Source organism: Haliotis rufescens, unplaced genomic scaffold (genome assembly GCF_023055435.1).
Source record: "Haliotis rufescens isolate VD_foot unplaced genomic scaffold, xgHalRufe1.0.p SCAF_88, whole genome shotgun sequence".
Lineage (NCBI taxonomy): Eukaryota > Metazoa > Mollusca > Gastropoda > Lepetellida > Haliotidae > Haliotis > Haliotis rufescens.
The window spans coordinates 11,474-155,652 of NW_025964381.1; the positions used below are offsets into that span (position 1 = coordinate 11,474).

Genomic DNA, 144,179 nt, shown 5'->3' on the forward strand with positions numbered 1-144,179 from the left:
CGCGAGTGTATTACGTATTTGGGTATGACGCCGCCGGGCAGGAACACAGCGAGTACCAGACGCGAGTGTATAACGTATGTTGGTATGACGCCGCCAGGCAGGTAAACAGCGAGTACCAGACGCGAGTGTATAACGTATTTTGGTATAACGCCGCCGGGCAGGAACACAGCGAGTATCAGGCGCGAGTGTATAACGTATTTTGGTATGACGCCGCCAGGCAGGTAAACAGCGAGCACCAGACGCGAGTGTATTACGTATTTTGGTATGACGCCGCCGGGCAGGAACACAGCGAGTACCAGACGCGAGTGTATAACGTATGTTGGTATGACGCCGCCAGGCAGGTAAACAGCGAGTACCAGACGCGAGTGTATAACGTATTTTGGTATGACGCCGCCGGGCAGGTAAACAGCGTGTACCAGACGCTAGTGTATAACGTATTTTGGTATGACGCCGCCGGGCAGGAACACAGCGAGTACCAGAGGCGAGTGTATAACGTATTTTAGTATGACGCCGCCAGGTAGGTAAAGAGCGAGTACCAGACGCGAATGTATAACGTATTTTGGTATGACGCCGCCAGGCAGGTAAACAGCGAGTACCAGACGCGAGTGTATAACGTATTTTGGTATGACGCCGCCAGACAGGTAAACAGCGACTACCAGACGCGAGTGTATTAGGTATTTGGGTATGACGCCGCCGGGCAGGAACACAGCGAGTATCAGGCGCGAGTGTATAACGTATTTTGGTATGACGCCGCCAGGCAGGTAAACAGCGAGTACCAGACGCGAGTGTATAACGTATTTTGGTATGACGCCGCCAGACAGGTAAACAGCGAGTACCAGACGCGAGTGTATAACGTATGTTGGTATGACGCCGCCAGGCAGGTAAACAGCGAGTACCAGAGGCGAGTGTATAACGTATGTTGGTATGACGCCGCCAGGCAGGTAAACAGCGAGTACCAGACACGAGTGTATTACGTATTTGGGTATGACGCCGCCAGGCAGGAACACAGCGAGTACCAGACGCGAGTGTATAACGTATGTTGGTATGACGCAGCCAGGCAGGTAAACAGCGAGTACCAGACGCGAGTGTATAACGTATTTTGGTATGACGCCGCCAGACGGGAACACAGCGAGTACCAGACGCGAGTGTATAACGTATGTTGGTATGACGCCGCTAGGCAGGTAAACAGCGAGTACAAGACGCGAGTGTATAACGTATTTTGGTATGACGCCGCCAGGCAGGTAAACAGCGAGTATCAGGCGCGAGTCTATAACGTATGTTGGTATGACGTCGCTAGGTAGGTAAACAGCGAGTATCAGGCGCGAGTGTATAACGTATGTTGGTATGACGCCGCCGGGCAGGAACACAGCGAGTACCAGACGCGAGTGTATAACGTATTTTGGTATGACGCCGCCAGGTAGGTAAACAGCGAGTACCAGACGCGAGTGTATAACCTATTTTGGTATGACGCCGCCGGGCAGGTAAACAGCGAGTATCAGGCGCGAGTGTACAACGTATGTTGGTATGACGCCGCCAGGCAGGTAAACAGCGAGTACCAGACGCGAGTGTATAACGTATTTTGGTATGACGCCGCCAGGCAGGAACACATCGAGTACCAGACGTGAGTGTATAACGTATGTTGGTATGACGCCGCCGGGCAGGAACACAGCGAGTACCAGACGCGAGTGTATAACGTATGTTGGTATGACGCCGCCAGGCAGGTAAACAGCGAGTACCAGACGCGAGTGTATAACGTATTTTGGTATGACGCCGCCAGGCAGGAACACATCGACTACCAGACGTGAGTGTATAACGTATGTTGGTATGACGCCGCCGGGCAGGAACACAGCGAGTACAAGACGCGAGTGTATAACGTATGTTGGTATGACGCCGCCAGGCAGGTAAACAGCGAGTACCAGACGCGAGTGTATAACGTATTTTGGTATGACGCCGCCAGGCAGGAACACAGCAAGTACCAGACGCGAGTGTATAACGTATTTTGGTATGACGCCGCCAGGCAGGTAAACCGCGAGTATCAGGCGCGAGTGTATAACGTATGTTGGTATGACGCCGCCAGGCAGGTAAACAGCGAGTACCAGACGCGAGTGTATTACGTATTTTGGTATGACGCCGCCGGTCAGGAACACAGCGAGTACCAGACGCGAGTGTATAACGTATGTTGGTATGACGCCGCCAGGCTTGTAAACAGCGAGTACCAGACGCGAGTGTATAACGTATTTTGGTATGACGCCGCCAGGCAGGAACACAGCTAGTACCAGAGGCGAGTGTATAACGTATTTTGGTATGACGCCGCCAGGCAGGTAAACCGCGAGTACCAGACGCGAGTGTATTACGTATTTGGGTATGACGCCGCCGGGCAGGAACACAGCGAGTACCAGACGCGAGTGTATAACGTATGTTGGTATGACGCCGCCAGGCAGGTAAACAGCGAGTACCAGACGCGAGTGTATAACGTATGTTGGTATGACGCCGCCAGGCAGGTAAACAGCGAGTACCAGACGCGAGTGTATAACGTATTTTGGTATAACGCCGCCGGGCAGGAACACAGCGAGTATCAGGCGCGAGTGTATAACGTATTTTGGTATGACGCCGCCAGGCAGGTAAACAGCGAGCACCAGACGCGAGTGTATTACGTATTTTGGTATGACGCCGCCGGGCAGGAACACAGCGAGTACCAGACGCGAGTGTATAACGTATGTTGGTATGACGCCGCCAGGCAGGTAAACAGCGAGTACCAGACGCGAGTGTATAACGTATTTTGGTATGACGCCGCCGGGCAGGTAAACAGCGTGTACCAGACGCTAGTGTATAACGTATTTTGGTATGACGCCGCCGGGCAGGAACACAGCGAGTACCAGAGGCGAGTGTATAACGTATTTTAGTATGACGCCGCCAGGTAGGTAAAGAGCGAGTACCAGACGCGAATGTATAACGTATTTTGGTATGACGCCGCCAGGCAGGTAAACAGCGAGTACCAGACGCGAGTGTATAACGTATTTTGGTATGACGCCGCCAGACAGGTAAACAGCGACTACCAGACGCGAGTGTATTAGGTATTTGGGTATGACGCCGCCGGGCAGGAACACAGCGAGTACCAGACGCGAGTGTATAACGTATGTTGGTATGACGCCGCCAGGCAGGTAAACAGCGAGTACCAGACGCGAGTGTATAACGTATTTTGGTATGACGCCGCCGGGCAGGAACACAGCGAGTATCAGGCGCGAGTGTATAACGTATTTTGGTATGACGCCGCCAGGCAGGTAAACAGCGAGTACCAGACGCGAGTGTATAACGTATTTTGGTATGACGCCGCCAGACAGGTAAACAGCGAGTACCAGACGCGAGTGTATAACGTATGTTGGTATGACGCCGCCAGGCAGGTAAACAGCGAGTACCAGACGCGAGTGTATAACGTATGTTGGTATGACGCCGCCAGGCAGGTAAACAGCGAGTACCAGACACGAGTGTATTACGTATTTGGGTATGACGCCGCCAGGCAGGAACACAGCGAGTACCAGACGCGAGTGTATAACGTATGTTGGTATGACGCAGCCAGGCAGGTAAACAGCGAGTACCAGACGCGAGTGTATAACGTATTTTGGTATGACGCCGCCAGACGGGAACACAGCGAGTACCAGACGCGAGTGTATAACGTATGTTGGTATGACGCCGCTAGGCAGGTAAACAGCGAGTACAAGACGCGAGTGTATAACGTATTTTGGTATGACGCCGCCAGGCAGGTAAACAGCGAGTATCAGGCGCGAGTCTATAACGTATGTTGGTATGACGTCGCTAGGTAGGTAAACAGCGAGTATCAGGCGCGAGTGTATAACGTATGTTGGTATGACGCCGCCGGGCAGGAACACAGCGAGTACCAGACGCGAGTGTATAACGTATTTTGGTATGACGCCGCCAGGTAGGTAAACAGCGAGTACCAGACGCGAGTGTATAACCTATTTTGGTATGACGCCGCCGGGCAGGTAAACAGCGAGTATCAGGCGCGAGTGTACAACGTATGTTGGTATGACGCCGCCAGGCAGGTAAACAGCGAGTACCAGACGCGAGTGTATAACGTATTTTGGTATGACGCCGCCAGGCAGGAACACATCGAGTACCAGACGTGAGTGTATAACGTATGTTGGTATGACGCCGCCGGGCAGGAACACAGCGAGTACCAGACGCGAGTGTATAACGTATGTTGGTATGACGCCGCCAGGCAGGTAAACAGCGAGTACCAGACGCGAGTGTATAACGTATTTTGGTATGACGCCGCCAGGCAGGAACACATCGAGTACCAGACGTGAGTGTATAACGTATGTTGGTATGACGCCGCCGGGCAGGAACACAGCGAGTACCAGACGCGAGTGTATAACGTATGTTGGTATGACGCCGCCAGGCAGGTAAACAGCGAGTACCAGACGCGAGTGTATAACGTATTTTGGTATGACGCCGCCAGGCAGGAACACAGCAAGTACCAGACGCGAGTGTATAACGTATTTTGGTATGACGCCGCCAGGCAGGTAAACCGCGAGTATCAGGCGCGAATGTATAACGTATGTTGGTATGACGCCGCCAGGCAGGTAAACAGCGAGTACCAGACGCGAGTGTATTACGTATTTTGGTATGACGCCGCCGGTCAGGAACACAGCGAGTACCAGACGCGAGTGTATAACGTATGTTGGTATGACGCCGCCAGGCTTGTAAACAGCGAGTACCAGACGCGAGAGTATAACGTATTTTGGTATGACGCCGCCAGGCAGGAACACAGCTAGTACCAGAGGCGAGTGTATAACGTATTTTGGTATGACGCCGCCAGGCAGGTAAACCGCGAGTATCAGGCGCGAGTGTATAACGTATGTTGGTATGACGCCGCCAGGCAGGTAAACAGCGAGTACCAGACGCGAGTGTATTACGTATTTGGGTATGACGCCGCCAGGCAGGAACACAGCGAGTACCAGACGCAAGTGTATAACGTATTTTGGTATGACGCCGCCAGGCAGGTAAACAGCGAGTACCAGACGCTAGTGTATAACGTATTTTGGTATGACGCCGCCGGGCAGGAACACAGCGAGTACCAGAGGCGAGTGTATAACGTATTTTGGTATGACGCCGCCAGGTAGGTAAACAGCGAGTACCAGACGCGAATGTATAACGTATTTTGGTATGACGCCGCCAGGCAGGTAAACAGCGAGTACCAGACGCGAGTGTATAACGTATTTTGGTATGACGCCGCCAGACAGGTAAACAGCGAGTACCAGACGCGAGTGTAATACGTATTTGGGTATGACGCCGCCGGGCAGGAACACAGCGAGTACCAGACGCGAGTGTATAATGTATGTTGGTATGACGCCGCCAGGCAGGTAAACAGCGAGTACCAGACGCGAGTGTATAACGTATTTTGGTATGACGCCGCCGGGCAGGAACACAGCGAGTATCAGGCGCGAGTGTATAACGTATTTTGGTATGACGCCGCCAGGCAGGTAAACAGCGAGTACCAGACGCGAGTTTATAACGTATTTTGGTATGACGCCGCCAGACAGGTAAACAGCGAGTACCAGACGCGAGTGTATTACGTATTTGGGTATGACGCCGCCGGGCAGGAACACATCGAGTACCAGACGCGAGTGTATAACGTATGTTGGTATGACGCCGCCTGGCAGGTAAACAGCGAGTACCAGACGCGAGTGTATAACGTATTTTGGTATGACGCCGCCAGACAGGAACACATCGAGTACCAGACGCGAGTGTATAACGTATTTTGGTATGACGCCGCCGGGGAAGTAAACAGCGAGTATCAGGCGCGAGTGTATAACGGATGTTGGTGTGATGCCGCCAGGCAGGTAAACAGCGAGTACCAGACGCGAGTGTATAACGTATTTTGGTATGACGCCGCCAGGCAGCTAAACAGCGAGTAGCAGACGCGAGTGTATAACGTATTTTGGTATGACGCCGCCGGCCAGGAACACAGCGAGTACCAGACGCGAGTGTATAACGTATGTTGGTATGACACCGCCAGGCAGGTAAACAGCGAGTACCAGACGCGAGTGTATAACGTATTTTGGTATGACGCCGCCAGGCAGGAACACAGCAAGTACCAGACGCGAGTGTATAACGTGTTTTGGTATGACGCCGCCAGGCAGGTAAACCGCGAGTATCAGGCGCGAGTGTATAACGTATGTTGGTATGACACCGCCAGGCATGTAAACAGCGAGCACCAGACGCGAGTGTATTACGTATTTTGGTATGACGCCGCCGGGCAGGAACACAGCGAGTACCAGACGCGAGTGTATAACGTATGTTGGTATGACGCCGCCAGGCAGGTAAACAGCGAGTACCAGACGCGAGTGTATAACATATTTTGGTATGACGCCGCCAGGCAGGAACACAGCGAGTACCAGAGGCGAATGTATAACGTATTTTGGTATGACGCCGCCAGGTAGGTAAACAGCGAGTACCAGACGCGAGTGTATAACGTATTTTGGTATGACGCCGCCAGGCAGGTAAACAGCGAGTACCAGACGCGAGTGTATAACGTATTTTGGTATGACGCCGCCAGACAGGTAAACAGCGAGTACCAGACGCGAGTGTATTACGTATTTGGGTATAACGCCGCCGGGCACGAACACAGCGAGTACCAGACGCGAGTGTATAACGTATGTTGGTATGACGCCGCCAGGCAGGTAAACAGCGAGTACCAGACGCGAGTGTATAACGTATTTTGGTATGACGCCGCCGGGCAGGAAAACAGCGAGTACCAGACGCGAGTGTATAACGTATTTTCGTATGACGCCGCAGGGCAGGTAAACAGCGAGTATCAGGCGCGAGTGTATAACGTATGTTGGTATGACGCCGCCAGGCAGGTAAACAGCGAGTACCAGACGCGAGTGTATAACGTATTTTGGTATGACGCCGCCAGGCAGGAAAACAGCGAGTACCAGACGCGAGTGTATAACTTATTTTGGTATGACGCCGCCAGGCAGGAACACATCGAGTACCAGACGCGAGTGTATAACGTATTTTGGTATGACGCCGCCAGGCAGGTAAACAGCGAGTACCAGACGCGAGTGTATAACGTATGTTGGTATGACGCCGCCAGGCAAGTAAACAGCGAGTATCAGGCGCGAGTGTATAACGTATGTTGGTATGACGCCGCCAGGCAGGTAAACAGCGAGTACCAGACGCGAGTGTATAACGTATTTTGGTATGACGCCGCCAGGCAGGAACACATCGAGTATCAGGCGCGAGTGTACAACGTATGTTGGTATGACGCCGCCAGGCAGGTAAACAGCGAGTACCAGACGCGAGTGTATAACGTATTTTGGTATGACGCCGCCAGGCAGGAACACATCGAGTACCAGACGTGAGTGTATAACGTATGTTGGTATGACGCCGCCGGGCAGGAACACAGCGAGTACCAGACACGAGTGTATAACGTATTTTGGTATGACGCCGCCAGGCAGCTAAACAGCGAGTAGCAGACGCGAGTGTATAACGTATTTTGGTATGACGCCGCCAGGCAGCTAAACAGCGAGTAGCAGACGCGAGTGTATAACGTATTTTGGTATGACGCCGCCAGGAAGGTAAACAGCGAGTACCAGACGCGAGTGTATAACGTATTTTGGTATGACGCCGCCAGGCAGCTAAACAGCGAGTAGCAGACGCGAGTGTATAACGTATTTTGGTATGACGCCGCCGGCCAGGAACACAGCGAGTACCAGACGCGAGTGTATAACGTATGTTGGTATGACGCCGCCAGGCAGGTAAACAGCGAGTACCAGACGCGAGTGTATAACGTATTTTGGTATGACGCCGCCAGGCAGGAACACAGCAAGTACCAGACGCGAGTGTATAACGTATTTTGGTATGACGCCGCCAGGCAGGTAAACCGCGAGTTTCAGGCGCGAGTGTATAACGTATGTTGGTATGACGCCGCCAGGCAGGTAAACAGCGAGTACCAGACGCGAGTGTATTACGTATTTTGGTATGACGCCGCCGGTCAGGAACACAGCGAGTACCAGACGCGAGTGTATAACGTATGTTGGTATGACGCCGCCAGGCTTGTAAACAGCGAGTACCAGACGCGAGTGTATAACGTATTTTGGTATGACGCCGCCGGGCAGGAACACAGCTAGTACCAGAGGCGAGTGTATAACGTATTTTGGTATGACGCCGCCAGGCAGGTAAACCGCGAGTACCAGACGCGAGTGTATAACGTATTTTGGTATGACGCCGCCAGGCAGGAAAACAGCGAGTACCAGACGCGAGTGTATAACTTATTTTGGTATGACGCCGCCAGGCAGGAACACATCGAGTACCAGACGCGAGTGTATAACGTATTTTGGTATGACGCCGCCAGGCAGGTAAACAGCGAGTACCAGACGCGAGTGTATAACGTATGTTGGTATGACGCCGCCGGGCAAGTAAACAGCGAGTATCAGGCGCGAGTGTATAACGTATGTTGGTATGACGCCGCCAGGCAGGTAAACAGCGAGTACCAGACGCGAGTGTATAACGTATTTTGGTATGACGCCGCCAGGCAGGAACACATCGAGTATCAGGCGCGAGTGTACAACGTATGTTGGTATGACGCCGCCAGGCAGATAAACAGCGAGTACCAGACGCGAGTGTATAACGTATTTTGGTATGACGCCGCCAGGCAGGAACACATCGAGTACCAGACGTGAGTGTATAACGTATGTTGGTATGACGCCGCCGGGCAGGAACACAGCGAGTACCAGACACGAGTGTATAACGTATGTTGGTATAACGCCGCCAGGAAGGTAAACAGCGAGTACCAGACGCGAGTGTATAACGTATTTTGGTATGACGCCGCCAGGCAGCTAAACAGCGAGTAGCAGACGCGAGTGTATAACGTATTTTGGTATGACGCCGCCGGCCAGGAACACAGCGAGTACCAGACGCGAGTGTATAACGTATGTTGGTATGACGCCGCCAGGCAGGTAAACAGCGAGTACCAGACGCGAGTGTATAACGTATTTTGGTATGACGCCGCCAGGCAGGAACACAGCAAGTACCAGACGCGAGTGTATAACGTATTTTGGTATGACGCCGCCAGGCAGGTAAACCGCGAGTTTCAGGCGCGAGTGTATAACGTATGTTGGTATGACGCCGCCAGGCAGGTAAACAGCGAGTACCAGACGCGAGTGTATTACGTATTTTGGTATGACGCCGCCGGTCAGGAACACAGCGAGTACCAGACGCGAGTGTATAACGTATATTGGTATGACGCCGCCAGGCTTGTAAACAGCGAGTACCAGACGCGAGTGTATAACGTATTTTGGTATGACGCCGCCGGGCAGGAACACAGCTAGTACCAGAGGCGAGTGTATAACGTATTTTGGTATGACGCCGCCAGGCAGATAAACCGCGAGTATTAGGCGCGAGTGTATAACGTATGTTGGTATGACGCCGCCAGGCAGGTAAACAGCGAGTACCAGACGCGAGTGTATTACGTATTTGGGTATGACGCCGCCAGGCAGGAACACAGCGAGTACCAGACGCGAGTGTATAACGTATTTTGGTATGACGCCACCGGGCAGGTAAACAGCGAGTACCAGACGCTAGTGTATAACGTATTTTGGTATGACGCCGCCGGGCAGGAACACAGTGAGTACCAGAGGCGAGTGTATAACGTATTTTGGTATGACGCCGCCAGGGAGGTAAACAGCGAGTACCAGACGCGAATGTATAACGTATTTTGGTATGACACCGCCAGGCAGGTAAACAGCGAGTACCAGACGCGAGTGTATAACGTATTTTGGTATGACGCCGCCAGACAGGTAAACAGCGAGTACCAGACGCGAGTGTATTACGTATTTGGGTATGACGCCGCCGGGCAGGAACACAGCGAGTACCAGACGCGAGTGTATAACGTATGTTGGTATGACGCCGCCAGGCAGGTAAACAGCGAGTACCAGACGCGAGTGTATAACGTATTTTGGTATGACGCCGCCGGGCAGGAACACAGCGAGTATCAGGCGCGAGTGTATAACGTATTTTGGTATGACGCCGCCAGGCAGGTAAACAGCGAGTACAAGACACGAGTGTATAACGTATTTTGGTATGACGCCGCCAGACAGGTAAACAGCGAGTACCAGACGCGAGTGTATTACGTATTTGGGTATGACGCCGCCGGGCAGGAACACATCGAGTACCAGACGCGAGTGTATAACGTATGTTGGTATGACGCCGCCGGGCAGGTAAACAGCGAGTACCAGACGCGAGTGTATTACGTATTTGGGTATGACGCCGCCAGGCAGGAACACATCGAGTACCAGACGCGAGTGTATAACGTATGTTGGTATGACGCCGCCGGGCAGGTAAACAGCGAGTACCAGACGCGAGTGTATAACGTATTTTGGTATGACGCCGCCAGGCAGGAACACATCGAGTACCAGACGCGAGTGTATAACGTATTTTGGTATGACGCCGCCGGGGAAGTAAACAGCGAGTATCAGGCGCGAGTGTATAACGTATGTTGGTGTGATGCCGCCAGGCAGGTAAACAGCGAGTACCAGACGCGAGTGTATAACGTATTTTGGTATGACGCCGCCAGGCAGCGAAACAGCGAGTATCAGACGCGAGTGTATAACGTATTTTGGTATGACGCCGCCGGCCAGGAACACAGCGAGTACCAGACGCGAGTGTATAACGTATGTTGGTATGACGCCGCCAGGCAGGTAAACAGCGAGTACCAGACGCGAGTGTATAACGTATTTTGGTATGACGCCGCCAGGCAGGAACACAGCAAGTACCAGATGCGAGTGTATAACGTATTTTGGTATGACGCCGCCAGGCAGGTAAACCGCGAGTATCAGGCGCGAGTGTATAACGTATGTTGGTATGACGCCGCCAGGCAGGTAAACAGCGAGCACCAGACGCGAGTGTATTACGTATTTTGGTATGACGCCGCCGGGCAGGAACACAGCGAGTACCAGACGCGAGTGTATAACGTATGTTGGTATGACGCCGCCAGGCAGGTAAACAGCGAGTACCAGACGCGAGTGTATAACGTATTTTGGTATGACGCCGCCGGGCAGGAACACAGCGAGTACCAGACGCGAGTGTATAACGTATTTTGGTATGACGCCGCCAGGTAGGTAAACAGCGAGTACCAGACGCGAGTGTATAACGTATTTTGGTATGACGCCGCCAGGCAGGTAAACAGCGAGTACCAGACGCGAGTGTATAACGTATTTGGGTATGACGCCGCCAGACAGGTAAACAGCGAGTACCAGACGCGAGTGTATTACGTATTTGGGTATAACGCCGCCGGGCAGGAACACATCGAGTACCAGACGCGAGTGTATAACGTATTTTGGTATGACGCCGCCAGACAGGTAAACAGCGAGTACCAGACGCGAGTGTATAACGTATTTTGGTATGACGCCGCCGGGCAGGAAAACAGCGAGTACCAGACGCGAGTGTATAACGTATTTTCGTATGACGCCGCCGGGCAGGTAAACAGCGAGTATCAGGCGCGAGTGTATAACGTATGTTGCTATGACACCGCCAGGCAGGTAAACAGCGAGTACCAGACGCGAGTGTATAACGTATTTTGGTATGACGCCGCCAGGCAGGTAAACAGCGAGTATCAGGCGCTAGTGTATAACGTATGTTGGTATGACGCCGCCAGGCAGGTAAACAGCGAGTACCAGACGCGAGTGTATAACGTATTATGGTATGACGCCGCCAGACAGGTAAACAGCGAGTACCAGACGCGAGTGTATTACGTATTTTGGTATGACGCCGCCGGGCAGGAACACAGCGAGTACCAGACGCGAGTGTATAAGGTATGTTGGTATGACGCCGCCAGGCAGGTAAACAGCGAGTACCAGACGCGAGTGTATAACGTATTTTGGTATGACGCCGCCAGGCAGGTAAACAGCGAGTACCAGACGCGAGTGTATAACGTATTTTGGTATGACGCCGCCAGGCAGGAACACAGCGAGTACCAGACGCGAGTGTATAACGTATGTTGGTATGACGCCGCCAGGCAGGTAAACAGCGAGTACCAGACGCGAGTGTATAACGTATTTTGGTATGACGCCGCCGGGCAGGAACACAGCGAGTATCAGGCGCCAGTGTATAACGTATTTTGGTATGACGCCGCCAGGCAGGTAAACAGCGAGTACAAGACGCGAGTGTATAACGTATTTTGGTATGACGCCGCCAGACAGGTAAACAGCGAGTACCAGACGCGAGTGTATTACGTATTTGGGTATGACGCCGCCGGGCAGGAACACATCGAGTACCAGACGCGAGTGTATAACGTATGTTGGTATGACGCCGCCGGGTAGGTAAACAGCGAGTACCAGACGCGAGTGTATTACGTTTTTGGGTATGACGCCGCCAGGCAGGAACACATCGAGTACCAGACGCGAGTGTATAACGTATGTTGGTATGACGCCGCCGGGCAGGTAAACAGCGAGTACCAAACGCGAGTGTTTAACGTATTTTGGTATGACGCCGCCAGGCAGGAACACATCGAGTACCAGACGCGAGTGTATAACGTATTTTGGTATGACGCCGCCGGGGAAGTAAACAGCGAGTATCAGGCGCGAGTGTATAACGTATGTTGGTGTGATGCCGCCAGGCAGGTAAACAGCGAGTACCAGACGCGAGTGTATAACGTATTTTGGTATGACGCCGCCAGGCAGCTAAACAGCGAGTATCAGACGCGAGTGTATAACGTATTTTGGTATGACGCCGCCGGCCAGGAACACAGCGAGTACCAGACGCGAGTGTATAAGGTATGTTGGTATGACGCCGCCAGGCAGGTAAACAGCGAGTACCAGACGCGAGTGTATAACGTATTTTGGTATGACGCCGCCAGGCAGGAACACAGCAAGTACCAGACGCGAGTGTATAACGTATTTTGGTATGACGCCGCCAGGCAGGTAAACCGCGAGTATCAGGCGCGAGTGTATAACGTATGTTGGTATGACGCCGCCAGGCAGGTAAACAGCGAGCACCAGACGCGAGTGTATTACGTATTTTGGTATGACGCCGCCGGGCAGGAACACAGCGAGTACCAGACGCGAGTGTATAACGTATGTTGGTATGACGCCGCCAGGCAGGTAAACAGCGAGTACCAGACGCGAGTGTATAACATATTTTGGTATGACGCCGCCGGGCAGGAACACAGCGAGTACCAGACGCGAGTGTATAACGTATTTTGGTATGACGCCGCCAGGTAGGTAAACAGCGAGTACCAGACGCGAGTGTATAACGTATTTTGGTATGACGCCGCCAGGCAGGTAAACAGCGAGTACCAGACGCGAGTGTATAACGTATTTGGGTATGACGCCGCCAGACAGGTAAACAGCGAGTACCAGACGCGAGTGTATTACGTATTTGGGTATAACGCCGCCGGGCAGGAACACATCGAGTACCAGACGCGAGTGTATAACGTATTTTTGGTATGACGCCGCCAGACAGGTAAACAGCGAGTACCAGACGCGAGTGTATAACGTATTTTGGTATGACGCCGCCGGGCAGGAAAACAGCGAGTACCAGACGCGAGTGTATAACGTATTTTCGTATGACGCCGCCAGGCAGGTAAACAGCGAGTATCAGGCGCGAGTGTATAACGTATGTTGGTATGACACCGCCAGGCAGGTAAACAGCGAGTACCAGACGCGAGTGTATAACGTATTTTGGTATGACGCCGCCAGGCAGGTAAACAGCGAGTATCAGGCGCTAGTGTATAACGTATGTTGGTATGACGCCGCCAGGCAGGTAAACAGCGAGTACCAGACGCGAGTGTATAACGTATTATGGTATGACGCCGCCAGACAGGTAAACAGCGAGTACCAGACGCGAGTGTATTACGTATTTTGGTATGACGCCGCCGGGCAGGAACACAGCGAGTACCAGACGCGAGTGTATAAGGTATGTTGGTATGACGCCGCCAGGCAGGTAAACAGCGAGTACCAGACGCGAGTGTATAACGTATTTTGGTATGACGGCGCCAGGCAGGTAAACAGCGAGTACCAGACGCGAGTGTATAACGTATTTTGGTATGACGCCGCCAGGCAGGAACACAGCGAGTACCAGACGCGAGTGTATTACGTATTTGGGTATGACGCCGCCGGGCAGGAACACATCGAGTACCAGACGCGAGTGTATAACGTATGTTGGTATGACGCCGCCGGGCAGGTAAACAGCGAGTACCAGACGCGAGTGTATTACGTTTTTGGGTATGACGCCGCCAGGCAGGAACACATCGAGTACAAGACGCGAGTGTATAACGTATGTTGGTATGACGCCGCCGGGCAGGTAAACAGCGAGTACCAAACGCGAGTGTATAACGTATTTTGGTATGACGCCGCCAGGCAGGAACACATCGAGTACCAGACGCGAGTGTATAACGTATTTTGGTATGACGCCGCCGGGGAAGTAAACAGCGAGTATCAGGCGCGAGTGTATAACGTATGTTGGTGTGATGCCGCCAGGCAGGTAAACAGCGAGTACCAGACGCGAGTGTATAACGTATTTTGGTATGACGCCGCCAGGCAGCTAAACAGCGAGTATCAGACGCGAGTGTATAACGTATTTTGGTATGACGCCGCCGGCCAGGAACACAGCGAGTACCAGACGCGAGTGTATAAGGTATGTTGGTATGACGCCGCCAGGCAGGTAAACAGCGAGTACCAGACGCGAGTGTATAACGTATTTTGGTATGACGCCGCCAGGCAGGAACACAGCAAGTACCAGACGCGAGTGTATAACGTATTTTGGTATGACGCCGCCAGGCAGGTAAACCGCGAGTATCAGGCGCGAGTGTATAACGTATGTTGGTATGACGCCGCCAGGCAGGTAAACAGCGAGCACCAGACGCGAGTGTATTACGTATTTTGGTATGACGCCGCCGGGCAGGAACACAGCGAGTACCAGACGCGAGTGTATAACGTATGTTGGTATGACGCCGCCAGGCAGGAAAACAGCGAGTACCAGACGCGAGTGTATAACATATTTTGGTATGACGCCGCCGGGCAGGAACACAGCGAGTACCAGACGCGAGTGTATAACGTATTTTGGTATGACGCCGCCAGGTAGGTAAACAGCGAGTACCAGACGCGAGTGTATAACGTATTTTGGTATGACGCCGCCAGGCAGGTAAACAGCGAGTACCAGACGCGAGTGTATAACGTATTTTGGTATGACGCCGCCAGACAGGTAAACAGCGAGTACCAGACGCGAGTGTATTACGTATTTGGGTATAACGCCGCCGGGCAGGAACACATCGAGTACCAGACGCGAGTGTATAACGTATTTTTGGTATGACGCCGCCAGACAGGTAAACAGCGAGTACCAGACGCGAGTGTATAACGTATTTTGGTATGACGCCGCCGGGCAGGAAAACAGCGAGTACCAGACGCGAGTGTATAACGTATTTTCGTATGACGCCGCCGGGCAGGTAAACAGCGAGTATCAGGCGCGAGTGTATAACGTATGTTGGTATGACACCGCCAGGCAGGTAAACAGCGAGTACCAGACGCGAGTGTATAACGTATTTTGGTATGACGCCGCCAGGCAGGTAAACAGCGAGTATCAGGCGCTAGTGTATAACGTATGTTGGTATGACACCGCCAGGCAGGTAAACAGCGAGTACCAGACGCGAGTGTATAACGTATTATGGTATGACGCCGCCAGACAGGTAAACAGCGAGTACCAGACGCGAGTGTATTACGTATTTTGGTATGACGCCGCCGGGCAGGAACACAGCGAGTACCAGACGCGAGTGTATAAGGTATGTTGGTATGACGCCGCCAGGCAGGTAAACAGCGAGTACCAGACGCGAGTGTATAACGTATTTTGGTATGACGCCGCCAGGCAGGTAAACAGCGAGTACCAGACGCGAGTGTATAACGTATTTTGGTATGACGCCGCCAGGCAGGAACACAGCGAGTACCAGACGCGAGTGTATAACGTATGTTGGTATGACGCCGCCAGGCAGGGAAACAGCAAGTACCAGACGCGAGTGTATAACGTATTTTGGTATGACGCCGCCAGGCAGGAACACAGCAAGTAGCAGACGCGAGTGTATAACGTATTTTGGTATGACGCCGCCAGGCAGGTAAACAGCGAGTATCAGGCGCGAGTGTATAACGTATGTTGGTATGACGCCGCCAGGCAGGTAAACAGCGAGTACCAGACGCGAGTGTATAACGTATTTTGGTATGACGCCGCCAGACAGGAACACAGCGAGTACCAGAGGCGAGTGTATAACGTATTTTGGTATGACGGCGCCAGGCAGGTAAACAGCGAGTACCAGACGCGAGTGTATAACGTATGTTGGTATGACGGCGCCAGGCAGGTAAACAGCGAGTACCAGACGCGAGTGTATAACGTATTTTGGTATGACGCCGCCGGGCAGGAACACAGCGAGTACCAGACGCGAGTGTATAACGTATTTTGGTATGACGCCGCCGGGCAGGAACACAGCGAGTACCAGACGCTAGTGTATAACGTATTTTGTTAAGACGCCGCCAGGCAGGTAAACAGCGAGTATCAGACGCGAGTGTATAACGTATTTTGGTATGACGCCGCCAGGCAGGTAAACAGCGAGTACCAGACGCGAGTGTATAACGTATTTTGGTATGACGGCGCCAGGCAGGTAAACAGCGAGTATCAGACGCGAGTGTATAACGTATTTTGGTATGACGGCGCCAGGCAGGTAAACAGCGAGTACCAGACGCGATTGTATAACGTATTTTGGTATGACGCCGCCGGGCAGGAACACAGCGAGTACCAGACGCGAGTGTATAACGTATTTTGGTATGACGCCGCCAGGTAGGTAAACAGAGAGTACCAGACGCGAGTGTATAACGTATTTTGGTATGACGCCGCCAGGCAGGAACACAGCGAGTACCAGACGCGAGTGTATAACTTATTTTGGTATGACGCCGCCAGGCAGGTAAACAGCGAGTACCAGACGCGAGTGTATAACGTATTTTGGTATGACGCCGCCAGGTAGGTAAACAGCGAGTACGAGACGCGAGTGTATAACGTATGTTGGTATGACGCCGCCGGGCAGGAACACAGCGAGTACCAGACGCGAGTGTATTACGTATTTTGGTATGACGCCGCCGGGCAGGAACACAGCGAGTACCAGACGCGAGTGTATAACGTATTTTGGTATGACGCCGCTAGGCAGGAACACATCGAGTACCAGACGCGAGTGTATAACGAATTTTGGTATGACGCCGACAGACAGGTAAACAGCGAGTATCAGGCGCGAGTGTATAACGTATGTTGGTATGACGCCGCCAGGCAGGTAAACAGCGAGTACCAGACGCGAGTGTATAACGTATTTCGGTATGACGCCGCCAGGCAGGAACACATCGAGTACCAGACGCGAGTGTATAACGTATTTTGGTATGACGCCGCCGGGCAAGTAAACAGCGAGTATCAGGCGCGAGTGTATAACGTATGTTGGTATGACGCCGCCAGGCAGGTAAACAACGAGTACCAGACGCGAGTGTATAACGTATTTTGGTATGACGCCGCCAGACAGGAACACAGCGAGTACCAGACGCGAGTGTATAACGTATGTTGGTATGACGCCGCCAGGCAGGTAAACAGCGAGTACAAGACGCGAGTGTATAACGTATTTTGGTATGACGCCGCCAGGCAGGTAAACAGCGAGTATCAGGCGCGAGTCTATAACGTATGTTGGTATGACGTCGCTAGGCAGGTAAACAGCGAGTACCAGACGCGAGTGTATAACCTATTTTGGTATGACGCCGCCGGGCAGGTAAACAGCGAGTATCAGGCGCGAGTGTACAACGTATGTTGGTATGATGCCGCCAGGCAGGTAAACAGCGAGTACCAGACGCGAGTGTATAACGTATTTTGGTATGGCGCCGCCAGGCAGGAACACATCGAGTAGGAGACGCGAGTGTATAACGTATTTTGGTATGACGCCGCCGGCCAGGAACACAGCGAGTATCAGGCGCGAGTGTATAAGGTATGTTGGTGTGATGCCGCCAGGCAGGTAAACAGCGAGTACCAGACGCGAGTGTATAACGTATTTTGGTATGACGCCGCCAGGCAGCTAAACAGCGAGTATCAGACGCGAGTGTATAACGTATTTTGGTATGACGCCGCCGGCCAGGAACACAGCGAGTACCAGACGCGAGTGTATAAGGTATGTTGGTATGACGCCGCCAGGCAGGTAAACAGCGAGTACCAGACGCGAGTGTATAACGTATTTTGGTATGACGCCGCCAGGCAGGAACACAGCAAGTACCAGACGCGAGTGTATAACGTATTTTGGTATGACGCCGCCAGGCAGGTAAACCGCGAGTATCAGGCGCGAGTGTATAACGTATGTTGGTATGACGCCGCCAGGCAGGTAAACAGCGAGCACCAGACGCGAGTGTATTACGTATTTTGGTATGACGCCGCCGGGCAGGAACACAGCGAGTACCAGACGCGAGTGTATAACGTATGTTGGTATGACGCCGCCAGGCAGGTAAACAGCGAGTACCAGACGCGAGTGTATAACGTATTTTGGTATGACGCCGCCGGGCAGGAACACAGCGAGTACCAGAGGCGAGTGTATAACGTATTTTGGTATGACGCCGCCAGGTAGGTAAACAGCGAGTACCAGACGCGAGTGTATAACGTATTTTGGTATGACGCCGCCAGGCAGGTAAACAGCGAGTACCAGACGCGAGTGTATAACGTATTTTGGTATGACGCCGCCGGGCAAGTAAACAGCGAGTATCAGGCGCGAGTGTATAAGGTATGTTGGTGTGATGCCGCCAGGCAGGTAAACAGCGAGTACCAGACGCGAGTGTATAACGTATTTTGGTATGACGCCGCCAGGCAGCTAAACAGCGAGTATCAGACGCGAGTGTATAACGTATTTTGGTATGACGCCGCCGGCCAGGAACACAGCGAGTACCAGACGCGAGTGTATAACGTATGTTGGTATGACGCCGCCAGGCAGGTAAACAGCGAGTACCAGACGCGAGTGTATAACGTATTTTGGTATGACGCCGCCAGGCAGGAACACAGCAAGTACCAGACGCGAGTGTATAACGTATTTTGGTATGACGCCGCCAGGCAGGTAAACCGCGAGTATCAGGCGCGAGTGTATAACGTATGTTGGTATGACGCCGCTAGGCAGGTAAACAGCGAGCACCAGACGCGAGTGTATTACGTATTTTGGTATGACGCCGCCGGGCAGGAACACAGCGAGTACCAGACGCGAGTGTATAACGTATGTTGGTATGACGCCGCCAGGCAGGTAAACAGCGAGTACCAGACGCGAGTGTATAACGTATTTTGGTATGACGCCGCCGGGCAGGAACACAGCGAGTACCAGAGGCGAGTGTATAACGTATTTTGGTATGACGCCGCCAGGTAGGTAAACAGCGAGTACCAGACGCGAGTGTATAACGTATTTTGGTATGACGCCGCCAGGCAGGTAAACAGCGAGTACCAGACGCGAGTGTATAACGTATTTTGGTATGACGCCGCCAGACAGGTAAACAGCGAGTACCAGACGCGAGTGTATTACGTATTTGGGTATGACGCCGCCAGGCAGGAACACAGCGAGTACCAGACGCGAGTGTATAACGTATGTTGGTATGACGCCGCCAGGCAGGTAAACAGCGAGTACCAGACGCGAGTGTATAACGTATTTTGGTATGACGCCGCCGGGCAGGAAAACAGCGAGTACCAGACGCGAGTGTATAACGTATTTTCATATGACGCCGCCGGGCAGGTAAACAGCGAGTATCAGGCGCGAGTGTATAACGTATGTTGGTATGACGCCGCCAGGCAGGTAAACAGCGAGTACCAGACGCGAGTGTATAACGTATTTTGGTATGACGCCGCCAGGCAGGTAAACAGCGAGTATCAGACGCTAGTGTATAACGTATGTTGGTATGACGCCGCCAGGTAGGTAAACAGCGAGTATCAGGCGCGAGTGTATAACGTATTTTGGTATGACGCCGCCAGGCAGGTAAACAGCGAGTACCAGACGCGAGTGTATAACGTATTTTGGTATGACGCCGCCAGACAGGTAAACAGCGAGTACCAGACGCGAGTGTATTACGTATTTGGGTATGACGCCGCCAGGCAGGAACACAGCGAGTACCAGACGCGAGTGTATAACGTATGTTGGTATGACGCCGCCAGGCAGGTAAACAGCGAGTACCAGACGCGAGTGTATAACGTATTTTGGTATGACGCCGCCGGGCAGGAAAACAGCGAGTACCAGACGCGAGTGTATAACGTATTTTCATATGACGCCGCCGGGCAGGTAAACAGCGAGTATCAGGCGCGAGTGTATAACGTATGTTGGTATGACGCCGCCAGGCAGGTAAACAGCGAGTACCAGACGCGAGTGTATAACGTATTTTCATATGACGCCGCCGGGCAGGTAAACAGCGAGTATCAGGCGCGAGTGTATAACGTATGTTGGTATGACGCCGCCAGGCAGGTAAACAGCGAGTACCAGACGCGAGTGTATAACGTATTTTGGTATGACGCCGCCAGGCAGGTAAACAGCGAGTATCAGACGCTAGTGTATAACGTATGTTGGTATGACGCCGCCAGGTAGGTAAACAGCGAGTATCAGGCGCGAGTGTATAACGTATTTTGGTATGACGCCGCCAGGCAGGTAAACAGCGAGTACCAGACGCGAGTGTATAACGTATTTTGGTATGACGCCGCCAGACAGGTAAACAGCGAGTACCAGACGCGAGTGTATTACGTATTTGGGTATGACGCCGCCAGGCAGGAACACAGCGAGTACCAGACGCGAGTGTATAACGTATGTTGGTATGACGCCGCCAGGCAGGTAAACAGCGAGTACCAGACGCGAGTGTATAACGTATTTTGGTATGACGCCGCCGGGCAGGAAAACAGCGAGTACCAGACGCGAGTGTATAACGTATTTTCATATGACGCCGCCGGGCAGGTAAACAGCGAGTATCAGGCGCGAGTGTATAACGTATGTTGGTATGACGCCGCCAGGCAGGTAAACAGCGAGTACCAGACGCGAGTGTATAACGTATTTTGGTATGACGCCGCCAGGCAGGTAAACAGCGAGTATCAGACGCTAGTGTATAACGTATGTTGGTATGACGCCACCAGGTAGGTAAACAGCGAGTATCAGGCGCGAGTCTATAACGTATGTTGGTATGACGCCGCCGGGCAGGAAAACAGCGAGTACCAGACGCGAGTGTATAACTTATTTTGGTATGACGCCGCCAGGCAGGAACACATCGAGTACCAGACGCGAGTGTATAACGTATTTTGGTATGACGGCGCCGGGCAAGTAAACAGCGAGTATCAGGCGCGAGTGTATAACGTATGTTGGTATGACGCCGCCAGGCAGGTAAACAGCGAGTACCAGACGCGAGTGTATAACGTATTTTGGTATGGCGCCGCCAGGCAGGAACACATCGAGTACCAGCCGCGAGTGTATAACGTATTTTGGTATGACGCCGCCGGGCAAGTAAACAGCGAGTATCAGACGCGAGTGTATAACGTATGTTGGTATGACGCCGCCAGGCAGGTAAACAGCGAGTACCAGACGCGAGTGTATAACGTATTTTGGTATGACGCCGCCAGGCAGGAACACATCGAGTACCAGACGCGAGTGTATAACGTATTTTGGTATGACGCCGCCAGGCAAGTAAACAGCGAGTATCAGGCGCGAGTGTATAACGTATGTTGGTATGACGCCGCCAGGCAGGTAAACAGCGAGTACCAGACGCGAGTGTATAACATATTTTGGTATGACGCCGCCAGGCAGGTAAACAGCGAGTACCAGACGCGAGTGTATAACGTATTATGGTATGACGCCGCCAGACAGGTAAACAGCGAGTACCAGACGCGAGTGTATTACGTATTTTGGTATGACGCCGCCAGGCAGGAACACAGCAAGTACCAGACGCGAGTGTATAACGTATTTTGGTATGACGCCGCCAGGCAGGTAAACCGCGAGTATCAGGCGCGAGTGTATAACGTATGTTGGTATGACGCCGCCAGGCAGGTAAACAGCGAGTACCAGACGCGAGTGTATAACGTATTTTGGTATGACGCCGCCAGACAGGAACACAGCGAGTACCAGAGGCGAGTGTATAACGTATTTTGGTATGACGGCGCCAGGCAGGTAAACAGCGAGTACCAGACGCAAGTGTATAACGTATGTTGGTATGACGCCGCCAGGCAGGTAAACAGCGAGTACCAGACGCGAGTGTATAACGTATTTTGGTATGACGCCGCCGGGCAGGAACACAGCGAGTACCAGACGCGAGTGTATAACGTATTTTGGTATGACGCCGCCGGTCAGGAACACAGCGAGTACCAGACGCTAGTGTATAACGTATTTTGGTAAGACGCCGCCAGGCAGGTAAACAGCGAGTATCAGGCGCGAGTGTATAACGTATTTTGGTATGACGCCGCCAGGCAGGTAAACAGCGAGTACCAGACGCGAGTGTATAACGTATTTTGGTATGACGCCCCCAGGTAGGTAAACAGCGAGTACGAGACGCGAGTGTATAACGTATGTTGGTATGACGCCGCCGGGCAGGAACACAGCGAGTACCAGACGCGAGTGTATAACGTATTTTGGTATGACGCCGCCAGGCAGGAACACAGCGAGTACCAGACGCGAGTGTATAACGTATTTTGGTATGACGCCGCTAGGCAGGAACACATCGAGTACCAGACGCGAGTGTATAACGAATTTTGGTATGACGCCGACAGACAGGTAAACAGCGAGTATCAGGCGCGAGTGTATAACGTATGTTGGTATGACGCCGCCAGGCAGGTAAACAGCGAGTACCAGACGCGAGTGTATAACGTATTTCGGTATGACGCCGCCAGGCAGGAACACATCGAGTACCAGACGCGAGTGTATAACGTATTTTGGTATGACGCCGCCGGGCAAGTAAACAGCGAGTATCAGGCGCGGGTGTATAACGTATTTTGGTATGACGCCGCCAGGCAGGTAAACAACGAGTACCAGACGCGAGTGTATAACGTATTTTGGTATGATGCCGCCAGGCAGGTAAACAGCGAGTACCAGACGCGAGTGTATTACGTATTTGGGTATGACGCCGCCGGGCAGGAACACAGCGAGTAGGAGACTCGAGTGTATAACGTATGTTGGTATGACGCCGCCAGGCAGGTAAACAGCGAGTACCAGACGCGAGTGTATAACGTATTTTGGTATGACGCCGCCAGGCAGCTAAACAGCGAGTACCAGATGCGAGTGTATAACGTATTTTGGTATGACGCCGCCGGGCAGGAACACAGCGAGTACCAGACGCGAGTGTATAACGTATGTTGGTATGACGCCGCCAGGCAGGTAAACAGCGAGTACCAGACGCGAGTGTATAACGTATTTTGGTATGACACCGCCAGGCAGGAACACAGCAAGTACCAGACGCGAGTGTATAACGTATTTTGGTATGACGCCGCCAGGCAGGTAAACAGCGAGTATCAGACGCGAGTGTATAACGTATGTTGGTATGACGCCGCCAGGCAGGTAAACAGCGAGTACCAGACGCGAGTGTATAACGTATTTTGGTATGACGCCGCCAGGTAGGTAAACAGCGAGTACCAGACGCTAGTGTATAACGTATTATGGTATGACGCCGCCAGGCAGGTAAACAGCGAGTAGCAGACGCGAGTGTATTACGTATTTGGGTATGACGCCGCCGGGCAGGTAAACAGCGAGTACCAGACGCGAGTGTATTACGTTTTTGGGTATGACGCCGCCAGGCAGGAACAAAGCGAGTACCAGACGCGAGTGTATAACGTATTTTGGTATGACGCCGCCAGGCAGGTAAACAGCGAGTATCAGGCGCGAGTGTATAACGTATTTTGGTATGACGCCGCCAGGCAGGAACACAGCGAGTACCAGACGCGAGTGTATAACGTATTTTGGTATGACGCCGCCAGGTAGGTAATTACATGGTAGACTAGAATATCGTTACCCACTAGATGTGAGTGTGTGTGTTAGTATGGTGTTACGCCGCATTTAGCAGTATTCAAGCGGGGGACACCAGAGATGCGCTTTCAACATTACACCAATGTGGGGAATCAAACCCGGGTCTTCGGCTGAAGGCAGAATTTACATGCAGCTGCATCATTGGGACACTGAACAACACACAAGACAGAACGTGTGCCCTGGTTGCTGGGAGTGCCAGAGTCTACTTACTGATGGCCCCAGCTGTGATGTCAAAGTCGAAGGCCCAGACCTGCCTGGGGATGGAGTCGATGTAGTACATGATGCTGTTGTCTTCATTCCAGTCCATGCCGTTGCTGATGGTGATGTTACTGATGTGTTTTTTGACGCTGCCATCACTATCCAGGCTGTACAATGAGCCCTGAAGCTTCGGCCACGTGTTGGGGTCAGGAATACCCTTGCCACAGAAACAAGACCCTGGGTAGAAACTATCAGGTAGTTATTCTTACATATAATATCAGACCCGTGAAGATCCGGGTGGAGAATAGGTCTTCAGCAATCCATGCTTGTCGTAAAAGGCGACTATGCTTGTTGTTAGAGGCGACTATCGGGATTGGGTGGTCAGACTCTGGCTTGGTTGATGCATGTCATCGATCCCAATTGCTTGGATCGATCGTCACAATGTTATTTACAGATCGCCATCATATAGCTGAAATACTGATGAGTACGGCATTTAATGACAAACAAACAAACATATAAATAATATCAAATGTTCTCGCTTTTTTAATAAAGCGCCCTGTCTGAAAGATCGCTGCACCTGTGTAAGCTTGCATTTGATGGTACAGGAGTTGGCCAATATAAACTGGTCTGTATAATACATTATGAGTAGTCACTATATGGCTGAAATAACACCGTTGCGACGATGATTTTAACTCACTCACTCACAATGAGTAAGTAAGTTAAGTTTTACACCGCCTTGAGTGATTGAGTGAGTATTGCTTTACGCCGCTTTGTAATATTCAAGCAATACCACGGCGGGGGACAGCAGAAATGGGCTTCATACATTGTACCCATGTGAGGAATCGAACCTGGGTCTTAGGCGTGACGAGCAAACGCTTTAACCACCAGGCTACCCAATCATCCCTTTTTCCTTTATGATTTTGAAATAAAAAGGCATTCAACAACCATTCCATGCATGCCTTTCATCTGCAATAAAACAACATTTTAGCTAGCTCAGCTAGTTCCTTTTCCATCCATCCATCCATACATCCATACATCCATACATCCATACATACATACACACATACATTCAGTCACTAACTCACTCAACACGAGACACAAGAATGTGAACCTACCAATCCAGAGTCTACCGGAAGCATCCACTTTGCCGTCATTTAACATATTGGCGTCGGCCTCGACCTTCGCAATGCTGGTGACCTTGCCACTCTCCCATGAGTCCAAGAGGCCGAGGTCTGTCTTCTGACTCACCACAAAGCCTCCCTTCTGGCGGGGGATGATGACGCTCGCCACAGAGTCTCCACGCATGAAACATGATGACATGACAGTTCAGACTTGGCATGCACTGAGAACTAAAGAAGCGGCTTAAAGGGAAGCTCTTGTTTGACGCCCGGAGATTGTTTGGCAATGCAGAGAGCACATCAGGTTTTCCTTCAATGAAAATAAGGTGTTGACACATACATAATTCTGTAATATTTCGAAGTCCCGTTTATTGTCTCATGAGAATATCTTGAATAAGGTTTACTGATCCCCAGCGGGTAAGGGTGAAAATGGGTTTAACGTCGCGTCCAAGATTATTGCATGCACATGTGTGTGTGGCTGCTTGTACTTGTCCGGACTGATGCTGATTTATAGTGCTAGCCCACTGAGATACCATGTCGCAGTTTAACATGAATACCCCACTCGGACACAGTATACTGACTCCGAGCCGACCAGTCCTTGTTTTATCCCCTTAATGCCGAGCGCGAGGCAGGGTAACAAGAAATATGTTTTAACGTCTTTTGGTATGACGCGGCCGGGGTTCGAACCCCGAACCTTCCGCTCTCGGGGCGGACGGGCGCTCTACCACTAGACCACGGAGGCGGTCCGATCCGAAACGTATAACAGACAAATCGGATCATTTGAGTAAAACTGTATCACGCCTCACACCTTGTATCACTCGGGGAGTCGAGCAGTGACGGGACGAGTGAAGGCTCTAACCACAAGGCTACCCTACTGTTCCTTCAATGCGATCTAACATTCCAACTCATCCTTGCGTAAACACTTAGTTCGCAATCTCATTAAATATCTGCAACTGTCGAAAATTGTGGGATGAAATGAATTGGCACAATCCGGGTTGGAGCTGATCTTCAGCAACCCATGCGACTTAAGGGATCGGGTGGTCAGACTTGGCTGATGCATGTCATCGTATCTCAGTTCCGTAAAGCAATGACCATCATTGGATTGTCTGGTCCAGATTCGATTATTTATAGACAGCAATAGCTGGACTATTGCATAAAGAAACATTGTGCACGCGAGCCGATGTATCAGGAGTGCTTATTTTTTAAAAGATCTAGCAACTGGACTCACCTCCAAGGTCTAGTCGGCTGTCCTCTCCTGTGACAGCGTTGTATCTGTGGACGTCGTCGACGAATATGTCCACGTAGTACAGGCTCTGTATCGTGTCGTCCCAGTGGGGCCCCTCCCCCATCTCAGTAGAATTCTTCACAACGACCTCGATCTTCTCAGACATAATCTGACAGGAAGTACAAGAAGCAATGTAGATATGACCAACGTTTTGTTTGTTTGTTTGTTTGTTAACGCCGCACTCAGCAATATTCCAGCTATATGACGGCGGTCTGTAAAAAATCGAGTCCGGACAAGACAATCCAGTGATTGACATCATGAGCATGGATCCACGCAATTGGGATACGATGACACCATAACCAAGTCAGCGAGCCTGACCACCCGATCCCGTTAGTCGCTTCTTACGACAAGCATAGTCGCCTTTTACGGCAAGTATGGGTTGCTGAAGACCTATTCTACCCCGGACCTTTACGGATGACCAAAGAATATGCTGTGAAGACAATGCTTGTTACGTTGTATCCGCTCTGGAGGTTCGGTGGGTTCGACTAAGCAGCGCTTTCTGGGAGAAGCCCCATTCACTGTCTGGGCTGCGTGTGGAGGGGGCAAGGGCCCTGAGCTAATAATAATAAAAATAATAAAAATAATAATAATAATAATATTAATAACAACAATAATAATAACCCCGGGCCAGATGGATGCAGTACTTCACAAAGAACCGACGAATGAAAGACATAAATGAATGAACAAACGAAAAATAACAACTGAATTGTTGGTTCAGTGTTATACAGCCGCTAACTGACATGATGCTGAAGCGAGGTTACATTTTAGTTCCCCGCTAACTGTGCGGCTTCACCTTTGTACTTGAATAAAGTAATAAGTGAGGTTATGGCCTTGACATGATGCTGAAGCGAGGTTACATTGTAGTTCCCCGCTAACTGTGCGGCTTCACCTTTGTACTTGTATGAAGTGATAAGTGAGGTTATGGCCTTGACATGATGCTGAAGCGAGGTTACATTGTAGTTCCCCGCTAACTGTGCGGCTTCACCTTTGTACTTGTATGAAGTGATAAATGAGGTTATGGCCTTGACATGATGCTGAAGCGAGGTTACATTGTAGTTCCCTGCTAACTGTGCGGCTTCACCTTTGTACTTGAATGAAATGATAAGTGAGGTTATGGCCTTGACATGATGCTGAAGCGAGGTTACATTGTAGTTCCCCGCTAACTGTGCGGCTTCACCTTTGTACTTGTATGAAGTGATAAGTGAGATTATGGCCTTGACATGATGCTGAAGCGAGGTTACATTGTAGTTCCCTGCTAACTGTGGGGCTTCACCTTTGTACTTGAATGAAATGATAAGTGAGGGTATGGCCTTGACATGATGCTGAAGCTAGGTTACATTGTAGTTCCCCGCTAACTGTGCGGCTTCACCTTTGCACTTGCATGAGGTGATAAGTGAGGCTATTGGCTTGACATGATGCTGAAGCGAGGTTACATTGTAGTTCCCCGCTAACTGTGTTGCTTCACCTTTGTACTTGAATAAAGTGGTAAGTGAGGTTATGGTCTTGACATGATGCTGAAGCGAGGTTACATTGTAGTTCCCCGCTCTCTGTGCGGCTTCACCTTTGTACTTGAATGAAGTGATAAGTGAGGTTATGGCCTTGACATGATGCTGAAGCGAGGTTACATTGTAGTTCCCCGCTAACTCTGCGGCTTCACCTTTGTACTTGAACGAAGTGATAAGTGAGGGTATGGCCTTGACATGATGCTGAAGCGAGGTTACATTGTAGTTCCCCGCTAACTGTGCGGCTTCACCTTTGCACTTGCATGAGGTGATAAGTGAGGCTATTGGCTTGACATGATGCCGATGCGAGGTTACATTGAAGTTCCCCGCTAACTGTGCGGCTTCACCTTTGTACTTGAATGAAGTGATAAGTGAGGTTATGGCCTTGACATGATGCTGAAGCGAGGTTACATTGTAGTTCCCCGCTAACTGTGCGGCTTCACCTTTGTACTTGAATGAAGTGATAAGTGCGGGTTAGCTTGACATGATGCTGAAGCGAGGTTACATTGTAGTTCCCCGCTAACTGTGCGGCTTCACCTTTGTACTTGAATGAAGTGATAAGTGAGGATATGGCCTTGACATGATGCTGAAGCGAGGTTACATTGTAGTTCCCCGCTAACTGTGCGGCTTCACCTTTCTACTTGAATGAAGTGATAAGTGAGGGTATGGCCTTGACATGACACTGAAGCGAGGTTACATTGTAGTTCCCCGCTATCTGTGCGGCTTCACCTTTGTACTTGAATGAAGTGATAAGTGAGGTGATGGCCTTGACATGATGCTGAAGCGAGGTTACATTGTAGTTCCCTGCTAACTGTGCGGCTTCACCTTTGTACTTGAATGAAGTGATAAGTGAGGGTATTGCTTTGACATGATGCTGAAGCGAGGTTACATTGTAGTTCCCCGCTAACTGTGCGGCTTCACCTTTGTACTTGAATGAGGTGATAAGTGAGGTTATAGCCTTGACATGATGCTGAAGCGAGGTTACATTGTAGTTCTCCGCTAACTGCGCGGCTTCACCTTTGTACTTGAATGAGTTGATAAGGGAGGTTATGGCCTTGACATGATGCTGAAGCGAGGTTACATTGTAGTTCCCCGCTAACTGCGCGGCTTCACCTTTGTACTTGAATGAGGTGATAAGGGAGGTTATGGCCTTGATATGATGCTGAAGCGAGGTTACATTGTAGTTCCCCGCTAACTGTGCGGCTTCACCTTTGTACTTGAATGAAGTGATAAGTGAGGGTATGGCCTTGACATGATGCTGAAGCGAGGTTACATTGTAGTTCCCTCCTAACTGTGCGGCTTCACCTTTGTATTTGAATGAGGTGATCAGTGAGGTTATGGCCTTGACATGATGCTGAAGCGAGGTTACATTGTAGTTCCCCGCTAACTGTGCGGCTTCACCTTTGTACTTGAATGAAGTGATAAGTGAGGGTATGGCCTTGACATGCTGCTGAACTGAGGTTACATTGTAGTTCCCCGCTAACTGTGCGGCTTCACCTTTGTACTTGAATGAAGTGATAAGTGAGGTTATGGCCTTGACATGATGCTGAAGCGAGGTTACATTGTAGTTCCCCGCTAACTGTGCAGCTTCACCTTTGTTCTGGCATGAAGTGATCAGTGAGGTTATGGCCTTGACATGATGCTGAAGCGAGGTTACATTGTAGTTCCCCGCTAACTGTGCGGCTTCACCTTTGTATTTGAATGAAGTGATAATTGAGGGTATGACATTGACATGATGCTGAAGCGAGGTTACTTTGAAGTTCCCCGCTAACTGTGCGGCTTCACCTTTGTACTTGAACGAGGTGATAAGTGAGGTTATGGCCTTGGCATGATGCTGAAGCGACGTTACATTGTAGTTCCCCGCTAACTGTGTGGCTTCACCTTTGTACTTGAAAAAAGTGATAAGTGAGGGTATGGCCTTGACATGATGCTGAAGCGAGGTTACATTGTTGTTCCCCGCTAACTGTGCGGCTTCACCTTTGTACTTGAATGAAGTGATAAGTGAAGTTATGGCCTTGACATGATGCTGAAGCGAGGTTACACTGTAGTTCCCCGCTAACTGTGCGGCTTCACCTTTGTACTTGTATGAAGTGATAAGTGAGGTTATGGCCTTGACATGATGCTGAAGCGAGGTTACATTGTAGTTCTCTGCTAACTGTGCGGCTTCATCTTTGTACTTGAATGAAGTGATAAGTGAGGTTATGGCCTTGACATGATGCTGAAGCGAGGTTACATTGTAGTTCCCCGCTAACTGTGCGGCCTCACCTTTGTACTTGTATGAAGTGATAAGTGAGGTTATGGCCTTGACATGATGCTGAAGAGAGGTTACATTGTAGTTCCCGCCAACTGCGCGGCTTCACCTTTGTACTTGAATGAGGTGATAAGTGAGGTTATGGCCTTGACATGATGCTGAAGCGAGGTTACATTGTAGTTCCCCACAAATTGTGCGGCTTCACCTTTGTACTTGAATGAAGTGATAAGTGCGGGTTAGCTTGACATGATGTTGAAGCGAGGTTACATTGTAGTTCCCCGCTAACTGTGAGGCTTCACCTTTGTACTTGAATGAAGTGATAAGTGAGGTTATGGCCTTGACATGATGCTGAAGCGAGGTTACATTGTAGTTCCCCGCTAACTGTGCGGTTTCACCTTTGTACTTGAATGAAGTGATAAGTGAGGATATGGCCTTGACATGATGCTGAAGTGAGGTTACATTGTAGTTCCCCGCTAACTGTGGGGCTTCACCTTTGTACTTGAATGAAATGATAAGTGAGGTTATGGCCTTGACATGATGCTGAAGCGAGGTTACATTGTAGTTCCCCGCTAACTGTGCGGCTTCACCTTTGTACTTGAATGAGGTGATAAGTGAGGTTATGGCCTTGACATGATGCTGAAGCGAGGTTACATTGTAGTTCCGCGCTAACTGTGTGGCTTCACCTTTGTACTTGAAAAAAGTGATAAGTGAGGGTATGGCCTTGACATGATGCTGAAGCGAGGTTACATTGTAGTTCCCCGCTAACTGTGCGGCTTCACCTTTGTACTTGAATGAAGTGATAAGTGAGGTTATGGCCTTGACATGACACTGAAGCGAGGTTACATTGTAGTTCCCCGCTATCTGTGCGGCTTCACCTTTGTACTTGAATGAAGTGATAAGTGAGGTTATGGCCTTGACATGATGCTGAAGCGAGGTTACATTGTAATTCCCTGCTTACTGTGCGGCTTCACCTTTGTACTTGAATGAAGTGATAAGTGAGGGTATTGCTTTGACATGATGCTGAAGCGAGGTTACATTGTAGTTCCCCGCTAACTGTGCGGCTTCACCTTTGTACTTGAATGAGGTGATAAGTGAGGTTATAGCCTTGACATGATGCTGAAGCGAGGTTACATTGTAGTTCTCCGCTAACTGCGCGGCTTCACCTTTGTACTTGAATGAAGTGATAAGTGAAGTTATGGCCTTGACATGATGCTGAAGCGAGGTTACATTGTTGTTCCCCGCTAACTGTGCGGCTTCACCTTTGTACTTGAATGAAGTGATAAGTGAAGTTATGGCCTTGACATGATGCTGAAGCGAGGTTACACTGTAGTTCCCCGCTAACTGTGCGGCTTCACCTTTGTACTTGTATGAAGTGATAAGTGAGGTTATGGCCTTGACATGATGCTGAAGCGAGGTTACATTGTAGTTCTCTGCTAACTGTGCGGCTTCATCTTTGTACTTGAATGAAGTGATAAGTGAGGTTATGGCCTTGACATGATGCTGAAGCGAGGTTACATTGTAGTTCCCCGCTAACTGTGCGGCCTCACCTTTGTACTTGTATGAAGTGATAAGTGAGGTTATGGCCTTGACATGATGCTGAAGAGAGGTTACATTGTAGTTCCCGCCAACTGCGCGGCTTCACCTTTGTACTTGAATGAGGTGATAAGTGAGGTTATGGCCTTGACATGATGCTGAAGCGAGGTTACATTGTAGTTCCCCACAAATTGTGCGGCTTCACCTTTGTACTTGAATGAAGTGATAAGTGCGGGTTAGCTTGACATGATGTTGAAGCGAGGTTACATTGTAGTTCCCCGCTAACTGTGAGGCTTCACCTTTGTACTTGAATGAAATGATAAGTGAGGTTATGGCCTTGACATGATGCTGAAGCGAGGTTACATTGTAGTTCCCCGCTAACTGTGCGGCTTCACCTTTGTACTTGAATGAGGTGATAAGTGAGGTTATGGCCTTGACATGATGCTGAAGCGAGGTTACATTGTAGTTCCGCGCTAACTGTGTGGCTTCACCTTTGTACTTGAAAAAAGTGATAAGTGAGGGTATGGCCTTGACATGATGCTGAAGCGAGGTTACATTGTAGTTCCCCGCTAACTGTGCGGCTTCACCTTTGTACTTGAATGAAGTGATAAGTGAGGTTATGGCCTTGACATGACACTGAAGCGAGGTTACATTGTAGTTCCCCGCTATCTGTGCGGCTTCACCTTTGTACTTGAATGAAGTGATAAGTGAGGTTATGGCCTTGACATGATGCTGAAGCGAGGTTACATTGTAATTCCCTGCTAACTGTGCGGCTTCACCTTTGTACTTGAATGAAGTGATAAGTGAGGGTATTGCTTTGACATGATGCTGAAGCGAGGTTACATTGTAGTTCCCCGCTAACTGTGCGGCTTCACCTTTGTACTTGAATGAGGTGATAAGTGAGGTTATAGCCTTGACATGATGCTGAAGCGAGGTTACATTGTAGTTCTCCGCTAACTGCGCGGCTTCACCTTTGTACTTGAATGAGGTGATAAGTGAGGTTATGGCCTTGACATGATGCTGAAGCGAGGTTACATTGTAGTTCCCCGCTAACTGCGCGGCTTCACCTTTGTACTTGAATGAGGTGATAAGGGAGGTTATGGCCTTGACATGATGCTGAAGCGAGGTTACATTGTAGTTCCCCGCTAACTCTGCGGCTTCACCTTTGTACTTGAATGAAGTGATAAGTGAGGGTATGGCCTTGACATGATGCTGAAGCGAGGTTACATTGTAGTTCCCCGCTAACTGTGCGGCTTCACCTTTGTACTTGAATGAAGTGATAAGTGAGGGTATGGCCTGGACATGATGCTGAAGCGAGGTTACATTGTAGTTCCTCGCTAACTGTGCGGCTTCACCTTTGTACTTGAATGAAGTGATAAGTGAGGGTATGGCCTTGACATGATGCTGAAGCGAGGTTACATTGTAGTTCCCTGCTAACTGTGCGGCTTCACCTTTGTACTTGAATGAAGTGATAAGTGAGGGTATGGCCTGGACATGATGCTGAAGGGAGGTTACATTGTGGTTCCCTGCTAACTGTGCGGCTTCACCTTTGTACTTGAATGAAGTGATAAGTGAGGGTATGGCCTGGACATGATGCTGAAGCGACGTTACATTGTAGTTCCCAGCTTACTTTGCGGCTTCACCTTGGTACTTGAATGAGGTGATAAGTGAGGTTATTGCCTTGACATGATGCTGAAGCGAGGTTACATTGTAGTTCCCTGCTAGCTGTGTGGCTTCACCTTTGGACTTGAATGAAGTGATAAGTGAGGGTATGGCCTTGACATGATGCTGAAGTGAGGTTACATTGTTGTTCCCCTCTAACTGTGCGGCTTCACCTTTGTACTTGAATGAAGTTATAAGTGAGGGTATGGCCTGGACATGATGCTGAAGTGAGGTTACATTGTAGTTCCCCGTTAACTGTGCGGCTTCACCTTTGTACTTGAATGAAGTGATAAGTGAGGTTATGGCCTTGACATGATGCTGAAGCGAGGTTATATTGTAGTTCCCCGCTAACTGTGTGGCTTCACCCTTGTACTTGAATGAAGTGATAAGTGAGGGTATGGCCTTGACATGATGCTGAAGCGAGGTTACATTGTAGTTCCCCGCTAACTGTGTGGCTTCACCTTTCTACTTGAATGAAGTGATAAGTGAGGTTATGGCCTTGACATGATGCTGAAGCGAGGTTACATTGTAGTTCCCCGCTAACTGTGTGGCTTTACCTTTGTTCTTGTATGATGTGATAAGTGAGGTTATGGCCTTGAAATGATGCTGAAGCGAGGTTACATTGTAGTTCCTCGCTTACTGTGTGGCTTCACCTTTGTACTTGAATGAAGTGATAAGTGAGGGTATGGCCTTGACATGATGCTGAAGCGAGGTTACATTGTAGTTCCCCGCTAACTGTGTGGCTTCACCTTTGTACTTGAATGAAGTGATAAGTGAGGGTATGGCCTGGACATAATGCTGAAGCGATGTTACATTGTAGTTCCCCGCTAACTGTGCGGCTTCACCTTTGTACTTGACTGAGGTGATAAGTGAGGTTATGGCCTGGACATGATGCTGAAGCGAGGTTACATTGTAGTTCCCTCCTAACTGTGCGGCTTCACCTTTGTACTTGAATGAAGTGATAAGTGAGGTTATGGCCTTGACATGATGCTGAAGCGAGGTTATATTGTAGTTCCCCGCTAACTGTGTGGCTTCACCTTTGTACTTGAATGAAGTGATAAGTGAGGTTATGGCCTGGACATGATGCTGAAGCGATGTTACATTGTAGTTCCCTGCTAACTGTTCGGCTTCACCTTTGTACTTGAATGAAGTGATAAGTGAGGGTATGGCCTTGACATGATGCTGAAGCGAGGTTACATTGTAGTTCCCCGCTAACTGTGCGGCTTCACCTTTGTACTTGAATGAAGTGATAAGTGAGGTTATGGCCTTGACATTATGCTGAAGCGAGGTTATATTGTAGTTCCCCGCTAACTGTGTGGCTTCACCCTTGTACTTGAATGAAGTGATAAGTGAGAGCATGGCCTGGACATGATGCTGAAGCGAGGTTACATTGTTGTTCCCTGCTAACTGTGCGGCTTCACCTTTGTACTTGAATGAAGTGATAAGTGAGGTTATGACCTTGACATGATGCTGAAGCGAGGTTACATTGTAGTTCCCGGCTAACTGTGCGGCTTCACCTTTGTACTTGAATGAAGTGATAAGTGAGGGTATGGCCTTGACATGATGCTGAAGCGAGGTTACATTGTAGTTCCCCGCTAACTGTGTGGCTTCACCTTTGTACTTGAATGAAGTGATAAGTGAGGGTATGGCCTGGACATAATGCTGAAGCGATGTTACATTGTAGTTCCCCGCTAACTGTGCGGCTTTACGTTTGTACTTGACTGAGGTGATAAGTGAGGTTATGGCCTTGACATGATGCTGAAGCGAGGTTACATTGTAGTTCCCCGCTAACTGTGCGGCTTCACCTTTGTACTTGAATGAAGTGATAAGTGAGGTTATGGCCTTGACATGATGCTGAAGCGAGGTTACATTGTAGTTCTCCGCTAACTGTGTGGCTTCACCTTTGTACTTGAATGAAGTGATAAGTGAGGTTATGGCCTTGACATGATGCTGAAGCGAGGTTACATTGTAGTTCCCCGCTAACTGTTCGGCTTCACCTTTGTACTTGAATGAAGTGATAAGTGAGGTTATGGCCTTGACATGATGCTGTAGCGATGTTACATTGTAGTTCCCCGCTAACTGTGCGGCTTCACCTTTGTACTTGAATGAAGTGATAAGTGAGGGTATGGCCTTGACATGATGCTGAAGCGAGGTTACATTGTAGTTCCCCGCTAACTGTGTGGCTTCACCTTTGTACTTGAATGAAGTGATAAGTGAGGGTATGGCCTTGACATGATGCTGAAGCGAGGTTACATTGTAGTTCCCCGCTAACTGTGTGGCTTCACCTTTGTACTTGAATGAAGTGATAAGTGAGGGTATGGCCTGGACATGATGCTGAAGCGATGTTACATTGTAGTTCCCAGCTTACTTTGCGGCTTCACCTTGGTACTTGAATGAAGTGATCAGTGAGGGTATGGCCTTGACATGATGCTGAAGCGAGGTTACATTGTTGTTCCCCGCTAACTGTGCGGCTTCACCTTTGTACTTGAATGAAGTGATAAGTGAGGTTATGGCCTTTACATGATGCTGAAGCGAGGTTACATTGTAGTTCCCGGCTAACTGTGCGGCTTCACCTTTGTACTTGAATGAAGTGATAAGTGAGGTTATGGCCTTGACATGATGCTGAAGCGAGGTTATATTGTAGTTCCCCGCTAACTGTGCGGCTTCACCTTGGTACTTGAATGAAGTGATAAGTGAGGTTATGGCCTTGACATGATGCTGAAGCGAGGTTACATTGTAGTTCCCCGCTAACTGTGCGGCTTCACGTTTGTACTTGAATGAAGTGATCAGTGAGGGTATGGCCTTGACATGATGCTGAAGCGAGGTTACATTGTAGTTCCCCGCTAACTGTGCGGCTCCACCTTGGTACTTGAATGAAGTGATAAGTGAGGTTATGGCCTTGACATGATGCTGAAGCGAGGTTACATTGTAGTTCCCCGCTAACTCTGCGGCTTCACCTTAGTACTTGAATGAAGTGATAAGTGAGGGTATGGCCTGGACATGATGCTGAAGCGATGTTACATTGTAGTTCCCCGCTAACTGTGCGGCTTCACCTTGGTACTTGAATGAAGTGATAAGTGAGGGTATGGCCTTGACATGATGCTGAAGCGAGGTTAGTTTGTAGTTCCCCGCTAACTGTGCGGCTTCACGTTTGTACTTGAATGAAGTGATAAGTGAGGGTATGGCCTGGACATGATGCTGAAGCGAGGTTACATTGTAGTTCCCCGCTAACTGTGTGGCTTCACCTTTGTACTTGAATGAAGTGATAAGTGAGGGTATGGCCTGGACATGATGCTGAAGCGATGTTACATTGTAGTTCCCAGCTTACTTTGCGGCTTCACCTTGGTACTTGAATGAAGTGATAAGTGAGGTTATGGCCTTGACATGATGCTGAAGCGAGGTTACATTGTAGTTCCCCGCTAACTGTGCGGCTTCACCTTTGTACTTGAATGAAGTGATAAGTGAGGTTATGGCCTTGACATGATGCTGAAGCGAGGTTATATTGTAGTTCCCCGCTAACTGTGCGGCTTCACCTTTGTACTTGAATGAAGTGATAAGTGAGGTTATGGCCTTGACATGATGCTGAAGCGAGGTTACATTGTAGTTCCCCGCTAACTGTGCGGCTTCACGTTTGTACTTGAATGAAGTGATCAGTGAGGGTATGGCCTTGACATGATGCTGAAGCGAGGTTACATTGTAGTTCCCCGCTAACTCTGCGGCTCCACCTTGGTACTTGAATGAAGTGATAAGTGAGGTTATGGCCTTGACATGATGCTGAAGCGAGGTTACATTGTAGTTCCCCGCTAACTGTGTGGCTTCACCTTTGTACTTGAATGAAGTGATAAGTGAGGGTATGGCCTGGACATGATGCTGAAGCGATGTTACATTGTAGTTCCCCGCTAACTGTGCGGCTTTACCTTTGTTCTTGTATGATGTGATAAGTGAGGTTATGGCCTTGACATGATGCTGAAGCGAGGTTACATTGTAGTTCCTCGCTTACTGTGTGGCTTCACTTTTGTACTTGAATGAAGTGATAAGTGAGGGTATGGCCTTGACATGATGCTGAAGCGAGGTTACATTGTAGTTCCCCGCTAACTGTGTGGCTTCACCTTTGTACTTGAATGAAGTGATAAGTGAGGGTTTGGCCTGGACATAATGCTGAAGCGATGTTACATTGTAGTTCCCCGCTAACTGTGCGGCTTCACCTTTGTACTTGACTGAGGTGATAAGTGAGGTTATGGCCTGGACATGATGCTGAAGCGAGGTTACATTGTAGTTCCCCGCTAACTGTGCGGCTTCACCTTTGTACTTGAATGAAGTGATAAGTGAGGTTATGGCCTTGACATGATGCTGAAGCGAGGTTATATTGTAGTTCCCCGCTAACTGTGTGGCTTCACCTTTGTACTTGAATGAAGTGATAAGTGAGGTTATGGCCTGGACATGATGCTGAAGCGATGTTACATTGTAGTTCCCTGCTAACTGTTCGGCTTCACCTTTGTACTTGAATGAAGTGATAAGTGAGGGTATGGCCTTGACATGATGCTGAAGCGAGGTTACATTGTAGTTCCCCGTTAACTGTGCGGCTTCACCTTTGTACTTGAATGAAGTGATAAGTGAGGTTATGGCCTTGACATTATGCTGAAGCGAGGTTATATTGTAGTTCCCCGCTAACTGTGTGGCTTCACCCTTGTACTTGAATGAAGTGATAAGTGAGAGCATGGCCTGGACATGATGCTGAAGCGAGGTAACAATGTTGTTCCCTGCTAACTGTGCGGCTTCACCTTTGTACTTGAATGAAGTGATAAGTGAGGTTATGACCTTGACATGATGCTGAAGCGAGGTTACATTGTAGTTCCCGGCTAACTGTGCTGCTTCACCTTTGTACTTGAATGAAGTGATAAGTGAGGGTATGGCCTTGACATGATGCTGAAGCGAGGTTACATTGTAGTTCCCCGCTAACTGTGGGGCTTCACCTTTGTACTTGAATGAAGTGATAAGTGAGGGTATGGCCTGGACATAATGCTGAAGCGATGTTACATTGTAGTTCCCCGCTAACTGTGCGGCTTTACGTTTGTACTTGACTGAGGTGATAAGTGAGGTTATGGCCTTGACATGATGCTGAAGCGAGGTTACATTGTAGTTCCCTGCTAACTGTGCGGCTTCACCTTTGTACTTGAATGAAATGATAAGTGAGGTCATGGCCTTGACATGATGCTGAAGCGAGGTTACATTGTAGTTCTCCGCTAACTGTGTGGCTTCACCTTTGTACTTGAATGAAGTGATAAGTGAGGTTATGGCCTTGACATGATGCTGAAGCGAGGTTACATTGTAGTTCCCCGCTAACTGTGTGGCTTCACCTTTGTACTTGAATGAAGTGATAAGTGAGGTTATGGCCTTGACATGATGCTGTAGCGATGTTACATTGTAGTTCCCCGCTAACTGTGCGGCTTCACCTTTGTACTTGAATGAAGTGATAAGTGAGGGTATGGCCTTGACATGATGCTGAAGCGAGGTTACATTGTAGTTCCCCGCTAACTGTGTGGCTTCACCTTTGTACTTGAATGAAGTGATAAGTGAGGGTATGGCCTTGAAATGATGCTGAAGCGAGGTTACATTGTAGTTCCCCGCTAACTGTGTGGCTTCACCTTTGTACTTGAATGAAGTGATAAGTGAGGGTATGGCCTTGACATGATGCTGAAGCGAGGTTACATTGTAGTTCCCCGCTAACTGTGTGGCTTCACCTTTGTACTTGAATGAAGTGATAAGTGAGGGTATGGCCTGGACATGATGCTGAAGCGATGTTACATTGTAGTTCCCAGCTTACTTTGCTGCTTCACCTTTGTACTTGAATGAGGTGATAAGTGAGGTTATGGCCTTGACATGATGCTGAAGCGAGGTTACATTGTTGTTCCCCGCTAACTGTGCGGCTTCACCTTTGTACTTGAATGAAGTGATAAGTGAGGTTATGGCCTTGAAATGATGCTGAAGCGAGGTTACATTGTAGTTCTCCGCTAACTGTGCGGCTTCACCTTTGTACTTGAATGAAGTGATAAGTGAGGTTATGGCCTTGACATGATGCTGAAGCGAGGTTACATTGTAGTTCCCCGCTAACTGTGCGGCTTCACCTTTGTACTTGAATGAAGTGATAAGTGAGGTTATGGCCTTTACATGATGCTGAAGCGAGGTTACATTGTAGTTCCCCGCTAACTGTGCGGCTTCACGTTTGTACTTGAATGAAGTGATCAGTGAGGGTATGGACTTGACATGATGCTGAAGCGAGGTTACATTGTAGTTCCCCGCTAACTGTGCAGCTCCACCTTGGTACTTGAATGAAGTGATCAGTGAGGTTATGGCCTGGACATGATGCTGAAGCGAGGTTACATTGTAGTTCCCCGCTAACTGTGCGGCTTCACCTTTGTACTTGAATGAAGTGATAAGTGAGGTTATGGCCTTGACATGATGCTGAAGCGAGGTTATATTGTAGTTCCCCGCTAACTGTGTGGCTTCACCTTTGTACTTGAATGAAGTGATAAGTGAGGTTATGGCCTGGACATGATGCTGAAGCGATGTTACATTGTAGTTCCCTGCTAACTGTTCGGCTTCACCTTTGTACTTGAATGAAGTGATAAGTGAGGGTATGGCCTTGACATGATGCTGAAGCGAGGTTACATTGTAGTTCCCCGTTAACTGTGCGGCTTCACCTTTGTACTTGAATGAAGTGATAAGTGAGGTTATGGCCTTGACATTATGCTGAAGCGAGGTTATATTGTAGTTCCCCGCTAACTGTGTGGCTTCACCCTTGTACTTGAATGAAGTGATAAGTGAGAGCATGGCCTGGACATGATGCTGAAGCGAGGTAACAATGTTGTTCCCTGCTAACTGTGCGGCTTCACCTTTGTACTTGAATGAAGTGATAAGTGAGGTTATGACCTTGACATGATGCTGAAGCGAGGTTACATTGTAGTTCCCGGCTAACTGTGCTGCTTCACCTTTGTACTTGAATGAAGTGATAAGTGAGGGTATGGCCTTGACATGATGCTGAAGCGAGGTTACATTGTAGTTCCCCGCTAACTGTGGGGCTTCACCTTTGTACTTGAATGAAGTGATAAGTGAGGGTATGGCCTGGACATAATGCTGAAGCGATGTTACATTGTAGTTCCCCGCTAACTGTGCGGCTTTACGTTTGTACTTGACTGAGGTGATAAGTGAGGTTATGGCCTTGACATGATGCTGAAGCGAGGTTACATTGTAGTTCCCTGCTAACTGTGCGGCTTCACCTTTGTACTTGAATGAAGTGATAAGTGAGGTTATGGCCTTGACATGATGCTGAAGCGAGGTTACATTGTAGTTCCCCGCTAACTGTTCGGCTTCACCTTTGTACTTGAATGAAGTGATAAGTGAGGTTATGGCCTTGACATGATGCTGTAGCGATGTTACATTGTAGTTCCCCGCTAACTGTGCGGCTTCACCTTTGTACTTGAATGAAGTGATAAGTGAGGGTATGGCCTTGACATGATGCTGAAGCGATGTTACATTGTAGTTCCCCGCTAACTGTGTGGCTTCACCTTTGTACTTGAATGAAGTGATAAGTGAGGGTATGGCCTTGAAATGATGCTGAAGCGAGGTTACATTGTAGTTCCCCGCTAACTGTGTGGCTTCACCTTTGTACTTGAATGAAGTGATAAGTGAGGGTATGGCCTTGACATGATGCTGAAGCGAGGTTACATTGTAGTTCCCCGCTAACTGTGTGGCTTCACCTTTGTACTTGAATGAAGTGATAAGTGAGGGTATGGCCTTGACATGATGCTGAAGCGAGGTTATATTGTAGTTCCCCGCTAACTGTGCGGCTTCACCTTTGTACTTGAATGAAGTGATAAGTGAGGTTATGGCCTTGACATGATGCTGAAGCGAGGTTACATTGTAGTTCCCCGCTAACTGTGCGGCTTCACGTTTGTACTTGAATGAAGTGATCAGTGAGGGTATGGACTTGACATGATGCTGAAGCGAGGTTACATTGTAGTTCCCCGCTAACTGTGCAGCTCCACCTTGGTACTTGAATGAAGTGATCAGTGAGGTTATGGCCTTGACATGATGCTGAAGCGAGGTTACATTGTAGTTCCCCGCTAACTCTGCGGCTTCACCTTAGTACTTGAATGAAGTGATAAGTGAGGGTATGGCCTGGACATGATGCTGAAGCGATGTTACATTGTAGTTCCCCGCTAACTCTGCGGCTTCACCTTGGTACTTGAATGAAGTGATAAGTGAGGTTATGGCCTTGACATGATGCTGAAGCGAGGTTAGTTTGTAGTTCCCCGCTAACTGTGCGGCTTCACGTTTGTACTTGAATGAAGTGATAAGTGAGGGTATGGCCTGGACATGATGCTGAAGCGATGTTACATTGTAGTTCCCCGCTAACTGTGTGGCTTCACCTTTGTACTTGAATGAAGTGATAAGTGAGGGTATGGCCTTGACATGATGCTGAAGCGATGTTACATTGTAGTTCCCAGCTTATTTTGCGGCTTCACCTTGGTACTTGAATGAGGTGATAAGTGAGGTTATGGCCTTGACATGATGCTGAAGCGAGGTTACATTGTAGTTCCCCGCTAACTGTGTGGCTTCACCTTTGTACTTGAATGAAGTGATAAGTGAGGGTATGGCCTGGACATAATGCTGAAGCGATGTTACATTGTAGTTCCCCGCTAACTGTGCGGCTTTACGTTTGTACTTGACTGAGGTGATAAGTGAGGTTATGGCCTTGACATGATGCTGAAGCGAGGTTACATTGTAGTTCTCCGCTAACTGTGCGGCTTCACCTTTGTACTTGAATGAAGTGATAAGTGAGGTTATGGCCTTGACATGATGCTGAAGCGAGGTTACATTGTAGTTCTCCGCTAACTGTGTGGCTTCACCTTTGTACTTGAATGAAGTGATAAGTGAGGTTATGGCCTTGACATGATGCTGAAGCGAGGTTACATTGTAGTTCCCCGCTAACTGTTCGGCTTCACCTTTGTACTTGAATGAAGTGATAAGTGAGGTTATGGCCTTGACATGATGCTGTAGCGATGTTACATTGTAGTTCCCCGCTAACTGTGCGGCTTCACCTTTGTACTTGAATGAAGTGATAAGTGAGGGTATGGCCTTGACATGATGCTGAAGCGAGGTTACATTGTAGTTCCCCGCTAACTGTGTGGCTTCACCTTTGTACTTGAATGAAGTGATAAGTGAGGGTATGGCCTTGAAATGATGCTGAAGCGATGTTACATTGTAGTTCCCCGCTAACTGTGTGGCTTCACCTTTGTACTTGAATGAAGTGATAAGTGAGGGTATGGCCTTGACATGATGCTGAAGCGAGGTTACATTGTAGTTCCCCGCTAACTGTGTGGCTTCACCTTTGTACTTGAATGAAGTGATAAGTGAGGGTATGGCCTGGACATGATGCTGAAGCGATGTTACATTGTAGTTCCCAGCTTACTTTGCGGCTTCACCTTGGTACTTGAATGAGGTGATCAGTGAGGGTATGGCCTTGACATGATGCTGAAGCGAGGTTACATTGTTGTTCCCCGCTAACTGTGCGGCTTCACCTTTGTACTTGAATGAAGTGATAAGTGAGGTTATGGCCTTGACATGATGCTGAAGCGAGGTTACATTGTAGTTCTCCGCTAACTGTGCGGCTTCACCTTTGTACTTGAATGAAGTGATAAGTGAGGTTATGGCCTTGACATGATGCTGAAGCGAGGTTATATTGTAGTTCCCCGCTAACTGTGTGGCTTCACCTTTGTACTTGAATGAAGTGATAAGTGAGGGTATGGCCTTGACATGATGCTGAAGCGAGGTTACATTGTAGTTCCCCGCTAACTGTGTGGCTTCACCTTTGTACTTGAATGAAGTGATAAGTGAGGGTATGGCCTGGACATGATGCTGAAGCGATGTTACATTGTAGTTCCCAGCTTACTTTGCTGCTTCACCTTTGTACTTGAATGAGGTGATAAGTGAGGTTATGGCCTTGACATGATGCTGAAGCGAGGTTACATTGTTGTTCCCCGCTAACTGTGCGGCTTCACCTTTGTACTTGAATGAAGTGATAAGTGAGGTTATGGCCTTGAAATGATGCTGAAGCGAGGTTACATTGTAGTTCTCCGCTAACTGTGCGGCTTCACCTTTGTACTTGAATGAAGTGATAAGTGAGGTTATGGCCTTGACATGATGCTGAAGCGAGGTTACATTGTAGTTCCCCGCTAACTGTGCGGCTTCACCTTTGTACTTGAATGAAGTGATAAGTGAGGTTATGGCCTTTACATGATGCTGAAGCGAGGTTACATTGTAGTTCCCCGCTAACTGTGCGGCTTCACGTTTGTACTTGAATGAAGTGATCAGTGAGGGTATGGACTTGACATGATGCTGAAGCGAGGTTACATTGTAGTTCCCCGCTAACTGTGCAGCTCCACCTTGGTACTTGAATGAAGTGATCAGTGAGGTTATGGCCTGGACATGATGCTGAAGCGAGGTTACATTGTAGTTCCCCGCTAACTGTGCGGCTTCACCTTTGTACTTGAATGAAGTGATAAGTGAGGTTATGGCCTTGACATGATGCTGAAGCGAGGTTATATTGTAGTTCCCCGCTAACTGTGTGGCTTCACCTTTGTACTTGAATGAAGTGATAAGTGAGGTTATGGCCTGGACATGATGCTGAAGCGATGTTACATTGTAGTTCCCTGCTAACTGTTCGGCTTCACCTTTGTACTTGAATGAAGTGATAAGTGAGGGTATGGCCTTGACATGATGCTGAAGCGAGGTTACATTGTAGTTCCCCGTTAACTGTGCGGCTTCACCTTTGTACTTGAATGAAGTGATAAGTGAGGTTATGGCCTTGACATTATGCTGAAGCGAGGTTATATTGTAGTTCCCCGCTAACTGTGTGGCTTCACCCTTGTACTTGAATGAAGTGATAAGTGAGAGCATGGCCTGGACATGATGCTGAAGCGAGGTAACAATGTTGTTCCCTGCTAACTGTGCGGCTTCACCTTTGTACTTGAATGAAGTGATAAGTGAGGTTATGACCTTGACATGATGCTGAAGCGAGGTTACATTGTAGTTCCCGGCTAACTGTGCTGCTTCACCTTTGTACTTGAATGAAGTGATAAGTGAGGGTATGGCCTTGACATGATGCTGAAGCGAGGTTACATTGTAGTTCCCCGCTAACTGTGGGGCTTCACCTTTGTACTTGAATGAAGTGATAAGTGAGGGTATGGCCTGGACATAATGCTGAAGCGATGTTACATTGTAGTTCCCCGCTAACTGTGCGGCTTTACGTTTGTACTTGACTGAGGTGATAAGTGAGGTTATGGCCTTGACATGATGCTGAAGCGAGGTTACATTGTAGTTCCCTGCTAACTGTGCGGCTTCACCTTTGTACTTGAATGAAGTGATAAGTGAGGTTATGGCCTTGACATGATGCTGAAGCGAGGTTACATTGTAGTTCCCCGCTAACTGTTCGGCTTCACCTTTGTACTTGAATGAAGTGATAAGTGAGGTTATGGCCTTGACATGATGCTGTAGCGATGTTACATTGTAGTTCCCCGCTAACTGTGCGGCTTCACCTTTGTACTTGAATGAAGTGATAAGTGAGGGTATGGCCTTGACATGATGCTGAAGCGATGTTACATTGTAGTTCCCCGCTAACTGTGTGGCTTCACCTTTGTACTTGAATGAAGTGATAAGTGAGGGTATGGCCTTGAAATGATGCTGAAGCGAGGTTACATTGTAGTTCCCCGCTAACTGTGTGGCTTCACCTTTGTACTTGAATGAAGTGATAAGTGAGGGTATGGCCTTGACATGATGCTGAAGCGAGGTTACATTGTAGTTCCCCGCTAACTGTGTGGCTTCACCTTTGTACTTGAATGAAGTGATAAGTGAGGGTATGGCCTTGACATGATGCTGAAGCGAGGTTATATTGTAGTTCCCCGCTAACTGTGCGGCTTCACCTTTGTACTTGAATGAAGTGATAAGTGAGGTTATGGCCTTGACATGATGCTGAAGCGAGGTTACATTGTAGTTCCCCGCTAACTGTGCGGCTTCACGTTTGTACTTGAATGAAGTGATCAGTGAGGGTATGGACTTGACATGATGCTGAAGCGAGGTTACATTGTAGTTCCCCGCTAACTGTGCAGCTCCACCTTGGTACTTGAATGAAGTGATCAGTGAGGTTATGGCCTTGACATGATGCTGAAGCGAGGTTACATTGTAGTTCCCCGCTAACTCTGCGGCTTCACCTTAGTACTTGAATGAAGTGATAAGTGAGGGTATGGCCTGGACATGATGCTGAAGCGATGTTACATTGTAGTTCCCCGCTAACTCTGCGGCTTCACCTTGGTACTTGAATGAAGTGATAAGTGAGGTTATGGCCTTGACATGATGCTGAAGCGAGGTTAGTTTGTAGTTCCCCGCTAACTGTGCGGCTTCACCTTTGTACTTGAATGAAGTGATAAGTGAGGGTATGGCCTGGACATGATGCTGAAGCGATGTTACATTGTAGTTCCCCGCTAACTGTGTGGCTTCACCTTTGTACTTGAATGAAGTGATAAGTGAGGGTATGGCCTTGACATGATGCTGAAGCGATGTTACATTGTAGTTCCCAGCTTATTTTGCGGCTTCACCTTGGTACTTGAATGAGGTGATAAGTGAGGTTATGGCCTTGACATGATGCTGAAGCGAGGTTACATTGTAGTTCCCCGCTAACTGTGTGGCTTCACCTTTGTACTTGAATGAAGTGATAAGTGAGGGTATGGCCTGGACATAATGCTGAAGCGATGTTACATTGTAGTTCCCCGCTAACTGTGCGGCTTTACGTTTGTACTTGACTGAGGTGATAAGTGAGGTTATGGCCTTGACATGATGCTGAAGCGAGGTTACATTGTAGTTCTCCGCTAACTGTGCGGCTTCACCTTTGTACTTGAATGAAGTGATAAGTGAGGTTATGGCCTTGACATGATGCTGAAGCGAGGTTACATTGTAGTTCTCCGCTAACTGTGTGGCTTCACCTTTGTACTTGAATGAAGTGATAAGTGAGGTTATGGCCTTGACATGATGCTGAAGCGAGGTTACATTGTAGTTCCCCGCTAACTGTTCGGCTTCACCTTTGTACTTGAATGAAGTGATAAGTGAGGTTATGGCCTTGACATGATGCTGTAGCGATGTTACATTGTAGTTCCCCGCTAACTGTGCGGCTTCACCTTTGTACTTGAATGAAGTGATAAGTGAGGGTATGGCCTTGACATGATGCTGAAGCGAGGTTACATTGTAGTTCCCCGCTAACTGTGTGGCTTCACCTTTGTACTTGAATGAAGTGATAAGTGAGGGTATGGCCTTGAAATGATGCTGAAGCGATGTTACATTGTAGTTCCCCGCTAACTGTGTGGCTTCACCTTTGTACTTGAATGAAGTGATAAGTGAGGGTATGGCCTTGACATGATGCTGAAGCGAGGTTACATTGTAGTTCCCCGCTAACTGTGTGGCTTCACCTTTGTACTTGAATGAAGTGATAAGTGAGGGTATGGCCTGGACATGATGCTGAAGCGATGTTACATTGTAGTTCCCAGCTTACTTTGCGGCTTCACCTTGGTACTTGAATGAGGTGATCAGTGAGGGTATGGCCTTGACATGATGCTGAAGCGAGGTTACATTGTTGTTCCCCGCTAACTGTGCGGCTTCACCTTTGTACTTGAATGAAGTGATAAGTGAGGTTATGGCCTTGACATGATGCTGAAGCGAGGTTACATTGTAGTTCTCCGCTAACTGTGCGGCTTCACCTTTGTACTTGAATGAAGTGATAAGTGAGGTTATGGCCTTGACATGATGCTGAAGCGAGGTTATATTGTAGTTCCCCGCTAACTGTGCGGCTTCACCTTTGTACTTGAATGAAGTGATAAGTGAGGTTATGGCCTTTACATGATGCTGAAGCGAGGTTACATTGTAGTTCCCCGCTAACTGTGCGGCTTCACGTTTGTACTTGAATGAAGTGATCAGTGAGGGTATGGCCTTGACATGATGCTGAAGCGAGGTTACATTGTAGTTCCCCGCTAACTGTGCGGCTCCACCTTGGTACTTGAATGAAGTGATAAGTGAGGTTATGGCCTTGACATGATGCTGAAGCGAGGTTACATTGTAGTTCCCCGCTAACTCTGCGGCTTCACCTTAGTACTTGAATGAAGTGATAAGTGAGGGTATGGCCTGGACATGATGCTGAAGCGATGTTACATTGTAGTTCCCCGCTAACTGTGCGGCTTCACCTTGGTACTTGAATGAAGTGATAAGTGAGGTTATGGCCTTGACATGATGCTGAAGCGAGGTTAGTTTGTAGTTCCCCGCTAACTGTGCGGCTTCACGTTTGTACTTGAATGAAGTGATAAGTGAGGGTATGGCCTGGACATGATGCTGAAGCGAGGTTACATTGTAGTTCCCCGCTAACTGTGTGGCTTCACCTTTGTACTTGAATGAAGTGATAAGTGAGGGTATGGCCTGGACATGATGCTGAAGCGATGTTACATTGTAGTTCCCAGCTTACTTTGCGGCTTCACTTTGGTACTTGAATGAAGTGATAAGTGAGGTTATGGCCTTGACATGATGCTGAAGCGAGGTTACATTGTAGTTCCCCGCTAACTGTGCGGCTTCACCTTTGTACTTGAATGAAGTGATAAGTGAGGTTATGGCCTTGACATGATGCTGAAGCGAGGTTATATTGTAGTTCCCCGCTAACTGTGCGGCTTCACCTTTGTATTTGAATGAAGTGATAAGTGAGGTTATGGCCTTGACATGATGCTGAAGCGAGGTTATATTGTAGTTCCCCGCTAACTGTGTGGCTTCACCTTTGTACTTGAATGAAGTGATAAGTGAGGGTATGGCCTGGACATGATGCTGAAGCGATGTTACATTGTAGTTCCCCGCTAACTGTGTGGCTTCACCTTTGTACTTGAATGAAGTGATAAGTGAGGTTATGTCCTTGACATGATGCTGAAGCGAGGTTACATTGTAGTTCCCCGCTAACTGTGCGGCTTTACCTTTGTTCTTGTATGATGTGATAAGTGAGGTTATGGCCTTGAAATGATGCTGAAGCGAGGTTACATTGTAGTTCCTCGCTTACTGTGTGGCTTCACTTTTGTACTTGAATGAAGTGATAAGTGAGGGTATGGCCTTGACATGATGCTGAAGCGAGGTTACATTGTAGTTCCCCGCTAACTGTGTGGCTTCACCTTTGTACTTGAATGAAGTGATAAGTGAGGGTTTGGCCTGGACATAATGCTGAAGCGATGTTACATTGTAGTTCCCCGCTAACTGTGCGGCTTCACCTTTGTACTTGACTGAGGTGTTAAGTGAGGTTATGGCCTGGACATGATGCTGAAGCGAGGTTACATTGTAGTTCCCCGCTAACTGTGCGGCTTCACCTTTGTACTTGAATGAAGTGATAAGTGAGGTTATGGACTTGACATGATGCTGAAGCGAGGTTATATTGTAGTTCCCCGCTAACTGTGTGGCTTCACCTTTGTACTTGAATGAAGTGATAAGTGAGGTTATGGCCTTGACATGATGCTGAAGCGATGTTACATTGTAGTTCCCTGCTAACTGTTCGGCTTCACCTTTGTACTTGAATGAAGTGATAAGTGAGGGTATGGCCTTGACATGATGCTGAAGCGAGGTTACATTGTAGTTCCCCGTTAACTGTGCGGCTTCACCTTTGTACTTGAATGAAGTGATAAGTGAGGTTATGGCCTTGACATTATGCTGAAGCGAGGTTATATTGTAGTTCCCCGCTAACTGTGTGGCTTCACCCTTGTACTTGAATGAAGTGATAAGTGAGAGCATGGCCTGGACATGATGCTGAAGCGAGGTTACATTGTTGTTCCCTGCTAACTGTGCGGCTTCACCTTTGTACTTGAATGAAGTGATAAGTGAGGTTATGACCTTGACATGATGCTGAAGCGAGGTTACATTGTAGTTCCCGGCTAACTGTGCTGCTTCACCTTTGTACTTGAATGAAGTGATAAGTGAGGGTATGGCCTTGACATGATGCTGAAGCGAGGTTACATTGTAGTTCCCCGCTAACTGTGGGGCTTCACCTTTGTACTTGAATGAAGTGATAAGTGAGGGTATGGCCTGGACATAATGCTGAAGCGATGTTACATTGTAGTTTTCCGCTAACTGTGCGGCTTTACGTTTGTACTTGACTGAGGTGATAAGTGAGGTTATGGCCTTGACATGATGCTGAAGCGAGGTTACATTGTAGTTCCCTGCTAACTGTGCGGCTTCACCTTTGTACTTGAATGAAGTGATAAGTGAGGGTATGGCCTTGACATGATGCTGAAGCGAGGTTACATTGTAGTTCCCCGCTAACTGTGCGGCTTCACCTTTGTACTTGAATGAAGTGATAAGTGAGGGTATGGCCTTGAAATGATGCTGAAGCGAGGTTACATTGTAGTTCCCCGCTAACTGTGTGGCTTCACCTTTGTACTTGAATGAAGTGATAAGTGAGGGTATGGCCTTGACATGATGCTGAAGCGAGGTTACATTGTAGTTCCCCGCTAACTGTGTGGCTTCACCTTTGTACTTGAATGAAGTGATAAGTGAGGGTATGGCCTGGACATGATGCTGAAGCGATGTTACATTGTAGTTCCCAGCTTACTTTGCGGCTTCACCTTGGTACTTGAATGAGGTGATAAGTGAGGTTATGGCCTTGACATGATGCTGAAGCGAGGTTACATTGTTGTTCCCCGCTAACTGTGCGGGTTCACCTTTGTACTTGAATGAAGTGATAAGTGAGGTTATGGCCTTGACATGATGCTGAAGCGAGGTTACATTGTAGTTCTCCGCTAACTGTGCGGCTTCACCTTTGTACTTGAATGAAGTGATAAGTGAGGTTATGGCCTTGACATGATGCTGAAGCGAGGTTATATTGTAGTTCCCTGCTAACTGTGCGGCTTCACCTTTGTACTTGAATGAAGTGATAAGTGAGGTTATGGCCTTGACATGATGCTGAAGCGAGGTTACATTGTAGTTCCCCGCTAACTGTGCGGCTTCACGTTTGTACTTGAATGAAGTGATCAGTGAGGGTATGGACTTGACATGATGCTGAAGCGAGGTTACATTGTAGTTCCCCGCTAACTGTGCAGCTCCACCTTGGTACTTGAATGAAGTGATCAGTGAGGTTATGGCCTTGACATGATGCTGAAGCGAGGTTACATTGTAGTTCCCCGCTAACTGTGTGGCTTCACCTTTGTACTTGAATGAAGTGATAAGTGAGGGTATGGCCTGGACATGATGCTGAAGCGATGTTACATTGTAGTTCCCAGCTTACTTTGCGGCTTCACCTTGGTACTTGAATGAAGTGATAAGTGAGGTTATGGCCTTGACATGATGCTGAAGCGAGGTTACATTGTAGTTCCCCGCTAACTGTGCGGCTTCACCTTTGTACTTGAATGAAGTGATAAGTGAGGTTATGGCCTTGACATGATGCTGAAGCGAGGTTATATTGTAGTTCCCCGCTAACTGTGCGGCTTCACCTTTGTATTTGAATGAAGTGATAAGTGAGGTTATGGCCTTGACATGATGCTGAAGCGAGGTTATATTGTAGTTCCCCGCTAACTGTGTGGCTTCACCTTTGTACTTGAATGAAGTGATAAGTGAGGGTATGGCCTGGACATGATGCTGAAGCGATGTTACATTGTAGTTCCCCGCTAACTGTGTGGCTTCACCTTTGTACTTGAATGAAGTGATAAGTGAGGTTATGTCCTTGACATGATGCTGAAGCGAGGTTACATTGTAGTTCCCCGCTAACTGTGCGGCTTTACCTTTGTTCTTGTATGATGTGATAAGTGAGGTTATGGCCTTGAAATGATGCTGAAGCGAGGTTACATTGTAGTTCCTCGCTTACTGTGTGGCTTCACTTTTGTACTTGAATGAAGTGATAAGTGAGGGTATGGCCTTGACATGATGCTGAAGCGAGGTTACATTGTAGTTCCCCGCTAACTGTGTGGCTTCACCTTTGTACTTGAATGAAGTGATAAGTGAGGGTTTGGCCTGGACATAATGCTGAAGCGATGTTACATTGTAGTTCCCCGCTAACTGTGCGGCTTCACCTTTGTACTTGACTGAGGTGATAAGTGAGGTTATGGCCTGGACATGATGCTGAAGCGAGGTTACATTGTAGTTCCCCGCTAACTGTGCGGCTTCACCTTTGTACTTGAATGAAGTGATAAGTGAGGTTATGGCCTTGACATGATGCTGAAGCGAGGTTATATTGTAGTTCCCCGCTAACTGTGTGGCTTCACCTTTGTACTTGAATGAAGTGATAAGTGAGGTTATGGCCTTGACATGATGCTGAAGCGATGTTACATTGTAGTTCCCTGCTAACTGTTCGGCTTCACCTTTGTACTTGAATGAAGTGATAAGTGAGGGTATGGCCTTGACATGATGCTGAAGCGAGGTTACATTGTAGTTCCCCGTTAACTGTGCGGCTTCACCTTTGTACTTGAATGAAGTGATAAGTGAGGTTATGGCCTTGACATTATGCTGAAGCGAGGTTATATTGTAGTTCCCCGCTAACTGTGTGGCTTCACCCTTGTACTTGAATGAAGTGATAAGTGAGAGCATGGCCTGGACATGATGCTGAAGCGAGGTTACATTGTTGTTCCCTGCTAACTGTGCGGCTTCACCTTTGTACTTGAATGAAGTGATAAGTGAGGTTATGACCTTGACATGATGCTGAAGCGAGGTTACATTGTAGTTCCCGGCTAACTGTGCTGCTTCACCTTTGTACTTGAATGAAGTGATAAGTGAGGGTATGGCCTTGACATGATGCTGAAGCGAGGTTACATTGTAGTTCCCCGCTAACTGTGGGGCTTCACCTTTGTACTTGAATGAAGTGATAAGTGAGGGTATGGCCTGGACATAATGCTGAAGCGATGTTACATTGTAGTTTTCCGCTAACTGTGCGGCTTTACGTTTGTACTTGACTGAGGTGATAAGTGAGGTTATGGCCTTGACATGATGCTGAAGCGAGGTTACATTGTAGTTCCCTGCTAACTGTGCGGCTTCACCTTTGTACTTGAATGAAATGATAAGTGAGGTTATGGCCTTGACATGATGCTGAAGCGAGGTTACATTGTAGTTCTCCGCTAACTGTGTGGCTTCACCTTTGTACTTGAATGAAGTGATAAGTGAGGTTATGGCCTTGACATGATGCTGAAGCGAGGTTACATTGTAGTTCCCCGCTAACTGTTCGGCTTCACCTTTGTACTTGAATGAAGTGATAAGTGAGGTTATGGCCTTGACATGATGCTGTAGCGATGTTACATTGTAGTTCCCCGCTAACTGTGCGGCTTCACCTTTGTACTTGAATGAAGTGATAAGTGAGGGTATGGCCTTGACATGATGCTGAAGCGAGGTTACATTGTAGTTCCCCGCTAACTGTGCGGCTTCACCTTTGTACTTGAATGAAGTGATAAGTGAGGGTATGGCCTTGAAATGATGCTGAAGCGAGGTTACATTGTAGTTCCCCGCTAACTGTGTGGCTTCACCTTTGTACTTGAATGAAGTGATAAGTGAGGGTATGGCCTTGACATGATGCTGAAGCGAGGTTACATTGCAGTTCCCCGCTAACTGTGTGGCTTCACCTTTGTACTTGAATGAAGTGATAAGTGAGGGTATGGCCTGGACATGATGCTGAAGCGATGTTACATTGTAGTTCCCAGCTTACTTTGCGGCTTCACCTTGGTACTTGAATGAGGTGATAAGTGAGGTTATGGCCTTGACATGATGCTGAAGCGAGGTTACATTGTTGTTCCCCGCTAACTGTGCGGCTTCACCTTTGTACTTGAATGAAGTGATAAGTGAGGTTATGGCCTTGACATGATGCTGAAGCGAGGTTACATTGTAGTTCTCCGCTAACTGTGCGGCTTCACCTTTGTACTTGAATGAAGTGATAAGTGAGGTTATGGCCTTGACATGATGCTGAAGCGAGGTTATATTGTAGTTCCCTGCTAACTGTGCGGCTTCACCTTTGTACTTGAATGAAGTGATAAGTGAGGTTATGGCCTTGACATGATGCTGAAGCGAGGTTACATTGTAGTTCCCCGCTAACTGTGCGGCTTCACGTTTGTACTTGAATGAAGTGATCAGTGAGGGTATGGACTTGACATGATGCTGAAGCGAGGTTACATTGTAGTTCCCCGCTAACTGTGCAGCTCCACCTTGGTACTTGAATGAAGTGATCAGTGAGGTTATGGCCTTGACATGATGCTGAAGCGAGGTTACATTGTAGTTCCCCGCTAACTCTGCGGCTTCACCTTAGTACTTGAATGAAGTGATAAGTGAGGGTATGGCCTGGACATGATGCTGAAGCGATGTTACATTGTAGTTCCCCGCTAACTGTGCGGCTTCACCTTGGTACTTGAATGAAGTGATAAGTGAGGTTATGGCCTTGACATGATGCTGAAGCGAGGTTAGTTTGTAGTTCCCCGCTAACTGTGCGGCTTCACGTTTGTACTTGAATGAAGTGATAAGTGAGGGTATGGCCTTGACATGATGCTGAAGCGATGTTACATTGTAGTTCCCCGCTAACTGTGTGGCTTCACCTTTGTACTTGAATGAAGTGATAAGTGAGGGTATGGCCTTGACATGATGCTGAAGCGATGTTACATTGTAGTTCCCAGCTTACTTTGCGGCTTCACCTTTGTACTTGAATGAGGTGATAAGTGAGGTTATGGCCTTGACATGATGCTGAAGCGAGGTTACATTGTAGTTCCCCGCTAACTGTGCGGCTTCACCTTTGTACTTGAATGAAGTGATAAGTGAGGTTATGGCCTTGACATGATGCTGAAGCGAGGTTATATTGTAGTTCCCCGCTAACTGTGCGGCTTCACCTTTGTACTTGAATGAAGTGATAAGTGAGGTTATGGCCTTGACATGATGCTGAAGCGAGGTTACATTGTAGTTCCCCGCTAACTGTGCGGCTTCACGTTTGTACTTGAATGAAGTGATCAGTGAGGGTATGGCCTTGACATGATGCTGAAGCGATGTTACATTGTAGTTCCCCGCTAACTGTGCGGCTCCACCTTGGTACTTGAATGAAGTGATAAGTGAGGTTATGGCCTTGACATGATGCTGAAGCGAGGTTACATTGTAGTTCCCCGCTAACTGTGTGGCTTCACCTTTGTACTTGAATGAAGTGATAAGTGAGGGTATGGCCTGGACATGATGCTGAAGCGATGTTACATTGTAGTTCCCCGCTAACTGTGTGGCTTCACCTTTGTACTTGAATGAAGTGATAAGTGAGAGCATGGCCTGGACATGATGCTGAAGCGAGGTTACATTGTTGTTCCCTGCTAACTGTGCGGCTTCACCTTTGTACTTGAATGAAGTGATAAGTGAGGTTATGACCTTGACATGATGCTGAAGCGAGGTTACATTGAATTTCCCGGCTAACTGTGCGGCTTCACCTTTGTACTTGAATGAAGTGATAAGTGAGGGTATGGCCTTGACATGATGCTGAAGCGAGTTTACATTGTAGTTCCCCGCTAACTGTGTGGCTTCACCTTTGTACTTGAATAAAGTGATAAGTGAGGGTATGGCCTGGACATAATGCTGAAGCGAGATTACATTGTAGTTCCCCGCTAACTGTGCAGCTTCACGTTTGTACTTGACTGAGGTGATAAGTGAGGTTATGGCCTTGACATGATGCTGAAGCGAGGTTACATTGTAGTTCCCCGCTAACTGTGCGGCTTCACCTTTGTACTTGAATGAAGTGATAAGTGAGGTTATGGCCTTGACATGATGCTGAAGCGAGGTTACATTGTAGTTCCCCGCTAACTGTGTGGCTTCACCTTTGTACTTGAATGAAGTGATAAGTGAGGTTATGGCCTTGACATGATGCTGAAGCGAGGTTACATTTTAGTTCCCCGCTAACTGTTCGGCTTCACCTTTGTACTTGAATGAAGTGATAAGTGAGGTTATGGCCTTGACATGATGCTGTAGCGATGTTACATTGTAGTTCCCCGCTAACTGTGCGGCTTCACCTTTGTACTTGAATAAAGTGATAAGTAAGGTTATGGCCTTGACATGATGCTGAAGCGATGTTACATTGTAATTCCCCGCTAAGTGTGTGGCTTCACCTTTGTACTTGAATGAAGTGATAAGTGAGGTTATGACCTTGACATGATGCTGAAGCGAGGTTACATTGTAGTTCCCCGCTAACTGTGTGGCTTCACCTTTGTACTTGAATGAAGTGATAAGTGAGGTTATGGCCTTGACATGATGCTGAAGCGAGGTTACATTGTAGTTCCCTGCTAACTGTGTGGCTTCACCTTTGTACTTGAATGAAGTGATAAGTGAGGGTATGGCCTTGAAATGATGCTGAAGCGAGGTTACATTGTAGTTCCCGGCTAACTGTGTGGCTTCACCTTTGTACTTGAATGAAGTGATAAGTGAGGGTATGGCCTTGACATGATGCTGAAGCGAGGTTACATTGTAGTTCCCCGCTAACTGTGTGGCTTCACCTTTGTACTTGAATGAAGTGATAAGTGAGGGTATGGCCTGGACATGATGCTGAAGCGAGGTTACATTGTAGTTCCCAGCTTACTTTGCGGCTTCACCTTGGTACTTGAATGAGGTGATAAGTGAGGTTATGGCCTTGACATGATGCTGAAGCGAGGTTACATTGTAGTTCCCGGCTAACTGTGCGGCTTCACCTTTGTACTTGAATGAAGTGATAAGTGAGGTTATGGCCTTGACATGATGCTGAAGCGAGGTTATATTGTAGTTCCCCGCTAACTGTGCGGCTTCACCTTTGTACTTGAATGAAGTGATAAGTGAGGTTATGGCCTTGACATGATGCTGAAGCGAGGTTACATTGTAGTTCCCCGCTAACTGTGTGGCTTCACCTTTGTACTTGAATGAAGTGATAAGTGAGGGTATGGCCTGGACATGATGCTGAAGCGAGGTTACATTGTAGTTCCCCGCTAACTGTACGGCTTCACCTTGGTACTTGAATGAAGTGATAAGTGAGGTTATGGCCTTGACATGATGCTGAAGCGAGGTTAGTTTGTAGTTCCCCGCTAACTGTGCGGCTTCACCTTTGTACTTGAATGAAGTCATAAGTGAGGGTATGGCCTGGACATGATGCTGAAGCGAGGTTACATTGTAGTTCCCCGCTAACTGTATGGCTTCACCTTTGTACTTGAATGAAGTGATAAGTGAGGTTATGGCCTTGACATGATGCTGAAGCGATGTTACATTGTAGTTCCCCGCTAACTGTGCGGCTTCACCTTTGTACTTGAATGAAGTGATAAGTGAGGTTATGGCCTTGACATGATGCTGAAGCGAGGTTACATTGTAGTTCCCCGCTAACTGTGCGGCTTCACCTTTGTACTTGAATGAAGTGATAAGTGAGGGTATGGCCTGGACATGATGCTGAAGCGAGGTTACATTGTAGTTCCCCGCTAACTGTGTGGCTTCACCTTTGTACTTGAATGAAGTGATAAGTGAGGGTATGGCCTTGACATGATGCTGAAGTGAGGTTACATTGTAGTTCCCCACTCTCTGTGCTGCTTCACCTTTGTACTTGAATGAAGTGATAAGTCAGGGTATGGCCTTGACATAATGCTGAAGCGAGGTTACATTGTAGTTCCCCGTGGGTATTCCAGTTAGACCTGTTCCACAGACCTGGTCATGCTATTTGACAAAGTGTCATCGTACCCAGATGGGGCGGGGCATTGCTCATAACAACAATCACTGGATTGTCTGGTTCAGACTCGATCATATAGTTGGAGTATTACTGAGTGCTGCGTGAAACAACTAACAAACGGTGGTGTGTAAATAATCGAATCTGGACCAGACAATCCAGTGATTGACATCGTGACATTCGATACACGCAATTGGGCTACTATGACATCCATCAATCAAGTCAGCGAGCCTGAACCCCCGATCCCGTTAGTCGCCTCTTACGATAAGCAAAGTCGCCTTTTACGGCAAGCATGGGCTGCTGAAGATCTATTCTACCCAGGATCGTCACGGGTCTCGTCATAAAAGGTGAAAAGGTTTAGTGACAGAGAAACACAGCTGTATGTACTCACCGTAGTGTGTCGCTTCCCTAACACTCGCGGTTATGATCCTGTCTCTGTGCGCTGCCCCCACTACTGTCTGGGCGTCCTTCACCTGGTGACCTCATTGATCACGCAGCTGATAATGGTGGATTGCAACAGACGCGTGAGACACACCAGCTATTGTTCTGTCGGAAAAGGTGTTGGATAGTCTGTTTTCCGAGGCGACCTCGGATATGTACTCATTCCATAAAGTATGGTAAAACTTCGGCCCGTGACGCCTGTCTTCATTTCTTTTAACATCATAACCTATGGCTAAAAGTAAACAGAGGAGTGAATGAAACTATACCTCTCAGTTTATTTTCTATTAATAGCTGAAGTTAGGGCTATTATATCCCATTAAAAAAAATTAATTTGATTTAAGACGTTTGGAAATAGAAAATAAATAGATTTCATAGGATACACTAGTGCTTATGGGTATCTAAGACATCTTATCCTGGAAAATCAATAAATTTGAATTTATCGGCACACATTTACTGTTTTACATTTCTTACCTCAGTCGTCAATGAGCCAGTTTATTTTTACACAGAATTACCGTGCCACATATTACCCTTTCACAAACTGTTGCAAGGATGAAAGATGGTTACATAGAAATAATCAAATTTAACTCTGTATACTTTCGTTTGCCCCTCACAACATTTATGTAGGGTCAGGTTTAAGTTGCTCACGGACAGGAATCGTCCCTCAGGTAAACGTGCTCATACAGAGTTACCTTTGTCAGTTGAAACACTAGCAGGATATGCGCATGCTATCGCAATGGCCGTGACATTAACGACGAGTACAGCGTCTGAAATATATAGCGGCTACAGGGGAGAGAGCACTGTTAAACCCTTGAGTAAAAATTACTCTTAATGTTAAAAATATTTTTTTACATTAAGGGTTAAAATCGTACATATCGCCCCTTATTGTAAAAGATTCTTAAAAACAAAGTTTGATTAGTTTTTTTTGCTATTTTCACATTTTTTGTTGTTTTTGCTCGGTTTCTTGTAATTATTCGTAATAAGCGACAGCGTGAGAAACTGACTTTGCTCAGAGAACAAGAGTGGCTGTAATAAGAATGTCAGGCTCGTCATTGAGGGCATGCCAGCTACTACTCTGGTAGATGATGAGCATCAGATCGCGACACTAGTCGAACATCGTCAACGGTGGATCAGGAGCGGGTGCTGCCGTCAAGGTCGAAGGTTAACTCAGCCCTAGGGTAATACCGGGGTGACCAGGGCTGTTATAGCGAGTCAACATTACATTGCAAGGAATATAGAAGATTTAACCAATAAACTGTCAGATATTGGCTTTATTTCTTTTGTACCTGAATATGACATTGTTGCTTTATATGAAACATAGTCAAGAGAAAATTACTTGCGTGACATTTTTCCAGAATATAAACTGTTTCTGTTCGGGTCGTATTCGGGAGGGATATAATGCTTTTGATAAAATATTCACTGGTAAGATATGTTGTTGATGTTCGATACAGAGAAGATGCTATTACTATTCTGTTTGATAAGAGTATGTTTGGTTTCAGTAGAGATACATTAGGTGCATTTACATATATCCAACGGGACAATCGACCTGGTATAATAACAAAGATAGACACAATGGGGTAGATATGTTGTATTTTTTTATTAAGTACCCCAGAGAGAGACTATTTACTCTTCTGTATTGATTTTGTCATAATTTGGGGCATGAACTGACAATTGATAGATTCCCCAATCACTAGATCTTTTTGAAAGCATCAGTGCCAAGAAAAATAATAAATCAGCAGGTCTTGATGACATTCTTAGTGCATATCTAAAATATTCACCCGCTGTTATAATACCTTATTTAGAAATAATATTTAACAGCATTTAATGCCCCTGAATGTTGGGCTACTGGGATAATTATCCCACTACATAAGAAAGGGACGCCTCTGTTCCTACAGAGCGATAAGCCTCCTGAGTATCCTCAGTAAAGATTTTACATCTATTGTAAACAGAAGAATTGTGTATTGGGCTGCAACACCTGATAACATATCTGAATGTCAGTCAGGGTTTGGAAAAGGTTATTCATCTCTTGATAACTGTTTTGTCATAAACTCTGTCATTCAGCGTTATTTATTCATATATTTCTACTTCTATTTGCGGAAGACTTTATTGTGTTTGGCAATTCTGTCAACAACTTACAAATGAAGTCGAATATCTTGCATGGTTTCTATTGTAAATGGGGTGGTTTATAAGGTTGTGAAAAACGGTATCATGATGGAAATGCGGTTGAAGTAGTTACTTGATACAGTAATCTTGGTTTGTATTTTAGCAATAAATAACCGATGTGGAATGTTTTAAAAAATATTCCAGTTCAGGCAAGAAAGGTGTTCCTGGTCCTGTTAATTAGTATACATTCCTTGAAACCATACTCGCCTCACTTTCACTTCAAATATTTAGATACAAATATAACATCAATACTTTTATACGCGGCTGAAAATTTGGGGTTCAGTGAAATAGAATTGAGTATGGTAGATGTTCTATTCAGCTGCTTCCGTTTCACACCCCCCCCCCCCCCCCTCCAAAAAAAATAAAATAATATAATAATAAAATAAAATAAATAAATACATAAAATACATAAAATATAATTAAAATAAAAATTAAAAATAAAAATGTTACAATATGTTGCGGTTGTACGCTGAAGAAGACCATGTAAATTGGGTAACTGTTATTTTCATATTAGAATTTGGTGATTTGGTCTAGTACTTTCAAGCATGGGGTAATAAAACCGTATTTTTAAATATGTTACGTCAGCGGTTAAAAGGTCACTTTTTTCAGGTTTGGCAAAGTGATCCATCTGAAAGCCGAAAAAATGTCTTATTATGCACAGTTTAAAACATCCATTTCACGTGAAAACTAATTGAATAGTATAACTGTAAATAAAGTCAGGGCCACATTGACTCGTTTTCGGCTCAGTTCTCACAATTTATAAATTGAACGTGGACGATATTTCATTATTCATCGTGAATTAAAAGAAAATGTAAAGCTTGCAACCTAAACCATATTGGAAAGGAATATCACTCTTTGTTAATTTGTCCATGTTATAGCAATCTGAGGCAAAGTTACAATAAATCTAAAATTTACATCTTTACAAATATTCTGAAGTTTAATACACTACTGTCATCGCAGTATTATCATTATGAATACAGCAAAGTACTTGCTTTACGCCAATGCTGTAAGAACACAAATACTACAACTTTGATAACATGCTATAAAGTTAAAACTGCATTAAAAAAAAAAAAATGCAAAGGAATGTGTTGTATTTTACACTGTTTGCACCTAAATTGTATTTCGTTTATACAAAAAGGCCCATCGCCTACAAGTACTTAATACAGTGGAGACCAATTATTCGTCATATAATATATTCTTCCTTCAACTTTGTGTGTTTACTCAGGAACAACATATAGTAGAGCCATGAAACTTGTGAAAGTGCACAACATCTTTCATATTCCAACAACCTCTCAACAATGACAACGTCGTCGTTATTTCCAGGTTTTTTAATGGGTCGTTACTGACGTGACGACGGATTTTCTTACATCTTGGTACAAAGGTGTATCTAGGGACACTATGCAATATGACTTTACTTACGTTACTACCTTGCTTCCATGGCAACGGAAAGCGGCATCTAGAGAGCTGTAGATATTCAGAGATTTCGTTCAAATTTGGTATTTGGGTACAATGTCGTTCAGGACTCAACCGAATAGGTTTTCTTACAATCATGGCAATATAACCGAGGCATCTGATTGATAGAAACTTAGTTGTTCGATTTCGTTAAAACATATTTAGATATACTTTTGCACACAAAGCACATTTTATTACAATAACAACGGATTGGAGTCCTCTGATTGGTCGAAATTTAGATAGATAACCCTATTTAAGATCATTTTTCCATACTAATAAGTCCTCTTTGTGAAACTAGGTGTGGATGATCAGCACAACATACAGTAATATAACCTCATTCAGAAATCCAAGATGGTCTCACAGTCCCCATTTTGTAATTTACAGAAATTCCTTTTGAAATCCCTCGTGAATATCATTTTATTAGATTATTAGTCTAGTGTACCCCCGCAACGACGTTAGAGTGTAATGGAATCAGCGTGTCTGTCTGTGTGACGGTCTGTCTGCAGAAATTAACTTTCCGGACAATTCCTTCTGAACTAAATGACTGATTTTAATTAAACTTTGTACGCGTGGCAGCTTCAACATGGTGTTGGGCACATTGCAATTGTGTTTCTTTTTCATTTGGGCGGAGTTATTGCCTTTTATTACTTTGTCATTTCAATTTGTCTGGACAACTTCTAAACTACTACATCGATTTCTTTCAGCTATGTAGGTAGGTGCAGCTGTACACTGTGGGACATGCCTTTATTAATTCCCCATAGGACAGTTCCAGTTAGCTTACTTTTAATCCATACATGCAGGATGTCCGAAAGTCTCATGTGACGTATTGCCATCCGTCTTTATACGGCTTCCGTCATCTGTCATGCGAAATCTTTTTACAATCCAATAGATTTATTCATGAATTATGTTGAAAGATAGCATTTTACAGCTCACCTGGTCAGCTTATGTCAGATCCCCCAGAAGATCGAATGGTCAGTACCTAGCTCACCTGAAATACTCTACAAGTCGTATGCCTAATGTTCTTTTTTCGCTGTTTTCAATCAACAATGGTCTTATTACAGGATATACTAAACTGCTATAGAAAAGGTACAGATTTCATATCCGAAAAATGTAAACTTTAAGTGGCTATTTTTGACTCGACACGATACTTGGGAAACCGACAAGGGTGTTTCTCTTCTAACAAAACATCCTTTCATTGGAATTCCTCTCGTTTGTAAAAGCATATTGTTCTGGTGTATGCTCAACTGTCATATCCGTAACTCTGCTTCAAAATGTCCATTATTTGGTTTTTAAAACTCTGTTAATGGACCATTCCAACAACCCACCACCATCTCCAATCTTGTCTGATCTTCTTGGTCTGAGTCCTTCTTTCTGTCGTAATGGTATTAGGAAAGAACGGGAATGAGGTTACCCTGCGGAGTAGTGAAAAAATAACCTTTGTAAAACAGAAAGTTTGCTAGAAATCGATTTAAAGGGTTAGGGGTCATACACCTTTTAAAAAGTCTGCACATAGCAACTTTGTGGTCGTTATAAAGAGGGGAAAGGATAAGTCATTTGCACATCCAGACAGAGTAACGATCAATTAAATCTGCAAAGTTTCATGAATGCTCTAAAAGTATAATTTTATAGTGATAACCCTAAATGTAAAAAAGATATTATCTATCACTGCAACTCTAAATGTAAAACGTTTTACATTAAGTGAATGAGTGAGTATGGCTTTACCGCGCGTTTAGCAATATTCCAGCAATATTACGGCGGGGGACACAAGAAATGGGCAACACACATTGTACCCATGGAATCGAACCCGGCGTGACAAGCGAACGCTTTAACCACTAGGCTACCCGGCCGCCCCTTTTTACTTTAAGAGCACTTTTACATTAAGAGTTGTAACAAGGGTGAAAGCGCAACCTTTAATGTAAATTATTTTTACATTTAGAGTAATTTTTACATTAAGGGTTGCAAAAAGGCTTACCCCTTATAATAAATAAGATATTGATATACCTGTGTATAATAACTAAGGTATTTATATACCTGTCTATAATAACTCAGGTATTACTATACCTGTATATAAAAAATAAGATATTCATATACAAGTGTATAAAAAACGAAGGTATTGATATACCTGTATATAATAACTAATATATTGCTATACCTGTGAATAATAAATAACATATTAATATACCAGTGTATAATAACTAAGGTATTGATACACCTATGAATAATAACTAAGGTATTCACATACCTATGAATAATAACTAAGGTATTGCTATACCTGTAAATAATAAATAACATATTCATATACCTGTGTATAATAACTAAGGTATTGATATACCTGTATATAATAACTAATGTATTGATATAGAGAGAATACTAATATATTTTATTAATTACCCATGTCAAAATATGTCCTGAACCGCAAAAGAATCGTCACCCCAAGTAACATTGTATGAAAAGTTGTCATTTAGATATCTTGGTAATTTTTGTCAAAGTTTCTAAAATTTAACATTTCCTTGTCCGGAAAAATGAAATTTGATGATAAAATACAAAGCAGATGACAATAAAACCAATCGCCCAAACGCATCACGGCAACGGCCATGGTAACCCGATACAAGTGAATTCAAATGCACATGCGTTCTCCCATTTCTTGCCCTATAAAAATCCACTCACATCGGATAACATTCATTCGTTATTGAATTGCTACCACAAGCCAAGATTGACAAAAAATCAGCGACACCAAGCCCTTGGACGATTGCAAGCTTGACAAACTGCCCGGGAAGTATCCAATGCATTTAAAGTCCACATAAGGACCATATACAGGCTCAAGCAACGGTACCAGACCACAACACTACAGATGACCGACCACGTGGTGGAAGACCAAGGGTCACTACCCGACGTCAGTATCGTCAGATTGTGCGACAGCATCTTTAAAATACTGCTGCGGAAACTGCACGACAGAAAGTGAGAGTCTGGCGACGCCGTGGTGTACGTTATTCGGATGCTTGTGTTGTTGAGAGAGACTCGTGGGTGGTCCGTGAGAGGCAATGGTGTCACAGCAGGTCGGTGCATTGATCAAGTCTTGAGACCACACAGCATACCTCATTTGGCACTTCGCCACAACCACGAGTTTCAGCGTGATAACTCCCGTGCCTACACTGCGAGAGCAACAAGAGACTTCCTCCAGCAGAATGGCATCAGATCCATGCAGTGGCCTGCCCTCAGTCCCGATTTAAATCCCATTGAGCACCTGTGGGGCGAGATTCAAAGACGGCTGAATGACGTCCGACCAAGGCCGACAACTGCAGCTGAACTACATCAGGCGTTCCTCAGAGTGTGGGCTCAAGTGCCTATGGCCTTCATCAACCGCCTTATCCATTCCATGTATCGACGTTGCACGGCAATCATCAATGCACATGGGGACACACGAGACACTGACTTGTGATGCTATTTTCTTGTTGTGTATCACTGTAAGAACATTTGACACTTTAATTTCAACGTTGATGACCTGTTTTGCCAAGTTTCACCTTTTTAATATGTCTCAAAGTATGTTTACAGTGTTGGACAAATAAGGTTTTTCATATATATATCCATGGTGACGTTTCTTTTATTCAGCTTATGGTAATTCAAGCGCATTGTTGCTGGTAGGCACGACCCCTGTAAGAAAATTTTAAAAGTCAGTTAGCGCCGCGCTATGCATATCGGACAAACAGTCGGTCACTCACACTGCCAGAGTTCCCGGCTGTGCAGTACAAAAATGCCGTGTCCTTGATCTATCAGCTGAATTTATATCCTGCCCGAACCATTTTGGAAGTGAGACATCAGAGTGCTCGCCAAAGACATTCATGTTAACTGTACGACCCGATACTGAAGACGTTAAAATTAACAAACTCAAGTATGCTTGCATGTCAGTGACTGCTTCGAACGAAGGGCAAGGTCACCATCTGAATAAGCAAAGATAACTGTGATCTACTCACAGCGTTTTCCGCTGGGGAAACCTATTGTTCTCATTTGGGATGTTCTGGGCCACAAAGTCAGAAGTCAGGCACACTTCCACGGAGATTGTAAATGATTTGCATTGGTACTGTTCACTTTGAGTGATCTGGTCGTGAAGTCGTGTATGTTTATTCATGAACAAACATCTCCCGAAACAGTGCCGAAAAAAAAACCCGCTTCAAAGGGGACACTGATGGCACAACCGGAGCATCCAACGTAAGTCCAGATATATATCTAGATTGTTATGACTGACTTCATTTCCCCACGCTTATCCTTTTATGTAAAATCAAATTGAAAGTCGAGAAAGTGATTGGGTGCGTCGATGTCACGCTCACAGGGACCCTCGATCTATCGATCGGTAGTAGTACATTGCAAATGGATATAGCTCGATTATAAAATGTCTGTGGTAGTTCTGTGCATAACTAATACAGAATGCAAAGCGAAGTTGATGTGTGTGAGTGTCTTGTTTGGTTTAATAAAGCGTGTGTAAGTGTCTCTCGCTTTTGTGGGATTGCTTCAGTTCTGCAAATTGAATGACGAAATAAGTAGTTCCGGTGTGACCGAGGTCACAGTATCCAATCAATACGACTAAAACGAGGTCAAACTTGTACGACACACGTGTGACTTACGGATTTAGTATTGTACCACCTGTATCTTCACCGCGTGGGTAATAAATCTGTATATAATAAATAATGTAGTGATATACCTGTATATAATAACTAAGGTATTGGGATACCTGTGTATAATAACTAAGGTATTGGTATACCTATGTATAATAACTAAGGAATAGGGATAGCTGTGTATAATAACTGAGGTATGGATATACCTGTATATAATAACTAAGGTCTGGGTATTCCTGTGTGAATAACTAAGAAATAGGGATAGCTGTGTATAATAACTGAGGTATTGATAAACCTGTATATAAAACTAAGGTATTGGTATACCTGTGCATAATAACCTAGGTTTTAGAATACGTATGTATGATAACTAAGGTATTGGTGTACCTGTCTATAATGGATAAGGTATTGATATACCTGTGTATAATTACTAAAAAAGTATTGGTTTCCCTGTGTGTAATAACTAAGGCATTGGTGTAGCCTTGACCTTTGACCTTATACCACCTTTAACAACTTCAAATGTCCTCTGAAATATTGTGCCACAGGTATAGAGCAACGTTTTAGAAAAGTGAGCTTGAAATATTCCTGTATCCAATATTCATGGAATACATTATTAATTTAAATAACAAAATATATCAACATACATTCCAAACTGAAATTTATTTGACAGAAAGTCTCGTAAATGCCATCATTTAGGAGATAAACCTACTGTATTTTCAATGTAGAGCTAGGTTACCTGTAGATTTAACCGCACTAAATTGAATTTGAAACCGGTAACGTAGCTCTACATTGAAAACACTTCAGGTTTAACTCCATTCTACCATGACTGGTATACGTTGGAACTCTTCGAGGTGCTATGTTTGGTTGAGTGAGCAGGACACTCCATACATGAAAGATGGGTTCACTTTCCTACAGGGGTGGAAGGCTACATATCATAGCAACATAAAATAAATAACAGAAAACAAACATGTATAACCATTTTTCTATTTATTCAAATTAATATATCTTATAAATTACAATGTCAAATACTATCTCAATGAGAAATTTCGACGAGAACTTCAAACAGAATTTAAACAAACACAACCACCCTACAGTCATAATGCACTCGACCGGGAGCTACTCTCGGCGAAGTGAAGCCGACGACAAATGCCTGGCAACATAAAATATACACTTGAAAATTGTATTTTATCAAAACATCACGAACGTTGTCAAAACATTACCACATTGAAAACAGTCGCCCAAACACTGCACATTTTAGACCATCGTCGAATAACCATTTCTTGTTTGTTTCATGTTTAGTCACCATCAAACATGAGTGTATACTTTCTTTTGTCCGGCAGTGTATCTATCACTGAAACATGTCAACCCTCGAGTCTTGGCCTGACAAGCCACGCAACAAACAAACAAGGCACTGGACCTCACCACGGGATTCAAACTACATGAAATCAACCTTTCCAACAGAGTGGCTTGTTCATAATGTATATGTTGCTGTTGTGCTGTTGTGACCAGATCAAGAATCAAGTCACAACTGTCTATAAATAATCACATCAAGGCCAGGAAACAAATGTTAGTAAAGCTGATGATAGGAGGAGTAGTGTGTTGAGTCACCAGATCGAGAATCACGACATATCACAACTGTCTATAAATAATCACATCAAGGTCAGGAATCAAATGTAAGTGAAGCTGGTGATAGGAGGAGTAGTGTGTTGACTCACCAGATCAAGAATCACGACATATCACAACATATCTATAAATAATCACATCAAGGCCAGGAAACAAATGTAAGCAAAGCTGGTGATGGGAGTAGTGTGTGGAGTCACTATGTCACCTTGGAGCTCCACGTCATTACACTCAGATAGCATCCTCCATGTGTGTGTGTGTGTGTGTGTGTGTGTGTGTGTGTGTGTGTGTGTGTGTGTGTGTGTGTGTGTGTGTGTGTGTGTGTGTGTGTGTGTGTGTTGTGTGTGTGTGTGTGTGTGTGTGTGTGTGTGTGTGTGATTGTGGCTGCTTGTACTAATGTCGGTTTTCTAGTGCTAAGCCGTTGAGATGCTAGGCCGTAATTTTAACATGAACATACTTAAACACCACAGCACTATACATTGCTAAATACACCATATGATTAAAATCTATACAATGCTACAAAGTCCACATGATTAATATCGATACAATGTTATACACCATATGATTAATATCTATAAAATGCTATATACACCACATCATCAATATCTATACAATTAAGACATGAATTTCCCATTGTAGTGGTCTACTGAAGTATGAAGGCTTAAACCTGCGCTACGTTAAAATCGTGTTACGCTGCAGCGCGTATGAGGACTACAGGGATGTGTGTATCGCAGCTGAGTTTGAAAAATACGTGATGTGACAGGCGTCTCATAACCGGCACACGTGAACGTGATTTTGTCCAATATCGCGGAAAGCTACTTCGGCGTTTGTGTTTGCGTTTTTTTCCAAACCATTCTAAATGATTAACGGTTATTGTAGGGTTATCGGCGACGTCCACAATGATCATTGGTGTTTTAATTTCCCCCAGATCACTGATATACTATTTTTGAAAATCAATTCTCCGAGCAAATATTCAGTATTCTGATTTCAAAACATACACTAGGCCCTTAATAACGCCGTGAAGGGTGATTTAGTAAAGTGTCGACATTGGTGACATTTCGATGTCATTTTCAGTATTTTTCCTTTGCCTAAAATGCCATTGAATGATATCACAGGACAGGATATTTCCCAAAGAATTGAACACCTAAAAGAGTATTTGTGAGCGACATGTATTTTCAATTGACTTTAACTTCAAATGAGGTACATATTTGTCATATATAGATTAATACTAGCATCTATACAATGTTATACAAACAACATCATTAATTAATATATAATGCCACATACTCCACATGATTGACATTCATACAATGCTATATACACCATATGATTACTATCCATACAATGCTATATGGAACACATGAATACACAAGACCAAATAGCGTCCATTCCAATTTGGAACGAACGTTGGAATGCTTTGGAAAGATCGCTCATTCCAAACTTTCCAAAGCTTGGAAAGATCAATCTTTCCAAAAAATCCAAAATTGGAATGGCAACATTTCCAAACATATTTCCAACATTGGAAATGTTTGGAATGACTTGGAATGGTTTGGAATGGTTTGGAAATGTTTGGAAATATGGTTAGAAGGAACAAGTTAAAATATGTTTTATCCGTAATTTGAACAATAAAAAGACTATGAATTAGGGGCTTTAGGGGTTGCTAAAATAGTAATTTTGAAATTTTGAGATTTGGAAAGAATGCCAAGAGCGGGTGGGGGACGAACTAAGGGAGCTGTGTGTGTTGGGTGGTTGTTAGATAAGGTAGTTTTGGTTTTATTATTTTATTTGGGGTTTAAATGCGACTAATTAGTCCTGTTTTAATTAGGTATAAACCTAAGGCTTTGAATTTTTCTAATTTATTTTATGGATTTAGGATTGATTCTAGTGTAAGTCCGGTTTTAAGATTTAGGGTGGTCTGTAGTGTTGTTCGGTGTGTTTGGTAGTGTGTGCAGTGAATGAGTACGTGTTCTGGTGTTTCTTGTTGTTTGCAATGTGGGCAGTTTCCTGTTGTGTGTAGATTAGCTATTTTACGGTGATTATTTAGTTTGGTGCGGCCTGTTTGTAGTTTAGTAATTATTCTGATGATTTTTTTGGATGGGTGTAGTATTTTTGGTTTATTTAGGTGTTTTTTTAGTACTTTCCTGATTTGGCTATTTAAGTTTTGGTATATATTTTGCCATTTTTTGTTGATTTTTTGCTGAGTGAGACTTTTGATTTCTAATTTTGAGCTGGGTAAATTTAAGCTTATTTCTGGGAGTTAAAGGGATAATTTTGCTGCTTTATCTGCCTTTTCATTTCCAAAGATTCCTACGTGGGCGGGGGTCCAAATGAATTCTAATTGTTTACCTGCCCTAGTTAAGTTGTTTGAGCTATTGAGTATTTGATTTATTAGTTTGGGGTGGTTTTTAGTGTTTTTATTTTTGAGGGCTTGTAGTCCACTGAGGGAGTCGGTTAGGATGAGGATTTTTGTTGTTGTGATTGCTGATTGTGTAGTGCTGAGACAACTACTGACTGATATAGAAGATTTAACGTGCGCTTTCCGACTGCAGCGTATTTCGCACACGGGCCTGGCCGGACCATTTAGTGTATTCCGAAAAGGGTGAAAGTGGTGTGTGCAACCGAAGAGGGGGCTTTTAGGGGTTGCTTATATTGAATTTTTTAGATTTTTAAATTTGGAATAAATGCCGAGGTGGGTGGAGGAGGGAACTAAGGGAGCCGGGTGAGGTGGGTGTTTGTATGTTTATTGGATTTTGGATTGGTAGATTAATTAGTTTTTAGATGCGCTTAATTAGGTCTGTTTTGATTAGGAATACGCCTAGGGCCTTGAAGTTTTCTAGTTTATTTTGAGGGTTCAGTATTTCATCTAGAGTAGGAACCTTATTTAGATTGAGGGTGGTTTGTAGAGTGGTTCTGTGTGTTTGGTAGTGGGTGCAGTGGATGAGTGCGTGTTCTGTGGTTTCGGGTTGTTTGCAGTGTGGGCAGTTGCCTGTGGTGTGTCTTTTAAGGTTTTTTAGGTGGTTATTTAGGTTCGTGTGTCCTGTTTGGAGTTTTGTAATTAATCTGTCAATTTTTTTAGAGGGGTGTAGGATTTTAGGATTGGCTAGTGGTTTTCTGAGCACTTTTTCGATTTGGCTATTTGACTTTTGATATTGATTATGCCATTTTTTGGTTATTTTTTGTTTGTTCACACTTTTAATTTCTGATTTTGAGATGGGTAGGTTTAGGCTTATTTCTGGTATTTTAAGAGATAATTTAGCTGCTTTATCGGCGCTTTCGTTGCCGTAAATTCCTACGTGGGCGGGGATCTACAAGAAGGTTATTTGTTTGCCTGCTTTTGTTAGGTCGTTGGAGCTTTTAAGTATTTGGTTTATTAATTTAGGCCGTTTTTCGGTATTTTTGTTTTGGAGGGCTTGTAGTTCACTAAGGGAGTCGGTGAGAATTAGGATTTTATTGTTGTTTTTAGATTGTTGGTTATGCAGGGCTGAGGCCATGCCCATAAGTTCGGCCGTGAATATAGATTGGTTGTTAGGGAGTCGGTAAGATTGTGTGGATATAACTGGTTGTGTGGTATGGACTCCGAAGCCTGTGTGGTTGGAGATCGGGTCTGAAGATCCGTCAGTGTATATGTGACACCCATTTGGCCAATTTTCGTGTATGTATGCAAGCAAGTGTGGTGGTTTTAGCTATGTTTGGGTCGGTTTGTTTATTTATTTGGTTAGCTAGCATTGTGTCTATTTTGGGTATTTTGAGTTTAGGGGTGAAGATATTTGATTTTTTGCAGTTTTGTTTAAGATTTTGAGTTTGGTGTTCATTGAGGTAGTTAGTTATTCTTTGGGATATTGGGGTGAGTAAGGGGTGTTTGTGAGCTAGAGTTTGGATTCTTGGGCTTATGTTTTGGTTAATTATGAGACAACTAATAGGTCTCAAGATTAAGTATTCGGCTGGATGGCAGCTGCCATTTAATTACAAAACATGTAAGTGCGCCGACATGTGCCTAAGATCATAAAATGGACAATCTTTGGTAACATCTAATTTATTGTTGTCTCACGCCAGAGCTGTGAATAATTCTGTTGATTGAACAATTGGAATTCAGGAAGGTATCAATAATTGTTTTACTTAACATAAGATAAGATAAGTTGTTTACAACATAATATTATGATGTCAGGACGTACTACAGTCAAAACCATATATTTTAAAATCAATTTAATGACAGACTATTATTTCCATGTCCCGATTAGCAAATCAATGAGGTATCAGATTCACCACATGTGCACAGACCGCCTATACTTATATATATATTTTCATAACTATTCTCCAGTTAAAGTCCTATCCTCTTATCAAAAAATCTGTGAGAGTGATCATCATTAACTCATTCTCGTCAAAGAATACAGAACAAATGAAGAATCAGATGCATACATTTATTGCCATGCTCAATTCACCACAAAGTAGATTTACATACATTTGTGAATAGCACTTAAACTGTGATAATGAATTTTACCATTGTCCATATTATATTATAAATATTAACCATAATATCGATTTCCGAATATATAAACGACTCCAAACGTTGATATTTCAGACAAAAAAAAAGTCAGCTGTCTTTTAACGTTCAGGGGAAAAGGGTTTGCTTTCACAATTGAACATTTGTTTTCACCAAAGGACAATCAAATCAAGCCAAAAACAGTAAAAATACACATATATGGTTAGCGACCGCCGTTATACAGCGAGGGGGGGGGGGGGGGGGGGGGGGGAATTCGTCTGCTCTAACTGACTTCACAAAAACATTCCAGCCCTTTATTACCGAGGCAGCTGTGACGTAGTAGCATTACATTCGCTGCGTTTGCAGCATATAAGATGTGTAATCTGAGGAGTGACTAAAATAATATTACGGCTGAAATCTTACTTGCATGGTTGTTTTAATAGAAAACTTACGGTTTAAAAACACAATTGTTCTTATATAATGTTTTTAGGTTTGGTTCATAAATACAAGAGAAGATTTTTTATACATATAAAACTGGTCGAAAATACAGCTGAACAATAGAAAAATAAAAATAGAAGTTGTGAATAGTGACAAATTTTAAGTACATCACCGTGTCAATAATTATTGATTGATTCCGTCAAACAACTGTCAAACCATTTATTGCCATGTACGTACATGTACACAGGAAGTCGGCGCTGTCGGAGGCTCCAGGTAAATAAACATCGTGGTTTTATGACGGGAGATCAGACGAACCGTGAACCAGGGGCATGCGACGTAATTACACCTAAAGGTGGTAGAACCAGGGTATTGTCTCTTGGACTGGCTAATTGACCGTACGTTTAATTGGTAAATATATTCGTTTTGACACCCGTGTTTCGTGCGCATCCCGGCTCATAAGCAGAATACAGACAAATGAGGCCCCGTGATCAGCGGAGCGTGAACAACTTGGACGCCGCCTTTCGGCCGTACCGAACAGTCAAGCTGCGATCTCGGAACTGAATCCAATTGCAAGCGGAGACAAGATTACTTCCCTTACCCAAACACGATCGTTGCTCAGAAATGTTCAAATCTATCTTCAGTAAATCATGAAATTAATGCGAGCATGACATTTATGCGAAAAATGCGATCGTCAGTCCCTCTGATTATTTTAATATGTTTTATTTCATCATGATAAAAAAGTTAGTCACTTATAAGGTTACCACTTTGAAAATGGAAACGATCGTTAACAAAAACAACAAAATGTATTCTCTCATCACTCAGCCTAACAGTGATATAACTGCAAATTAAACAATCAAGTACGCTAAATTATTACACATGGTGGGTGGAGGACCAGGGGCACTTTGAGTTTGACAGGTGTCATCAACTGGTCAAGTAACATCACGGTTTGTATATTCACGTTGATGGACAGTCTAGACTGGCGCCAACTAATCATGACGGCGTCTTCAGAACAGAACAGAACTTTACTTCTCCCAGGTTTAGGCTTACGTGGATAACGGAAAATTTTGTTTAAGTGATAGCACATTTGTAATTCAATCTAATATACTTTCCTTGATTGATTATACGGCTGCGGTCGTAGATCCAGATGTATCTAAATATGCTCAGTATATACACAGGGTTTATTGTTATACTATTAGGATTAATAGATACAACTGAGTATTTATCATTTAACTTAAGCATTTATCCATGACATAAGGTTATGACATAAAAACATGTATGTCATACCCCAATGACATAAGTATGCAAATTAGATATGCAAATTAGATAACCGGAAGAGCGAGCGGTTTGATTTGAAACTATATATTATAAGTGAAGTTACACCAGAGATATAATCAGATTACACAGAATCGTTGTTGTTACCGTTATTAAAGTTTCAATTATTCTGCAAAAGTCTGTTCAAGTATTTTGTTTAAAATAATCCGAGGAACTTTTTTTCTCAGCGAATTGTTTATTTTGGTTTACATGGCTATGGAAAACATGTATCACTACGCACGATCTATACGTAAGATTTCGACAAGTTGCTGATGTTAATGTTTAATGCAATTATTCCTTAATTTGGAAGCAAAAATGTGAAAATGATAAATAGAATTCATCACTCGTGTTTTTTAATATGGGAAATATCAACCTCGTCCCGTTAATCGGTATTTGCCTCGCCAAAGGCTCGGCAAATACCGATTAACTAAGACTCGGTTGATATTTCCCATATTAAAAAACACTCATGATGAATCCTCTATTTATAGCCTTGATCATAAAGTTAGTCACTACTTTCACACTTTGATTTGTATGATTTGGGTTATGATTAAATTGACAAAATAAGAAATCATTCCGTGTATATGTGTATTATATATTGTACCCCAATATGTAATTAAATTGTGTATAAATAAGGACACTAGGTTAATTACTGTAATTGATTATTTGATAAACATATTTACATTTAGTTGTGTGATATGTCACAGAGGTAAAGCTAATTCATAACAACTAATTGTCCCATTTATTTGGTTTCTATCTTTTATATGAAACAAACGCTATAACATGGGGTGATAAACTTCATTGGCAATAGACGTAGCATATAATTGTCCACATGAACAGTCTACTCTGTTCCAGATATGTTTATTCATTTTGTCAGCATTTAAATCGTTGCATTCCTGGCTAGATGATTCATTTGACGAAATCTTGTTCCCTGTTTTGAATAACCGTCAGATAGTTCCAGAACAACTATAAAATTTTCAGCCCTATGTGTTGCGCATAATTCCGAGATAATTCGAAGTTCATATTCTTGTACGAACACTTATCAAAATTCATTTATACCTAGTACTATTATGCACATATGTATATTAGTTCAAATTATAATAATGAGGCCCTCTATATTCTCGAAACGGTCTTTGTTCTACGACAACCGTAAGGCGGTATGGGAAAACAAAATATTTGTTTAATTGTTCAAAGTTCAAAGTCAATGTCATATGATTATAGACAAGGAAGATAAGAAATTAAATATAAAGAGTAGCCACTTTAAATGACAGAATTTCTTTTAGTTAAATTTGCTCATGATTTGGTCTTTTCGTGGTACATAGTGCCAAAATAGTCCTAATTATTTACTTTCATGTCATTACTAATATCACATAAGGTCAAAAGTTGTACAACTTTTAACAGATATGATTATGACATGTTGTATCCAAACATTTCCAAACATTTCCAAACATTTCCAAACAAATCCAAACAAATCCAAGCTTGGAAATATGACCTTTCCAAATATTGGAATGGTCATATTTCCAATTTGAATGGTGGTATTTCCAAGTTTTGGATTTTTTTGAATGGATGATATTTTGTCCAGTGATAATATCAATACAATGCCATACAAACCACATAATTGATATCCATACAATGCTATATACACCATATGATTGATATTCATGAAATGCAATATAATACACTTGATAAATGTACATACAATGCTATATACACTACATAATTAATATCCATACAATGTCATAAGCACCACATAATTAATACCCATACAATGCTATATACACCTCATGATTAGCATCCATGCAATGCTATAAACACCTTATGAATGATATACGTACAATGTTATATACACCTCATGATTAATATTTATACAATGTCATGTATACCACATGATTCATAGACATACAATGCTATAAGCACCACATAATTAATATCCATACAATGCTATGAGCACCACATGATTAATATCCATACAATGCTATATACACCACATTATTAATATCCATACAATGCTATATACAACACATGATTCATATCCATACAATGCTATAAGCACCACATATTTAATAGCCATATAATGCTATGAGCACCACATGATTAATATCCATACAATGCTATATACACCACATGATTTATATCCATACAATGCTTTAAGCACCACATGATTCATAGACATACAATGCTATAAGCACCACATAATTAATATCCATACAATGCTATGAGCACCACATAATTAATATCCATACAATGTTATATACACCACATGGTTAATATTTATACAATGCTATATACACCTCATGATAAATACACAGAAAATGCCATGTACACCACATGATTAATATCCATACAATGCTATCTAAACAACATAATGATATCCATATAATGCTATATACACATGATTAATATCCATACACCGCTATATACACCACATGATTAATATCCGTACAATGCTATCTAAACCACATGATTAATACCTATACAAACTAGGTTACATCAAATGCATGTCACACGTACCAGATTACATAATTTACATCATGTTAAAATAGACCTGTAGACCCTGATCCACAAAATAGAGAAACAATCATTTATGTGTGTTGTCTTAACTTCACCAGCAGTAACTTGTTTTAAGAGACAAATGAGACAATGGCGCAATGGTTTATATACAATGTTATACAACACATATGTTGTGCCAACGAGTCCATGTTACAGTTCATAGGTTTCAGGTCTGGACACCTTTTCTGTTTTGGGAGAATGTGAATCATGGTACAATTTAGAAATTGAGGCACATTTTTGATAACACATCCCCTCATACAATAAGCATAGTGCTCTTTCAAGTATAATTAATTCAGGTAATGCAGTTAATATTATCGTGATTATTATCAAACTATTTAATTTTGTTCTGATTTTAATAAGTGTTCAGAAACACCATGCAGAGATGTCAGGGTTGTAAACAAAACTCTATCGTGTGCTAAATGCCCCTTGGCTATCACCCTTCAACCAGGAACTTACTAATCCCAATTGTCTATACTTGATAGGCGTCCACACAATCGCATTTGAGTGTGCACTATTTCAACTGAATTGTTACTACTCACGTATAACTATTAACTGTGCATTTATACTTATATTAGCCAATGACATTTAGGATCTATACTTTTAGCCTGTATGAACAGAGAATGGGTCACCACATGCTATGTTTAAAAGCATAAAGAACGTAAGTGATCACGAACACAGAGCAGAACAGACTGCTGGCTCGTGGGCTGTTCCAGCAACCGTCGCTCCCTCGAAAAAAGAATGGGAATAAAAGCATGGACAGAGCACAGAGCACAGAGCTGGCTCGTGGGCTATTCAAGCAGAAGGGACGATCGAACTTCTGCAAACTATGTGAATTGAACTGTATGTACAAACTGTAGATACACATATATCAACTCCATGAATCATTATCATGAATCAAGTGGAACCCCACATAACAAATATCGACAATATAACAATGTCAACGAAAATAAGTCATTGACAGAACTTTCACACTGTTAATCCCACAAGATATCACACAGAAAAGGATATACAAGTTTATTTCCTCGGGTAAATCAGAAGATCCGCCTCTCCCTCGGACAAAGAGGACTATAAACTGTCTGTTAATATCACATGTTTTCACTGACAAGACATGTTTCACTAAAGATGTGATACCTCTCTACATGTCCACTCTCAACAAGTAGGGTGATCAACAAGCTGTCTGTTGATGTCACATGTTTTCATTGACAAGACATGTCTCACTATAGATGTGATACCTCCCTACATTCCAACTCTCAACAAGTAGGGTGATCAACAAACTGTCTGTTGGTGTCACATGCTTTCATTGACAAGACATGTTTCACTATAGATGTGATACCTCCCTACATTCCAACTCTCAACAAGTAGGGTGATCAACAAACTGTCTGTTGGTGTCACATGCTTTCATTGACAAGACATGTTTCACTGTAGATGTGATACCTCCCTACATTCCAACTCTCAACAAGTAGGGTGATCAACAAACTGTCTGTTGGTGTCACATGCTTTCATTGACAAGACATGTTTCACTACAGATGTGTTACCTCTCTATTCCAACTCTCAACAAGTAGGGTGATCAACAAACATAACAGTGTCAAGCCGACACGAAGGTGTCCGGGTGGTGTCATGGCAGGGCCCATTGGTGTTCACCACCTAGCTCTCACACACACTGTCCAAAACCTTGTTCCCAAATTGATTGACATTCCCATTCAATATCCAATACAGACTATCAGTCCCTGTTGCATTCATCAGTAGGGGTTAGATCTGCACCTTCAGATACAAGAAGATGATAAACATCATAGTGTCCTCCTTTCAATGCCATCATCATTGGTGTTTGTTTCTTCACTCCTCCTCGTCTGTTGATGTCACATGTTTTCATGGATAGGATGTGTCTCACAATAGATGTGTAACCTCCTTGACATGCCAACATCAGACAGTCTGTGTTGTATTCATCAGTAAGGGTCAGATCTGCACCCTCAGATACAAGGAGATGATAAACATCATTGTGTCCTCCTTTCAATGCCATCATCATTGGTGTTTGTTTCTTCTCTCCTCCCCGTCTGTTGATATCACATGTTTTCAGGGATAGGATGTGTCTCACAATAGATATGTCTCCTCTTTCACATGCCAACATCAGAGAGTCTGTGTTGTATTTATCAGTAAGGGTCGGATCTGCACCCTCAGATACAAGGAGATGATAAACAGCATTGTGTCCTTCTACCAATGCCATCATCATTGGTGTTTGTTTCCGCTCTCCTCCCCGTCTGTTGATGTCACATGTTTTCAGGGATAGGATGTGTCTCACAATAGATAAGTTACCTCTATCACATGCCAACATCAGACAGTCTGTGTTGTTCTTATCAACAAGGGACAGGTCTGCACCCTCAGAAACAAGGAGATGATATATATCATAGTATTTTCCTTTCAATGCCATCATCATTGGTGTTTGTTTCTCCTCACCTCCGCGTCTGTTGATGTCACATGTTTTCAGAGATAGGATGTGTCTCACAATAGATATGTTACCTCTTTCACATGCCAACATCAGACAGTCTGTATTGTATTCATCAGTAAGGGTCAGGTCTGCACCCTCAGATACAAGGAGATGATAAACAGCATTGTGTCCTCCTTTCAATGCCATCATCATTGGTGTTTGTTTCCGCTCTCCTCCCCGTCTGTTGATATCACATGTTTTCAGGGATAAGATGTGTCTCACAATAGATATGTTACCTCTTTCACATGCAACCATCAGACAGTCTATGTTGAATTCATCAGTAGGGGTCAGATCTGCACCTTCAGATACAAGGAGATGATAAACATCATTGTGTCCTTCTTCCAATGCCATCATCATTGGTGTTTGTTTCCTATATCCTCCCCGTCTGTTGATGTCACATGTTTTCAGGGATAGAATGTGTTTCACAATACAAATATAACCTCCTTCACATGCCAACATCAAACAGTCTATGTTGTATTCATCAGTTAGGGTCAGGTCTGCACCCTCAGATACGAGGAGATGATAAACATCATAGTGTCCTCCTTCCAATGCCATCATCATTGGTGTTCGTTTCAGCTCTCCTCCCCGTCTGTTGATGTCACATGTTTTCATTGATATGATGTGTTTCACAATAGATATGTTACCTTCTTGACATGCCAACATCAAACAGTCTATGTTGTATTCATCAGTAAGAGTCAGATCTGCACCCTCAGATACAAGGAGATGATATACATCATAGTGTCCTTCTTCCAATGCCATCATAATTGGTGTTTGTTTCCGCCATCCTCCACGTCTGTTGATGTCACATGTTTTCAGGGATAGGATGTGTTTCACAATAGATATCTTACCTCTATCACATGCCAACATCAGACAGTCTATGTTGTATTCATCAGTAAGGGTCGGATCTGCACCCTCAGATACAAGGAGATGATAAACATCATTGTGTCCTTCTTCCAATGCCATCATCATTGGTGTTTGTTTCAGCTCTCCTCCCCGTCTGTTGATGTCACATGTTTTCAGGGATAGGATGTGTTTCACAATAGAAATATAACCTCCTTCACATGCCAACATCAAACAGTCTTTGTTGTATTCATCAGTAAGAGTCAGATCTGCACCCTCAGATACAAGGAGATGATATACATCATAGTGTCCTTCTTCCAATGCCATCATAATTGGTGTTTGTTTCCTATATCCTCCCCGTCTGTTGATGTCACATGTTTTCATGGATAGGATGTGTTTTACAATAAATATGGTACCTCCTTCACAAGCCAACATCAGACAGTCTTTGTCGTCTTCATCAGTAAGGGTCAGATCTGCGCCCTCAGATACAAGGTGCTGATAAACACCATAGTGTCCTCCTTTTGCTGCCATCATAGCTGCTGTTTGCCTCAAACGTGTTTTCTTCTTGTTCACATCAAATGCTTTCAATGAAATTAAAAATATCACAGTTGACAGATTGCCATTTTCACTCGCTAAATGCAAACAATCTGTCTTGTTGGTAAGCGTTAGATCGGCCCCTTTTTGTTTAAGGAACTTCAGGATATCAAGGTGTCCTGCTTTGGCACAAAGCATTGCAGGTGTTAAACCCTCGTAACTCATTAAATTTATTAAAACAGGACACGTTTCAATCGCCTTTGTTGTCAAGGCCATGTTTCCTGATTCACAGGCATAATGCAAACACGTCTTTCCTTCCCAGTCCCTCGCTGAAGTATCAGCATCTTTTCGTCTGAGAAAGTTGAACACCTCTGTATGTCCTGACTTGGCAGCCATGAGCAGGAGTGTTTGCCCATCTATGCTATATTCAACATTGAATCCTCCATGTGGACACATCACTCTAACCAGGTGTTCCAGGTGTTTCAGTTTGCCATGTGTAACACAGGCTACCACACAAGCATATAGATCAGGTGCAGTGTCACCCAGTCTTCTGACAACATCTAAACATTTTGAGAATAGAAAGTAACTTTCAGATATGGAAACCAAAACCAAAAAACAATCTTCAGAATCCTTATTTTTTTGTAGGACAATCTCAACAATGTTATCCTCAATCTCTGTCCATACTAGGGAGGCAATCCTCTCATCACGGAGAACTGGATGTTTTACTGTCCAAATGAAGCATCCTTGTCGTATACCTTCCACCAGTCTGTTCACTACTGTTTGGTGTAGTTGGGGAGTGATGTAGATCATGTTTGTCACATCATCAATGTCTGATGAGTGTATACCTTTACTCAGCCTCACTCTTTCATACAAGAACTTCAGGGAGCAGTGTTCCAGCAGCAACACGATATTGAGGTGTCCTACAGAACAGGCTGCAGCATCATATATGGAGGGGTGAGAGAAAGATGCGATGTGATCCTCGACTGTACAGTAGATCCCAGTAAAGTTGTTGATCTCCTTGGCAATGCCGGTGCGTGTACAACAAGGAACTACTTCCTTCACAGCATCAAACATGTCATTTCCAGACTTCCGTGACTGCAAAGAAACAAGGTTGAGACTTCCATCACACAGGATGAGGATGATGATGGCTGCCGATCTGTTGCTTTCTTCCCGGACAATGGTGTCAAGGTCACCTCTCAGGTAGGTCAATGGGTGATTGAAGAATTTCAGGATGTGCATCTGGAAAACTGCATTGGTGAAAAAGAGTCTGCCGACAAGAGGGAATCCAAACATATTGTATTTTGAATCTGTGATGCTACAAATATCCTTTTCAGAGATATCACTTGTAGGATGGTTGGTCTTGTAGGAACGTAACATACGTTTCTTCTCTTCAACCGTTAGACAGTCTTTGGTCATATTAAGAACAGCTTCTGTTTTAAGTAGGTCCACTTTGTACTGATGTAGTTTTGAACATCCTTCCTTCCAGTTGTATGTCCTGGATGTAAACACAAGCTTCAGGCTGTAGATGGGGGCTTCTTCATTGGATTGTTCCTTAGCTTTGGATTGTTTTTCTTTCTTCTTCTTTGAATCCCACTCTGTATCAGCAGCAGTTTTAGCAAGATCATCAACCAAGGCACTGAACAATGTACGAATTTTTTCCACATTTGCACTGAATGTGACAGAGCCAAATATATCATCGAAAACAACCAGCATGTGCGACTGCCTTTTAGAAATTGTATCAACGTCAAAATGTTCAATGTGTTCCACAAACACTGTTTCATATTTCTTTTGTTGATATGCCTCACAGATCATCAGAGCAATGCTGGTCTTACCATCTCCAGGAGCTCCACAGACGGTGACATGGCCATGTGTCTCAAGGAGTTGTTTGGCTGTCTGAAGGGCATGGATGTCCACAAAATACTCCTTTACGCGTCCCACCTTCTGACAGAAACGTTCTGTGAGAAAACAAAAAAAACAATGATTGTTTGAAAAGATAATTTGGTCAGTATTTGCTTCTTATTTCAGTCAACTCCTTCAAGCAAGTAAGTGTAGCATTTTTACCTTTAAGATCACCATGGAGGACCAAAACAGAGGATAAAAATAGTGACCAAAACATTTTAAATATGTATGTGGTGATGCATTATTGCCCACCTGGTACATTCAAAGTGAGCTTAAGGGCACTTTCTTAGATATATGACTTTCATTTAAGCGCAGAGGAAGGTGCCAAAGAAAATTGTCGGCACTGTCTCTCTCGGTTACCTGGTGAATAAAATGTGTGCCCAGATACGTGTTACCCTGCCTGGTGTTTCGGATTAAGGGGATAAAACAAGAACTGGTTCGAAGTCAGTGTAATGTGTCTGAGTGGGGCAACCATGTTAAACTGTTGCATGCATAATATGTTAGTGGACAAGTGGTATATAAACGGATGATTGAACTCCGGCTGGAACAAGCCACCATACATGCATGCACGTTGATGTATGAGAGTGCAGTAATCTTGAACGTGAATTAAAGCCCAACCTCTCACCTTGACTCTCTCTGATATTTTAGACACTGTTGCTAACAGAAACGGTAAAGTTGATTGTAATGTGATCTGCTTGATGTGAGAAAGCTGTATGCGCTCCATATGCTGACAAAAGAAAAATAACTACAAAGTTGTATTTCCCTGATCTCTATGCTTCCAGAGAGATTCAAGTAAACAGATACTCAGAATAAGTTCTGTTCTAAGCAGGTTGCTAGATGCTGAAAGTAATTTAGATACCTTGTAATTGTTCCATGAATACCAAATTAAGGAATACACACCTAAAGACACCTCCTTGGTGCATTTTATCTCCATTCTATTGTCAGATATACCCAGAGCAGTTGACTCTCTCTGTTATTTCAGACACTGTTGCTATCCAGGAACGGTAAAGTAGTGTTAGTTGATTGTAATGTGTCTGTTTGGCGTGACAATGATATATCTGTTTTATATGCTGACAAAAGGATAATAACTACACAGTACTGTTTTATTTCCAGATCTCTATGCTTCCAGGCAGATTCAAGTAAACAGATACTCAGAACTATTTCTGTTTTAACCGGGTTGCTAGATGCTGAAAGTAATCAGGCATATAGGATACCAAGATGATGTTTTTCAAAGTGACCACTTCATAAACCTTCAACATGATCACATTATCTTTAAGTTTGTTTGAACATATTGCATAAACAAAGCCTAAAAGAGCCAAACAATAAAAGCATCAGTTCTCCGCAATATTCACTTTCAGAATGAATTTACTGAGTATTCATCTCTTACCTCAGATACCTTGTAATTGTTCCATGAAGATTAAGGAAGACCTGAAGACACCTCCTCCATTAAGCTTAACATCAACAACCAATCATAATGTCTCTTCCAAATGCGAGTTCAGAAAAGATCAAAATTCAAAATCGATGGGTGGATAAATGGAAGCTTGAAATAGTAACATTAGTAATTAATAAAATGACATAAACTATTGCTGTGATGAATGATATATACCTGCCATCTGGTGAGAGGTAAATTGTAGAACAACCCATGTTAAATGCGAAATCAAAATGTTGATCAAATCTCTTTGTTGACATAATTTGTTTTTGCACTTTTGAAAGGACATGAATATCACCACAGAGAATTGTTTGGATCGACAACTGACCTCCAACTGATATAATATTGTTGTATAAAGAAATTCTAATGGCATTATAATTAGCACATTCGAGAACGAAATGACAGACGTTTTCAGATAGATTTCCACACAGATATGTTAAGCATTCTGACAAAATGATTATACTTAAATCTGCACTGAGTGAACTGCTACTAATATTGTTTCTATTTCTAAGGTTATCGTGCCTACTCTTAGTGGTAACAGCTCATTCAAGTAGCTGGGTATAAGTTGTTAACAATTGTGTATGAGTGCATAGTATGTTAGTGTCACGTATGATTGAGAGTGTCTCCCATCCTGTTTCATAATCCAAAATGTTTGCCAGAACATAAAGCGTGGCAAGTCAGCAATTATTCTTTGCGCCAAAACTCCACGACAAACTGTTTTTCCCAGTTTATTCTGGAATTTGTCTTTTTTTTATAGATTTTCCAGCCCCTTCCAAATATTAATTGGCCATTCCTTACTCTATATCACCATGCTAAATTGTCTGCTTTTCATTCTCATAATAATAGTTAACTTCTACAACCCATCAGCATGTGCATGCCAGGTGACGTCTCACCTTGTGACAGACATCCTCTAGCTCCTTGTTCCCCGACGGAGACGGAGACATTGGAAGCATTGGTCAAGTCCACCTGAGATACAGGACCACCTGCAACAGAACAAGAGAGCCACTGGTCACATTATTGTCCAATGAATAATAGCGACAAAACCCTTACATAATCAGGATATGAACTGTCCACGCCAAAGAATAACCGGTCTTGCTCATCAGCCGAACATATTCCATTGGACATAAAAGGCAAAATAGCGGAGAAAGTTGTTTGAATGGCTCACTGAAAATCAGTGACGACACCATGTGTTCGCAAAAAAAGGTAAGAGTGTCAAGTTAAAGATGGTCGACCAGACGGACGAAGGACAGAAGAGACTTTCAGTCAGATGAACTGAAGATATATTGAATAAATTCACGATGCACAAGCCGCTTTTTAAAAAACTTGGGAGTATTAACTTCCATAGAAAAAAATTTAGACAAGTTTCTTTCATTATGAAATTAACAGAAAGTTTTTTTAAAGATATAGTTAACCATATCTTGCATATGACTGTAATTTGGCAAATTTTCAGGATAAAAGTTCACAGTAATTAACATTAATTCAAACAACATATACCATAACAGATTCTATAATTTTATCAATTCTGTTTCTTACTCAATCATTTATGTTAGATCGGCTTCTGGTATTACTCATTCCTATCTAACTGTAAGCATGACTGTACGTGTTTGAAGTGCTCACTGTAGTTATGCTGTGTTGCAGATATAGAGGTAGGTTGTCTCCCTTGCTCAGTCGCCCTCAGTACCTCAGCTGCTTCCTCAGCGAGCCATCTTGTCATCTGATGGTCACGTGAGTCGGGATTTCCTTCCATTTCTCACTACAAAGAAAACAAACCACAGTTACGACCATTGATACTTATGACTGTGGACTTTGATCAATGTACAACGAATTCCCCGACAGTGTGAAATTTGCATTTTAAAAAGTTTGTCCCCAACAACAGTTATATGCATTTCCGGTCTACAAGATGAAACAACAAGTTGGCATTTCAAAACAGCTTTTCTCCAACACAATTATATGCACTTCCGGTTTAATTACCTTGACCTTCAATCTCAAACAAGCTCTTCCAGAAACATTTTGCAAGCTTTTAATAGAGCTATATTTCGGCAAGCATGGAATGCTGAAGACCTATTCTACCCCGGATCTTCAATTCAAAAGCCTTCGTGTTATTGCTTTGTTTGCTGTATATTTATCAATGTGGCAAGAACCTCTTAATCCTATTTAGTACAGTGTCTAGTGATATATGCACAACATGATCAGTCACATGACATTAAACACAGGAAGTTTATAAACAGCAGCCAAAAAATTACTATTGTTCTGAAGCAACAATCAGATCAACATTTGTGAAAAAGTAAGCATGTGTACATTACTTTTTTAATATCTTACCTGGTGTAACTTAAATCGCAACATAACATCAGTGGCAAGTGGTGAACACGTTGATGTGTTCGGAGGGCTTTGAACCGTCTACCTTGATTACGTCGTTAAGCGTGTGGTTACATATTGTTGGGGCTCGAAACTGGTGAGGCTCGAAAACCTGTGCTGTTCAGAAGGTATTTTTTCGTTCCTCTATTAATACATGTACCTTTTTAATTGAATTAAATTACTTCATGCCATTCCAAAGTATGACTTTTCCTTCACAGATGTTCTTGATAGAACTCGAGCCGATGTAGTTTTTGTATGTATTTTACTTTTATGATTTTACAAATAATTATTTTATATTTTTAGTTGTTCGCTTTATTTAGTTTTATCAGTCAGCTATAACACAGTGTGTACATGTCTGCCCTGTGTCACCTACAAATTGCACCATGCCCAGGAGCTCTATATGCTGACTGGCCAAGCTAACACCTGTCAAATGCCTATAATCTGGCTATAATCTCTATTTTGTGTTGTATTGAAATAATACAGTATGTGTGAAGTGTTATATTTAGTAAACTAACTGTGTGTAATCTAATATAAATTTCTAAATATGTCCAATTAATTGCATCTCAATAAAGCTAAGCAATCCTAATTTATCACTAAAATAAATTCTCTTCAATGAAAGAATGAAATATGTGTGTAAATATTGTTTTACTTCTTGAATGTTCTATAAGCTTTTCTTAATAGAGTTTGTAATGTACAGATTCAGATGTGAATCGTTGTGAATAGAATGTGTGTATTACTGTGTTCAATATGTTAAACGTCAAATAGTGTGTTTAGTCTACCTGTATGATTCATTCAGATCAATGAATATGGTGTTTCCATCAACATGGTATGCATTGAATTGTTTATATTTGTCTTGACTTCATGTATAATCTAAATGTTATGATCACATTTATTGACATATCATATATAATTAATTTCTGTCTTAAAGTATTGTCTTTGTTACGTGTTACGATTCCAAAATTGAAACAATAGGTTCGCTCAGAAATCTGTAATTAAAGGAAATTCAACAATCAACAATGAAACTAGGATTACAAATCCACAAAAATACTGCACAACACGTATAAGGACACAATAATGTACACAAAAGAGTGGTACAATGTTCAATGGCAGTATAAAATGTGAGAGCAGTGGATAGGCCTAGCCTGGGAATCTGGGTCGACAAGTGATCTCTATGTGAAAGATGAAATGTGACATGAGACAGGCACGGCAAACCCCACCTAACAATCTTCCAACACTTTCCACACAGTGCTTGACAAATCCGGTGTCACTTGAAAATCACAGGATATTTCACATCGTTCTATAAAACTTGACATCCATCCATGTTATTCCGGAACTTTATAGATAATTAGAACATCTAAATATAATAACTTCCTCAACACTGCTTGAATAAAATTGTACTACATTCCTGATAACTAATCATTGTCCAAATACAATTAAATGAACTTCAACTGAATCTCAATAGAAATATAGTTACAATCATTGTCTTAAAATATATTACACTTCCACATGACATGTTTAAGAAATAAACCACTCTTGGTCGTTGTTTTTCGTGAAATAAAACACTGCTGGGAGAATACACCTTGGGGAGCGCTGTCCCAAGTTGTTTATTCTTCCTGCAGTGTTTTTTGTACGATAAACAACGACCACGAGTCGTTTCTTTCTTTAAGAGATACCACCACCATGTACATCCCCTTTAAGGATGTTGAAAAATGAACATGCTTTAAACACATTTTCCGAAATTTTAAAATGTTAAACTTATCCTATCTCACACTATGCATTTCTTCCTTCTTCTGTCGATCTTTGTGTGGAAACGTCCTAGAACAATGTTTCCAGCTTCTAAAATGCTCCTCGCATCGCCATAGTAACCACCCAAACAAATGGGTCATGCACTACAATCCCGTGCACCGTGACGTTATCGGTTTGATCACCCAGATCGCTGCTCTTCAACCCGTTCAATTGACACTACATCAGGAAAGCCAGACATCACTACTGAAAGTCAAGCCTCCCCCTCTCCTCCACTGGTATCTTTGACAACATTGATCCAGCTGATATGTTGCCTTGGATTGCAGACACATATAAGTTATAGCAAGTCGTTCATCCGAAGATTTCGCAGGCTTCGTCATCCCTAATTCCACTTCATCCGCCATCACGTTGCCTCCTAAGTTCATTATGTTTCTTCTGTCCACGAACTTGGACCAGGCCTTCGCTGCATTCTGTTGTCAACTGCTAAGAAACCTATTGAATTACTTAAACAGCAGTACCATCGACTATTCAACAGTCAATCAGAACAAGACATCTACCATCATGTTCTCACCGATAGCAATATTCCTACCATATGATGGCGATCTGTAATAAATCAAGTTTGAACAGGACTATCCAGTGATTGACATCATGGGCATCAATCTACGTCTTGGGATACGATTACCTGCACCAACCATGGCCGCGAGCCCGACCACCCCATCCCGTTGGTCACCTCTTACAAGCATAGTAACCTCGTATGGCAAGCTTGAGATACTGAAGACCTATTCTCTACAGGGATCTTCACGGATCCGGTCCACGTGCCCGCCAGTCACGGAACGTCTTATGGTGCTAATCGAAGACAAATCACCATGACGATCGAGACAAACAGCCAGAATAGGCTTTAGTCCCCGTATCTAATCTGCATCTACAAGATATAGCTTCGACTTTATACTAACCAACTGTCAATCTTTTACCAATCGGTTGGAGAGCGCATTTATGAGATCTGCAGGCGAACTCATTTCACGTCAACTGCTCAAAGTTCAGTGTTCAAAACAACTACACATTGGACGACCCCTTCGCAACCTGATTCCGACCGGGTCACCTCTTACAAATAGCCAATTACCATCAACAGTTACATACTGTAGTAATTTTTCATATGACAATAAGTGGAAGCTTTGGAACGATATTGTAAAGCCAGAGATATTGCTAACGTCACCTCAACATATCTGCAATCCATGTGTTCTACATGATGGCTCAAGGGCTCTACTTTGACTACTTATCAAGCAGCAATTAACACAGTTGATGCTACTTTTACAGGTTCAAAGATTTCCAGGGTATCCTGCAAGACGTTCGTTCACCATACTGGTACATATCGCGCTACCATCGGTTACCATTGCAAGAGATCTAGTCCTTCAGCTACACTCAAAACAACTATACCCATTACAAGACACCCTCCATATATGTTGGCACATCTCCAGAAATCACTCGTCACCATAAGGTATTTGAAAGAGTAGCCAAGACCATCACTGAAGCTCTTCGACCTCCACTAAGGCCTTGCACGATCACAAGTGGAAGGCCTTCAAAACTTACTGTCGTGCAGATGTTGTCACTTTACCGATCACCACTTCTCCCAAATAGGTTGCTGAATGTTTACAACACTTGAGGTCTACACGGAGGCTTAAAGGTTCCACGGTTCGATATATCTCTCAGCCATCATTAGGTTCGAACCGGTTCAAAGATCTCCAAGACTGCAGAACAACAGGCTCTTATTCGATCCTACAAGTTTTGCTGACCAATCGTCGCGGTTTCGTCCTTCTACTTGGGACCTCAATATCTTCCTACTCCATCTGCCTTCGGAAAACTAAGTACCCTTGGAACAGAAGAACTTTGAGTTCATCACCTTGAAGACCTTTTTCTCCAGGACATTGCAACAACTACTTGAGTTACCGAGATACATGTTCTTGACATCACCAGGGTCTAGTTTGAGAGGCTGCGCCTTGGGAATGTCCAGCTGGGACTTCGTTAGCACTTTTATTGTAAAGAATCCACTTCTGGGCCAACAAGATCGGCTGCAACTGCTCGTTATCCGATATTATGGAAGGCTACTTCTGGAAATAAGACACAGAGTCTTCGACCTACGTGACCGATGTACACGGCCTCCACCAGGTTTTTTTCCGTTCATGAACGAAGATAGCACATACAAGTACCTGCTACCACAGACTCGTTGTTCGTATCCTGTACATACTGAATTAATGATCGAACGCCACTCCTTTGTTTATTATAAGTACGCTTTGGGTTCTCAGAGCAGTATTCATTGGAGAGTGCCGACACTCGTCTGTCGACTGTTTCCCAACCCCCTTCGAGCTCACTTCTGTCTTGTGTACGTGATGTCTCAGTATTGGTTTGAAGATCCTCTTATGGATGTTGTTGATCGTTATCTCGTCTCGTCTTAGCATGCTTAAATCCCGCGGTGGGATTGATAGCTTTGACGAAGCATTTAAAGGTATGCCAAGCTGATCAGTCTTAGAGCGTATGTGGTGGTTTGTGTTGTAGAACTAATAGACTGGAGACTCCTTCCGAATTGGTTACAAGTCGTGGTTAAATAGGTTCCTTGCTTCAAAGCTACACGGTCGTTCTGGAAACGATGTCCTTCGTGAAGACACATAACGCATGTTACATCCGATTTTATGATGTTGTGTCCTAGTAACGTGAAAGGGACATATAACTTATAACAGTGTTCTATCCACTCATCAGAGTGCATGTCTTACAGAGGCTATTGTCTGACGATGGTTGAAGCATATTTAGCACCAGCATCCTCGAGTATTTCTCACAGTTGTAGATCACTACAGGCTAGGGTATATCTGCGACCCTCCGTCCAACCGTGGATAAAATACATAGTGCGAGATTGTTTGGGTGGTGACTATAATAATGCGGAGGTGACTCCCTGAATAGAATCCGACCTCGGAAATGTCGGACACGTCCATTGTACAAACAGGTGGGTTAAGTTTTGTATTTCCCGCAATTTGTATTTCCCGATTATCTGTAACTTCTCCTCATACCGATTGTCACATCTCTCCCAAATTTTGATATGATCGTTCAGCCACTGTGTTCATCTGCTTTGCCCAGATACATCTATGGCGAACAACTCACTTAAAATAACGTCGTACAATATATAACGTCATCAAGTCGCGAGCAGATATCTGAAATGACGTCATAATAGAATAATGTCGTATCGTCAAATAAACCTAGCTTCGTTCTTATTGTGTTTTTAATGGAGTGAGTGAGTGAGTATGGTTTTAAGCCGCTTTTAGCAATATTCCAGCAATATCGCGGCGGGGGACACCAGAAATGGGCTTCACACATTGTACCCATGTCGGGAATCGAACCCGGGTCTTTGGCGTGACGAGCGAACGCTTTAACCACTAGGTTACCCGACCGCCCGTTTTTAATGGATGACTGCTAAATTAGACTTACTTGGGATAAACCTATGCTATATATATGTTTGTAACGTTGATGATTATGTTGTACCTGTTATTTATTTTGTAATTATGTGGGGATTGCCTAAACGTCGGTTCGGGCCTGGCCAAGATGTTAAATAACGTTATTATTGGCTAATTACTCCATTATCGACGACCAAACCTACATATTATGAATACAACATACACACATGACATAAATGAACAATCACAAGCCCAAAACGTGCATAATTAAGTTATTGCGAGAAAATCGCTTGAAAATCAGGAAGTTGGGTTGTCTGTAAGCGTAGCTGAACTCGGTTACATGTAAAAGAGGAATCGTTAAACCAAATATGATTTGAAACGCAAATAGTTCCATCAAGTGTTTGCTCTGACTAAGGCCCGGCTGTCCAAAACCTAACACATGTATCTTCAAATGTGTTTACAGCTATAGAATAGTATTATATCTATAGTATAGTATGTCACAGTACGCCGCATGAAAGATAAATTCCGTCAAAGTGAAGCCATTTCCCCTATACATACTCAACATAGTCTCAATCAGAAGTTTTTGGTATGTGTTCGGTCCGACTTGGCAAGGGCTGTCAAAATCAACTTAAACCACACATATATATCATCAAATGTGTTTACGTCTATAGACTAGCATTATATCTACCTATTATGATTATCGAAAGGGCTCTGTGGCTTTTATTTAGAAAAATTGTACAGCAACATTTTGAACCAGTTATGTTTTTTTAATGTTGATAGATTATTTCATTTCAAAATGGAAAATATTTTATTACATACAGTTCCGAGCGCATGTGTATATGTAAAGACCCTAAAAGTCGGTGAAGAGCATGTCCCGGTCAAACAAACTCAGGAACGTTTTGATAAATGAAACAACTTCGTGTGCATAAATGGCATATACTTTGATTTATATTATGGATCAAGATAAATTTTAAATGGTAAGTCACATTTTACGACTGTATCAAATCTTGAAATCTTGACATTATATTGCATAGTTTTATCTTCTTGCCGATTTGAAGTGTTTTTATGTGTTCATTTCGACAATGTTGGCTTTGCTAACTGATACTGCGATGACGTTGTACTGGATGTAAATAATAACCTTGCTTTAGTTACGAAAGATAATCCAGTAATTAAACACTTACAGAACAATATTTATCAAGTTACTTTAATGTCAATTATATAATGTATGCCTTTTCTCATGTCACCTTCAATACATTGTAATTTGTATATGTATCATGTTTGGGAGAGGCATTCAATTAAGCAAAATTTGCTTGTTTGCCAATCCTTCCACTTTATGGAAATAAATATGTTTATATCACAAATAGATCCCAAATGTCTACTTTGCAGAAACCATTCCAGGTAGCAATACTCTATGACAATGCATTCGACATGTACATACATTTCATACATATTCATCTGAGGCAACAACTCGTTGGAAAATCGAAATTGGTTATTCTCTAGCATTGATATTTCATATATCTATAGTTGTGTACGACATGAGTATTGATTGATAACAACATCTTGTGTTACGTAGAACCACGTAATGTGTATGCATGCCACGAGGTAGTTTGACATGAATATTTGATATTGTCCGGACCACACATTTCACCAAGAGGCAAGCTATTGTGTTTTAAATGATATTTTATTCAGGAGGCAATAGTTAGAATTAGTTACCTGAACAGACAACTTGCCTACGTAGACATCGTACATATGTAACATAAATAAATGTTGTGTACAGTCATATGTGGAATTGAATACTATCGCCCTGTATCGAATTTTCTCATGACACGGCCTGGTGGATTAGACCGGCCATATTTCCGGCACCTCTCGGCAAAGTCCGGTGATCGTCGTAAAGTGTCAGTACATTTTGTGTTAGAAAATTAGTGGCCCACCTATTTCATTCTCTAGTGTTCGAATGACACTCTCAAACCATGTATAACAATTTGATATACGTTATCTCTAATATGTTTCCAACCTTAATCTTGTATTAAAAATGTTTTTTGTAACTATAATTTTCAAACATGTTAGAACTTTATATGTACACTCAGGTATTTCTCATGTTTTTATGATCGTTTTTGACTCCTCAGTAATGAGACATAGCTTGTTGAATATTCTTAATTATTCTGTTGGATAGCTTAAGTTCAGTGCTTTAGTTTGATACTTACATGTTCAGTATAGATATAGCAGTTAGTTTGATATTCGTGTTGACTAGGCTCCCCAGTCTATTTGTTGTATTCCCTGGTGGTCTAAGACAGATTTCCCAGCATGCAGCGTATATATAAACTTTGTAAGATCTCGTGTCTTCATCCTCCAGGTTTCATTAATTCGTTCACGATTGTCTCGTGGTTTCGGGACACTAATCGATCGAGTATTGACATAGACTGCTTGTACTGAACTAAGTTAGTTACAAGGGTTTGTAATACTTAGTTTTCCTAGTAATCCTTGAATAACCAACCTTCCCGTGATTATCCAGCTATTTGGAAATTCAAGTATTTCCTTGTTCAGTCAAAGTGACTGAAACTTTAGTCGGTTAAGACTAGTTGATATTCATGAGTTATCGTTGTCTAAGTAACTTATTTTAGGGATTGGCCCTCTCCGCACTGATTGTTTAGCCTTCATTAAATAACCTGTGAGCCTTTTACCACGTTTTCATGTTTAGTTTATTCTTATTTTATGACACCCCTGATCATTGGAGCACAGCTCCGTTGCAAAACCAATATTGAAGGAAGGAACGTGTTCATTGGGCAATATCTTTCAAAATAATATGCAATATAAGGTGTTGAAGATTTTCTTGAGTTGACTACAAAGTATAGTTGTTACAGGCGCATTGACACGTACCATTAGCTACATGATAAATTGTATATATTTCATATTATTTTGTTATCATTAAATACTCTTTTCTAAAATCAATCAACAGGCACTACAATATCTTCTGTTCACTCCATAAGGAAAGGTTTTATTTGAAGCATGAATACTTTCGACAGACGACATACGCAACTGTAAGAGTGTGGTGAAATAAGTGAATACGGGCTCAGCAGAAGATTGACACCACAGTCGACAGCAGGTAATGGGCGACGACATAAGTAAGTTGATTTTACATGTGTGTGTTATGTGGAGGGCGTACAGCGTTCATCTATAATATCCCCTAAATTCTGATGTTGTGAAATACGAAACAAATGATATATTCTCGAAGAGAAGATACAGGAGAAAAATATATATATAATATATGCTATATGTATTATACATAGGTATGCACAGTTGTATAGACGCATCATATTATCTTATTGCGTCGTAGTTTGACATAACCCTGATATATTATTTCGGTAAAATAATGAAAAAACTAAAGTGGAATCGATATGAGAAGGGTATTGAAAAGCAGGGAGATTATGTTAAATAATAAAATGAAAACCACTTTCACAATTGTTGCTTTTGTTTGTTAAGCATGGAACCTTTTTGCCAGACCTCGTGTTTCTAATTATAGGGTGTTAAGTGTCTTGAAATATGGAAGGCTGCACTTTATGGACGTATTGTCAAGAGCATTTATTGTGACATTATAAAGGAAAAGGCATAATGGTGATCTGGATCAATCAACACAACAGGTGAAGCATGTGTGTGTGTGTGTGTGTGTGTGTGTGTGTGTGTGTGTGTGTGTGTGTATGTGTGTGTGCGTGTGTGTGTGCGCGTGTGTGTATGTGTGCGTGTGTGTGTATGTATGTGTGTGTGTGTGCGTGCGCGTGTGTGTATGTGTGTGTGTATGTGTGCGCGTGTGTGTGTGTGCGTGTGTGTCTGTGTGTGTGTGCGTCTTTGTTGTTTAATGCCGCACTCAGCAATATTCCAGCTACATGACGTCGGTCTGTAAATAATCGAGTCTGGACCAGACAATCCAGTGATTGACATCATGAGCATCGATTCCCGTGTAAGTCTTTAGTGGATTATTGTCACATGCTTGAATTGTGAACATGCAAACACTTAAGTTTTATGGTGGAAAACTGTAATCTTTACTGACACTTCTCAGAACTTTTATTTTACTTGTATTTTTAATAACTTAATAAGTGCTGGAAGTGCTTCAATAGTTATTAATACGTGCCGTGTCAGCCCTTGGACATTTGCAAATATCCACGTCCAGAAGAAAACTCCCTGTGTAGGTTTAACATGAATTAGTAAAGTTGAATTAAGGAGGCCCAACACGTTAATTAATGAATGAAAAGAGACACTGTCACTTCCTGCCAAAGACATCACACATTAAATGGTCAGGTCATTGAGAAACCTCATCATCAAAGAAAAGACAGAGAATCAAGGCACTGGCTGTTCGAGGACTCTTGGATGTAGTTATAGATACCACTTTATCACGTGTTTGTATATGCATTTTTATTCAAGGTCAATTACCTTAGCAAAACGATACATTGGTGGACACTTGAGATATATTTGCCCGGCTTGGCCCGACTTTTAGTTAATCCCAATTATGTATTGCAGGTTATTTTAGATTTCCTAATACAAACGGCACCACAATAAAGATCTCAGACCCGTAGCGTGTGTTTGGTTGGTGTACCTTTAAGGCACCCACTATTCTGCTACACAACCAACTACTTTATTTTTGTCCTGGCAAGTTCGCAACGGCAGACAATTCAGTCTCTGCGAATGAAACTAAGATGTCTCCCTTTGAACGGGGAACTTTCCTATTTTCGTTTTAAAAGGAATCCTCCCGAAAATATATTTTAGTCTCTGCTTAAAATCTGTACTTACTAATTGACCTACTTTTCCTCACACGTATTCCCTGCTTAATATCTGTAGTTATTCATTGTCCTACTTTTCCTCACATATATTCACTGCTAAGAAACTGTAGTTATTAAATTGACCTAACTTTCCAGACCTAAAATGTAATGGCAACATACCAAAACTTGCTGTCTGTGTATAACATACAATTAAAACTGTACAGGGCACAGGGGTACATTCCAGCCCCATGCAATGCACGATAGAACAAATGAAAAGTTACATCTTTAATAAAAGACAACCACACCATGGCTGAAATACAATGACTGGTGTAGCATACAAATAGAAACTACTCACATCCAACTGATGAATTCCAATCAGCAGCGTCAGGTAAATCTTGTCACCTGAAGTCACACATCTTATTGTCGTTGGTCACGTTTGGGTTTTGGATATTAGAAGATATATCTGTTCTTGGCCGTAGGATAGTACAAACAGTGTGAAGCTACCACCACTAAGGGAACTGCTACCACTGCGGAGAAACTGCCGAGTGATACACCTACGATCCTTATTTCGATTTTCTTTTCAAGCCAGCTGTGGCTGATAGGGCACAGCTGCCATCGCGCAGGGGAATTTGTTGAAAACACCGTAATCCAATGTCAGGTGTAAGGCGCTTGTATGAAGATGAGATAGTTTTTAAGCAAAGGCAATTTTTGAAGCAAAGAATTTTGTTCAAAACTTTTCAAGGACAATGTATTTTGTTTTAGATAAAATGGTACCTATTGCTAGACGTTAATGACAAGCGTAGCTATCCATATCCAATATATCTAATACTTTATAAAAATATAGAGTTTTATGATGAACACACAATGTCATTTAGAAAGTGTTCGAATGCGACAAATGACATATTTGGGATAACACTTTCTTTGTAACGTACAGATTCTGGTACCTTTTCCTTGGTTGAGTCCCAGAGTGAGTCCTATTTATATCTCTTTTTAACTTGAGTAATAATTGTTACATTGTACTACACACGGGTACATAGGTCAACGATCTTAGAACGTTCCAAAAGGGGTCACAGGTATTCATAAATGTAACGGAGTTGACTATATTGCTGCACTCTGGGTTCCAAATTCAATTTACCACCGTCAAATCTGCAGGTAACAACCAGGATGACAAGTGACGGAAATAATGAGCACCCATTCACGCCATTTTAGCTCAATTGCAAACAAAGGCAGGAACAGTGGTAAGAAAAATAAATTCAGTTAGCCAGTCACTCCAATCAGACGCCTCGTGGAAAGAGCGACAGTTTGATGTACGCGACGAGTGTTTCATCTAACTTATGAACCGAAAAAAATCTAAATTAACATTTACCAACTATTCAATTAACATTTAAACGTAAAACTAACGTAAAATAACTCGTTAGCGTACATGTATTTGAGAATTGGAGTCTTAAAAGCGTAGGGGATAATAAGCACCTCAGTAGTCTCGTGGTTCACGCCCACGGCTATAGATTCGAAGGTTGCAAGTTTGATCCACTGAAAAATAAAGAAGTCGTTTGGTGTTTGATTGTATATCATTCCGGAACTGCCAAGACGTTACAAGACCATCTTACTTGTATATATAAAATCCCCTGGATATTATTACATTCCAGTTAATGATCGTCACTGGAGGTTTATAAATGACATCATAGAGTATCAGTACAGTACACTTCTAACTCCAGGTCTACTGTCTTCAAAAAATGTCTGAAACATTTTTTTCAAATTTGGTGTGTTCGTTTGTATGTTTTTTTTGTGCTGTTTAACGCTACACTCGTCAATGTACATTTAGCTATATCACGTCGGTCTGCATATAAGCATGAGTAATGGCCCACGCAAGTGTCATACAATGACATACAATCAACAAAGTGACCAAGCCTGACCACCCGATCTATTTAGTCTCCTCTTATGACAGGTATTGGCAGCTAGGGGCCAATATTCTTACCTGGAATGCCCACTAGTGTTCACATTTGGTAATGCTATAGAAGTTTTTCCAATCAAAATCATGAAAATGTCGGAATGCCATCCATCCCTTGCGAAATCAAACTCTTACTGCATGAACAAACAGGCGCCAGCCACATCTTTGCGCGAATACGAAAATGGGTTTAACACTTTGTATCAATGATAATTTTTTCAAAATATTTACGCATACATTTACAAGTGTTGTATATTAACTAAGGTAGTGATATACCTGTATTTTATAACTAAGGTGTTGATATATCTGTATATAAAAACTAAGGTGGTCATATACCTGTATTTAATAACTAACGTATTGACATATTTGTATATAATAACTAAGGTGTTGATATATGTGTATATCATAACTAAGGTAGTGATATATCTGTCAATAATAACTAAGGTGTTGATATGTTTGTATATAATAACTAAGGTATTGATAAACCTGTGTATAATAACTAAGGTATTGATGTACCTGTGTATAATGACTAAGGTATTGATATACCTGTGTATATTTACTAAGGTATTGGTATACCTGTGTATGATAACTAAGGTATTGATATATTTGTATATAATAATTAAGGTAGTGATAAACCTGTATATAATAACTTAGATATTGATATACCCGTGTATAATAACTAAGGTAGTGATATATCTGTCAATCATAACTGAGGTGTTGATATTTTTGCATATAATAACTAAGGTAGTGATAGACCTGTGAATATTAACTAAGGTATTGATATACCTGTGTATAATAACTAAGGTAGTGATATATCTGTCAATCATAACTAAGGTGTTGATATTTTTGCATATAATAACTAAGGTAGTGATAAACCTGTGTATATTAACTAAGGTATTGTTATACCTGTGTATAATAACTAAGGTATTGTTATACGTCTGTATAATAACTAAGGTATCGATATACCTGTATATAATGAATAAGATATTCATATACCAGGTATTGATATACCTGTGTATAATAACTAAGGTTTTAATATACCTGTGTATAATAACTAAGGTATTGATATATCTGTATATAATAACTAAGGTATTGATATATATTTGTATATAATAACTAAGGTGGTGATAGATTTGTATATAATAACTAAGGTGTTGATATATAAGTATACTCTTCAAAAAAGAAACTTGACACTGACTTTCATAATGTAATATAATTTGCGATTGTTTCAAAATAGGACACAGAAACCATAATTGAAACACTGTTTGAAGATCACTGTACACAATGTTCAAAAACATTATTCGTGTCACCAAGACAGACACACGTACACTATACAGTTAATGACATAGGGGTACAGAAAATGTCAGAATCGGTTGTTCCCACCTCGTGCATAAATCACCGCTTGACAACGACGACCCATAGATGCAATCAAGTTGTCAATAACACGCTGTTGGATGTGCTGCCATTCATGCTGAAGTGCATCAAGAAGCGCCGGAAGTGTTTTGGGCGGTGGATTCCTTCTGCGAACGCGTCGATCCAACTCGTCCAAAATATGCTCAATTGGGGACAAGTCTTGTGACCGGGCTGGCCAAGGTAATGTCTGGATGTTGTTGTGACAAACACGTGCAATGTGCGGTCGAGCGTTATCCTGCTGGCACTCCCCGCCATGAACTTGACGTGAGCAAGAACGTAAGGCTGTAGGATCAAGCCTCTGTAACGCACACCTGTCAATGCACCTGCCACATGCACGAGAGACGTCCTACCACCGTGATGAATTCCGACCCATATCATGACACTCCCGCCGCCAAATGGGACAACCTGCTGCACACAGTTGGGGGCGTAACGTTCACCCAGACGTCTGTAGACACGTGCGCGCCCATCAGCACGTGTGAGTAGGAAACGGGACTCGTCAGTAAACAGTACATTTTTCCACCTTGCACGTGCCCATCTTACCCTCTGTTGGCACCAAAGCAGACGGTCCATCAGATGACGTCGAACAGGTCTTCGTGCAAAAAGTCAGGCCTCCCTCAGTCTGTAACGTACCGTTTGATCTGATATTCTGCGTACCCCAGGGATCTGTGTGGTTGTAGACGTGGCTGTAGTAGTGCGGTCTCGGAGATGTCCTTGTGCTTGGGTTGTCACCCTTGGTCTTCTAAACCTTGGTCTGTCTTCAACTCTGTTGGTGTTGTTGTATCGGGTCCACAGTGCGGAGATTCTTTGTCTGGATACGCCAAAATGCCTGGCAACTTCTTGCTGAGTTGCTCCAGCTTGTAATCTCCCAATGGCGTTGTTCCGTTCAGCTGCATTCAGTTTTGGCATTCTGTCACCGCATCTAGCCTTCTGTCACCTTAGTATAATAACTAAGCTAGTGATATACCAGTCCTGTGTATAATAACTAAGGTATTGATGTACCTGTGTATAACAACTAATGTAGTGATATACCTGTGTATAAAAACTACGGTAGTGATATACCTGTGTATAATAACTAAGTGAGTGATATACCTGTGTATAATAACTAAGGTATTGATATACCTATGTATAATAACTAATGTAGTGATATACCTGTGTATAATAACTAAGGTATTGATATACCTATGTGTAATAACTAAGGTAGTAATACACCTGTGTATAATAACTAAGGCAGTGATATACCTGTGTATATTAACTAAGGTATAGCTATACCTGTGTATAATAACTAAGGTAGTGATATACCTGTGTATAATAACTAAGGTAGTGATACACCTGTACATAATAACTAAGGTAGTGATATACCTGTGTAAAATAACTAATCTAGTGATATACCTGTGTATAATAACTAAGGTAGTGATATACCTCTGTATAATAGCTAAGGTAGTGATATACCTGTGTATAATAACTAAGGTAGTGATATACCTGTGTATTATAACTAAGCTAGTGATATACCTGTGTATAATAACTAAGGTAGTGATATATCTCTGTATAATAACTAGTATATTGATATACCTGTGTATAATAACTCAGGTAGTGATATACCTGTGTATAATACATAAGGTAGTGATATACCTGTGTATAATAACTAAGCTAGTGATATACCTGTGTATAATAACTAAGGTAGTTATATACCTGTGTATAATAACTAAGGTAGTGATATACCTGTGTATAATAACTAAGGTAGTGATATACCTCTGTATAATAAATAAGGTAGTGATATACCTGTGTATAATAACAAGTATATTGATATACCTGTGTATAATAACTAAGGTAGTTATATACCTGTTGTGTATAATAAATAAGGTAGTGATATACCTGTGTATAATAACTAAGGCAGTGATATACCTGTGTATAATAACTAAGGTAGTGATGTACCTGTGTATAATAACTAAGGTATTGATGTACCTGTGTATAATAACTAAGCTAGTGATATACCTGTGTATAATTACTAAGGTAGTGATATACCTGTGTATAATAACTTACACAAGAAAAAATACCCATATATACAAAATATACAATTTTGTATATTTGGTATTTCCAAAATATACAATTTTGTATAGTTGGTATTTCCAAAACTATACAATTTTTTATATATGGATAGATTTTACCACTGCTTCATTGAGTTTTTTGAACTCGTAAGAGGTTATTTTGGGGTTTGAAACTAATGTTACCGAACAGTATTTTTGCACGTGACAATAACACGTCAATACTATTTCATTATGGCAACTATATTTGGAGTGTTATGAAATAATTTTTATTTCTTGATGTTGACAGCATTTTACATAAGAAATAGAACATTTGTGCAGATTTTAGTAACAGATAATGCAAATAATACTGCTGTCTTAATTAGATTGCGATTTGAAAAAGCACTGTTTGTATAACGAAAGGCTGCTGCTGTTTTAATTAGGTCGGAGTTAGAAAAGCACTGTTTGTTTAACGAAAGGCTGCCGCTGTATAAACTTAATTGGGGTTAGAAAAGCACTGTTTGTATAACGAAAGGCTGCCGCTGTCTTAACTAGGTCGGGGTTAGAAAAGCACTGTTTGTATGGGGAAAGGCTGCCGCTGTCTTAACTAAATCGGGGTTAGAAAAAACACTGTTTGTATAGCGAATGACAGAAGCTGTCTTAAATAAATCGTGGTTAGAAAAGCACCTTCGCCCCTTTCGGAACACATTAAATGGCCTGGCCGGGCCCGTGTGCGAAATACGCATCAGTCGGAAAGCGCACGTTAAATCTCCAAAGTAAGTAAGTAAGTAAGTAAAAGCACTGGTTGTATAACGAGAGGCTGTCGCTGTCTAAACTAGAATAACCACTAAACGGAATAGCAAGAGAGTAGCCTTTTAGCGATTGTCACGATCATTGCAAAATAATAGATAAAAAACCCGTGAATTTAAAATTGTACAAGGAAACATATATAGGAAACACATCGTTGGAATAAATTCCTATTATATTACGTTCACGACATTAGTTCTGGAGTTTTCAAAGTAAAATCTAATATATATGTTTCTGTGATTTCATGTAATGGTGATTCTACATATGAAATATTGGTTGATATTGTTTGTCAAACAGTTGTACACACCGTCCATTGTGATACTTCTACTTAAGGATGTTTGTTTAGTCAATTGGCATGCGTTCATTGTAAACAAGGATCATTAGTGTGAAAGGATTACTAAGTTTGTCATCCAGTATAATGCACTTCCACGATTAGCATAATTAGAACACAGTTTGTAATTAGGTACATCCGGACTCCAGTTAATCAAGGCAGCTACATCAGTTGAGAGTGTGAGCAACTGGAGAAGAGGCGAGCAACTCAATGTGATTAATGAATTAGTGGAATTTTAATAAATAAACGAACGCCTGTGGTAAAAATGCATTCGAACATTGAACACGCACAATCGCAGATTTCTATGGTACATTCGAGGGTGAACGTGAACGAAGCCGTGCAGGATGCCTAACAGCGATTTGTCTTCAGAACACACAGTGAGCTCAGGTGAGTTTATTAATGATGAAATTTTTATTCATTCATAGATATGGCGATCATGAGCGCTGACACTATATGTGTTCGCAATAGAACATTTGGAAGACTAGACACATATTGATTCACTATATGACTATATCAAATCCAGTAATTGTTTAATGCAACAGGTTTAAAGCATTCAAAATTGTGCATTATTATAAAATACAATGTGTGTCGCTTCATCTCCCATGTAAAATCCATTAATTATTTGTTTTAAATATAATTTAATATTACTATGAGTTTTACATTATAACTTAAATTTTGGAGGCTTGCATGTCGAGGCAACAAACTATTGTACATATTATTCACATTGGAATTTCTGTTTACTGTGTTTGCGGTGGGGTCCAGACAATTCCCCAAAGGGACAATTCCAAATACTACTGCGTAAAATATTAATGCTGATTTGGAGAAAATTACCAAATGGATGAAAGTAAGTAAAATTGAATCCAGAGAAAACAGAAGCTTTCTATTTCACGTTAAATTAAAGTCTTCCCAAGTGCAAAACCTAATCTTAAAATGAAAGGAATTAATATTTATGACTTCGGGAATAATATTTCAGTCAGATTCTGATATTGACGAGTTAAAAAGGAAATCCCTATGATTAATTGCCTTAGAAGTCTTAGATACCTTTCTGGTGTCCACCGCCGTAAACCATACTCACTCACTCAGTTAAATAACTCCTTTCACATAAATCGTTAGAAGTTATGAACAAGCATATAATGCCCATATTTGGGATAATTGTACCAAGAACAAGAATTAATCCTAGAATGTTTCCACTAAGATTCATTCCGGACGCTGAAATATTGCCGATGAGACGTTAAATTTTAACTCACTCACTCAATACGGACTATACGGACTATTTGTGGGGCGATAAGGGGTACAGGCCACGAGAAAATATAGAGAGAAACTAACACAGCCATTACACCTTTTTACAAGATGGAGAACATCTTTGCTGTTAGTAATTACATTTATAGAAATCAAACCAATATACAGGCTATATGTTGTAGAACAGAATGCTTTGCCAAGTTATTCCTACCTGATACCATTAATAATTTGAATAGTCATCTGATATAGAGGATTATTAAACTTGGACAGTGTGACTTATATACAGTTAAGCCATGATACCAGATTTTGTCACATAATCCTTTATCGCCTCGGACTCGGTTGTAGTGATTTAAACTTCCATCGGCTTAAAAGACAATATATTAAGAAACGATTCGCCTTTCTATTCTAAAGGCTAAGTGAGTTTATATTCAGTGGTTTATGGGAAACAATTTGTCAATATAGCTATTTTGCAATCGGTCCATGTACATCCTACGTTCGGGTGAATTTGCACTAATGTTATAACTTAAGAATTAATTCACATTTTAAGACACGTATTAAGTATTAAAAAGTTAAATAGCTTTTCTTAGTAATTGAACACCTGTCCATCGACCGCACCAAACTGTTGACCAATCGTTTTTCATGTATTCTACGCCAATTAGATCAGAACACGTGTATAATTACAACATTCCGAGGATACCAATAACAACGAAATGTACAAATTAACAAACATGACCAACATTATTATTTCATGATAATGTAGGTGTCATGCATGTAATTATAGCTATATAAACATATGATTAATTATTCAGTTTGTGTGAAGTCGGTCATTAATACAAGAAACAGTTGATTCTGAAATTCTTTAATCATGTACTTTTAAGTATATTTTCCCAATATTATGTTATCCGCAAAATGGCAATTATATTCATGTTATATTTATCAGTCAATTTTTTAATACGAATTACGTAACATTTATGCTACTTTGATTTTATAAGACCAATGTTGTTGTTACAGATTCAGGGACCGACTAGGTTCATTACATGTCATAAAAGTGCCGGGACATAATGTGGTGGCAATACATTCTCTAATTAACACCTGTCACAAAGGGACGGGCCATTTGGGTTTGTCCTCAGGGAATGTGTTATGCAATTTGAGTATTCAAGAAATAACATTCAACAAGTCGGGTGATTAAGGATTGATGCATTTGTACTTCATATAAATAAATGAATTACATTATTTTCTTAATCGTGTGCGAAATACGCATAATGTCGGAACGCGCAAGTTAAATCCCCAAATACTGACTTCGTTCCTAAAGAAATCACAACCCTCACTTATAATTGTATCACTGTATCACTTTAAATTTTAATGATGTAAATCACGTATCTGTCACTTTTTTAATGTAGAATACGTCAGTCACTCAACCAGTTCCACTATTATTTTCCCAAAAGATCAAAGATTAAAAACAGTTATCAAGATTTAATTTCCACATCGTTAGATATATTTAATCTTAACATTGAAACATCTTCATGTATTATTCTGTATTGAATGGCATTAGATATATGCTCCTATACCGCCGCTGGTGTCTTAATTTGCGAGAATTAAACATTTAGTTTGCATCCAACCATGCGCGTCCCAAATTATACAGCGTCAAACTTTCAGAGCTCCAAATAAGTTTTCCAAAGTAGAAATTAAGCAAAATGAATATTTATCAAGTTTCCTTTTGCTAGAACATATGCATGCTGTTATGGTTTTTCAAAAAAAAATCTTCGTTCTCTCTGTTGTTAACAATATTAAACAACAAGTACTATAAAATATAATACGGAAATATATTACATATCATTTACGCATCCGGCTGCTCACAAAACAATGCTATTAAACAATATTTGTGCCCCAGGGACTGAATACCAATTAGACCAAGCCAGCTCTACAGATACTGACTCTCTCAAAGACAGCAAGCTACATTATACAGTTAATTGAAAACTGTAATCTCAAACATATCTAATGCTACTTCAACACTTTATCATATACTTAGCAGTTGAATATTCTGTAAAATTGAAATTAATTCTCTATTAGTTTACAGTGACGATTCTTGCAGGCTATATAATGCAGGCACGGCCCGTTATGTATCATTCAATCTTAATCTTTCTCACTTTCTTATAAAGGCATAATGATCGATAATCTCTTCTGTTGCAGTGTGAAATGTTAATTTATTGTGAGTAAGGCTGATCCCTTTCTCCAGACATAAATTGATCACTCACCAACAACTGACAAGGGATTACTCCTCGTTAAGGCAATACTAAGTGATACAATATACTGCAGATTAATTAACTAATTAAGGGTTAAATAAGATTGTTTACTCAGAGTGTGATGTAATCCGTTTGATGTCGAATTACAAAGAGTGAATCTTCAAAAAGGGTAAGCATACCCAACACTACCAGTAGCACCTGGCATTCCCAAATAGTGTTGTTCTAATACATCAAGCTATAATACTGACACGTTGCTTAAGGGTTATCGGAATAAATTTGAATTTGATTTTCACATATCCTCCTCCATTGCTCATGAGCATATACATGAATATACATACATATGCATTATAAATTTGAAATGCAATTGTAAATAAAGTTGTTGTTTTTCTTCAGAAGAGTCGTAACCGAGTCCTCGGGATACGCCATCGCAACCTTCCCGTCCAGAAGAAACAGGTACGAGGACGCATTAAAGATAGCTCAGTTGATGCCCTCCGAGGAAAGTAACTATGACGAAGACGGCATAAAGATTTTTTACAATACGACCAAAGAACTGCGAGTCGACGGAACTGCAGATGGCGAAGAGGCTCGCAGATGAGACATACATTAAGAAGCTTTCCGTAAGGCAAGACATGTCCGTTGACCACCATCCAAAAACCCATTCCCTGACATGAAGAAGCATATGTCATGGGTCAATACCGAGTATGGAATCCCGTGTGGTGTGGTGTGGTGTGGTGTGGTGTGGTGTGGTGTGGTGTGGTGTGGTGTGGTGTGGTGTGGTGGTGTGGTGTGTGTAACGTAATATATGTGGGTGGGTTAGTGACTGAATTTGCGGATGTGTGTGTTCGTTGTACTTCTATGGAGGGGTGATGCGTATTTTGTCTCAAAAGCCAAAATGGTTGGTTGTTTAAATAGTGACACTTTAATAAACTATTCTTATTCTTATTCTTTTTGTTCATTGTCAAGATGCTGTGTATTACTTCCCAGACTGATGACATGTGTTATCATTTTTTATCTTCAAATATCACGATGTGCCCACTGATACCGTCATTATGTTCATTGCCTGATTGTTGAGAACTATCAGTCGCGATATGTTATATGATTGCTTTGTATAACATCGGCATGCTGTTCATTTTCATTGGGACTGGATGCTTTGCACAATAGCGATAGTATCTCACTGTTAATTATTTTTTGTATCATTTGCATTTACATAATTAAAGAACATATCAATTTAATCTGAATACGTCAATGTGTCAATTTGTTGTTCTAAAAAGTACAGGTATAAGTATTCATATTCGACTTCTTATCATTTGTATTTGTAAGAATTTTTTTAATTTTTTTTGCGCCTGTTGTACATTACATTTATGGTCGTAGTTTGTTGACTTTGCTAACAATATGAGACTGAGCCCCAAGAAATGTTTTGAACATTTGATTGCATTTTAAGCAATTTTGTGCCGTCTGGACAATATTCATACCAACAAATGTAACAGTGGCAAAAGTAAAAAAAAACAAAGATGGCGGATGTAAAATTTCGGAGTTAAATCAGTACTTTTAAAAAATCGGGAATAGTTCCTGCGCACCCGGCCACCTGGGTTCCATCCACTAATGCCTAAGTCCAATTTTGGCCTACAAAAAAATAAAACAGTGTGGAATAAATCCTACACAATGAAAACAACATACCCATGCTAGGAATGAACTCTTTGAAATTTCTTTGAAATCAACAAATATCTGCTGGTGTATATACTAAAAGAACTAATGCAATGATGCAGAAATGATGCTCTGATAGTAGGTGTCGCTGAAAATCACTGGTGCATGACTTTGTTTATTGTAGTGGATGTAGGCATTAGTGGACGAGGACGCCACCTGGGAGCAATACTGCCACAAACGTGCAATGTCCCTTTCCCCATGTTGAAGCATATTGAGAAAAGCATACCTTTGTACTTATTATCTTTTAAAAAACATAAAACATTAATACAACATATACCCCCGTGTCATGGGTTTTCGGACGCTGAATAAACATTCATAGTTTTTTCACATGAACAACTGTAAAACATCTCATTCACTTATAAAAGACAACTTTATCATAAAAAAGTCATTATTGGATTATTAACAATTTCTGTGTGACGCGGCCTACCCGTACACACGAATCCAAGCTCAGCACAAATTGATTTCAACACTTTCAAAACCGAAGTCACCGCCAATGCAATCACCCCCGACAGCTAATCCTCTCTGTGCATTTGACCATAACGTCTACTCACATACCAAGCACCGCGCCAGGAAAAGTACCAGACGCCTCAATCGCTTACCCGTCAATATCATTGCAAGGAGAGTATGTACTCCCGCTAACAGTGTGGAGTACTAATTAAACATTCCAGTAATGTTACACGCCACTATATCAGTTTTTTTGTAACTTGCTGATACTATATTGCACATACAAAACAATTATCCTCCTTTACAAACATATGCAAAGAAACACAGTGCCCAACTTTAAACACTTCAATTTGCATATATATATAATAATTATACACAAAAAAATAACAATTATCTCCCTTTACCAATATATACAAAGAAAACAAATTTGGATATACCATATATACAAATTTGTATATTTTTGTATATGTCGTATATACAAACTTGTATATTTTTGTATATATCATCATTCCAATCTTGTATATCCTTTGGAAATATCATCTTTCCAAAGGATATACAAGCTTGTATATATGGATTTTTTTTGCAGTGATAAGTTAGTGATATACCTGTGTATAATAACTAATGTAGTGATATACCTCTGTATAATAACTAGTATATTGATATACCTGTGTATAATAACTCAGGTAGTGATATACCTGTGTAAAATAACTAAGCTAGTGATATACCTGTGTATAATAACTAAGGTAGTTATATACCTGTGTATAATAACTAAGGTAGTGATATACCTGTGTATAATAACTAAGGTAGTGATATACCTCTGTATAAAAACTAAGGTAGTGATATATACCTGTGTATAATAACTAAGGTTGTGGTATACCTGTGTATAATAACTAAGGTAGTGATATACCTGTGTATAATAACTAAGGCAGTGATATACCTGTGTATAATAACTAAGGTAGTGATATACCTCTGTATAATAACTAAGGCAGTGATATACCTGTGTATAATAACTAAGGTTGTGGTATACCTGTGTATAATAACTAAGGTAGTGATATACCTGTGTATAATAACTAAGGTTGTGATATACCTGTGTATAATAACTAAGGTTGTGGTATACCTGTGTATAATAACTAAGGTAGTGATATACCTGTGTATAATAACTAAGGTTGTGGTATACCTGTGTATAATAACTAGGGTAGTGATATACCTGGGTTAATAACTAAGGCAGTGATATACCTGTGTATAGTAACTAAGGTATTGATATACCTGTATATAATATCTAGGATATAGAGGTTATCACGCGAGTGTGTTTGGGGATGGTGAATATCCTGCATTAGGAGATAAACACTGTATTTAGCGAGCCTTGGCGAGTTAAATACATAGTGTTTATTCCTGATACAGGATATTTACCATCCCCAAACACACAAGCGTGATAACCTCTTTATCATATAATGTCATTCTTTAATTCTATAATGCTATTCTATAATAATTAAAGTAGTGATATACCTTGGTATAATAACTAAGGTAGTGCTATACCTTGGTATAATAACTAGTGTATTGATATACCTGTGTATAATAACTAAGGTAGTGATATATCTGTGTATAATAACTAAGGTAGTGATATACCTGTGTATAATAACTAAGGTAGTGATATACCTGTGTATAATAACTAAGGTAGAGATATACCTGTGTATAATAAATAAGGTAGTGATATACCTGTGTATAATAACTAAGGTAGTGATATATCTCTGTATAATAACTAGTGTATTGATATACCTGTGTATAATAACTAAGGTAGTGATATACCTGTGTATTATAACTAAGCTAGTGATATACCTGTGTATAATAACTAAGGTAGTGATATATCTCTGTATAATAACTAGTGCATTGATATACCTGTGTATAATAACTAAGGTAGTGATATACCTGTGGATAATAACTAAGGTTGTGGTATACCTGTGTATAATAACTAAGGTAGTGATATAACTAAGGTAGTGATATACGTTGGTATAATAACTAAAGTAGCTACTATATTTGGTTGAGTGAGCAGGAGACTCCATACATGAAAGATGGTTTCACTTTCCTAAAGGGGTGGAAGGCTACATATCATAGCAACATAAAATAAATGACAGAAATCAAACATGTATAACCATTTCTCTATTTATTGAAATTAGTATATATTATGTTAAAATTTCAAATACTATCTCAATGAGAAATTTTGATGAGAACTTCAAACATAATTTGAATAAATGTGTGCCAGCTCGTGTGTGTGCGTGTGCGTGTGAGTTTGTGTGTGCCAGTGTGTGTGTGCATCTGTGTGTGCCAGTATATGTGTCCGTCTGTGTGTGCCAGTGTGTGTGTGTGTGCTGTGTCTGTGTGTGCCAGTGTGTGTGCGTTTGTGTGCCAGTGTGTGTGCCACTGTTTGTGTGTGTCTGTGTGTGCCAGTGTGTGTGTGTGTGTGTGCGTGCGCGCGTCTGTATGTGCTAATGTGTGTGTGCCAGTGTGTGTGTGTGTGTGCGTCTGTGTGTGCCAGTGTGTGTGTGTGTGCGTGTGCGTCTGCGTGTGCCAGTGTGTGTATTTTGTGTGTGTGAGTGATTGTGGCTGCTTGTACTAATGCCGGTTTTCTAGTGCTAAGCCGTTGAGATGCTAGGCCGAAATTTTAACATGAACCTACTTAAACATCACAGCACTATGCTAAATACACCATATGATTAATATCTATACAATGTTACATAGACATGATTAAAGTCTATACAAAACTATACACACCACTTGATAAATATTTATACAAAGCTCTATACACTATATGATCAATATCTATACAATGCTATATACACCACATGATCAATATTTATACAATTAAGATATGAATTTCCCATTGTGGTGGTCTACTCAAGTATGAATGCTTAGACCTGTGCTAAGTTAAAATCGTGTTGCGCTGCAGCGCGTATGAGGACTACAGGGATGTATGTATCTCAACTGAGTTTGAAAAATACGTGATGTGACACGCGTCTCATAACCGGCACACGTGAACGTGATTTTGTCCAATATCGCGGAAAGCTACTTCGGCGTTTGTGTTTGCGTTTTTTTCCAAACCATTTTAAATGATTGTAGGGTAATCGGCGACGTCCACAATGATCATTGGTGTTTTAATATCCCCCAGATCACTGATATACTATTTTTGAAAATCAATTCTCCGAGCAAATATTCAGTATTCTGATTTCAAAACATACACTTGACCCTCAATAACGCCGTGAAGGGTGATTTAGTAAAGTGTCGACATTGGTGAGATTTCGATGTCATTTTCAGTATTTTTCCTTTGCCTAAAATGCCATTGAAAAATATCACAGGACAGGATATTGTCCACAGAATTGAACACCTAAAAGAATATTTGTGAGCAACGTGTATTTTCAATTGTCTATAACTTCAAAGTGAGGGACATATTTGTCATATATAGATCAATACTAGCATCTATACAATGTTATACAAACAACATCATTAATTACTATATAATGCCATATACTCCACATGATTGACATTCATACAATGCTATATACACCATATGATTACTATCCATACAATGCTATATACAACAAATGATTAATATCCATACAATTCCATATACAAAATATGATTAATATCCATATAATTCTATACAAACCACATTATTGATATCTATACAATGCTATATACACCTTATGATTAATATCCATAGAATGCTATATACAACACATGATTGATATTCATAAAATGCTATATACAACACTTGATAAATGTACATACAATGCTATATACACCACATAATTAAAATCTATAAAAAGCTATATACATCACATGATTAATATCCATACAATGTCATAAGCACCACATAATTAATATCCATACAATATACGTGCAATGCTACATACACCTCATGATTAATATTTATACAATGTCATGTATACCACATGATTCATAGACATACAATACTATAAGCGCCACATAATTAATATCCATACAATGCTATGAGCACCACATGATTAATATCAATACAATGCTATATACACCACATGATTAATATCCATACAATGCTATATACAACACATGATTCATATCCATAAAATGCTATATACACCACATGGTTAATAACCTAATATCAATACAATGCTTTATACACCACATGACTTATATCCAAACAATGCTAAATACACCACATAATTGATATCCATACAGTGATATATACACCACATGATTAATATCCATACAATGCTATATACAACACATGATTCATATCCATATAATGCTACATACATCACATGGTTAATAACTTCTTATCCATACAATGCTATATACTCCACATGATTGTTATTCATACAATGCTATATACACCTCATGATTAATACACATAAAATGCTATCTACTTATTATCGTGATTATTATCAAATTATTTAATTTTGTTCTGATTTTTATAAGTGTTCAGAAACACCATGCAGAGATGTCAGGGTTGTAAACTAAACTCTATCGTGTGCTAAATGCCTCTTGGCTATCACCCTTCAACCAGGAACTGACTAATCCCAACTGTCTATACTTGATAGGCGTCCACACAATCGCAATTGAGTGTGCACTATTTCAACTGAATTGTTAGTACTCACGTATAACTATTAACTGTGCATTTATACTTATATTACCCAATGACATTTAGGATCTATATTTTTAGCCTGTAAGAACAGAGAATGGGTCACCACATTCTATGTAAAAAAGCATGAAGAACGTAAGTGATCACGAACACAGAGCAGAACAGACTGCTGGCTCGGGGCTGTTCCAGCAACTGCCCCTCCCTCGAACAAAGAATGGGAATAAAAGCATCGACGGCCAGTGGGCCATTCAAGCAGAAGGGACGATCGAACTTCTGCAAACTATGTGAATTGAACTGTATGTACAAACTGTAGATACACATATATCATCTCCATGAATCATTATCATAAATCAAGTGGAACCCCACATAACAAATATAGACAATATAACAATGTCAACGAAAATAAGTCATTGACAGAACTTTCACACTGTTAATCCCACAAGATATCACAGAGAAAAGGATAAACAAGTTTATTCCCTCGGGTAAATCAGAACATCCGCCTCTCCCTCGGACAAAGAGGACTATAAACTATATGTTGATATCACATGTTTTCACTGACAAGACATGATTCACTATGGATGTGATACCTCTCTACATGTCCACTCTCAACAAGTAGGGTGATCAACAAACATAACAGTGTCAAACCGACACGTAGGTGTCCGGGTGGTGTCATGGCAGGGTCCATTGGTGTTCACCACCTAGCTCTCACACACACTATCCAAAACCTTGTTCGCAACTTGATTGACACTCTCATTCAAAATCCAATTCAGACTATCAGTCCCTGTTGCATTCATCAGTAGGGGTTAGATCTGCACCTTCAGATACAAGGAGATGATAAACATCATTGTGTCCTCCTTTCAATGCCATCATCATTGGTATTTGTTTCTTCTCACCTCCCCGTCTGTTAATATCACAAGTTTTCAGGGATAAGATGTGTCTCACAATAGATATGTTACCTCTTTCACATGCCAACATCAGACAGTCTGTGTTGTATTTATCAGTAAGGGTCAGATCACCACCTTCAGAGACAAGGAGATGATAAACATCATTGTGTCCTTCTTCCAATGCCATCATCATTGGTGTTTGTTTCCGCTCTCCTCCCCGTCTGTTGATGTCACATGTTTTCATGGATAGGATGTGTTTCACAATAGATATGTTACCTCTTTCACATGCCAACATCAGAGAGTCTGTGTTGTATTCATCAGTAAGTGTCCGGTCTGCACCCTCAGATACAAGGAGATGATAAACATCATTGTGTCCTCCTTTCAATGCCAACATCATTGGTGTTTGTTTCCTCTCTCCTCCCCGCCTGTTACTATCGCATGTTTTCATGGATAGGATGTGTCTCACAATAGATATGTTACCTCTTTCACATGCCAACATCAGACATTCTGAGTTGTTTTTATCAGTAAGAGTCGGATCTGCACCTTCAGATACAAGGAGATGATAAACATCATTGTGTCCTCCTTTCAATGCAATCATCATTGGCGTTTGTTTCTCCTCACCTCCCCGTCTGTTGGTGTCACATGTTTTCAGGGATAGGATGTGTTTCACAATAGATATGTTACCTCCTTCACATGCCAACATCAGACAGTCTGTGTTGTATTCATCAGTAAGGGTCAGGTCTGCACCTTCAGATACGAGGAGATGATAAACATCATTGTGTCCTCCTTTCAATGCCATCATCATTGGTGTTTGTTTCCGCTCTCCTCCCCGTCTGTTGATATCACATGTTTTCAGGGATAGGATGTGTCTCACAATAGATGTGTCACCTCTTTCACATGCCAACATCAGACAGTCTGTGTTGTTTTTATCAACAAGAGACAGGTCTGCACCCTCAGAAACAAGGAGATGATATATATCATAGTATTTTCCGTTCAATGCCATCATAATTGGTGTTCGTTCACTATATCCTCCTCGTCTGTTAATATCACAAGTTTTCAGGGATAAGATGTGTCTCACAATAGATATGTTACCTCTTTCACATGCCAACATCAGACAGTCTGTGTTGTATTTATCCTTAAGGGTCAGATCACCACCTTCAGAGACAAGGAGATGATAAACATCATTGTGCCCTCCTTTCAATGCAATCATAATTGGTGTTTGTTTCAGCTCTCCTCCCCGTCTGTTACTATCGCATGTTTTCAGGGATAGGATTTGTCTCACAATAGATATGTTACCTCTTTCACATGCCAACATCAGACAGTCAGTATTGTTTTTATCAGTAAGGATCGGATCTGCACCTTCAGATACAAGGAGATGATAAACATCATTGTGCCCTCCTTTCAATGCCATCATCATTGGTGTTTGTTTCCGCTCTCCTCCCCGTCTGTTGATGTCACATATTTTCAGGGATAGGGTGTGTCTCACAATAGATATGTTACCTTTTTCACATGCCAACATCAGACAGTCTGTGTTGAATTCATCAGTAGGGGTCAGATCTGCACCTTCAGATACAAGGAGATGACAAACATCATTGTGTCCTTCTTCCAATGCCATCATCATTGGTGTTTGTTTCCGAGCTCTTCCCCGTATGTTGATGTCACATGTTTTCAGGGATAGGATGTGTCTCACAATAGATATGTTACCTCTTTCACATGCCAACATCAGACAGTCTGTGGTTTTTTTATCAGTAAGGGTCAAATCTGCACCTTCAGATACAAGGAGATGATAAACATCATTGTGTCCTTCTTCCAATGCCATCATCATTGGTGTTTTTTTCCGCTCTCCTCCTCGTCTGTTGATGTCACAAGTTTTCAGGGATAGGATGTGTCTCACAATAGATACGTTACCTCCTTCGCATGCCAACATCAGAGAGTCTGTATTGTTTTTATCAGTAAGGGTCGGATCTGCACCCTCAGATACAAGGAGATAATAAACATCATTATGTCCTCCTTTCAGTGCCATCATCATTGGTGTTTGTTTCTGCTCTCCTCCCCGTCTGTTGATGTCACATGTTTTCATTGATAGGATGTGTTTCACAATAGATATGTTACCTCCTTCACATGCCAACATCAGAGAGTCTGTGTTGTATTCATCAGTAAGTGTCAGATCTGCACCCTCAGATACAAGGAGATGATATACACCAAAGTGTCCTCCTTTCAATGCCATCATAACCGGTGTTTGTTTCCTATATCCTCCCCGTCTGTTGATGTCACATGTTTTCATGGATAGGATGTGTTTCACAATAGATATGTTACCTCCTTCACATGCTAACATCAGACAGTCTGTGTTGTTTTCATCAGTAAGGGCCAGGTCTGCACCCTCAGATACGAGGAGATGATAAACAGCATGGTGCCCTCCTTCCAATGCCATCATAATTGGTGTTTGTTTACCATATGCTCCCCGTCTATTGATGTCACATGTTTTCATGGTGAGGATGTGTTTCACAATAGATATGTTACCTCCTTCACATGCTAACATCAGACAGTCTATATTGTATTTATCAGTAAGGGTCAGGTCTGCACCCTCAGATACAAGGAGATGATAAACAGCATGGTTCCCCCCATTCAATGCCATCATAATTGGTGTTTGTTTACTATATGCTCCACGTCTATTGATGTCACATGTTTTCATGGAGAGGATGTGTTTCACAATAGATATGTTACCCCTTTCACATGCTAACATCAGACAGTCTTTGTTGTATTCATCAGTAAGGGCCAGGTCTGCACCCTCAGATACAAGGAGATGATAAACATCATAGCCTCCTCCTTCCAATGCCATCATAATTGGTGTTTGTTTCAGCTCTCCTCCCCGTCTGTTGACATCACATGTTTTCAGGGATAGGATGTGTTTCACAATAGATATGTTACCTCCTTGACATGCCAACATCAGACAGTCTGTGTTATCTTCATCAGTAAGATTCAGGTCTGCACCCTCAGATACAAGGAGATGATAAACATCATTGTGTCCTCCTTTCAATGCCATCATAATTGGTGTTTGTTTCCTATATCCTCCCCTTCTGTTGATGTCACATGTTTTCATGGACAGGATGTGTTTCACAATATATATGTTACCTCTTTCACATGCCAACATCAGACAGTCTGTGTTGCATTTATCAGTAAGGGTCAGGTCTGCACCCTCAGATACAAGGAGATGATAAACATCATAGTGTCCTCTTTTTAATGCCATCATAACTGGTGTTTGTTTACCATATGATCTCCGTCTATTGATGTCACATGTTTTCATGGAGAGGATGTGTTTCACAACATATGTGATACCTTTTTCACATGCCAACATAAGACAGTCTTGGTTGTCTTCATCAGAAATGGTCAGGTCTGCACCCTCAGATACAAGGAGATGATATACATCATAGTGTCCTCCCTCCAATGCCATCATAATTGGTGTTTGTTTCATATCTCCTCCCCGCCGGTTGATGTCACATGTTTTCATTGATAGGATGTGTCTCACAATAAATATGTTACCTCCTTCACATGCCAACATCAGACAGTCTGTGTTGTTTTTATCAGTAAGGGTCAGATCTGCACCCTCAGATGCAAGGAGATGATATACATCACAGTGTCCTCTTTCTAATGTCATCATAATTGGTGTTTTGTTCACCTCTCCCCTCCGTCTGTTGATGTCACATGTTTTCAGGGATAGGATGTGTTTCACAATAGAGATGTTACCTCTTTCACATGCCAACATGAGACAGTCTCTGTTGTGTTCATCAGTAAGGGTCAGATCTGCACCTTCAGAAACAAGGAGATGACAAACATCATAGTGTCCTTCTTCCAATGCCATCATAATTGGTGTTTGTTTCCTATATCCTCCCCGTCTGTTGATGTCACATGTTTTCATGGATAGGATGTGTTTCACAATAGATATGTTACCTCCTTCACATGCAGACATCAGACAGTCTGTGTTGTCCGCATCAGTACGGGCCAGGTCTGCACCCTCAGATACAAGGAGATGATATACATCACAGTCTCCTCTTTCAAATGTCATCATAATTGGTGTTTTCTTCAGCTCTCCTCTCCGTCTGTTGATGTCACATGTTTTCAGGGATAGGATGTGTTTCACAATAGAGATGTTACCTCCTTCACATGCAAACATCAGACAGTCTGTGTTGTATTGATCAGTAAGGGTCAAATCTGCGCCCTCAGATACAAGGAGATGATAAACATCATTGTGTCCTCCTTTCAATGCCATCATAATTGGTGTTTGTTTCCTATATCCTCCCCGTCTGTTGATGTCACATGTTTTCATGGATAGGATGTGTTTCACAATAGAGATGTTACCTCCTTCACATGCAGACATCAGACAATCTTTGTTGTATTGATCAGTAAGGGTCAGATCTGCGCTCTCAGATACAAGGAGATGATATACACCATAGTGCCCACGTTCTGCTGTCATCATAATTGGTGTTCGTTTCCTATATCCTCCCCGTCTGTTGATGTCACATGTTCTCATTGACAGGATGTGTTTCACAATAGACATGTTACCTCCTTCACATGCAAACATCAGACAATCTTTGTTGCATTTATCAGTAAGTGTCAGATCTGCGCCCTCAGATACAAGGAGATGATATACACCATAGTGCCCACGATGTGCTGCCATCATAATTGGTGTTCGTTTCCTATATCCTCCCCGTCTGTTGATGTCACATGTTCTCATTGACAGGATGTGTTTCACAATAGACATGTTACCTCCTTCACATGCAAACATCAGACAGTCTGTGTTGTATTCATCAGTAAGTGTCAGATCTGCACCCTCAGATACAAGGAGACGACACACATCACAGTGTCCTCTTCTCAATGCCATCATAATTGGTGTGTGTTTCCAAAATCCTCCCTGTCTGTTGATGTCACATATTTTCATCAATAGGATGTGTTTCACGATGGATATGTGACCTCCTTCACATGCCAACATGAGACAGTCTGTGTTGTTTTGATCAGTAAGGGTCAGATCTGCACCCTCAGATACAAGATGCTGATAAACACCACAGTGTCCTCCTTTTGCTGCCATCATAGCTGCTGTTTGCCTCAAACGTGTTTTCTTCTTGTTCACATCAAATGTTTTCAATGAAATTAAAAAAATCACAGTTGACAGATTGCCATTTTCACTCGCTAAATGCAAACAATCTGTCTTGTCGGTAAGCGTTAAATCGGCCCCTTTTTGTTTAAGGAACTTCAGGATATCAAGGTGTCCTGCTTTGGCACAAAGCATTGCAGGTGTTAAACCCTCGTAACTCATCAAATTTATTAAAACAGGACACGTTTCAGTCGCCTTTGTTGTCAAGGCCATGCTTCCTGATTCACAGGCATAATGCAAACACGTCTTTCCTTTCCAGTCCCTCGCTGAAGCATCAGCATCTTTTCGTCTGAGAAAGTTGAACACCTCTAAATGTCCTGACTTGGCAGCCATGAGCAGGAGTGTTTGCCCATCTATGCTATATTCAACATCGAATCCTTCATGTAGACACATCACTGTAACCAGGTGTTCCAGGTGTTTCAGTTTGCCAAGTGTGACACAGGCTACCACACAACCATATAGGTCAGGTACAGTGTCACCGAGTCTTCCAACAACATCTAAACATTTTGAAAATAGAAAGTAACTTTCAGATATGGAAGCCAAATACAAAAAGCAATCACCAGAGTCCTTATCTTTTTGTAGAACAATTTCAACAATGTTATCCTCAATCTCTGTCCATACCAGGGAGGCAATACTCTCATCATGGAGAACTGGATGTTTTACTGTCCAAATGAAGCATCCTTGTCGTATACCTTCCACCAGTCTGTTCACTATTGTTTGGTGTAGTCCGGGGGTGATGTAGGTCATGTTTGTCACATCATCAATGTCTGATGACTGTAGATCTTTACCAAGCCTCACTCTTTCATACATGAATTTCAAGGAGCAATGTTCCAACAGCAACACGATATTGAGATGTCCTACAGCACAGGCTGCAGCATCGTATATGGAGGGGTGAGAGAAAGATGCGATGTGATCCTCGACTGTACAGTAGATCCCTGTAAAGTTGTGGATCTCCTTGGCAATGCCGGTGCGTGTACAACAAGGAACTACTTCCTTCACAGCATCAAACATTTCATGTCCAGACTTCCGTGACTGCAAAGAAACAAGGTTCAGGTTTCCATCACACAGGATGAGGAGGATGATGGCTGCCGATCTGTTGTTTTCTTCCCGGACAATGGTGTCAAGATCACCTCTCAGGTAGGTCAGGGGATGATTGAAGAATTTCAGGATGTGCATCTGGAAGGCTGCATTGGTGAAAAAGAGTCTGCCGATAAGAGGGAATCCAAATATATTGTATCTTGAATTTGTGATGCAACAAATATCCTTTTCAGAAATATCACATGTAGGATGTTTGGTCTTATAGGAACGTAATATACGTTTCTTCTCTTCAACCGTTAGACAGTCTTTGGTCATATTAAGAACAGCTTCTGTTTTAAGTAGGTCCACTTTGTACTGATGTAGTTTTGAACATCCCTCCTGCCAGTTGTATGTCCTGGATGTAAACACAACCTTCAGGCTGTAGATGGGGGCTTCTTCATTGGATTGTTCCTTAGCTTTGGATTGTTTTTCTTTCTTCTTCTTGGAATCCCTCTCTGTATCAGCAGCAGTTTTGGCAAGATCATCAACCAAGGCACTGAACAATTTACGTAGTTTTTCCAAATTTGCACTGAATGTGACAGAGCCAAATATATCATCGAAAACAACCAGCAAGTGCGACTGCCTTTTAGAAATTGTATCAACGTCAAAATGTTCAATGTGTTCCACGAACACTGTTTCATATTTCTTTTGTTGATATGCCTCACAGATCATCATAGCAATGCTGGTCTTCCCATCTCCAGGAGCTCCACAGACGGTGACATGGCCATGTGTCTCAAGGAGTTGTTTGGCTGTCTGAAGGGCATGGATGTCCACAAAATACTCCTTTACGTGTCCCACCTTCTGACAGAAACGTTCTGTGAGAAAACAAAAAAAACAATGATTGTTTGAAAAGAGAATTTGGTCAGTATTTGCTTCTTATTTCAGTCAACTCCTTCAAGCAAGTAAGTGTAGCATTTTTACCTTTAAGATCACCATGGAGGACCAAAACAGAGGATAAAAATAGTGACCAAAACATTTTAAATATGTATGTGGTGATGCATTATTGCCCACCTGGTACATTCAAAGTGAGCTTAAGGGCACTTTCTTAGATATATGACTTTCATTTAAGCGCAGAGGAAGGTGCCAAAGAAAATTGTCGGCACTGTCTCTCTCGGTTACCTGGTGAATAAAATGTGTGCCCAGATACGTGTTACCCTGCCTGGTGTTTCGGATTAAGGGGATAAAACAAGAACTGGTTCGATCAGCTCGAAGTCAGTGTAATGTGTCTGAGTGGGGCAACCATGTTAAACTGTTGCATGCATAATATTTTAGTGGACAAGTAGTACATAAACGGATGATTGAATTCCGACTGGAACAAGCCACCACACATGCATGTACGTTGGTGTATGAGAGTGCAGTAATCTTGAACGTGAATTAAAGCCCAACCTCTCACTTGACTCTCTCTGATATTTTAGACACTGTTGCTAACCAGGAACGGTAAAGTAGTGTAAGTAGTGTCTGTTTGGTTTGACAATGATGAATCTGTTTTATATGCTGACAAAAGAATAATAACTACACTCAGAACAATTTATGTTCTAACCGGGTTGCTAGATGCTGAAAGTAGTTAAGCACATAGGATATCAAGAGGATGTTTTTCAAAGTGACCACTTCATAAGCCTTTAACATGATCACATTACCTTTAAGTTTGGTTGAACAGATTGCATAAACAAAGCCTAAAACAGCCAAACAAACAAAAACATCAGTTCACCAATATTAATGTTTAGAATGTATTTACTGAGTCTTCATCTCTTACTTCAGATACCTTGTAATTGTTTAATGAAGATAAGGAATACACACCTGAAGACACCTCCTCCATTATCTAGTGTATTGTATCTCCCTACTATTGTCAAATATACCCCTGGTAGTTGCGTTCCAGTGGTAACGTAACCCTCTCCAACGCACTTATCACTGATCCAGCACAGAAGTGCTCGAGGTCATCAGGTAAAAATCAACCACCAATCATAATGCCTCTTCTAAATGAGTTCAGAAAAGATCAAAATTCAAAATGAATGGATGGATGGATGGATGGATGGATGGATGCTTGAAATAGTAACATTAGTAATTAATAAAATGACATAAACTATTGCTGTGATGAATGATATATACCTGCCATCTGGTGAGAGGTAATTTGTAGAACAACCCATGTAAAATACGAAATCAAAATGTTTATCAAATATCTTTAATATAACATGTTTTTGCACTTTTGAATGTACATGAATATCACCAAAGAGAATTGTTTGGATCGAGAACTGACCTCCAACGGATATAATATTGTTGTATAATGAAGTTCTAATGGCATTATGATCAGCACATTCGAGAACGAAATGACAGACGTTTTCATATAGATTTCCACACAAATATGTTAAACATTCTGACAAAATGATTTTAATAAAATCTGCACTGATTGTACAGCTACTAATATTGTTTCTATTTCTAAGGTTATCGTGCCTAGTCTTAGTGGTAACAGGTCACTCAAGTAGCTGGGCATACGTTGTTACGAGAGATTGTTCAGCCCTTCCCAAATATTAAATGGCCATTCCTTACGCCATATGACCATGCTAAATTGTCCGCTTTTCATTCTCATAATAATAGTTATCCTCTACAACTCATCAGCATGTGCATGCCAGGTGACGTCTCACCTTGTGACAGACATCCTCTAGCTCCTTGTTCTCCGAGGGAGACGGAGACATTGGAAGCATTGGTCAAGTCCACCTGAGATACAGGACCACCTGCAACAGAACAAGAGAACCAATGGTCACATTATTGTCCAATAAATAATAGCGACAAAACCCTTCCATAATCAGGATATGAACTGTCCACGCTGGAGAATAACCAGTCTTGCTCATCACATGGTTACAGCCCGGCAAAGCCACATTTCGAAAATAGATAGCCCAAATGGATGTGGCTCTCGCGGCAATGGTTATGGTTGCGTGATTGTATAATGTGGCTCTCGCGGCTATGCTGTCAAAACATGCTTTGTGATTCTAACAGGTTACCGTATATAACAAAACAAGTCTTGTTTTCTCATGTTTTATTCAACAAGGATAACAGTAACATATTCATCAAAACTTTACATTGATGAATATGAATAGCATAATGGATTTAATGTTATTAGTGCAGAAGAAAGGGGGTCGCCCACGTGGTCAGCATATTCCATCTAACTCAAGTGTTGGTTCAGGAGCTGGATCTTGAGGGACGCAATACGTGGATCGAAAATGTGGCTCTACCGGCAATAGCCATTTCTGAAATGTGGCTCTCCCGGCTAGACACCCATCACATTTCATTCGACATAAAAGGCAAAATGGCGGAGAAAGTTGTATGGATGGCTCACAGAAAATCAGTGATGACACCAGGTGTTCGCAAAAAGGCGACGAGTGTCAAGTAAAAGATGACCAACCAGACGAACAAAGGATAGAAGAGACTTTCAGTCAATTGAGCTGAAGATATATTGAATAAATTCACGATGCACAAGCCCCGGAAAACAACTTTGGCTTATGAATTTATACAGAAGCAAATTAAGACAAGTTTCTTTTAATTAAAAAGATTACAGATTTTTTTATTAAAGATATAGTTTACCATATCTTGCAAATGACTGTAATTTGGCAAATGTTCAGGATAAAAGTTCACAGTAATAAACATTAACTCTAACAAATATATCATAACTAATTCTATAATTTTATCAATTCATCAATTCTTTATCTTACTTAATCAATAATGTAAGATCAGCTTCTGTTATTACTCATTCTTATCTAACTGTATGCATGACTACGTGTTTGAAGTGCTCACTGTAGTTGTGCTGTGTTGCAGATATAGAGGTTGGTTGTCTCCCTTGTTCAGTCCCCCTCAGTGCTTCAGCTGCTTCCTCAGCGAGCCATCTGGTCATCTGACGGTCACGTGAGTCGGGATTTCCTTCCATTTCTCACTACTCTGAAAACAAACCACAAGTACTACCATTGATACTTATGACTGACCGAGGACTTTGATCAAGCTACCAGGAATCCTTACTACTTACCACCAACAGAAATATCCATTTCCAGTTTACCAGCTTAAAAACAAGGTGTGAAGTTGGCATTTTAAAATAGCTTTTCACCAACAAAGCTATATGCACTTGCGCCTTAATTACCTTGACCTTCAATCACAACACACAAACATTTTGCAAGCATATAATGGAGTTACCAATATTAAGTCATGCTGCATGCTGTCCGTACAGTCTGAATGATGTTGTTTTTGTGTTTTAGTTTCAAGCAAGAGGTCCAGGGGGTACATAGAAGAACAAACAGTTTGGTATGGGTGTTAACAGGCAAGTCTTTGATATCACATATAGGTTGACTCAGGCAATTAGGACTAGTTTCATTTGAGAGAGAGAGCCACTTCAATTCAAAAGCCTTCGTCTTATTGTTTCTGTCTCAATGTGGCAAGTACCTTTAATCCCCCTTAGATCAGTGTTTAGTGATCGATGTACAACATGATCAGTCACATGACATTATACACAGGACGTTTATCAACAGCAGCTGACATTAGGGCATACGATTGTTCTGAAGCAACATTATCATGAGATCAAGTTTGATGTGCTTTAGTGAAAAGTAAGTTTTGAGGTATGTTTTCATTTCTTTTTTTAATATCTTACCTGGTGCAGCTTAAATCGTAGCATAACATCAGTGGCAAGTGGTGAACACGTTCAGGTGTTCGGAGGGCTTTGAACCGTCTACCTTCATTACGTCATTAAGCGCGTGGTTTCGTACTGTTAATGTTTAGGGGCTCAAAAATAGGTGAGGTTCGAAAACATGTGGCGTAGGGATACTTAACTGAGGTAAAAGTTAATTCGCCTCGCCAATATTTCAGCCATAATGTGACATACATGTTTATAAATGCACACACTTAATCCCTCATCGTTTCATGTCAATCCAAATACTTATAAATAGAAGCGCTAGTAAAATATAAAAAATATATGGTTAAATCATCACATCATACTGCATCAAATGTTTCTTTTTATTCAAAATGTAATGAGACTTGAAACAATTCAATATGTATATGAAATAAATTATTAAACAATTATATTTCTCTGCTGTATTTGTTTTGTCTACGAGTTCATCTCACATTTTGTCTACGAGATTGGAGTGTCCACGAATTGTCCTTGGCTACGAATTGACCTACAGATGATTATATGGCCTGTGTTTCGTTCCTCTATAAATGCGTGTACGTTTTGAACTGAATTGAATTAATAGAACACTAAAGTAAGACTTGACATAAACATGTATTAGATAGGTGAGGATGAGAATGTATCAAGTGAAGTCAGTTGTTTAATAACGGTGTTATAACCTACACCGAAACGTCGCCCCTAATGTAATAAAGTAGTTGTTCAACCATATAGTTTATCCTTACTTATAACAGCTTATAAGCATGTTTGCAAGGGCAGACAATTTCAGTCTCAACTAATTAAGCTAAGTTGTCTCCCTTTGCACGGGAAAATTCCTATTTTCGTTTTTAAAAAATCCCCGCAAAATCATATTTTAGTCCCTGTTTGAAATATATAGTTAATAATTGACCTACCTTTTCTGACATATATTCCCTGCTTTAAATCTTAAGTTAATGATTGGCTTTCTTCTGACATATTGTAAAGGCAACATACCAAACCTTGCTGTCTGTGTATCACATACAATCGAAGCTGTACAGGACACTGGGATAGATTACAGCCCCCGCAGTACATAATAGAACAAACCAAACGTTCTTCTTTAATAAAAGACATCCATATAATGGCTGAAATACATTGACTGGTGTAGTATGCAAACAGACAGTACTCACGTCCGACTGATGAATTCCTATCAGTAGTGTCAGGTAAATCTTATCACCTGAAGTCACATCTTATCGTCGTTTGGGTTTTCGGATATCAGGAGATATATCTGTTCTAGGCCGGAGAGTAGTGCAAACAGTGGGAAGCTACCATCACCGAGGGAACTGCTACCACTGCGGAGAGACTGCCGAGTGATACGCCATCGAATCTAGTTCCGCGTTCATTGTCAAGCCGGGTATGACTGATATGTAGGTCACTGCGTTATCCAATCATAATGCTTTGTCGTGTACTGTTGGCAGTCAGGTGGAGGGGGGTCGGGGAGAGGGGGAGGGGGGTCGGCCGGGGTGTGTGGGGGTGTGGGGGGGGGGGCGGGGGGGGGGGGGGGGGCGGTGTGTGTATTGAATATGCATATACCAGGGATGTGAAATCTCCGCGGAAACGCGGAAAATCGCGTTTTTTAAAAGAGTAGTCCTCGGAAAAAATCATCTTCCGCGTAAAATTTTAATAACATTTTTTTCATAAAAACACTCCGAAAAATATGATTTACCGTAATCCCGGGTCAAGTGTTGGGCGCGTTTTTAGTTTGTATCGAGATTTATTCAGCTGCAGGTAAAAATTGCTGTTTATACAAGATAGCTTCTCGATAAATTGAATGAAGAAAGATACATTCTGCTATAATGATTTGAACATACGCTCTCAACTTCATGACGTCGTAATTTGGACGACTTTATTTTTGGGAGGGTAGTGAGTTGTTCCCCTTTGATGTAACTGAGCAACGCGGATAAATGCAATGGCCAAACGGTCACATCCAAACGATAGCGCGTTGTGAGAATCGGTTTTGGGAGGAGAGGTACAGGTAATCGAAGGGGTGATTGTGAGAATATTTAGAACATACCGCACGCACGCACGCACGCACGCACGCACGCACGCACACGCACACGCACACGCACACGCACACACACAGACACACACGGTAAGAATTACCATGCTTGAAGCCTGTAAATTTTGTAATTTTGAGGTTGTTAATAGTGTTGACATCTCATATAAAAAATAAAGGATGAGTGTTGGTGGGGTTGTTTATCCTACACATAAACACTGCATGGATAATAAACTATCAGACGTTTAATACTTTGGTGAAACCCACACACGCGGCATGGTGTCGACACATCAGGAGATATAAACAGGGTGTATTGTTATTTGATCCCGCAATCACAGGTGTCTGGTGCGCCTATGGGACGCAATTGTTAACAACGACCTGCAACACCTAACACGGCTGGGCCGCTTGAAACTTGAGATATAATCATTATTATCAGCACAAAGATTCGGCTGGATCCGTCCAACACCTGCATCACTTGGGACTTCTCATCCATCTCGACCTGACACACCGTCCGGTAACTCGAACCGAAATAGAAAAGTGGTCCCCATCGTCTTTTTTGAAAATTGTCAAAAATTCATTTTTTTTCAAAATTCCATATTTTTCGCCGTAAAGCTTAAGAACTGAATCAAAATAGAATAATATATTTACCACACTAATTGTTTAAGTTTGGCTTCAAACCAAAAGAATGAACATAATCTATTATGGTTCTTGACAATATTAAAGTGTGCTTTTTCCCACCTTAAAAAGTAAGAAATAACAATTTCACTTTAACAGGCTCCAGTTAGATATCTGGAAATCGCCTAGGAACTTAGCATCCCCGCTCCTTTGTCGCACACCATCTTCCCATGAACTCGATACACGTGTACACCTCACGTTCTCGCATTGATACCTGGAGCTCGGTACACACATCACGTTGTCACATTGATACCTTGAACTCGATACACACCTCACGTTGTCACATTGATACCTGGAACTCGGTACACACATCACGTTCCTACATTGATACCCTGAACTCGATACACACCTCACGTTGTCACATTGATACCCTGAACTCGATACACACCTCACGTTGTCACATTGATACCTGGAACTCGGTACACACATCATGTTGTCACATTGATACCCTGAACTCGATACACACCTCACGTTGTCACATTGATACCTGGAACTCGGTACACACATCACGTTGTCACATTGATACCCTGAACTCCAAACACACCTCACGTTGTCACATTGATACCTGGAACTCGATACACACCTCACGTTGTCACATTGATACCTGGAACTCGATACACACCTCACGTTGTCACATTGATACCTGGAACTCGATACACACATCACGTTGTCACATTGATACCTGGAACTCGATACACACATCATGTTGTCGCATTGATACCTGGAACTCGATACACACCTCACGTTGTCACATTGATACCTATAACTCGATACACACATCAAGTTGTCGCATAGATACCTGGAACTCGATACACACATCACGTTGTCGCATGGATACCTGGAACTCGATACACACATCACGTTGTCGCATAGATACCTGGAACTCGATACACACATCACGTTGTCGCATAGATACCTGGAACTCCATACACACCTCACGTTCTCACATTGATACCTGGAACTCGATACAAACATCACGTTGTCGCATTGATACCTGGAATTCGATACACACATCACGTTGTCACATTGATACCTGGAACTCGATACAAACATCACGTTGTCGCATTGATACCTGGAATTCGATACACACCTCACGTTGTCACATTGATACCCTGAACTCGATACAAACATCACGTTGTCACATTGATACCTGGAACTCCAAACACACCTCACGTTGTCACATTGATACCTGGAACTCGATACACACCTCACGTTGTCACATTGATACCTGGAACTCGATACACACCTCACGTTGTCACATTGATACCTGGAACTCGATACACACATCACGTTGTCACATTGATACCTGGAACTCGATACACACATCATTTTCTCGCATGGATACCTGGAACTCGATACACACCTCACGTTGTCACATTGATACCTGGAACTCGATACACACCTCACGTTGTCACATTGATACCTGGAACTCGATACACACATCACGTTGTCGCATTGATACCTGGAATTCGATACACACCTCACGTTGTCACATTGATACCCTGAACTCGATACACACATCACGTTGTCACATTGATACCCTGAACTCCAAACACACCTCACGTTGTCACATTGATACCTGGAACTCGATACACACCTCACGTTGTCACATTGTTACCTGGAACTTGGTACAGACCTCACGTTGTCGCATTGATACCTGGAACTCAATACACACATCACGTTGTCACATTGATACCTGGAACTCGATACACACCTCACGTTGTCACATTGATACCTGGAACTCGGTACACACATCACGTTGCTACATTGATACCCTGAACTCGATACACACCTCACGATGTCACATTGATACCCTGAACTCGATACATACCTCACGTTGTCACATTGATACCTGGAACTCGGTACACACATCACGTTGTCACATTGATACCCTGAACTCGATACACACCTCACGTTGTCACATTGATACCTGGAACTCGGTACACACATCACGTTGTCACATTGATACCCTGAACTCCATACACACCTCACGTTGTCACATTGATACCTGGAACTCGATACACACCTCACGTTGTCACATTGATACCTGGAACTCGATACACACCTCACGTTGTCACATTGATACCTGGAACTCGATACACACATCACGTTGTCACATTGATACCTGGAATTCGATACACACATCACGTTCTCGCATAGATACCTGGAACTCGGTACACACATCACGTTGTCACATTGATACCCTGAACTCGATACACACCTCACGTTGTCACATTAATACCTGGAACTCGGTACACACATCACGTTGTCACATTGATACCCTGAACTCCATACACACCTCACGTTGTCACATTGATACCTGGATCTCGATACACACCTCACGTTGTCACATTGATACCCTGAACTCGATACACACCTCACGTTGTCACATTGATACCTGGAACTCGATACACACATCACGTTGTCACATTGATACCCTGAACTCGATACACACCTCACGTTGTCACATTAATACCTGGAACTCGGTACACACATCACGTTGTCACATTGATACCCTGAACTCCATACACACCTCACGTTGTCACATTGATACCTGGAACTCGATACACACCTCACGTTGTCACATTGATACCTGGAACTCGATACACACCTCACGTTGTCACATTGATACCTGGAACTCGATACACACCTCACGTTGTCGCATTGATACCTGGAACTCGATACACACCTCACGTTGTCACATTGATACCTGGAACTCGATACACATCACGTTGTCACATTGATACCTGGAACTCGATACACACATCACGTACTCACATTGATACCTGGAACTCTGTACACACATCACCTTGTCACATTGATACCTGGAACTCGATACACACATCACGTTCTCGCATTGCTACATGGAACTCGATACACACATCACGTTCTCACATTGATACCTGGAACTCGATACACACCTCACGATGTCACATTGATACCTGGAACTCGGTACACACATCACGTTGCTACATTGATACCCTGAACTCGATACACACCTCACGTTGTCACATTGATACCCTGAACTCGATACACACCTCACGTTGTCACATTGATACCTGGAACTCGGTACACACATCACGTTGTCACATTGATACCCTGAACTCGATACACACCTCACGTTGTCACATTAATACCTGGAACTCGGTACACACCTCACGTTGTCACATTGATACCCTGAACTCCATACACACCTCACGTTGTCACATTGATACCTGGAACTCGATACACACCTCACGTTGTCACATTGATACCTGGAACTCGATACACACCTCACGTTGTCACATTGATACCTGGAACTCGATACACACCTCACGTTGTCACATTGATACCTGGAACTCGATACACACATCACGTTGTCACATTGATACCTGGAACTCGATACACACCTCACGTTGTCACATTGATACCTGAAACTCGGTAAACACATCACGTTCTCGCATAGATACCACGAACTCGATACACACCTCACGTTCTCACATTGACACCTAGAACTCGATACACACATCACGTTCTCACATTGATACCTGGAGCTCGGTACCCACCTCACATTGTCACATTGATACCTGGAGCTCGATACACACCTCACATTCTCGCATTGATACCTGGAAGTCGATACACACATCACGTTCCCACATTGATACCTGGAACTCGATACACACTTCACGTTGTCACATTGATACCTGGAACTTGATACACACCTCACGTTGTTCCATTAATACCTGGAACTCGATACACACCTCACGTTGTCGCATTGATACCTGGAACTCGATACACACATCATGTTCTCGCATAGATACCTGGAACTCGATACACACATCATGTTCTCGCATGGATACCTGGAACTCGGTACACACATCACGATCTCACATTGATACCTGGAACTCGATACACACATCATGTTCTCACATTGATACCTGGAACTCGGTACACACATCACGTTCTCACATTGATACCTGGAACTCGATACACACCTCACGTTCTCACATTGCTACCTGGAACACGATACACACATCATGTTCTCGCATTGATACCTGGACCTCGATACACACCTCACGTTGTCGCATAGATACCTGGAACTCGGTACACACATCAAGTTCTCGCATAGATACCTGTAACTCGATACAGTCATCACGTTCTCACATTGATACCTGGAACTCGGCACACACCTCACATTCTCGCATTGATACCTGGAACTCGGTACACACATCACGTTCTCACATTGATACCTGGAACTCGATACACACATCACGTTCTCACATTGATACCTGGAACTTGATACACACATCATGTTCTCGCATGGATACCTGGAACTCGATACACACCTCACGTTGACGCATAGATACCTGGAACTCGGTACACACATCACGTTGTCACATTGATACCCTGAACTCCATACACACCTCACGTTGTCACATTGATACCTGGAACTCGATACACACCTCACGTTGTCACATTGATACCTGGAACTCGATACACACCTCACGTTGTCACATTGATACCTGGAACTCGATACACACCTCACGTTGTCGCATTGATACCTGGAACTCGATACACACCTCACGTTGTCACATTGATACCTGGAACTCGATACACACATCACGTTGTCACATTGATACCTGGAACTCGATACACACATCACGTACTCACATTGATACCTGGAACTCTGTACACACATCACCTTGTCACATTGATACCTGGAACTCGATACACACATCACGTTCTCGCATTGCTACATGGAACTCGATACACACATCACGTTCTCACATTGATACCTGGAACTCGATACACACCTCACGATGTCACATTGATACCTGGAACTCGGTACACACATCACGTTGCTACATTGATACCCTGAACTCGATACACACCTCACGTTGTCACATTGATACCCTGAACTCGATACACACCTCACGTTGTCACATTGATACCTGGAACTCGGTACACACATCACGTTGTCACATTGATACCCTGAACTCGATACACACCTCACGTTGTCACATTAATACCTGGAACTCGGTACACACCTCACGTTGTCACATTGATACCCTGAACTCCATACACACCTCACGTTGTCACATTGATACCTGGAACTCGATACACACCTCACGTTGTCACATTGATACCTGGAACTCGATACACACCTCACGTTGTCACATTGATACCTGGAACTCGATACACACCTCACGTTGTCACATTGATACCTGGAACTCGATACACACATCACGTTGTCACATTGATACCTGGAACTCGATACACACCTCACGTTGTCACATTGATACCTGAAACTCGGTAAACACATCACGTTCTCGCATAGATACCACGAACTCGATACACACCTCACGTTCTCACATTGACACCTAGAACTCGATACACACATCACGTTCTCACATTGATACCTGGAGCTCGGTACCCACCTCACATTGTCACATTGATACCTGGAGCTCGATACACACCTCACATTCTCGCATTGATACCTGGAAGTCGATACACACATCACGTTCCCACATTGATACCTGGAACTCGATACACACTTCACGTTGTCACATTGATACCTGGAACTTGATACACACCTCACGTTGTTCCATTAATACCTGGAACTCGATACACACCTCACGTTGTCGCATTGATACCTGGAACTCGATACACACATCATGTTCTCGCATAGATACCTGGAACTCGATACACACATCATGTTCTCGCATGGATACCTGGAACTCGGTACACACATCACGATCTCACATTGATACCTGGAACTCGATACACACATCATGTTCTCACATTGATACCTGGAACTCGGTACACACATCACGTTCTCACATTGATACCTGGAACTCGATACACACCTCACGTTCTCACATTGCTACCTGGAACACGATACACACATCATGTTCTCGCATTGATACCTGGACCTCGATACACACCTCACGTTGTCGCATAGATACCTGGAACTCGGTACACACATCAAGTTCTCGCATAGATACCTGTAACTCGATACAGTCATCACGTTCTCACATTGATACCTGGAACTCGGCACACACCTCACATTCTCGCATTGATACCTGGAACTCGGTACACACATCACGTTCTCACATTGATACCTGGAACTTGATACACACATCATGTTCTCGCATGGATACCTGGAACTCGATACACACCTCACGTTGACGCATAGATACCTGGAACTCGATACACACCTCACGTTCTCGCATTGATACCTGGAATTTGGTACACACATCCCGTTCTCGCATATATTCCCTGAACTCGATACACGCATCACGTTCTCACATTGATACCTGGAACTCGGTACACACCTCACGTTGTCGCATGGATACCTGGAACTCGATACACACCTCACGTTGACGCATAGATACCTTGAACTCGGTACACACCTCACGTTGTCGCATTGATACCTGGAACTCGGTAAACACATCACATTCTCGCATAGATACCTGGAACTTGATACACACCTCACGTTCTGACATTGATACCTAGAACTCGGTACACGCCTCATGTTCTCACATTGATACTGGAACTCGATACACACATCACGTTCTCACATTGATACCTGGAACTCAATACACATATCACGTTGTCGCATTGATACCTGGAACTCGATACACACATCATGTTCTCGCATGGATACCTTGACCTCGAAACACACCTAACGTTGTCGCATAGATACCTGGAACTCGATACACACCTCACGTTTTCGCATTGATACCTGGAACTCGGTACACACATCAAGTTCTCGCATAGATACCTGTAACTCGATACAGTCATCACGTTGTCACATTGATACCTGGAACTCGGCACACACCTCACGTTGTCGCATTGATACCTGGAACTCGGTACACACATCCCCTTCTCGCATAGATACCAAGAACTCGATACACGCATCACGTTCTCACATTGATACCACGAACTTGGTACACACATCACGTTCTCACATTGATACCTGGAACTCGATACACACATCATGTTCTCGCATGGATACCTGGAACTCGATACACACCTCACGTTGACGCATAGATACCTGGAACTCGATACACACATCATGTTCTCGCATGGATACCTGGAACTCGATACACACCTCACGTTGACGCATAGATACCTGGAACTCGATACACACCTCACGTTCTCGCATTGATACCACGAACTTGGTACACACCTCACGTTGTCGCATTGATACCTGGAGCTCGATACACACCTCACGTTGTTGCATTGATACCTGGAACTCGGTACACACCTCACTTTCTCGCATAGATACCCTGAACTCGATACACGCATCACATTCTCACATTGATACCTGGAGTGAGTGAGTGAGTTATTATTTAACGTCACATGGGCAATATTTCAGCCATATCGTGACGAGAAATTACATTTATGATACATTTATGATACATATATTTAAACTGAATAAAAAGCTGTCAACGAAGGACAGTAGAATCACTAGAATATCACAGACTTGATTTAAAACTAGTTGAGAATATTAAAAGGCAGTAAGCATTAATGAACATCACAATTTAAAAATGGGCTAGAAATCGTCAGCAACTGAAGGGAGATCACCATACTGGGGACCATGGGGACTTACAGTACTTTTGCTTCCTGCATGGAGCCCGGCAGGATTTATATCATCCCTTCAGTCACTGGCGACAGTGTACCAGTTAAGCCTTAGATTAAAATAACGAAGATACTACGTTTAAAAGCCTAGTGTGCAGAAAAATACTTCGAATGATTTGGGACTTACATACCCTCTTAGGGGGACAATTTTACGCTACTTCAACCCCCCTCAAGGGTACAGCCACTAACAATCTAAGTTATGAATTTCGCACTACCAATTTGTAAAACAATACATTGAACACATCAAAATTTATGAAAAAGCTCTATTTCCTTTAAAAAACATAATATTAAACGAGAATTAACATCATTAAAAAGGTCCTTAATTGTTTTTACATTGAAATATTTATCCCTTGTGATGGAAAAATCAACACAGTCAAGCAGGACATGCTTGACCGTGATTCTTTCATCACAAGGGATACAAAACGGAGGATCCTCACCTTGTAATAAATATTCGTGCGTATATCTGCTGTGGCCAATACGACATCGTCGCATAATGACCTCTTCAAATCTGGACTGACAGCCCAAGTAGGTGTAACCGATATTTGGTTTAATTTCATGTAATTTATTGATACCTACTTGGGCGTCCCACTTCTGTTGCATAAGATCTCGGATGTAAGATCGAATCATGGGTTTAAAATCAGTGTATGGGATAAGAAGTGGTGTCACAGATTTGTTGAGGGCTGCTTTTGCAGCAGCATCGGCCATTGTGTTACCTTTGATACCAACATGGCTTGGTAACCAACAAAAGACGATGTCATATTGGCCAGTAGCAAGATCATTAAATAACTCAAGAATTTGGATTAAAAGTGGATGTTTTGAAGACATATTTTTAATTGCCTGAAGACATGAAAGAGAATCTGAAAACAGTATGAATTGTTTATGTTTAGATTGATTACTGATATATTTAAGTGCTGTAAAAATGGCGTTTGCTTCTGCAGTGAATATTGAGCTGTTATCAGGTAAACGGGAAGAGATTGTTCTGGATCCAATGACAGTGGCACTAGCAACTGTGCCACCATCCTTGGATCCATCGGTAAATATAGATTTATAAGTGTCATAATTGTTTCTAAGTTGGTGGTATTCTTGTTGGTATATTAATTGGTTAGTATCTGATTTCTTAAGTTTGGTTAATGTCAGGTCTACCTCTGGCTTTACCATTTGCCAAGGAGGAGAGGAGAAAAGTTGAGTAGGAGCTATATCTTGGAGTTTAATATTTGAAGCTGATATTGCAGATTTTATTCTAATTCCGAGTGGTGGATGGAGTGCCGATTTCTTATTGTAAAGATCTTCGTAGAGAGGATGGAATATACATTCAAAAGCTTGATTTGGCGGATTAGAATATAATTTAGTGATGTATTGCAGAGATAATTTTAGTCGGCGTTGTTTAAGAGAAGGCTCATCTGCTTCTATATAGAGACTGTGAATGGGAGACGTTCTGAAGGCTCCAAGACAAAGCCTCAGACCCTGATGATGTATCGTATCTAGTTTTTGTAAATTACTTTTGCAGGCTCCACCATAGATGATGGAGCCATAATCAAGTTTGGAACGAATTAGTGACCTGTACAAGTGTAAGAGGGTTGTTTGATCCCCTCCCCACTTTGAATTAGAAACAATTTTAATAGATCGAGTGCCTTCAGACATTTAGCTTTGAGGTATTTAATATGCGGGAGAAAAGTTAAGTGATGATCAAAAATAAGTCCCAAGAACTTGGCTTCCTTAACAACTTTGATAGGAGTGCCATTCAGAAATAGTTCAGGGTCCTTATGCGGTTTATATTTTCGGCAGAAATGTATGCAATTAGTTTTTGATTTGGAAAATTTAAACCCGTTTTCTAGACACCACTTGTTAATTTTATTAAGACATAATTGTAATTGCCTTTCGATTGTGTGCATATTTTTAGCCCGACAAGATAGATTAAAATCATCCACAAAAAGTGATCCATCAACTGAATCATTTAAAACTTTTGACAAACTGTTAATTTTTATACTGAATAAAGTGACAGACAAAATACTGCCTTGTGGGACACCCTGATCCTGATTATAATGATCAGACAGGGTTGTACCCACTCGGACTTGAAATTGCCTGTCTGTTAAAAACTGGGATATAAAATGAGGCAGACGGCCTCTCAATCCAAAATCATGAAGATCTTTTAAAATACCATGTTTCCATGTTGTATCGTAAGCTTTTTCTAAATCGAAAAAGATCGATACAGCATGTTGTCTATTTACAATGGAGTTTTTAATGAACGATTCTAAACGCACTAAATGATCGATAGTACTTCTGTTCTTCCGGAAACCACATTGTATATTGGTAAGAAGATTATTTGTTTCCAAGTACCACACTAATCGATTATTTACCATGCGTTCCATCGTTTTACAAACACAGCTAGTAAGAGAGATAGGTCGGTAATTTGATGGATCAGAATGATCCCGCCCAGGTTTGGGTATTGGGATAACAATGGCTTTATGCCATGAAGGTGGAAATGTCCCTGCTGTCCAAATATCATCGAATATATTCAACAAAGTTTCAAGACATGATTCGGGCAAGTGTTTAAGTAGCTGATAATGAATATTATCAGCGCCTGCTGCTGTATCATGAGCTTGCCCTAAGGCAGTATGTAGCTCATGTAGTGAAAATACCTCATTGTAATCTTCACCATTATCAGATGTAAAATTTACTTTTTTCTTTTCCTGTTGAAGCTGATATTTTTGAAATTCGTGTACGTAATTTGATGAAGACGAATGTTGAGATAAAGTTTTCCCAATTCTATTGGCAATAGCAGATTTATCCGTTAGCATAGTGTCACCATCCTTTAAATGGTTTACTGTAGAATTTGATCCCTTGCCTTTGATCTTTTTGATCATATTCCATACCTTGGACATAGGGGTACGAGTGTTTATTTTGGAGACATAGTTCCTCCATGATTGACGTTTATTTTGCTTAAATAGACGTCTTGCCTTAGCATTTGAAATTTTGACAGTGTTTAAATTATGGACAGTTGGATGTTTACGGAAGTATTTCTCCGCCTTCTTACGACAGTTCCTAGCTTGTTTGCACGTGTCATCAAACCATGGTTTACGAACACGCGGGTTGATAGAGGACTTAGGTATTGATTCATCAGCAATTTCATTCAGTTGATCTGAGAACAACTGAATGGGGTCAATAACATTCTGAAAAGACGTAGGTTGTAATTTATCTTTGCATAAAGATTGAAATAAAAGCCAATCAGCCTTCACAAAATTCCATCGAGGTGAAGGTGGATCATCAACGGGATGAATGGGTTTAAGCACGGTGGGGAAATGGTCACTCCCACATAGGTCATCATGGACGGACCATGAGAATTCATTCAACAAAACTGAATCCGTCAAAGACAGATCTAATGATGAATACGTACCAGTTGCAGGGTGTAAGTAGGTGTCCGAGTCATCGTTAAAGATGCAGAGGTCATTATCAGAAACAAAATCCTCGATGACTTTACCCTTTGGATTAATGATAGAACCTCCCCATAAAGGATTATGCCCATTTAGATCACCCATGATGACACAGGGCTTTGGGAGCTGGTCGTACAGTTTTTGGAGATCATTACGCTGAAGATTTGAGGATGGAGGAATGTATAAGGAGCAAAGTGTGAAGGCAATATGCAGTATAAGTCTAACTGCAACAGCTTGCATATTTGTGTCAAGCGGAACAGGACTGTGAACAACGCCCCGCCGCACCAAAATAGAAGCTCCTCCAGTAGCTTTATCTCCCGGAGGAGAGAATGAATGATACGAACTATACTGCCTTAAATCAAATTTGTCGGTTGTTTTAAGGTACGTTTCTTGTAAAGAAATTGCTGATGGACAAATATCCGTTGATAATAATTGCAGTTCGTTAAAATTGTGCCTAAGTCCTCGGCAATTCCATTGAATTAGATTCGAATGATTCATGGTGGTTCTACCGGAGAACGTTCACGTAAACGTGAAGAGGAGTCACCACTGCTGTGGTGTGAAGATGGGGTGACATCCATCTCAAGAGGCTCAAAGTAATTGTGAACATCTACAGATGTTTCAGTGAGAGTAGGGATCTTCGTAGAAATTTTCTTGTTTTGTTTCTTCTTTTGTTTTTGGGGCATTTCAGTTAATGGTTTGTTGGTAGCTGGTATATCAGGAGTGGGTGTAGATGGGGCCACAACCTGAGTCACAATGATAGAATCTGGAGACATTTCACCTGGGCTGACAGAATGAGTTGTTTGACTGTCACATGATGTAGTCAGAGGCAGCGGGTGTTCAGAATGTGTCCACGTCAAATCCGTCTGACATTCTATAGATCTAATGGTTGAAGGGCGAGAGACAGCAGCAGCAGCAGCATAAGATTGTTTGGATGAAGGTGTCCGGCTATCATAGAGTTTTTTCGCATCAAAGTAACTGACGTTGTTTTGACATTTGATTGTCAAAATGTCTTTTTCACGCGTCCAAAAAGGACAGGATTTAGATGATGCTACATGTTGACCCTTACAATTTGTACATTTCAGGTCTGCTGTACAGCCTGAACCATCATGATTTCCGCCACAACGGTGGCAAACAGTCGGACGATCACATGATTTGGAGCCGTGCCCAAACTTATGACATTTGTAACATCGGAGCGGATTGGGGACATACACCTCCACTCCGATGTTAAAATAGCCTGCCTTAATAGATTGTGGAATTGTTGGAAGAGAAAAGGAGAACAAATAGGTATTGGTTGGAACGATATTTTCACCATCTTTTCTATTGAAACGTTTCACTGATGTGACACTTTGTCCTTTGAGTTCTTCCAAAATGTCATCTCCTGACATTTCTGCTAGGCAACGAGCTCTGTCGCGGATGATCCCCCGACTCGAATTCAACGTTCTGTGTTCGGAAACAACAACTTCTGTGTTAGCAAAGCTAGTACATTTTAAAAGATTAATAGCCTGCTTGTCTCCGTGCACACTCCACCAAAAGAGAGCCGCTCCGGAGTCGTGAAACATTCTTCACCTCACCACAGATACCTTCAATGGCTTTAGAAATAGCGAAGGGATTGATTTTCAAAGGTAGTTGATTACGTGATTCCACTACGATAAACCGAGCCCAAGAATTTGAAGTTTGTGAAATAGAAGCATCGTCGTCAGATGAGAAAATCTCAGCTTCCAGACGTCTCTTCTTGTCATTGCGGTTTGAACCAGATATATTGTGAGCCATGATGAAATTAATGTATTCAGCACCCCTGCTCCCCACCCACCATGGAGTGCTACAAAGAGCGATGTTGTCCTGCACCGGATCTCCAACATGCAAACATCAGGGATACAGAGGTGTTATACTCCAGTAAGAACAACATGAATAGCTGTATTTGTCTATCAAATAAAATGTCAGGCTGGTTCGGCCCATGGCAAGAAATTGAAGACATACAGAACTCAGAGGTCGAAAGTACCAGATTGGCCCATGAGCCACCGCCTTCTGGCGTAAGACTCTAGGCAAATTATTAAATCCAAAATTGATAATACACACAAGTTATGGACGGCCAAGGCCAAAATATACATCAAAATACAACACACGTGTGCATTTACAATATTACGCACAGGGCCTGGCATGACCAGTAGATTGATAAGACCGGGCCCATCTTACCACCCGTCTAGGCGAAGTAAGGGTCGAAGTAGTGTGTTGGGCAAAGGAACACAGTTCCAGGAACCAGTGCCCTCAACTACCAGACTCCCGTCCTCCGCCGACACAGGGACGCAACCCACGGCAAACGGGCTGCCCACTTTGGTCGCCTCTTACGACCAGCAATGGGGTGCTGTGGAAATATTCTACCCCGGTTCCACACGGGGGAAGAGCGATTAGCGCTACCCAGCACTCACCACGAGGTGGTTGCTCTTCACGAGTGCCTGATACCTGGAACTTGGTACACACCTCACGTTGTGTGTATTGAGTTCCAGGTATCAATGCGACATCACGTTGTCACATTGATACCTGGAACTCGATACACACACCACGTACTCACATTGATACCTGGAACTCTGTACACACATCACGTTGTCACATTGATACCTGGACCTCGATACACACATCACATTCTCGCATTGCTACCTGGAACTCGATACACACATCACGTTCTCACATTGATACCTGGAACTCGGTACACACCTCACATTGTCACATTGATACCTGGAACTCGATACACACCTCACATTCTCGCATTGATACCTGGAACTCGATACACACATCACGTTCGCACATTGATACCTGGAACTCGGTACACACCTCACGTTGTCGCATTGATACCTGGAACTCAGTACACACCTCACATTCTCGCATACATACCTGGAATTGGATACACACCTCACGTTCTGACATTGATACCTAGAACTCGGTACTCTCCTCACGTTGTCGCATTGATACCTGAAACTCGATACACACATCACGTTGTCGCATTGATACCTGGAACTCGATACACACATCATGTTCTCGCATGGATACCTGGACCTCGATACACACCTCACGTTGACGCATAGATACCTGGAACTCGATACACACCTCACGTTCTCGCATGGATACCTGGAACTCGATACACACCTCACGTTCTCGCATAGATTCCCAGAACTCGATACACGCATCACGTTCTCACATTGATACCACGAACTTGGTACACACATCCCGTTCTCGCATAGATACCCTGAACTCGATACATGCATCACGTTCTCACATTGATACCACGAACTTGGTACACACCTCACGTTGTCGCATTGATACCTGGAACTCGATACACACCTCACGTTGTCGCATTGATACCTGGAACTCGGTACACACATCACGTTGTCGCATTGATACCTGGAACTCGATACACACATCACGTTGTCGCATTGATACCTGGAACTTGGTACACACCTCACGTTGTCGCATTGATACCTGGACCTCGATACACACATCACATTCTCGCATTGCTACCTGGAACTCGATACACACATCACGTTCTCACATTGATACCTGGAACTTGGTACACACCTCACGTTGTGTGTATTGAGTTCCAGGTATCAATGCGACATCACGTTGTCACATTGATACCTGGAACTCGATACACACACCACGTACTCACATTGATACCTGGAACTCTGTACACACATCACGTTGTCACATTGATACCTGGACCTCGATACACACATCACATTCTCGCATTGCTACCTGGAACTCGACACACACATCACGTTCTCACATTGATACCTGGAACTCGGTACACACCTCACATTGTCACATTGATACCTGGAACTCGATACACACCTCACATTCTCGCATTGATACCTGGAAGTCGATACACACATCACGTTCTCAAATTGATACCTGGAACTCGATACACACCTCACGTTGTCGCATTGATACCTGGAACTCGATACACACATCACATTGTCGCATTGATACCTGGAGCTTGGAACACACCTCACGTTGTCGCATTGATACCTGGAACTCAATACACACATCACGTTCTCACATTGATACCTGGAACTCTGTACACACATCACGTTCACACATTGATACCTGGAACTCGATACACACATCACGTTGTCACATTGATACCTGGAACTCGATACACACATCACGTTGTCACATTGATACCTGGAACTCGATACACACCTCACGTTGTTCCATGAATACCTGGAACTCAATACACACCTCACGTTGTCGCATTGATACCTGGAACTCGGTAAACACATCACGTTCTCACATTGATACCTGGAACTCGATACACACCTCACATTCTCGCATTGATACCTGGAAGTCGATACACACATCATGTTCTCAAATTGATACCTGAAACTCGATACACACATCACGTTGTCACATTGATACCTGGAACTCGATACACACCTCACGTTGTTCCATTAATACCTGGAACTCGATACACACCTCACGTTGTTGCATTGATACCTGGAACTCGATACACACATCACGTTCTCACATTGATACCTGGAACTCGGTACACACCTCACGTTGTCGCATTCATACCTGGAACTCAGTACACACCTCACATTCTCGCATACATACCTGGAATTGGATACACACCTCACGTTCTGACATTGATACCTAGAACTCGGTACTCACCTCACGTTGTCGCATTGATACCTGGAACTCGGTAAACACATCACATTCTCGCATAGATACCTTGAACTGGATACACACATCATGTTCTCACATTGATACCTGAAACTCGATACACACATCACCTTGTCGCATTGATACCTGGAACTCGATACACACATCATGTTCTCGCATGGATACCTGGACCTCGATACACACCTCACATTGTCGCATTGAGACCTTGAACTCGATACACACCTGACGTTGTCACATTGATACCTGGAACTCGGTACACACATCCCGTTCTCGCATAGATACCCTGAACTCGATACACGCATCACATTCTCACATTGATACCCGGAACTTTGTACACACCTCACGTTGTCGCATTGATACCTGGAACTCAATACACACATCACGTTGTCACATTGATACCTGGAACTCGATCCACACATCACGTACTCATATTGATACCTGGAACTCTGTACACACCTCACGTTGTCGCATTGATACCTGGAACTCAATACACACATCACGTTCTCACATTGATACCTGGAACTCTGTACACACATCACGTTCACACATTGATACCTGGAACTCGATACACACATCACGTTGTCACATTGATACCTGGAACTCGATACACACATCACGTTGTCACATTGATACCTGGAACTCGATACACACCTCACGTTGTTCCATGAATACCTGGAACTCGATACACACCTCACGTTGTCGCATTGATACCTGGAACTCGGTAAACACATCACGTTCTCACATTGATACCTGGAACTCGATACACACCTCACATTCTCGCATTGATACCTGGAAGTCGATACACACATCATGTTCTCAAATTGATACCTGAAACTCGATACACACATCACGTTGTCACATTGATACCTGGAACTCGATACACACCTCACGTTGTTCCATTAATACCTGGAACTCGATACACACCTCACGTTGTCGCATTGATACCTGGAACTCGATACACACATCACGTTCTCACATTGATACCTGGAACTCGGTACACACCTCACGTTGTCGCATTGATACCTGGAACTCAGTACACACCTCACATTCTCGCATACATACCTGGAATTGGATACACACCTCACGTTCTGACATTGATACCTAGAACTCGGTACTCACCTCACGTTGTCGCATTGATACCTGGAACTCGGTAAACACATCACATTCTCGCATAGATACCTTGAACTGGATACACACATCATGTTCTCACATTGATACCTGAAACTCGATACACACATCACCTTGTCGCATTGATACCTGGAACTCGATACACACATGTTCTCGCATGGATACCTGGACCTCGATACACACCTCACGTTGTCGCATTGATACCTTGAACTCGATACACACCTGACGTTGTCACATTAATACCTGGAACTCGGTACACACATCCCGTTCTCGCATAGAT

General features: G+C 42.7%; 3 protein-coding genes across 6 annotated transcripts; all 3 read right to left on the minus strand.

The window, feature by feature from the left end:
• Nucleotides 1-24,213: 24,213 nt before the first annotated feature.
• Nucleotides 24,214-57,820, minus strand: LOC124123838 (regucalcin-like). The gene is made up of 4 exons (XM_048390238.1): nucleotides 57,694-57,820; nucleotides 26,573-26,738; nucleotides 25,342-25,521; nucleotides 24,214-24,463 (listed from the first exon to the last, which is right to left on the minus strand). Exons 2-4 carry the CDS (start codon nucleotides 26,733-26,735, stop codon nucleotides 24,231-24,233), a joined length of 576 nt encoding a protein of 191 aa, XP_048246195.1. The 5' UTR covers nucleotides 26,736-26,738; nucleotides 57,694-57,820; the 3' UTR covers nucleotides 24,214-24,230.
• An 18,362-nt stretch (nucleotides 57,821-76,182) lies between these two features.
• Nucleotides 76,183-85,289, minus strand: LOC124124290 (ankyrin repeat and KH domain-containing protein mask-like). The gene is made up of 3 exons (XM_048390222.1): nucleotides 85,160-85,289; nucleotides 84,436-84,525; nucleotides 76,183-82,169 (listed from the first exon to the last, which is right to left on the minus strand). The coding sequence occupies exons 1-3, from the start codon at nucleotides 85,287-85,289 to the stop codon at nucleotides 78,079-78,081; spliced, it is 4,311 nt and encodes a 1,436-aa protein (XP_048246179.1). The 3' UTR covers nucleotides 76,183-78,078.
• Nucleotides 85,290-111,073: 25,784 nt separating this feature from the next.
• On the minus strand, nucleotides 111,074-125,721 carry LOC124123842. Of its 4 annotated transcripts, none has more exons than XM_048390225.1 (5): nucleotides 125,503-125,721; nucleotides 123,487-123,627; nucleotides 122,340-122,429; nucleotides 117,486-120,515; nucleotides 111,074-117,281 (listed from the first exon to the last, which is right to left on the minus strand). In XM_048390225.1, the coding sequence occupies exons 2-5, from the start codon at nucleotides 123,614-123,616 to the stop codon at nucleotides 113,365-113,367; spliced, it is 7,167 nt and encodes a 2,388-aa protein (XP_048246182.1). In that variant the 5' UTR covers nucleotides 123,617-123,627; nucleotides 125,503-125,721; the 3' UTR covers nucleotides 111,074-113,364. The 4 variants fall into 4 exon arrangements, with proteins under 4 accessions (XP_048246182.1, XP_048246181.1, XP_046342982.2 ...); XM_048390224.1 differs by having other exon boundaries at nucleotides 111,074-114,707; nucleotides 114,912-120,515; XM_046487026.2 differs by having other exon boundaries at nucleotides 111,074-120,515; nucleotides 123,487-123,622.
• Between the last annotated feature and the right edge of the window lie 18,458 nt (nucleotides 125,722-144,179).

Excerpts from the sequence above, each read along its gene's own strand:
- LOC124123838 (XM_048390238.1), bottom strand. The coding sequence starts at position 26,735 with ATGTCTGAGAAGATCGAGGTCGTTGTGAAGAATTCTACTGAGATGGGG. Across the intron at positions 25,522-26,572 it reads CAGCCGACTAGACCTTGGAG|ACTCTGTGGCGAGCGTCATC; the intron begins GTGAGTCCAGTT and ends TCATGCGTGGAG. Across the intron at positions 24,464-25,341 it reads TTCCGGTAGACTCTGGATTG|GGTCTTGTTTCTGTGGCAAG; the intron begins GTAGGTTCACAT and ends GTTTCTACCCAG.
- LOC124124290 (XM_048390222.1), bottom strand. The coding sequence starts at position 85,289 with ATGGAAGGAAATCCCGACTCACGTGACCATCAGATGACAAGATGGCTC. Across the intron at positions 84,526-85,159 it reads TGCAACACAGCATAACTACA|GTGGTCCTGTATCTCAGGTG; the intron begins GTGAGCACTTCA and ends GTTCTGTTGCAG. Across the intron at positions 82,170-84,435 it reads TAGAGGATGTCTGTCACAAG|AACGTTTCTGTCAGAAGGTG; the intron begins GTGAGACGTCAC and ends GTTTTCTCACAG.
- LOC124123842 (XM_046487026.2), bottom strand. The coding sequence starts at position 123,616 with ATGGAAGGAAATCCCGACTCACGTGACCGTCAGATGACCAGATGGCTC. Across the intron at positions 122,430-123,486 it reads TGCAACACAGCACAACTACA|GTGGTCCTGTATCTCAGGTG; the intron begins GTGAGCACTTCA and ends GTTCTGTTGCAG. Across the intron at positions 120,516-122,339 it reads TAGAGGATGTCTGTCACAAG|AACGTTTCTGTCAGAAGGTG; the intron begins GTGAGACGTCAC and ends GTTTTCTCACAG.